The sequence below is a fragment of the Pygocentrus nattereri genome, chromosome 24 (assembly GCF_015220715.1).
Source record: "Pygocentrus nattereri isolate fPygNat1 chromosome 24, fPygNat1.pri, whole genome shotgun sequence".
In the NCBI taxonomy this organism is placed as follows: Eukaryota; Metazoa; Chordata; class Actinopteri; order Characiformes; family Serrasalmidae; genus Pygocentrus; species Pygocentrus nattereri.
In genome coordinates this window covers 3,956,738-4,100,916 of record NC_051234.1, presented here as the reverse complement: position 1 = coordinate 4,100,916, position 144,179 = coordinate 3,956,738, and the positions used below count along the sequence as shown (strand labels likewise).

The following is a 144,179-nucleotide window of genomic DNA, read 5'->3' as shown; positions in this document are numbered from 1 at the left end:
TGGTTGTGTTTATTACAGAAACTTTTCAATTTTTAAGGCAGTTATATTTTAAATTACACATAAATTCACAAACCTGCTTGTTTTTATTTCCCAACTGGGTTTGCACACTGGGAATCAGATTCTGATGTATTTTATGAATGAGTGGTCTGTTTTAATTTTGGAAATGAAATAAATAAACAAAACCCAAAACCTAACAAACCCTTCTTAGCCTTTCAAAGATCCCTGGAAGACAGTAAACTTGGAAGACATTGAGAAAGACTAGTGGGAGGATTTAAAATGTGCGCCGTCGTCATGGTTTGACTGAGAAGAAGAGAAAAGAAATAATGTGAAAACTTCTATTAAATGTATGGGGCATTGCAAAATCTTATAGCTCTACTCTAAGGTCTTATTTATTTATTTATTTAGATATAAACATTTTTTTTTTAGCCATTTTCATCCTTTTTTGTGGTTCTTTGCATGTTTTGACTCTAATCCTCACCCACTGCTTATTTTTCACGGGGTTGGGTGGAAACTTTTGCTGAACACCCAGGAAACAGGGTAATTTACAGCATGTGTTCTTGTAAGTAGTGTAAACAGCTGTTTCTGAGTGTCTCACAGTAATCAAAATATTTTTTACCTGAAATAAATGTTTTTCTTTACTTTCCTGCACTGTCTTAAAATATCTTAGGATATTTTGCTTGACAACACTAACCCAGATGGACAGGCGTTCCAACGTGCCTGTTATCTCTCAGTAATGCTTGGGTGAATCTTGGGGTGTATCTGTTGTTGTCTGATATTGACGTGTTCTGTCCCACCGTGAGTGTGGAGGGGGGGGTCTGGTGAGCGTTTTGGAGGATGTTGTGGGCTTAATTCCTCGACACACTCACAAAGAAAGGTGCCCTCTTGACAATCCCTGTGAAATGCTAACGAAGGCACCTCTGTTGTTGTTAGTATTGTAGTGCCTGTGTAATGGTCATAGTGCGCCCTGTTGTGTTAGGTCAGGTTGTTAGGTATGACTACTTGCATCTGACAGTGAGGTTTGGCCGCTGCTGGACGTCCCCCACCAACAGCACAAGCTATTTTACATCTTTTCCTGTGTGTAACTATAATTGTACACACAGAGCAAGATGACAAATGTGTTATAAGAAGTAGCAAATTTCCTGAATTAAATGCACAGCTCAGTTGGTATCATACAGAGGTGTGGTATGGAATGACCCTTACTTGAGCAGTAGTCTTTTTTCCTTTTCTTAAAGAAAATATTGGAGTTGAGAACCGAGCACAGTTAGCTGTATTTTCTCTTTACAGCACAGAAACACTTTATTACAGAGTTTGACAAGCATACCAGAAATATAGAGGGGCAGCAGCCAAAGTTGGACTCATAGGCAGCATTGGTATTAACCCAAAAATGATGGCTGTGATATGGGATTTAAAAACCCACTGTAGGTGTCAGAGTGTATGACTGCAATTATAATAAGATATGAGTTTAACTGTGGCCTGAATTGAGGTCTATAAAAAGTGATCTGGTCAGACTTCATATTCACCACAAGTGGGCGAGGTGCTTTTGCAGCATTAACCACAAGAACAGTACAGGCCTGCATGCCTGACCTTTACAGCGAGAGGGTCCAGTGGCTCTGTTACACTGTGGAGAGCATTTGGTGGCATGAATTTCGTTTGCTTGTATTTTTAGAGGAGCACGGCTCGTCTTCAGCCACGCCCCCCCTCCTGCACTCCCTTCACTGGCTTCCTGTAGCTGCATCAGGTTTAAAACCCTAATGCCCGCCTACAAAGCCAGAAATGGACCAGCCACTACCTACTGTACTGTCTCAAACTGTACCACGAGCCCTGTCGTGGAAGACGAGCATCGAGATTGTATTGTGTTGTATTATGTTTTTGCTCATATTTGTCACCCTTCTATATGTAAGATAGGGGTGTCAAACTTCTGGCAGGCCACAGCTCTGCAGAGGACAGTATTATAACAGTGAATTTAGCTCGTAAAGGCTTGATAATAAGCTAATGTATCTGATGTGCCTTTAATGATGGCGAAGGCTGAACACTGCAGTTGCATTTAATTGCTTGACCACATATGCTAAAACAGTTAACAGTGAAATTGAAGCTTGTAGCCAAAAGTTTGCTTTCTATCGCCATCTAGAGAGGAGTGTCTTTTAAACTGTAAAGTGCTTTAATACTGAGTCCCTCAGCTGTCTTGCATGTAAGAGTCGTCTGAGGCTGTTTACAGGCAGGGCAGCTCAGCTCTGTCTACTGTAATCTCACACAGCTGTGAGGAGCAGGTTGTGTCTCCTCAGTTGTTTCTCCCCATGAGCCGCAGATGAAAGCCTGCAACATGAAAACGTGCGGGCCCTGTGCCGAACTCCCACAGGAAGCTCAAAGCTGCACAGGAACACTCAGAGTAAACACCCTGTTTATGCCTTTATTGCTTTGGCTTCTGAGCAAACCCCACTGCCAAGCTTACTCAAACACTTAAAATACTTCAAATAAAACTGTAAACTCTTGTAGAAAAGTCTGGAATAAACATCACTTACATCTGCTGAAAACACGAGTATTTCACAGTACTGCGCTTAATTCTTCTATCTAGTGCTTCGGGTGTTTGGTTCATTATGCACCCCTGATGTTGGACAAGAAGGCCTGGCTGACAGTTGACTTTCCAAATCCCAGAGGTGTTCGTTGGGGTTGAGGTCAGGGCTCTGTGCAGGTCACTGGAATTTCTCCACACCAGATTCGACAAACAGATGGATCGGGAAAGGACTTTCCCCAAGTTGTTGCTACAGTTTGGAGGCATATGAGTGTCGAGTATGTATATGTATGTTTTTGTGGTAATTTTACCCTTAACTGTGACTAAGTGGCCTGAAAAACAGCACCAGCCCATTATCCCTCCTCTACCAAACTTTACTGTTGGCACTTTGAATTCCGGTAGCGTTCTCCTGGCATCCATCAATCCCAGATTCATCCACCAGACTACCAAGTAGTGAAGCATGATTCATCACTCCAGAGAGCACCGTTTCACTGCTCCACAGCTTGGTATTGCACATAATGACATTAGGCTTGTGTGTAGCTGTGCGGCCATGGAAACCCATATCATGAAGCTTGAAATGCGCAGTTCTTGTGCTGATGTTGCTTCCAGAGACAGTTTGGACATCATACACTTACCTTGACCCCATCACGTAGTTCCTGACACTGCATGAGTGTCGTCTAGTTTTGTCTATTTGTGTGACTTGCCATTTTGAATCTCAGTGTACCACTAAGGGATTGTCTGACACATTTTTATGTGTAATATTTAAACGACTTTGCTTTTTTAATTCATCAGTTGGTATTTGACGCTGTATTGTTTTTCTCTGTGCGTTTTCAGGGGAGTGTGTTCTACAGAGAGCGGTCCTGGTGAGGAAGAAGCTGTCTCCTAAAGAAGGAGGAGGCTGGCTGTCCGGCACTTTGTTCTGTACCCATTTCAGAGTAGCCTTTGTGCCACAGGACAGTCCAAGAGCGGATGTAAGTACCACATACCTACACAGTAGGGCTGCGTGGTAAATCTTATTTTTATCGTTATTGAGATATGAGCTTCTGTGGTCAGCACATCGGTAGAGCGACGATGACAGAACAGGTCCAGCACACACTGTTAGAAGCCTAATGACCCTGCTCCTCCCACACGGGAGAGAAATAACTTTAACCGTTCTACATGTGTCGCTACCTGATCTGCGAGCTCCGCCTAACATGCACTGATTTGAAAAGGGTTTTATATAGAACAAAACATAGTTTGAAGCTTGCTGCCAAGCTTGTATTAATAGAAGAACTCTTTTTGCTGCTGCATAGAACCCAAAGATTCTAAATGGAATCTACAGGACTTTCTCAATGAGTCTGATGGACACTTTCATGATGCAAAGAGTCTTTTTATTATGAATAGGTTTCATTAAGTGTTCAGGTTCTCACATTGTTCTCACACCCAGTATGGTGTTTCGGGTGTGCTGAGGCAGCAATGGCTGCAATCAAATTTAATAACTGTAATTATATAATTATAATTGGGGCAGTCGTGGGCTGGAGGTTAGGGAACCGGCCCTGTGACCGGAAAGTTGCCGGTTTGATCCACAGTACCGACAGTCCATGACTGAGGTGTCCTTGAGCAAGACACCTAACCCCCAACTGCTCCCCAGGCACCATGGATAGGGCTGCCCACTGCTCCGGGCAAGTGTGCTCACTGCCCCCTAGTGTGAGTGTGTATTCACTAGTGTGTATGTGGTGTTTCACTTCACGGATGGGTTAAATGCGGAGGTGGAATTTCCCCGTTTGTGGGATTAAAAAAGTATCACTTAACTATAACAGATACATATTTAAAAAAAAATGATTCATATCATCATCGAGACATCCTACTGCTTTATTGACCATTGCGTTTAAGTCGATATCATACAGCCCTATTAACCAAGCAGCCTTTAATAGATGACCCTGTGCCTAACAGTGAATGAAGGTTGGTACAGAACAGTTCACTTGACCACTATAGTCAGTTTTCTAGAAGACTAAATAACATTCCAGTGGTTTATCAGGTTACCTGTGACTTATTTTAGACGCATTTGATGTTTTTTCAAAGGAGTCTAAAGGTGACGGTAACCGCTGAGCACTGATGAGGAAGGAAAACCGTCTTAGTTTTAATGCTAGTGGTTTTAACGGTCTTTTTTTTTTAACGGGAGCAAAAAGAATTTGAGGTTTTTTTTTTCCTGTGCTGTCGCTTTAACAGACTTTATTCTGCTCTCACGTCCAGGAGACACACTGCAGTGGGTTCTTGTGTAAAGTAGGTCGAGCCTTGTACTAATAAACTGTCGTTTATTAACCAGGTGGAGGCGAATAGTCCATCTCTCTGGTAGCTCACAGGCTTCCCAATTATTCATATTTATATCTGTCACGTCACTTTCCTGTGTCTGGTTTAGCTTCCGGCTCAGACTGTATCTCTGCAGACTGTATATCTGCTTTGCATATCCATGGGCCTGATCTCCTTCCTCTTTCCTCCTGATTTAGGACAACGCTGATCCTGTTCTTCTTGGAGACCATGATGTGGCACTGGCTTCCATTGAGAAGGTTGTGGCCGGTAGGGTGGAGCTTTGGCGTAATCACTTTTTGGGTCCTGGGGAGTGGAAACACTGTTGCATTCCTAATGATGGTGTCGAAATGGTTCCTTAGAGCAATCACATAGAAAAGCTTCCTTTGATTCCCAGGAGGACCTTTCCATAAATGGTTATTTGAAGGAGTTTCCCAGCATTTTTTTGTTAACCCAATGTCTGTCTGCTGGGTCTGTAACCTATGATTGATCAGCACAAACAGTTTTCCCTCAGTAGGAAACTCCTTGACTCAGAACACAGTTGTAAAACATGCTTATTATGAAGGAACCAAATGTGATTCTTCTATGGCATGGCTCTGGAGAACTTCTTCTGGGACCTTTATGTTTAAGCGTCTTGGTATTCCCTGTTTCAGTGGGACCATCCAGGACCAAACTGGTGACCCCCAACTCCTCTCTGAAGTTCACCCCAGAGGAGCTGGTCCTGTACTGCAGAGACCTGCAAGTGCTTTGCTTCCTGTTCGACCGACTCACTCCTGATACTCAGGCTGTGGAGGTATGTGCTTGTGTGTGGTAGTTAAAGGAATAATCTGGCAAAAAAATCTAGTATACACAATTTCCAACATCCTCCCAATATAGACACGATGACATTGCAGTTTTTGTCATATCTACAGGGTGAGTCAAAAGTCACAGGACATTGTGTTTTATCAGCCTGCACAGTTTGTTTGAGATGACCCCAGCGATAAAAGTCGATAATAAAATAAAAAATAAAATAAGATACAACCTGTCGTGTGACTTTTGACTCACCCTGTATATATAAACATGTATCTTCACTTCGAAAATTCAAGAACAGTTATTTATAAAGGAAAAACAAAACATGAGCGTAATCTGTAGCATCCACATGCCTGCGCACATGCAGATTTACCAGCAATTAGGCTTCATTTGTATAGTTCATAGACAAACGATGTCCTAAACCGCGTCAAGATGCCTGCTGACCTGGGTGTGGTTTGAGTGCGTGAGTTCTGGGGATGTAATTACAGAAAAGATTTGGGTGACTATTGACTCCTAGTGTTTGTTAGCTGCGTTAGCCCTGTAGCTCTAGAGCCAAACTAAAGAAGTAAAATTTGGACACTAAGCATGTGTTGATCTGGGGTAAGTGTACAATTGTGTAAGTTTCATTTTTCATTGAACTTTGCCTTTAAACCAAATGTATTCAATCAGCCAAGGCATGTTTGGCGTGTAAAGTTTGCTTCTTTAAGTTTGCCTGGTTACAAAACTACATTACGTAGCTGACAAATAATGGAGTCTTATACCAGTTAACGCTGTGATAGCCGCCTGCCTGAATCATCACTCGCTTGTCTCAGTCCGAGTTGTTTAGTGATCTCTAGTAGACTGGCTCATGTGCTTTCTGACACCGTGTGACACTGTTATCTATAAAAATTAACGAAGGTACAGATGCGATTCAAGCTGAAGGATGACAGCTAGCACTGTTTTAGCTATTTAGTTTGCTGTGCCAAGTTTGTGTTGGTCTAGGCCTGGAGTTTGTAGTGTTTATAGGTGGGGTGTAAGCTTTTATTACTTGTTAGCTGCATTTAGCCCCGTAGATCCAGTACAAAACTAAAAAAAGCGAAACTTCAGACACCAAACACGTCCTGGCTGCGCTGGAGACGAGGGGAAATTGTGTTAATTTAAATTTCTCCAAGCTGTTTCTTTAAAGGGCTTGTATCAAGGAAAGTCAAATTTTCCTACATATTTACATATATCCACCTATTCAGCCTAGAGCCGTTAGCTCCGCCCACATACACTGAAGTTATAAGGAGCGTTTCAGCTCTGACTACTCTGACAGTATGGCCAGTCAGAACAGAGCTCGTTTACAAGGTATAGTAGCAAAATCTAATGGATACAAAGGGGCTTGAAAATGATCATGTAAAAAGTATTACTGCTTTTGGTACATACCATATATAATCGGATGCAAACGTTTGCGCATGCCTGGTGAACAAATCCTCCACAGACAATACACTTCTACACATTTTAATGCACGTTTGCTCTTTATTTGCTAAATTTAACATCATGAAAAAAGAAAGCATAAAATTACAAATATAAAAGTTCCTGAAATGTAATAAAATACTATGTTTAAGAAATACAGGGTGATTCGAAAAGATTCATCTGATTTCAAAATGATTTATTTCACTGTGAAATCGTTACAGAACAATGCAGGAAAGTGTAAATGGTTTAAATGAGCATGAAGTTTATTATGTAATTGTACAAGGTCTCAGTCAAACTCACCCCGTACTGGATTGAGCGCGTCGGGCGTCGCTGCTCTCACGGCTCTTTCAGTGCGATTTCGGAGATCATCCAGTGCTGTGGAGCCAGCGGCGAACGCTCTGAGCTGCTGGAGCTTCACTGCCCATGAAAATCATACCACACAGTTCTGACGGATTCACTCTTATTGACGTGGAGAACGCAGAACGCTCTGCTCAGGGGTCTCGTCTCCTCTCAGACTGGAGGGATGACCCCCTCTATGACCCCCTCTTGCAATTAGTATGTGATTGGTTCCTATAGGCGCCTCACGACTGTAGAAATATGTTGCTTTGAAATCAGATGAATCTTTATGAATCACCCTCTATTTGAGTTGTTAAGTTCCAGCATATTGTCACTTCCAAAAACAGCAAAGCATGTCATTCTGATGGAGTTGTTCAAACTTTTTGACCGTTAAAGCCATAAGTGGACCTCAGCTGTAAAAAATAAAACAAGACAAAATTAGGACGTGCGCCCTGTAACAGTGTCAAGGTGCTTTCGTTCCTCTGCAGATTACGTACACCATTGCCAAGACATACCAGCCTCTGAAACCTGGAACCATCCTGTCCTTCCAGAATGCTGCTTTGGGTAGTATTGGTGAGTGAATACAGTACACGGTTTACCACAGTCCACCCTCATCATCATCAGTTTTGAGGCATTAGTCACTTTAGTAGCCTGCTGTTTACATACGGTCATTCTTAATGGGAGAGGAGGGGAGAGTGAATTCCTCTGTTGTTGCCCTTTGAGGCCTGTGTGCACTCAGCCTCCCATAAAACATCTATCGGAACAGGATGTTGCGCACAGCGATAAGAGCAGGTACAGAGTCTGCCGGGTGTCCTGTGTGCTGTCCCAACATTTGATATTCAAATGAAATCATATATGCGGAGCAGCTCTGAGGGGGAAAGAGTGCCCGTCAGCCAGATAAATAATGGAAAGAAACCTGACCTGGGCCACCTCCTGGCCCCTGCTCAACCCTGTCTCCGTGTGTGTGGTCAGTTCATGTTTATTGTAGTAGACCATTGCATCCATATCATCTCTACCCCAAACAAACTGCCAGGCACGACCTCAGAGTTGGTGCAAGGCACTGTTTCAGATTTAGAGCTGCTACCCTCAGTCGTTTCTGTGTTTGATTTATCCGTCTTTTTAACTTAATTGACAGTAGATTATGCCTCCTGGGTACTTCTCATTCTGCTTTAGTCAGGGGTGACATGGCTTCTGTTGTTTTATTGCACTATAAAAGAAGAAAGCTTGTTGTGGAAGTGAAACGGGCAGCTGGAAAGGGAGAGAAACTCAAGGCTTACAGGGAAATGCCAACCATCTTTAAAAAATCTGCATAATTTGTTTGTTGAGATGTAATAAATCTCAGTCAACGTGGTTTGACGTTAAAAGCTTCATTATAGAGACTGACTGGCTCTTACTGATGCAGATTTCTTTAGAATTTAAGACCATTTGCCAACTGTGTTTGCACTCTGTTGGAATTAGACCTCCGCATTTAACCCATCCGTGCAGTGAATCACCCAAATGCATGCACACTAGTGAACACACACATTAGGGGGCAGTGAGCACACTTGCCCGGAGAGGTGTTTACAGTGTTTACAGTGGTGGTGATAGGAACCAGGGGTCATGATGTCTACAACACAAATATAGCCATTGTATTTTCTACCCAAAACGACCAGTGATCCACTGGTGATGCACACATTTTAATATATAATCCTGATGATAACATCGTTATAAATATTAGAACAAATATGTTTTTGTTGGGTATGGTTATGATTTGGAGTGCCCTCCAGGTAAAATGGACACGCTTTAGGCCAAAACCTTATCAAAAAACTATGGGATAATCCTATTTCAGGTTATCAGCCAGTCTGTTCATAACGATTTTTTGGAATAGGTTTCTTTGAGGGAACCAGACATCTGGTTCCCATCGCCACCACTGACTCTGAACAATGCTTTTTATATGCAATCTGAATGACTTTGTTTACATCTTAACTGTTTCGGATCCCCTTTAATGGTTAGATTAGCCAGTTAATGTAATAATAGTTAATGTAGTGTAGAAATCCTTCATTCACAGCTCCTTACATTTGCTAAGCGTGATGCAACAAAAGCACTATAAATAGAAGCCACATCGCCCCCCTACGCTTCCTGTAGTGTACCGTAAACTGTCCGAGTGAAATGAGTATCATATGAAAGTTACAGAGCATTACGAACTTTTTCCACACGTCATTGAGTGTTGTTTTTTTTTTTTTTTAACAGAAATGAAGCAGTTCCTGAGCAACCGGCGACGAGACCCTGGCATGAACTGGTTTGAGAGTTCAGCAGACTGGGAGCAGGAGTTAGAGAGGACCGGGGCAACCGGCTGGAGGGTCAGCTCCGTCAACGACCGCTTTGAAATGTCCACCAGGTATCTAAGCTCTTCCACGTCAGCTCAGAGATTAGAGGTGCTTTGGTTCCTGCTGAAGCACAACGCTTAGTGGACCCAACAGAATGCTTCCCACAGCATAACAGGTCCACTGGAGCCACACCCCCTCACTATAGGGGTCTAGCATTCAGGCCTGTACTGTTCTCTTGGTGTACACCACACAGTGCAGGATGGCTCATCTGATCACATCACTTTTCCTCCGCAGACCAGTAACACCACTGACCTCCCAAATACGCATTCATCTTTGTAATGAGGGTTTATGCACTGCAGCCCTACAATATCCCCCTCTGTGCAGTCGAGGAGGAACTGTTCTTGCTGGCAGTCTAATCACATCCTGCTTTGACGTTCTCAGTTCACTGAGGAACAGTTGCTCTTTTGTTTTTGTTTTTACATATTTAACGTTTTATTTGCAGTCATCTGCATTCACCTCAATTTCTAACCATGTCTTTACCATAGATCTAAACGCAGAGGTCACTTTTACTGTTCCTGTTGAAACACTGGCCGGTTGAGTGGTTACTGTGATTAAAGCTCCTGCCATCCTTGACCCAATAACGAACCCTCTTTCTTCATCGGCATAAAATATATTTTCAAGCAAAAACTCTTAAATCTAGTTGGCATATCTAATATTTATACTTCAGAGATATACGGTTTGCCTTACTTCTATTTCTAGACATTTTTGACCTGGTTCAAGTAAAATTCTCTCTGTTTTAATAGAAATATTTTGGTTAAAATGTACTTTTTATAATCCCTTAATGGTGGTGAGATACATGCAGGGTGTTATAAGGCAAAATCGTCCTCAAAGAAAACTGTTTTCCAGGTTTACCACTATTTTAGCATCATTAAGTATAAACACTCAGAAGACACGTGTAGGTTCACTGGTGGTCCTGAGTAGTAAATAACATGGCTGTATTTGTGTCGTAGTCATGGCGACCCCTGGTTCCTATCACCACCACTATAAGGACATCAGAGTCAGTAATATATATATTTTTTCACAATTAAGCATTTCACAGCAAACCTCTCTGACAGGCTTTGTTTACATCTCAGAGATGCACCGTTTACCTCTTCTTTACTTCTGTTTCTAGGCATTTTTTGACCTGTTTCAAGTAAGATTCTCTCACTGCTTTGGCAGATTTTAAAACACAGTGTCCACTTATTGTTCACTCTGTTAAGGCATACTTATCTTGTTGGTCCACCAGTAGCTCATCTGTTGCTGCACAGTTTGTGTTGGTCATCCTCTAGTCCTTCATCACTGGTCACAGGACGCTGTCGGCTGGATATTTTTGGTGGACTATTAGTCCAGCAGTGACACTGAGGTGTTTAAAAACTCCTGCAGCACTGCTGTGCCTGATCCACTCAGACAGGCGCAACACACACTCACACACCACCACCACCACGTCAGTGTCACTGCAGTGCTGAGAATGATCCACCACCCAAATAGTGCCTGCTCCGTGGGGGTCCTGTGGGGGTCCTGAGCCACAGTGCAGCAGGGTCAGTGGTGCTAAAGGATGCAGTTGTAGACTACGCTGACCACACCTGGCCTTCAGCTTCATAAACTGGTGGTGCTGTTGTGCCCGGTAGAAGCTCCTGCACTACAGGAAATAAAAGAAGGTGGCGGATTAACACTGTAATGTTATATCACTGTAATCGCTGCATCCTGTAAACAGGTGATTGGTCTGTGTGTTTATTTTTATGTTCTGTGACTTTTTAACAAAACAACGTTTCATCTTCGTTTTCTAGCCTATCCAGATTTAACGTGGTACCTCAGAAGGTTCTAGACACGGAGCTGAAGAAAACGTTCGCCCATTTCAACGAGGGTCGCATCCCTGTGAGTCCAGATAACTCTGTGTTTGTCACTCAGCTGCTTCCAGCATCCAGCACATCTGGATTTGCGTCGACACAGTTGTCCTGTGCAGGACTTTACCATGAAGGCTCTGTACAGTGTTACAGTGATCGATGTGATTGTCTCCCTGCAGCGCTGGTGTTGGCGGCACCCCCGCGGCAGCGACCTGCTACGGATGGCCAGCTTCCAGAACAACATCTACCATGAGAAGGACGACATCCGGTATGTAGCCCATGAAAAGCATACCTGAGTAACGTAAATCTCGAATGTTCATTTCAGCAATCTTACTGCAAATAAAGGGTAAACTGTGTATAAGTAGTAATACGACCTACGCTAACAGTGTTTGTGTTGTGTTTGCGCTACAGGAATCTGGAGCTGATTCTTTTCGGAGGGCAGCCGCAGTGTGTGGTGGTGGATCTCGGGGAGGAGATGCCCTCACCTGCAGACTTGCAGTTGGCACACACACGGCTTCGCGCCCTATGCCTTGGGGGTCAGTGCTCAGGAGTTCCAATCGATTTTTCTTTTTCTTTATTTGATTTGACTTCTCCATTAGTCAGTTGTTAAGAAGGTAAAAGTACGTGAAACCTACCCAGGCAGAATTGTTGACTTTATAGTGGTGGTGATTGGAACCAAAAGAGCTTAATGCCTCTAAAAGCTTCCTCACAATGAGCTGTTCCATGAAATGGTTATGAAAACACCTCCTGACGGCCAGATAGTTTTAAGACAAATGTTTTGGCTAAAATTGAGCTTTTTTAGAATACTTTTAAGAGATATATGCAGGGTGTTATAAGGCAAAATAGTCCTGAAAGAAAACGTTTCTCTCTGTTTTAATAGAAATATTTTGGTTAAAATGTACTTTTTATAATCCCTTAATGGTGGTGAGATACATGCAGGGTGTTATAAGGCAAAATCGTCCTCAAAGAAAACTGTTTTCCAGGTTTACCACTATTTTAGCATCATTAACATTATGTATAAACACTCAGAAGACACGTGTAGGTTCACTGGTGGTTTTGAGTAGTAAATAAAGTGGCTATATTTGTGTTGTAGTCATGGTGACCCCTGGTTCCCATCACCACCACTGTAAAGACATCAGAGTCTATTTCACAGCAAACCTCTCGGACAGACTTTGTTTACATCTCAGTGGTTGGATTAAGAATGCGTTAAAAAAAAAAGATGGAATTCCCCTTTAAAATTAGAGTTTACTGTTATTTGCCTATAACCAGATTTCAGTATTATTGTGATGTTATGCATATATTCAAACCACTGACCAATAGGCTAAAATATGCAACCAAGCTAGCATTAGAGTAACTCTTTCCTGTCACTGAATACGGTAAGGAACAGTTACCACAGCTGTGGGACGGCAAGAAGATATTCAGCATGAGTAGCATGAGCCGTCTTCCTCGCTCTGCGTTCACCAGCTGATGAAGAAACTTTCCAAAATCAGTTGTAGTTCCTCTCGCCTTCAAGATACCACATCACCAGAAAGAAGTTTACACGAGAGGATATCACTTTAGAGATTACAGAGGCGAACCTGAAGGATTCGAGGTAGCATGTTTACAACAGATGTAGTTCATTTTCTTTCAAAGTGTCCCTTTAAAGCTGTGGTTTGAGTTAGGTTGAGTCTGGCCTGGGAGAACTCCTGCCTTACGTATTTGTCCTGCTTTCCCTGTGCCGACACTCCTGATCTAACTAATGGGCTAATTAATAAGCTCTTATTGAGTGGAAGTCGGCGTGTTTGAGCAGGAAAATTCTAAAATATGCAAGAAAGGGGTTGCAGGAGAACAGAACCGTGTTGTAGGGGCTCTCGAGTGTTGTTGGCATTGCTGCCTTTAAGTACACAGTCATGTCTCAAAGTCGAGGCTGCAGCCGAGGCCAGAGATACGTCGCTGGCACTGGTGTCCGCTTTTAACAGTTAAACAGAGAAGACGCAACACTCAAGAACCTCTCCAGTACAAGTTTAACTACTTCAAACCCTGACAAAATACAGACTACATCAAAACAGCCACAGACAAGAAATCTAATACCCAGTTAGATTAATCTCCTCAGAAATATCTCCAGTAAAAAAACCAAATAACTCATATTTAATGGCCGTTTTTTACGTGAAATTGAATAAGTGAATGGTGATCTCTGACCTGTGCGGCATAGTTACACAGTAGCAGAATATAGATAATAAAATTACATTCTCATAGTTGGAAATAGCCTGAAAATGCAGTTTTTCTTCTGAAAATGACTTTATTATTATTATTGTTGTTATTATTGTTGTTGTTGTTGTTGATGCCAAAATCCAAAATCACCACATTGAAAATCCTTTTAATTAGTAATAGGAGTCAGGGTGATTAACCTCATCCTCCACTACATTACAGTTCTATAGAAAACAGTAACCCAAACTGCAGTGAATGTGTTGGTATGTACAGGACTGTGTGAAAGTTTTAGGCATCTAAGCACATTTTTAAACAGTTGACCTCCGCAGTGAGTTTATCACAATATACATTAGAATAAAGTCGTATTCATAATTCAAATAAACAGAAAAACAATAAAAAGTAACAAGAATTTCTCGGGTCCATATTTTTCCTCGACACCTTCACAGCCGCCACAGAGACTCGTTAATATCATCAATTACATCATGAGCTCAATTTACTGAGCACTGATTGGTCAAACCAGGAGCTGCTTTTTAACTACATATAATACTGGGCTTCCTCGAGGAGAGGCTTGGAGATGGGTAAACAAACACACAAACATCCAGAAAATTACTATTTATTATATAATCATTATTAATTCATATTCTATAAATTTAGTTTATTCAAATATTAACACTTTTCTCAGCAAATAAACACAAACTACACAAATAAATAGATTTTGAAAATGAGTCTTGGACTTTTGCACAGTGCTGTATTTGCTAATACATGTAGCAAAGGTACAAATGCGCCAGATGTGAGCAGAACATTCATGTGACTGGGACTCGTGTTTTTGCAGTTGTGTTTATTGTTGTCGTTCTTAGCCTCACATTTTACTGGCGGTTCAGCCACACTGGCCCACAAAATTCCTCAAAGCGGTGTGTGTTTGCGTCACACCCCCTCATATGCGTCCAGCAGGGGTGTGGCCTAACTCCCCGCTTCACACGCTACTGCTTTGCCAGTCATAGAGCAGCTCATTGTATTGGGATCATCTAAAGAACTGTGTATGTGGAGGATCCCTCCCATTTCTCCGTGTATGGTTCAGTTCATTTCTTTTCCTGCTGCTTTGCAGACATTTCGTCATCCGTGTCGGTGCCAGATGACAAGTGGCTTTCCACTCTTGAAGGCACCCACTGGCTGGACTACATCAGGTAGATACGGAATTCTTTGGCTGCACTCACTGCCCAAATGTTTACTTGCTTTCCCCGTGAATAACCTATATTACATCAACACAGCTGCTGCCAGGAGTGCACTAAGTGTCCAAAAGTTTATAGACAGCACTGCCTTAAATCAAGGCTCGTAGTAGGGAGTTTGTCCCAGTTTGCTGCACTAACAGCCTCTGCTCTTCTGGGAAGGCTTTGCACTAGATGTTGGAATATTGCTGTGAGGATTTGAGTGCCGCCACAAGAGCATTAGTGAGGTCAGATACTGATGTTAATGGTTACCTCTGGACAGTCCAGATCATCTTGAAATATGGGATGGAGCTGCATCACTCTAGAGGATGCATTGGGCGGTGCAGCTCTATCCCCTCCTAGCTAATGCCTAACATTATGCCAGGCATGTCAAACTCAACCGCTGAGAGGGCAATATAAGTGTAGACAAAGCCATGGGCCAGAGAACACGTATGTTTTTATTTATTGTTAATTAACATTTTGATATAAACAGAACTGGCCGTTGTTTATATATATATATATGGTGTGGAATTGTGGTGTAACCGTGGTCCCATGGGTTGTTTCTGGGGGAGAGGGAGAGGAATGTAGTGCAGCGCGTTGTTAAATGGGCCAGCATTAACAGAAAATTAACATAATTTCACGGGCCAGATAGGATTGTGCTGCGGGCCTTGTGTCTGACAGAGTTTGACAGCGTCTCTTTTTTATGGAGATCATTTAAGCCGAGGTCACGTGGATCCTTAAAGAGTGTAATAAATGAAAAAAAATTCCAGATCATAAAATGTTTGAAAATGTTTTAATTTTTACAATTACAGCTGTTAAATTCAGTCAAAACACTATTCTCCAAAAGTTTGGAATAAATGCTTTTAATAAAATAAGTCTCATTGAAATTTGTTTGGAGATATAAACATTATTCTAATATTCCAGGCCTGTGCAGCTGTACAGCTTACAAATCATATGCAGGAAACCGAGAATGTGAAAACTTTAGGTGGTTCCAGAATGATAAACAGAGCTGTAGATCATTCTAAAGCAGCTGAGAAAGCTGGATGGCATTCAAAAGTAAGAGAATCTCAGTCTAAAGAGATCTATAACATTCGATTATATTGATTATCCTTTTATCAGTTTAAAGAAAATGTAAAGAATAAAGAAGTTTAATTTCACAAGTGGGTCCAAACGGTTGAATAGTAAAGTTTAGTATAATATAGTTTTGAGTTTTAATTTGAAGAAACCACTGTGTGTTTACATGTGCTCTTACACACACACACACACACACACACACACACACATATATATATATATATATATATATATATATATATATATATATATGTATATATATATATGTATATATATATATATATATATATATAAACACAGAATGATATCAAAATCACCAGTAACCCCCCCCACCCCCCCCCCCCCCGCTGCCCCCCAATATTTTTATCCAACAAGACAAAAAAAAATTTTTTAAATCATATCACAGTGAAGTCATATCCAGTTTCTTCTCCCTCCCCCCTTGTTTCCCTACATAACAGTGCCTCCCAACCCAACCCCTGCTGCCTATTAGGTACACATACACAATAAAAATGAAATAAATTAATTTTAAAACTAAAAAAGGAATAAATTATAATGTCTACAAATCCAAGGATGGTGACAAAGTAAAATAAATATTTACAGTTTTTTAAGAATTACTGGACCTTGTAAGACTTTGCAGCGGGACGCCCTTGGATGAGCATAACATCCAAGTCCGAGTCTTAATATTAAAGTCCTTTTATTAGGGGACTCCAAATTGTAATAAATGTGTTTTGTTCCTCTAACGGTGCGTTTCATTTTTTTCTAGTTTTAAAAATAGCGTCGTGTCATTAAGCCATGAAAATCACCAGAAACCTTAATTATACAGTGACATACATTTTTGGACATACGACTCACTGCTAGTAGTGTCTCTAAAGACAAAACGAGCTCTGTTTATACTAAACTAATTCAGAGTGAACTAGACATTGCTGTGTGCTGTATTTGAGCTTGTGCTTGTCGTTGTCTAGTGGAAATGGTGTGATTTTTCCCCTGACACCATAAGAAAATACTGGAAAGTGTTCAAATTTGAATTTAAAATGCACAGCAGCCTCGATGAGCAGTGTAACGGTCGAACTCCAGCAGTGGGTGCACCTTGAAGTAGCTGAATTCACTAATTAGAAGGAGTGTCTGGATACTTTTGGACATATAGATTTAGTAAACAGGAAGTTTGTGTGCTTTTCATTTGCCTCCTTTGCTGACCTCCCCGCACGGTCCAAATGAATTGATGTACTGGAAACATCATTCAGTTGATTTCATTTATCTTCTGTTTATTAACACAAAGGAATGAAGAGGCCCAGATGACTTTCCATAAGCCCACTAATCAAGTTACTGCTTACTGCTAGTTTGAATGGAGAGGAGCCAGTCATTCACTTAGTAGGCTGAGTGAATTGAACTGAGTGAATGTTCTGTGATGACCTACGCAGGAGCATGCGTGAGGAGAAAGCTAGCGTTTGGTGGAGTGCATTAATTCTAAACTCCTAAATAAATTTAATGCCTTTCTGTGTTTATTTAGATGCTGCCTGAGAAAAGCTGCAGAGGTGGCCTGCTTGCTCAGACGAGGTCATCTGACTGTTGTGCTGCAAGGTGAGTACTGTTGGTTGATTGCATCATCTAAGCATTGCACAGCATTGCGACCACTAAATTTAAAGCTTATTTGGAGCCGTAAATAGGGCAGAAACACAGAAGGACACAGTAGTGGCCTTTGCATCCAAGGCTTCACTTTGCTTCCCACTTGCAAAAGTGTCTGATACAAGGACAATGTTTACATGGACAGAGGGATTATACAATAAGCTGAGCTGAATATGAGTTCAGATTAAAAGAAAAGGAGTTTATGTAAGGATGTTGACTAATTGGACCCAACCAACCGCAAGGGTGGACGGAGGACGGTGCCAAAGAAATGAAACAAAGAAACAAATCTAACCTGCCTGGCCGAGTCTAATCCTCACCAAGATACAGCGGGTGGCACTCGCCCCTTACCTGATGTGTCTAAACAATCCAGGCACTACTGTGTATGCGTGTCCACACGTCGCGCTGGGGAGAGAAAGCAGAGGGAGCTCAGGAGTCCAGCTTTACTGGCTACATATTCACGGCTAAAGTAACACAGCTTGACCGCTTAAAAGCTCCCCACACATGACCAGTCTCAGGTGAGTCCTATTATCTGCCAAGGCCCGCCCCGCAGCAGAAAGCAGCCATCTGGATTGGTGGAGAGAAGAGCACAGCCAAGCATTTGATGTCCACATTGGTCCATTGCGCGCACACCTGCTCAGCGATCTGGTTGGGTAAAAAAGGAGAGAGAGAAAAAGAGAAAAAGGAAAAGAAAAAAAAACATGCGTGCATCGCAGGCACATAACAGGCTGTAGAGCAGGAACGGCCTCCTGCCCGGGCAATAGGGGCCAGTGCGAAGTGGCCTCCAACTGCTAGGGGACTTGTGTGGCTTTAGATCTGCAGGTGTTGATGCTAGATGAACAACTAGCTTTAGAACATGTACAAAAGACAAAATAAATCGAATAATCCTAATTATGTTTGAAGGTTTATGTTGTTATATTATTATATTATTATCATTATTATTAATGCAATGTTACAGGAGAAGGAAAAAACCTAATCTACTTTTAATGTAAGTCAATGGAACCAGACATTTTCCCAGGTCATTTTAGGTCATTTCTCTTAGTCCTTTCATCATGAAGTTTGCACACAATGTAAAGGGAAACAGGTATTTTCAAATTATACCAAAAACTGAAAAACGTCAGAAATGGAGATACGAGGTTTTCTTCCGACAGCAGCGATCTGCTCCTGGGGTTTTTATTGTTGCTGTTCAAATGGGACGTTTTAACTGGAGAGTCATAGTGATGTTAGTTTAGCCTCCCACGTGTTTAGACCTGCTTCTCTTTTTGCACTGTAACTCATTTTAGTTTAAAAGAGACAAACATCTGCTTATGCTCAGCTTTGAGTAGCTGTAAAGGTCCCGTGCAGCATCAGATCAGTACTCCTGCAGTGGTTCCAGAGCTGTGCTGTGAAACAGAGTGATCACATCTGTACGTGTGAAGAACGGTCATGTTCCAGATCTGAGGTGGGCTTAATAAAAAGGGGGCGAAATTTCTGTTCTTTCAGTTCAGAACCATCTTAAAGGTGTGAATCTCTGAGCACACAATTCAGTTTGTGATTCTTTAGGAAACGATTCTTGTGAAATCTGAGCTGTCACTATGATTTGATTCAGTTTGGTATTTTTGGGACAATTCAGAATCGTTAAAAAGTTCAGTAAATACGGAGTGTGACTGCTGCAGAAAGTCGGAGCATCCAGGATTTATTTCATTTCCAGTTAAAGCAGCCAAAAAGCACAAGTTGTTCATTTTCCAGCATCAGAAAATGTGTTTAATAAAAAGCCTCAACATATAATATCCATCCATCCATCCATCCATCCATTTTCTAAGCCGTTCTCTGTCAGGGTCGCGGGGGGGGTGCTGGAGCCTATCCCAGCAGTCTTCGGGGGGAAGGCAGGATACACCCTGGACAGGTCGCCAGTCCATCGCAGGGCATCAACATATAATAAATAATTTAAAATATTTTTTTTTATTATTTTTCTTCAGTGTGTCCAGTTTTTGCCTTTATTTCAGCTTCCATTCTTTTCAGGAGACTCGCTTTCAGTTTTTTCAGAGAAATCTGCAGGGACGTTTTTCTACACCCTTCGAAGTTGAGTCTAAGAAGTTGGTTGCATTTTCTGTTTCTGACAGTCCAAGTAATCCAAACATATTCAGTGATCTTCAGGTCTGGACCATTAGGTGGACGGTCTGCTGTTCTGAGAACACCAGCTGATTTTCCTTTGACTTCCCCCTTCCTTACACATGTGGATTGTCTCTAATCTCCTCAGAAATATGAATAACTTGTACTTAATGGCCATTTTGAGATAGAATGGAGTAAGTCAGTTTTATATTCACACAGTAGCGGAATATTGCGGAGCCTTTGTGGAAGAAATATTCATACTTAATAAATAAATAAGCCAAAATAATTATATTTGTCTTCAGAAAATAACATATTATCACAATATTAATATTACTGGTTCTAAATTCCAAAATAACCACCTTGAGATTCATCCTGAGATGTTTTTTATGCCCCTGATGTTAGTCAGACAGCTTTTTTTTCAGGTTTCACTCATTTTCTCCAAACCCTTCCATTAGCTGCTCTCAGAGCACCTTACAGTAACCTTTCAATAAACTCTGTATTCTTAGTGCTTTGACTACCAGTAAATAAGTGCTGAAGTGACTCAACTGTCTCAGATGTTTGTGAGTCAGCTCACCCATCCATCACTGAGAAACCTGTTCACCAGATGTGTTGCAAGCAGACTCGAGCGAGTGCTGCCACAAGAGGGCGCCGAGTGAAAGGTTTTGTTCCATAGGGTGGAGTTTGTGATTGTATGTTCCTGTTGTGTGGTTCTTTATTTTAAGGTCATTCTAAGGGTTGTCATTCTATCCTTTTTCTAGTCTGCCTGTTTGATTGATTTACCCTTGTTTGGTAATGCTTTGTTGTTGACCTCATTATGCATTGCTTCGTGTTCTGGGGTCTTTGTTTCACACAGAGTAAATGCAAGTAGCAGTAGTTGGTGTGGCAATAAAGACTAAAACCCGAGAAACCGCATTTACTGTGCTTTTGAAGGTTCATGCCAGATTTTGGCCCTGTGTTCTTCACCAAAGTTAGAAGTCCTACATCAGACCAACACAGCTGTGTTACATAAGACTGTTTAGGACATTGTTGCAATACACAGTCATTCTAGGACTTACGGGAATGGGTTGAAAAATCAAATCAGTTTTCCTTTTACTGCAAATGTAGGCGACTGGCCAAGGCAGGTTGGGTATTTGAAGTTCAGTCGGTGATGTTAGCAGATTTTGAGTGGCATGTGAACCTGAATACAGCTCGGGAATTTTCTGTCTGAGCCTGAACGACAAGCGGTGTCACATTTGGAGTCCAAGTCTCACAAAATTGTGTCTGACTCGACCCAGCCCAAATCACGTCATCTCAGTTTAAGTCCAAAAATGACAGAATTTTGCCACAGTCTGACCTGAATTGTCCAAACAGCAGAATAAAAGTGGACAGGTTGGCTCTTGCTGCAGTGCAGTGATGATAATACAGCAGCTAGAGCGCTGATAAATAAAATATATAAAACAAAACAAAACACTGCTCTATGATAAAATAATCAGCTCTCCATAAATGTTTCCTTTGCCACTCCCAGCATGGAATTGTTGCTTTAAGTCGGCTGCACTCGTCTTTTTTGCTTCATTTTTGTGTCCTCAGCACTTTTTCCCTGTTTTTCCATGCTTTCAAATGCTTTTTGGTCTGGAAAAACTTGCCATAATGTGCTGTATGACTTGATATCTGTTTCTGAAAATAAATGGAGCAAGCTGAATATTGTTGATGTCCAATGGAAAACAAGTATCTCCAAAATATTAACTTTACAGGAGAGGGCAAAAACACTCTTACCTTTCAATGTAAGTCAATGTAAAGTGCTTTTATTCCAAGTGATTTTAAAGCATTTCTATTGGTCCATTCATCAAGAAATTTTTCCACAATGTGAATGACAGCTGGGGTCTTGAAATGATGTAGAAAACTAAAAATCAACAAAAATGGAGATGCATGGTTTTCATAGGACACCGACGATATATAACATAAAACAAATTTAACGTTTATTTGTCTGCACTAAGAGCAACTTTCCGGAATCAGTTCTCTGTTTTTTTGTCACGTGTGTGGGCCTTGTGGATATCGCTGCTAAGTGGGTGACCCCAGGAGTTCATTAGCAGTTGGGTACAATCTGTTCAAAGTGGGATGTGGGCTGTGAGAACCTTAACGTGAGGTTTGAACCCAACCTGAGACACATCAGTTAAAAATAAATGGTGACAAATCTTTCAGGCTTTACCGTAGACTTCCATTCATTTTTAGATATGTGGGCTTTGTAGCTCCATTTCAGAAAGAAAGCTGGAAAGAAGCTGCTCAGCTTAGTAAGAGTTGGATGCCTTAATGCAGCTTAGTTCATTGTAATGATTCCAACTGACGCTGAAATATTTGCACACATTATATTCTGTATGTTTATCAGAAGCTTTATCCCCCTGACAGAGTCAGAGGACCGGGACATGAACTGTGTGGTGTCCAGCCTCGTGCAGGTGATGTGTGACCCACACTGCCGGACAGTGGCAGGCTTTCAGGGCCTGGTGCAGAAGGAGTGGGTCATGGCAGGACATCGATTCCTTAGCCGCATCAACTACCACCGAGACAGCGACAAAGAAGAGGTGTGTACATGTGTCTGTGTTTGTGTTTGAAAGAGGATAAGTCTGCAGGTCTGGGTGTTGGTTTTCCTGCTCTTGGATTTCACTACGCGGTCCAACTTTCACTTGATCCAGCCCTCACTCTCTCAGCATATGCGGATCTTCTTCAGTCCTGAAGGAAAACATTCCTCATGAAGCTGCTTATGAGAATTCCAGGAGTGTAAAGCTATTTTAAGGCAGAGGGAGGGGGCTACTTTTACAACTCTAAAACAGACGATGATCACTGCATAATTCCATACACAGTATCATATAACATAAGGAAACTGTCGAAAAAGTTTTATTTACATAATTTTCTATTTGATGTGGTCGGTTGATTTTTAACATTTAATTAGTGCTGCTTTGGTTCAGAGCTTCAACAGCAAGGCTAAGCTCACTAGCAAAAGCTCGAACGCAGTAGTCACCCAAATAGCCCAAATCATTTCTACAAATACCATCAACATCACCAAAACTGGTCTTCAGGAAGGCCGTGCAGACTTTGATTTTACTACATCTCACTGTGAGCTATTAAAATGAACAAAACTGTGAACAGTCACTTTAGATAACAGGATCTGTATTTGCATAGCACCTCGGGAGCTGGAGTGCTGAAACAGTATTTGTGACAGTGGCCGTCATAAATAGAGGAATCCGATATCCAGTCCTGCTTTGTGAATCCCAGCCCTGGTGGCGTCTGAAACGGTTTCCCGTAGCGATGAAGTTTAATTCATTTTCATAGCTCACAGTAAGTCGTGCTCTAAGCCACGTCAGAAAGTCTGCATGACCTGAATGAAGACCTGGATGTGACTTGAGGGAAATTTTGGGGATGTATTTTTATAGATATGTGCTATTTGGGTGACTATTGAGCTCTAGTGTTTGTTAGCAACATTAGCCTTGTGGTCCCTATGTTTCTATGATACTCAAAGTGTAGTTTTAAACATCCAGCAAAATTTGAAGGAAAAACAAGATAGAAATGGAATAAAAACACTGATCAGACCCATCTGAGAACTGTCTAGGCATGGCCTGTTATTCTGATCAGCACCTTTGATTGACAGTCATCAGGTTCTCAGCACGGTAGTGAAACTGACATCACAGTGGTAAAAACCGATGTTGTAGTGAAGCCTACTCGGGTGTAAAGGCCTGTTTTCAGCATGCATTCGCATTGTTTATAACTAAATGAAGTGCGATGTGTTTCCTGTGGTAGGCCCCCATCTTCCTGCTCTTTCTGGACTGCGTGTGGCAGCTGTGGGCTCAGTTTCCTGCCCGTTTCCAGCTGACTGAGAACTACCTGCTGGCCCTCCACGACAGCCTGCACCTGCCTCTCTTCAGCACCTTCCTGGCCAACTGCCAGAGAGAGCGGTGTCGACGCTCACAGGTACGCACCTACAGGTGCAGACTGACCTTAAAAGGACGCAGCTTGCTTGTCTGGAGATTTATTCCTGCTGTGATATTAAAGGGACATCTTTTTCACTCATGAAAATCAGTTCCCTGGAGCGCTAGTGAGTGTTCTACAGTATGAGTGTCCAGCTCTGCTTCTGGAGAGCCTTAGTCTGAGACTGTTAGAGTCAATCACACCAGATTGAACTCAGTAGTCAGTTTATATGTAGTGAATGCAGAGGTCGGCACAAACTGTGCTGCACACCCTTCACACACATGTGAAATTTGGGTTTCACAATACATGAAATGATCAGTTGTGCTGCACAGTTGGGGAAGCTTGCGTTGCAGATTGTGGTAGTTCACTCCAGAAGGCAGAAATTGCACGCACCTCATCACCGTGTCAGGTAGAATCAGGTCTTCAGTGGGTGCCAGGATTAGTTTATGCCACTTTTAGCTTTGCTCTTCAGAGCAGAGTCCCAGAGGACCTCAGGAAAGATCAAACATGTGAATGTGTGTTAAATCTGTCTTTACAAAAGATCGTGGATGAATTTCAGTGCAGTATCTTTTTGGTCACCTTCGTCTTATAGAATTATTATAATTATTAATATTATAATTCTTATTTTTATTATTGCATGTACGATATATGTGTATTATTACAACCCCAATTCCAAGAAAGTTGGGGTGTTGTAAATAAGTGTGATTAAAAACAGAATGCTATTATTCATAAATCTCATAGACCCAATTTTATTCTCAATAGAACATAGAACATGCATCGGATGTTGAAAGTGAGACATTTTACCATTTTATGAAAAATATGAAACTTATTTAGAATTTGATGGCAGCAACAAAAAAAGTTGGGACAGGGTCGTGTCCACCACTGTGTAACATCACCTCTTCTTTTAACAACAGTGTGTAAACATCTGAGAAGTGAGGAGACCAGTTGCTGGAGTTTTGGGAGAGGAATGTTGTCCCATTCACGTCCTGATGCAGCAAATGCTCTCTGTCAGTGAAAAGTCTGGACTGCAGGCAGGTCAATTCAGCACCCGGACTCGCTTTCCGCGAAGCCATGCTGTTGTGATCGATACAGTATGTGGTTTAGCATTGTCTTGCCAAAATATGCAAGGCCTTCCATCAAAGAGACGCTGTCTGGATGACAGTATATGTTCTAAAATTTTTACATACTGTTCAGCATTGATGGTGCATTTCAAGATGTGTATGCTTGCCACGCCATAGACACCAATGCACACCCAGACCTTCAGAGATGCAGGCTTTTGAACTGTGCCCTGATAACAAGCTGGGTGGTCCGTCTCCTCTTGAGTCCACAGGACATTGTGTCCATGTTCTCCAAAAAGAGTGTCAAATTTTGATTCATCTGACCACAGATCAGTTTTCCATTTTGCCTCAGTCAATTTTAAATAAGCTTCGGCCCAGAGAAGACGGCAGCGTTTCTGGATTGTGCTGACATATGACTTCTTTGCATGATACAGCTTTGACTCGCATCTGTGGATTGCACAGCAAACGGAGTTCACAGATCGTGATTTTTGGAAGTGTTCCTGAGCCCGTGCAATGATTTCCAGTACAGAATCATGCCTGTTTTTAATGTAGTGGCCGCTTGAGGGCCCAAAGATGATGAACATCCAATATTGACCGTCGGCCTGGTCCCTTGTATACTAGGATTTCTCCAGATTGTCTGAATCTTTTGATGATATTATGTTCTGTACATGGTGGGATATCCAAAGTCTTCACAATTTTACGTTGAGGAACATTTTTCTGAAATTGTTCCACTAATTTATAGGTGCAGTTTTTCACAGATTGGTGAACCTCTGCCCATCTTTGCTTCTGACTCTGCCTTTCTAAAATACTCTTTTTATACCAGTCATGTGAGTTAGCTGCAGATAAACCACTTACCTTTCCAGCTTTTGTTACCCTGTTGCAACTTTTCTGAGATCCGTTGCTGCCAGCAGATTCTAAATGAGTTAGTTTTTCATGAAATGGTAAAATGTCTCGCTTTCAACATCTGATATGTGTTCCATGTTCTAGATTTGCAAATCATTGCATTCATTTTTCTTACATGTATTTACATTTTACACAGCATCCCAACTTTTTGGAATTGTGGTTGTAGAAATATAAAATGAAAAGTGATTATTATCGTTATTATGACATTGCAAGATGTTTCACATTTGCATTTGTGTGTATACTTCGATTCATCATCATGTAAGTCGTCTTACTGGATTTGATCCTGTCCGCTTTCGATAAAATGATTTGCTTGAATTGAACCTCTCTGCAGCACCTGCCCCAGAGCTACACCCCTGTAAACGGTCTAAGGGAGTTGCCCAGAGGCTCGGCCGAGGAGCCGGTGGACCCTCCCTACCCTCCCTACCCTCCTGTGTGGGACTGGTCTTTGCAGTACAGCGGCCAGAGACGAGCCCTCTTCAGCCAGCCTGTCTGCCAGCCCTGCTCCCCTGTACCTGTTCTCAACGGAAACCTCAACACCAACACCAACATGGAGCCCAACTGGGTGAGGCTGTGGGTGGAGCACAAGGCTCAGAGGCAGGAGCGTCATGCAGATAAAATGTTGTAAAAATCGATGTAGAGGTGTTTTTAAGAGGATATAGAGGTCTTGTCTTGCTCAAGGGCTCTTCAGTCATGGACTGTCAGCCGAGGGGATCAAACCGGCAACCTTCTGGTCACAGGGCTGGTTCCCTAACCTCCAGCCCACGACTGCCCATAAGAGGATGTAGAGGTGTGATTTGTAGAGGATGTAGAGGCGTATGGTAGAGGATGTAGAGGCGTATGGTAGAGGATGTAGAGGCGTATGGTAGAGGATGTAGAGGCGTATGGTAGAGGATGTAGAGGCGTATGGTAGAGGATGTAGAGGTGTATGGTAGAGGATGTAGAGGCGTATGGTAGAGGATGTAGAGGTGTATGGTAGAGGATGTAGAGGCGTATGGTAGAGGATGTAGAGGCGTATGGTAGAGGATGTAGAGGTGTATGGTAGAGGATGTAGAGGTGTATGGTAGAGGATGTAGAGGCGTATGGTAGAGGATGTAGAGGCGTATGGTAGAGGATGTAGAGGTGTATGGTAGAGGATGTAGAGGCGTATGGTAGAGGATGTAGAGGATGTAGAGGTGTATGGTAGAGGATGTAGAGGTGTATGGTAGAGGATGTAGAGGCGTATGGTAGAGGATGTAGAGGTGTATGGTAGAGGATGTAGAGGCGTATGGTAGAGGATGTAGAGGTGTATGGTAGAGGATGTAGAGGCGTATGGTAGAGGATGTAGAGGTGTGATTTGTAGAGGATGTAGAGGTGTGATTTGTAGAGGATGTAGAGGCGTATGGTAGAGGATGTAGAGGCGTATGGTAGAGGATGTAGAGGCGTATGGTAGAGGATGTAGAGGTGTATGGTAGAGGATGTAGAGGCGTATGGTAGAGGATGTAGAGGCGTATGGTAGAGGATGTAGAGGCGTATGGTAGAGGATGTAGAGGCGTATGGTAGAGGATGTAGAGGCGTATGGTAGAGGATGTAGAGGCGTATGGTAGAGGATGTAGAGGCGTATGGTAGAGGATGTAGAGGCGTATGGTAGAGGATGTAGAGGTGTATGGTAGAGGATGTAGAGGCGTATGTTAGAGGATGTAGAGGCGTATGGTAGAGGATGTAGAGGCGTATGGTAGAGGATGTAGAGGTGTATGGTAGAGGATGTAGAGGCGTATGGTAGAGGATGTAGAGGTGTATGGTAGAGGATGTAGAGGCGTATGGTAGAGGATGTAGAGGTGTATGGTAGAGGATGTAGAGGCGTATGGTAGAGGATGTAGAGGTGTATGGTAGAGGATGTAGAGGCGTATGTTAGAGGATCTAGAGGTGTGATTTGTAGAGGATGTAGAGGTGTATGGTAGAGGATGTAGAGGCGTATGGTAGAGGATGTAGAGGTGTGATTTGTAGAGGATGTAGAGGCGTATGGTAGAGGATGTAGAGGTGTATGGTAGAGGATGTAGAGGCGTATGGTAGAGGATGTAGAGGTGTGATTTGTAGAGGATGTAGAGGCGTATGGTAGAGGATGTAGAGGCGTATGGTAGAGGATGTAGAGGCGTATGGTAGAGGATGTAGAGGCGTATGGTAGAGGATGTAGAGGCGTATGGTAGAGGATGTAGAGGTGTGATTTGTAGAGGATGTAGAGGCGTATGGTAGAGGATGTAGAGGCGTATGGTAGAGGATGTAGAGGCGTATGGTAGAGGATGTAGAGGCGTATGGTAGAGGATGTAGAGGTGTATGGTAGAGGATGTAGAGGCGTATGGTAGAGGATGTAGAGGTGTATGGTAGAGGATGTAGAGGCGTATGGTAGAGGATGTAGAGGAGTATGGTAGAGGATGTAGAGGCGTATGTTAGAGGATGTAGAGGCGTATGGTAGAGGATGTAGAGGCGTATGGTAGAGGATGTAGAGGTGTATGGTAGAGGATGTAGAGGTGTATGGTAGAGGATGTAGAGGTGTATGGTAGAGGATGTAGAGGCGTATGGTAGAGGATGTAGAGGTGTGATTTGTAGAGGATGTAGAGGCGTATGGTAGAGGATGTAGAGGTGTGATTTGTAGAGGATGTAGAGGCGTATGGTAGAGGATGTAGAGGCGTATGGTAGAGGATGTAGAGGCGTATGGTAGAGGATGTAGAGGCGTATGATAGAGGATGTAGAGGCGTATGGTAGAGGATGTAGAGGTGCGATTTGTAGAGGATGTAGAGGCGTATGGTAGAGGATGTAGAGGCGTATGGTAGAGGATGTAGAGGCGTATGGTAGAGGATGTAGAGGTGTATGGTAGAGGATGTAGAGGTGTATGGTAGAGGATGTAGAGGTGTATGGTAGAGGATGTAGAGGCGTATGGTAGAGGATGTAGAGGCGTATGGTAGAGGATGTAGAGGCGTATGGTAGAGGATGTAGAGGCGTATGGTAGAGGATGTAGAGGTGTGATTTGTAGAGGATGTAGAGGCGTATGGTAGAGGATGTAGAGGCGTATGGTAGAGGATGTAGAGGCGTATGGTAGAGGTTGTAGAGGTGTGTTTTGTAAAAGATGTAGATGTGTTTTGTAGTAAATGTAGAGGTATGTGGTAGAGGGTGTAGATGTGTGTTTTGTAGAAGATGTACAGGTATGTGGTAGAGGGTGTAGAGGTGTATCGTAGAGGATGTAGAGGTGTTTTATGGAAGATGTAGAGGTGTTTGTAGAGATATAGGGATATAAAGGTCAATCAGTCCTGGGTGATACCATGGCCATCTTTGGCTGGGAGTCCAAGGGTGTTTTCACACCTACCTATTTGGTGTGGACCAATAGATTTTCACAAAATGTAGTTGATCACCTGAGACATGTTTGGTGTCCAAAGAAAATAGCTTTACATCCAGTGTTTTGTAGAGGATGTTGAGGTGTTTTGTGGATAATATAGTGGTATTTTGGAATTCACCCTATGAGCAAAAGCTAAAGTGAGACAGTAAATGAAGGGGTAATTAATCACTAGCTAATGAGACTTGCTTGTGTTGAGTCAGTGAATGCTAATTAAATTTTTAGGCTGTCCTGTCTTTTTAGGCTGTCCTAGTTGAGCAAAAGGACAAGGGTGTTCTTTTTAAAACGAGGCCGGCTTTAAAAAAAACAACTGTGCCAAATTTAATTCCCTCTTCTAATTAAATTCTCAGCCTGAATATAACACCTCATTGCCTTGTTCATAGAGCATCAAATCAAGCTGCCTCTGCAGCCTGTAGCTCATTCTCTCTCTCTCTCTCTCTCTCTCTCTCTCTCTCTCTCTCTCTCTCTCTCTCTCTCTCGCTCTCTCTCTCTCTCTCTCTCTCTCTCTCTCTCTCGCTCTCTCTCTCTCTCTCTCTCTCTCTCTGTCTCTCTCTCTCTCTCTCTCTCTCTCTCTCTCTCTCTCTCGCTCTCTCTCTCTCTCTCTCTCTCTCTCTCTCTCTCTCGCTCTCTCTCTCTCTCTCTCTCTCTCTCTCTCTCTCTCGCTCTCTCTCTCTCTCTCTCTCTCTCTCTCTCTCGCTCTCTCCCTCTCTCTCTTTCTCTCTCTCTCAGCTCAGTGACGGTGTTCCGGGCTCTGTATTCCTCCTCTCTCGGAGCTCCTTCTCCTGCCCATCTAACTTGCTGCCTTGGAGAAGTGGAAGCGGTTCAGGCTCATATAGAAAGAGCCACCGTAGAGCTCCATCCTCGGAAAGCCTGCCTGCGCTGGAGCGTCTCATTAAAGCCTGTGGCCAGCCAGACGCCCCACAAGACTTCCACGACCCCCACCAACCCCTCATCCCCCTACTTCTGGGCCCCTGCATCCGCATCTGGAGGAACTGCTACCTGAGAGGAGCACTGCATGCGCAGGTAGGCCCATAACTTCTTTCACTACTGTAATAATAACATTGGACTTTATGCGTTAATGTAGATATTTTTATTTATTATGTGTTGTGTATTTCATTTATATATGATATTGCTACATTAATTATTATGATAACTTTATATTCTATGTGTACATTTAAAACAAAGTGCTTTGCACACTGATAAAACAGGCTGTAAAATTATGAATGGATTAAAAAGTAACAGAAAAATAAAAGACAAAAATGGTAGTAGGAGAAGGCACTGATCCTGCAATAGTAAAGTGTTTAACCCCTAGAACTCAGGGCTAATTATTAATTAGTTATTAACCATATGGTCTTTATTATTCAGTAATTACCAAGAGTTCTGTAAAGTACCATGAAACTGATGCGTAAGTCATGAGGTTTCAGGAGTGAGGAACTGATGCAGGGGCCCATTAACGGGCTTTAGAGTTGTTGGGGTTCAGGTACATTTAAAGCAGACACACAAGTTAAGGTTGAAGGTTTTCTTCTTTCAGGCTTTCACGCATCCAATGTCTTCCAACTCACGGCACCCCGTGGAGCGTCTGGCCTCAGAGGTGGAGCACCTGCGAGAGCGCTTGGCCCAGGCCTCCACAGGACGCCCTTCAAACCGCAAGAGGCACGAGCACCGCCGCCTCGACTCGAACCTCAACCAGAACGCCAACAATGGCACCTTCCTCTTCTCGTCCTCGTCCTCTTCCTCCTCCTCATCTTCCTCCTCCTCTTCCTCTTCTTCCTCCTCTTCATCCAGGACGTCCCAACAGGAGAGCCCCTGCCGCGTTTCGGGGCGTCCACCCACAGCCCCCCGGTACAGAGATGGTGGCGGCAAGCATACATTTCTGTTTGGCCACCAGGGGGAGCCACAGGGCAGCCAGCGCTACGCCCCCAGCCCCAGTGCCAAACTGCCCAAGAACAGCGGCCCAGCTGGGGCCAAGACACACTGAGGTGTAGGTAGGGAAGAAGACCATGAAAACAATGCACTTGTGCAATGCACTCAGTTAGTGGATAAATCTGCCGGACCAATATGGACCAACTCTTAGCAATATTCTACGCAATTGTCCAGTTTTATCCGTGAAGGGTCACTGTGGCTACGCAAACAAGCAACTGAACTGAACAATTGGGGTCCTGAAACTCGTTTTGGAGTGAAAACATGCAGCCACAGCGTCCCTTTTGCGGATAGCATTGGACCCGTGTCCTAGACTACAGCACTTTCATACTCGCCAGCCATTTCAGTGGTGTGTTAATAATATTTCTGCCAAATCTGTAGCATAGCATCGATTACTGTGGACAGTAATTTTCCTCTTATTCTGCCTGACATATAGTATTAGCTTTATGTCACTGTGGAGCTCACAAGTTCAACCCTGGGTGATGCCGTAGCCGTCTGTGGCCAGGAGTCCAAGGGTGTTTTCACACCTACCTTGTTTGGTGAGCATTAATAGAGCTTGAAGAGTTTCGTGCCAAAATGCTGTAACATGCATTCGTAACAATTCTGGATATAACACGTTTTTGAACAGAAGTGCATTTGATTTTGGCACATGGATTCTGGAACATAATCTTGGCCAAACATCAGCGTCTAATTTGTATTTAATTTGACAAACAAATCAGTTATAAATTCATATCACATTTCGACGTGAGCCGTCTCGAATCGCAGTGGGTCGGATTATATATTTATATCAAGGTCACATTATAATAGGCCAATGAAAGTTAAACACGGTCGGTTTGTGGTACTAATGGAGACAAAAGGGACAGCACGTCCAGTAAATGAACAGGCACACTTGTGATTTGGTGCTGTTACAGTGTGAATCCAACCTTTGCGCATGTTCGAATCTGATCGTGATCTTGTTGTTATACACCATGTTATTTGTTTGGCCATATGTTTATCAAAAACTTGATAAAACTAACTTGATTTGTGGTTAGCTAATCACAACTATTGTCCGTATCGTCTACAACACCGATAATTAGATTAAAAATAGAAAATAATAATAATACTAATAATGTATATGCATGGCAGTCCACACTGTGCTTTTGGTTTATACTGCTGACACCACCCAAACATATAAAATATAGCTAGTGCATCTCATACATTGCAATAATACACCGTTTAAATATTTTAATTTCAATAAAATAATCATACTATTCAGTTACGTTAGTCTATCGTCTTTAAAAACCGTTCATTTCGCATGTTCTTTTCAGCCGTCGTAATTTTAACACTATAAAGTTTGATCAATAGGGGGAGCAGCGCACTCACTGCTTGACCTCCAACTCCGCATAAAACTGCTGCTTTATTGGCTTTCATGCAAATGATATGTAAATGAGGTGCTGGTAGACTGGCGCTTGATTTCACGCACCGCGCTTAGATCTCCACTTGTTTCGGACAAAACTTTTGCTAATCAGACAAGTTGTACGTCGTTGAAGGTGGTCATTTCAAGTAGGTGTGAAAACAGCCCGGGACAGCATGATTGGACCCAATGATAATTGACCATATGCTACACATGTGGCAGAGAGACTAGGCTGGACTACTCCTTAAAGCACCGATGATCACGATGAAAACAAGGATAACACACGAAAGCACAGCATTTCTTCAGTCTGAGTTTCTTCCAAAACATTTCTTGGAAGTTACCTACTTTGTATATAGTAGCTATGTATTGTAGGTAATTGTAGACATATAGACATATCATATTTTATTTTCAACATGTGTTCACTGATTCTATCCTAATGAAGACATAAATCTAAACCTTTAAAGAAGTAGATCCAGTAGTGATGCAGGGGGCGCATAGAGAGGGAATGAACTAATTATGCAATGGAGGTGTTGTGCTTTGTGATGTGAGTGTAAAGTGCTTAGGCCTTCTGTACATTATGCCAAATATTGATTTGATCATTTATCGTGTGAATCGGTATAGAAGGCTTTGATTTGATTAGCTTAGGTGTGTGATTTTTTTAACGGGACGCTGTTGATCGTGATATTTTCCCTTCCCGTCCATAAAGACAGGAAAATGGCTGCTGCTCATTCCATGAAGAAATAGGTAAGAGATTTCCCTCATCACCACTAGAGGGAGACAGTGTCTATGGGACCACATGATGATCTGTTGGGAATTAACCTGGATATTGTGACACAGTATCTGTGGCCTGAGGGGGGGGATCTGTACACAGAGGCACAATGCCAGCTGTATATATTGCATCTATTGATTTTTAATTCCAGTATTAATTAACTGAAAGCAGAAAGACATTTCAGAAGAAGAAAAACAACCTTTTTGCATCGTCTAAGTTATTTATACCTTCCTTCATCTGCATTTTCGATTAATATTTAAGTATTATTTCTTACTTTAGCGTTTATGGACAGTAACGTAGTTTGTTAAGTCATGATGAAAGTGAATCGTGTGTGTGGATCAGGTGACAGTAGGCGGTTGATTGTCAGGACGTGCTAATATTTAATGAAATGTTTTTATTTTTGATCACTGATACATGAACATGTTCACTGGTACTCCAACATCAGCATTAATGCACAGAGTTTCGGTTCCTCGTTCCACAAAGTGTGTTTATTTGTTTGTGTATTTTCACCGTCTTAAGCAAAGGTTCAGGTTTTCTTAAGGCAGTGATGATACCTCAATGTCTTAAATGGAAATTCCATTAAATTTCGCTTTATGTTGCTGATGTAAGCAGTTATTTAAAGTGGTTTGATGTGAAATAATACATGTTTATATGCATATATATATATAAGTTTACAGAAGAAAGGAGAAAACCTTTTCTTTTAGTGTAATTAAATGATACCAGACATTTCTCCCATGTGATTTTATATCATTTCTTTTGGTCCAGGGTAAAGGGTACTTTTAAATTATGTCAAAAACTTAAAAGTGACAAAAATGGAGATGGTTTTTATAATATATATATATATTAAAGATTAAGTGACCCTTATTAGTTCCACAACGGGGAAATTCCACCTCCGCATTTAACCCATCCGTGAAGTGAAACACCACATACACACTAGTGAACACACACACACTAGGGGGCAGTGAGCACACTTGCCTGGAGCGGTGGGCAGCCCAGTCCGCAGCACCCTAGGAGCAGTTGGGGGTTAGGTGTCTTGCTCAAGGACACCTCAGTCACAGACTGTTGGCTCTGGGGATCAAACCGGTGACATGGCCCATGACTGCCCACCCCAAACAGAGTGTGTGTATATGTATGTATATATATATATATATGTGTGTGTGTGTGTATGTGTGTATATATATATATATAGTTTGTTCTTTTTTATCCCCAAAATAAAAATAGAAACTTTAAAGGACAAAGCAAAAGCTTTCTTTACGTTTAATGTAAGTTAATGCGAAGAGGTTTTAATGTAAAGGGCCGATGTCGTGTTTAAATAATTAAGAAAACTGAAAATTTAGCCGATTACATTAAAAGTAAAGTACGTTTTTTCCTTCTCCTGTAACGTAAGTTACCATTTTTGAGACGTAAGGTTTTTTTTATATATTTCATGTATAATAATACACACACACGTCTGTTTTCTCTTCACCACTACTGTGAACAAGTGTGTGTTTACGAGTTTCTCTGAAATCTTGTATTTTACATCAAATCACTGAATGACTTTGTTTACATCGTAGCCATTTAATAACACAGAAATTTCGAAAACTCTCTGAAGTTGCCCTCTCCATGTGTGAGAACGCTGCCGCTGCCCATGCTGAGAGCAGTAAGTCGTGGAAGATGTTGTAACCTGTTTGTGTGATGTGGACATCAGGATGGTGGTGAGTGGTTCTGTTTAAAGTGTGAGATCTGGACTGAAAGCATGGTGACCTTAATCCACACTCGCTGCTGTACTTGAAGTCAAGGTACTTGTCAGATATTACAATAAGGTACATTCTTATCCTTTGATTGAGATGAAAGCAGCACGAGCTGCACCGGCTTTCAGAGCAGAGCCTGTTGAATTACTGTGTGTTACATGAAGTGCACTTGGTATGTGACTGCTGGAAAAACTGTGCCTACATCCGTTTTCTGCCATGACTACCCAGCGGTTCTAAAAGCTCCTGACTCCTACGGACTGAACAGAACTTTTCAGCGTTTATCGGCTGCCGGAACGCCGGCTTACGTAAGCGCAGCTTCCGTTCAGGGAAACGACTCAGAGTTTGTTCCTGCTAATTGATCTTCTGCGGTCATTCTTTGTCGGCTGAAAGGAGCGCATGAGTTATTGCGGTCATTATTGTGCTGTTCTCACAGCCCGTCAGCGTGATGGTTTGTTCAGAGGGGCTGGAAGCAGGACTCATTTCCCCTTTCTGCTTTTTTCCCCCCTCCCTCTGATTTGTATCAGTGTACAGTGGCTTGTTTATAGATCAATAAATCTAGACCTCAGTTACTACCGATGTTCTGAATGCCTTATTTACATACATAAAACATGACACACGGGTCAATATCGGTGACATTTTATGTCTTATCAAAATAAATATTTACAACATTGTCACTTTACAAGAAGCATCACATAAATATTTCCATATAATGCAAAAAATACTTTGTAAGATCCACAACACTGGATACAAAAGAAAACAATGAGTACTGAAAATGTTCAGGCAAACAGGTCATACTGTTACGTTTGGGTTCTGCACGTAATCAGGCATCAAACACGAGAAGATAGAAAAGACTGTAACTTAATAATCTAGAAATCTGTTCTTAAACCACCCTGTTATTTCCGTATCGACTGCAGTCAGGAATGCACGACGGAACCGGAAGATATTTGCTTTAAAAAAACCTTTAGATTTGACCCACGTCTCTGTGTGTTTATTGTAGAGCGTTTACGGTGCTGTGCAAAAGTTTTGGCACCCCCGGTCAAATGACTAATTGCTATATTTGTTGATTTTCTAAATGAGTTGCATGTTACATAAGTTATATAACAACACGTCCTGTACAGAGAACCCACTTCTGCACCTTTTAACCCACGGTATTAAATGCAGTTTGTTACAAAATGTCATATTTTTGTTCCAGTATGTTAAAACACAACAAATAAACAAACCGCGCATTCATTTTGTCAGAGGAGTGCTATAATTATGGCTGCTGCATTTAGAGGTTGGGTTCACTTATTTTCAACAGGAAATCTGACCCGGGTACACACGACAGGCCACGCTGGAGTATTGATTTTTTTTTTTTTTACTGCATTTTACTGTATAGAAATAAATGTTATATTTCTTTCTAATGCTAATCCAGGTCAATCTAGCGCCAGTGCCTACATTTAATAGAGCTGTATGCAAACTTTTGATCACCTCAGTCTTGGTTTTGTTGATTTTCTAAGAGAAATTAAGGACAGCATTTTACACGAATATTATTTTATATTTACGTGTAGAAGGAAAAAAATATATAAAATGTGCCGACTTCTCATTTCATTTTTTTTCCAATATGTTAAACCCAGCAAATAAAAAGGTAACCGTGTATAAAAATGTGCAGAAGTTGGTTCTAAAGTAGACGAACTTCTTCAATTAGAATTCAACAAAATGTTACTTAACGAGAGCCTGGACCTCAGCATCCAGGTGAATCCACCATCAGCATCAGTGAATCCCTATTCATGATAGTACAGAAGCCTTAAAGGGCTCTGGATTTGCACGTTTTCTGCTGTTTTTCAAGAAATTTTCATTACTTTTCTCTTATATTTATGTTAAGTTCACAGCAAAATAGATGTTTTCTCAAGATCTTGCGTCATAACCAACCCAGATAATATTCATTTTGTCACCAGAATGATATAATAAACTCAGAATGAGTTGTAATGAAAACAGCTCATTATCATGGAAAAACGGAGTAAAATAAGTGTCAAATCCATGGTCCTTTAGGGCCTCCGTACATTAGGCAACAATAGCGATGAAAAGGTACTGGAGTTGCAGCTGCTGAACGTTTCAGTCCTTCGTTTTTCTAGGCTAGATCACATTTGCTTTCCATGAGTACAACACAATGATTAGCAGTAACAATCCGTCTGAATTAAACGATGAACTCCTTAAATGCCACTTTTCTTTTTTTTCCTGCACGGATGACGGACACAGAATCCTGATGAAAGATACGATGTTCAGTTCACTGAGATAAAGATTCATTAAGAGACCATCTTCCCCAGCCGGGCCTCCCAGCTCCATCAGTCCCACTGGCCTCCTTTCTCCTCCACCAGCCGCTGTTTCTGGCTCCCAAAAGGGGAGCAGTACGGAGCGAAATTAGCGATTGGGTAGCCGTGCAGGCCGCCAAGCTGGCGGAGGGACTTGCACATGGGGCAGGGGTACTCAGCCAGCCCCTCGATGTCTTCGAAGGCCAGGTTGACTATCTGATCTGTGCAGGGGTCGCAGTACAGGTGACCGCAGGAGAGGCGCCTGAGTCGCGCCTCGTATGAGATGCAGCACTGGCAGTGGGGCACGTCGGAGGCCAGAGACAGGCTGCCGGTCAGGGAGCTGCTCTCCATGCTTGCTGCCTGGCTGGAACCGAGCTTCTTGGAGGATCTGAGGAATGAAAGAAGGAAACGGCGATTAGGCCAGCAAAACGGACCTGGTTTTAAGGCGTGTCGGATGACCACCGGGGGACCTCAAGGTGCTCTTTAACAAGAAAATTCACAGACAAATGATGTATTATTATATTTTTTCAAAATTCAAGAGTTTTATTGTCATGTGCACAGCAGAACAGGCAGTTACACTGTACAGTGAAATTCTTACTTTGCTGTTCCTCCATTCACCAAATATAATCTTAAGAGAATAAATAAAGAAAATATAAGAATAACACTAAAAACAATGGTAAAAAGTAAAAATGTACAGTATGTTCAAAGTGGAAATAAAATTAAAGTTACAGGTACGTATATGAAGATATGTAGAGCAGCTGTTCATAAAGTGCATCAAGTAATAGATGTAAACAGTAAACAATAGTGTTCTGTGCAGTAACAGATGTAAACAGTAAACAATAGTGTTCTGTGCAGTAATAGATGTAAACAGTAAACAATATTGTTCTGTGCAGTAACAGATGTAAACAGTAAACAATAGTGTTCTGTGCAGTAATAGATGTAAACAGTAAACAATATTGTTCTGTGCAGTAACAGATGTAAACAGTAAACAATAGTGTTCTGTGCAGTAATAGATGTAAACAGTAAACAATATTGTTCTGTGCAGTAATAGATGTAAACAGTAAACAATATTGTTCTGTGCAGTAATAGATGTAAACAGTAAACAATATTGTTCTGCGCAGTAATAGATGTAAACAGTAAACAATAGTGTTCTGCGCAGTAATAGATGTAAACAGTAAACAATAGTGTTCTGTGCAGTAATAGATGTAAACAGTAAACAATAGTGTTCTGCGCAGTAATAGATGTAAACAGTAAACAATATTGTTCTGCGCAGTAATAGATGTAAACAGTAAACAATAGTGTTCTGTGCAGTAATAGATGTAAACAGTAAACAATATTGTTCTGCGCAGTAATAGATGTAAACAGTAAACAATATTGTTCTGTGCAGTAATAGATGTAAACAGTAAACAATAGTGTTCTGTGCAGTAACAGATGTAAACAGTAAACAATATTGTTCTGTGCAGTAACAGATGTAAACAGTAAACAATAGTGTTCTGTGCAGTAATAGATGTAAACAGTAAACAATATTGTTCTGTGCAGTAATAGATGTAAACAGTAAACAATAGTGTTCTGTGCAGTAATAGATGTAAACAGTAAACAATAGTGTTCTGTGCAGTAATAGATGTAAACAGTAAACAATATTGTTCTGCGCAGTAATAGATGTAAACAGTAAACAATATTGTTCTGTGCAGTAATAGATGTAAACAGTAAACAATAGTGTTCTGTGCAGTAACAGATGTAAACAGTAAACAATAGTGTTCTGTGCAGTAATAGATGTAAACAGTAAACAATATTGTTCTGTGCAGTAATAGATGTAAACAGTAAACAATAGTGTTCTGTGCAGTAATAGATGTAAACAGTAAACAATAGTGTTCTGTGCAGTAATAGATGTAAACAGTAAACAATATTGTTCTGCGCAGTAATAGATGTAAACAGTAAACAATATTGTTCTGTGCAGTAATAGATGTAAACAGTAAACAATAGTGTTCTGTGCAGTAACAGATGTAAACAGTAAACAATATTGTTCTGTGCAGTAACAGATGTAAACAGTAAACAATAGTGTTCTGTGCAGTAATAGATGTAAACAGTAAACAATATTGTTCTGTGCAGTAATAGATGTAAACAGTAAACAATAGTGTTCTGTGCAGTAATAGATGTAAACAGTAAACAATAGTGTTCTGTGCAGTAACAGATGTAAACAGTAAACAATATTGTTCTGTGCAGTAACAGATGTAAACAGTAAACAATAGTGTTCTGTGCAGTAATAGATGTAAACAGTAAACAATATTGTTCTGCGCAGTAATAGATGTAAACAGTAAACAATATTGTTCTGCGCAGTAATAGATGTAAACAGTGTTTACAGTGCAGTGCAGGTAAGGTGCAGTTACTGAGTGGAAGGTTAAACCAGTTCAGAAGGGGGGGGGGGGGGGGGGGGCGCTAGTGAGTGAGGTCTTCACCAGCCTGATGGCCTGTGAATAGAAACTGTTGGTCAGTCTAGTTGTCCTGGACTTCTGTAGCGCCTGCCTGAAGGTAGGAGTGTGAGGAGTCTGGGCTGGGGGTGTGCACTGTCCCTGATGATGCTGTGGGCCCTCCTGATGACCCTGGTGTGATAAATGTCCTGTAGTGAGGGGACGGCTGCTCCTGAGATGGACTGGGCAGTTTTGATCACATGCTGGAGAGCCTTCCTGTCCTGAGCAGTGCAGTTTCCATGCCAGACAGTGATGGAGCTGGTAAGAACACTCTCAATCGTACTCCTGTAAAAGGGTGCTGAGAATTTTGGCTGGCATGCTAAATTTCCTCAGCCTTCTCAGAAAGTACAGGGACTTTCTGATGACGAGGTGTGTGTGTGTGTGTGTGTGTGTGTGTGTTAATAGTCGCTCTGCATCCGTCAAAGAGCTCGTCACAAAGCCAATTTTCAACATTTGAGAAGCCATTTTTATGTAAAAGTATTTTTAACGAGGTTTAACTTTGGAATTTATACAAAACATTCATGTTTACTTTATATAACATGAATGTTATACTAAATATAAAATCTGTATTTTATAAAATAATTCATTTATCAGAGCGATTGTGGTCACCGGTGTTATCAGGACTCTTATTTTATATTTTTAACGCAGTATTTTCAGCTCTATTAAACTGGTTCTTTGGGTCGAGGCTCATCAGGGACGAGTCCACACTTGCACTATGTTTCATTAATTTATTAATAATTTTTATATAATCAGGCAGCTCATAACTTCTGTGTGTCACCGTTGTTATGGGTAATTGAAATGTCAAAATAATGCCAAACATCACTGTCACTGGAGTCACCGTCACTGGTGTTGCACCAAATTCATACAACACCAGTGACTATAAAATATGTCTGGAATTAAGCTCTCCATTTTACATATATGATAACAGGAGATGTCACTGGACATTAAGATGGACATATTAAGCTGCTGAATAGACATACCTGTTGGGTTTTGTGTCGTCAAAAATACAGTGAATTCAAAGGTTGTTGTCCATATATGGACTGCAGAGTGAATATCGAGACCAACAGTGTTTACGCACCCCTGAATTCCGGGGCATTCCGACTAAAGCTTTGGGATGAAACAGATTTTTTTTAAATGTATCTACCTGAATTCCCACAAAAGTAGAGAAAGACCCAAATGCATGTCGTCATGCAGTTTCCATATATAGACTGTATGGACTAAAGATTAAATAGTACATTTTAAAATGTGTGTACTACATTAAACTCCTTTTTTTTCCCATAATACTGGAAGTGTTTTTATGAACCTGACATATAAAGTGAATGTGATTTTAATTTCACAGCTGGAAGGAAATCTGGATAGTAACACACCTGAGACATCCTGTAGGAATCTTCTTAGACTTTGATTGAATGACACCTCTGGGAGCCATCCGGAATTCACAGACCCTCAACTACCAATGTAACGTTCTGTTTCGTTCCTACTGACCACCAGAGGTGCATCACCATCACAGTGGATCACCAACAAAAGGCCACTCACTCACAGCACAGCTGTAGGTAACCTATGACAGTTCTGAGCTTGTAGAACTGGGAGAATTTGCGGGAGGATGACCTAGTTGTGGCCGCACAGATATCCCCTTCAACACCCGTCAGCACTGCCCACTGCCCATTATAGCTGTACTGCAGACTGAGCGATGCACCAATGCAACATAATCTGAGAGGTGGTGCAAACATGCAAGCAAGTCAGAACATTTTCCATCATCTAACGTGCACAGCCTGCACTCACGATGCTTGCATGACCAACAATCTCACGAGCTGTCGGATCACCGTCCATCAGCTGGCGTTCTGACCAAGCTATGCAGACATTATTGAAGATGCTCTTGATGTGAGTGCTGCACTTGGCCTCACAGCTGAGACAGGAGGCCTCTATTGAGCCCCTAGCAACAGCTGGAACAGTGGTCTGGCAGTACATTTTGGAGCTACAGTGGTCGCAACCCTCAAGAATGAGGGTAGGTGCTCTCGAGTGGTGCAGCTATCTAAGCCAGGGGTGCACAGCTCCAGTCCTGGAGGGCTGGTGTCCAGCACAGTTTGGTAGTTTTACTCAAATGCACCCACCAAACCTGCTATCAAACGAGGTGAGTCAGGTGTGTTTGACCAGGAATATCACCTGTGCTGGACGCTGGCCTTTTAGGACCACAGTACTGACCCCTGGTCTTCATTTTAATCCTCGGTGATGCTACAACCATTTGAAAAGGTGTGGCACCAGACACCACATGATTTGGTGGAATCCATCCCGTTCCCAGCTTCATGGATCTCTGTGATGGGTGGAAAACTAATTAGAGAGAAGGAATTGGCCATGACTAAATTCGGAAGGGCAAAAATTGGGATAAAAATAATAATTAATTGAAAAATGGTCTTGGCTAGTCCTGTGATAATTCGCCTGGGTCCAGATTGGGCAAATTCAACAGGGAATACTACTGAAGGCAGTATTATCTGGAACATTTCTGCTGTCCTGGAGGGGCTCCTGCCTCAACGATAAGTCTGATACCTGGTGTTTCAGACTAAATAGGTGAACAGCTCTCTGTGAGGTCAGTGGAGAAACCAGCCACATCAGCAGGCAGAGTGTGAGGCGGATGAATCCCATCGACCTTGTGCCTCCTCAGTGATTGATGTGCCAAACCATAGTTGTGCAATCTGACCTGCACATCCAGCACAAGACACTCCTGCAGAACCGGCAGGAAACGTCTTAATACAACGTGAGCAGAATGTAACTAAACATAGAACCTGCCAGAGGGCTGGCCGAGCCCTACACTCCTGGCCCCGTACACTGAGCAAGGTACAATCAGCAAATGAAAAAAGGAGTTCCTGTTCTGTCCAAACACATTCCACAATCCTAATCCTGCCCTGACCCTAAAACTGTCATTAACTGTGGTATTATCTCAATGCTTAGATTCCATTACAGGGTACATGCCAGTAGTCATCCTGGCAGGGTCCAGTTCTTTAATACTCACTTTGCTTCAGTAGTGCTATCAATTAGCGACCTTGTGGTCAAGCAAGGGGCCACTCTGCTCAGACCTACATTAAGGATGTTACTCAAGCAAGGAGCAGTAGGACTATACAAAGAAGTAAATTTGTGCTAGTGAGGGGCCTCCTGGACAACAGGCTGGACCACTGGTCATTCTGTAGTCAACGTCGTGCTCATACTATGTGCCAAAGCTGTTTTTGTCCTATGCAACGTTACTGGATGCTCTGGATTATGAGGTCGTTTAGCAGTCAAAATGTAAATACAGCTACATTCATGCCAGCCGCAAGCTAATGCTCCTAAACACAGTAATGCTGTTGGATGAAATACGACAAAAATGATTACACTGTCAGAGACATTATAACGGAGAAGACGCTCACTGGTTAAAATATGAATGGGAACGCCCGTCTCACTCAACATGGCATCTGTTTGCAGAGAAAGTCCCCACCCTTCAAGACACACACACACACACACACACACTAGGGGGCAGTGAGCACACTTGCCCGGAGTGGTGGGCAGCCCTATCCACAGCACCCGGGGAGCAATTGGGGGTTAGGTGTCTTGCTCAAGGACACCTCAGTCATGGACTGTCGACTCTGGGGATTGAACCGGCGACCTTCCGGTCAGTTCTCTAACCTCCTGCCCACATTTTATATGCATATTGTGTATCGTGAAAAAAGCTTTGAAGTATCGTGATGTATTCTTGCCATATCGCCCTCCTCGTCCCGGCTTCTGAATAGTCTTCTATCAAATGTCTTCTGCTTGTTTTGACTGGAAAGCAATGAAGGTGGTCTCTGACTTTCACACAGCGTGGCACGTTGCTGATTGGTCAGTCACAACGAACTAGATTCACTGCGCAACCGAGTCCCATTCTCACACCTGAGCTCGTTCCACGCCCGCGAGTATCGATCAGACTGAACGCACTCAGTACGTATTCAATACTGACGTGAGTGGCCAGAACGTATCATCTACTGTGAGGAACCCAGCGCACTGTAGTTACAGGGCAACTCCACCGACTTCTCGAAATTTCTGCATAGCTAAAAGGTTAAGATGTCAACAAAGCCATTCAGAGGGCTTCAGTGTGAAGTGCTCCGCTTTAGGGAAACTTCCAGTGGTGGTAACTGGAACCAGACGCCCACCTCTAAAAGCTGCCTCGCGGAAATTTTGGGAAATCGGTGGACTTTCCCTGTAGGGCAACGTTTTCAGAGCTATTGCCATAGAAACTGGGTGAGGAGGAACGGCGGAATGGACGTGAGGCAGCGGAGTAACCCGGTTTCCAGACTGTAGCGCGAACTGACCCAAAAATAATGTTTAATCTCTGATTATGATGACCCCGGGTTTTTTTTGGACCCCCAAACGTCACCGTGAGGACCAGTCACTCACCTCTGAGATGACGACGGAGTGTTTCTGCAACAGCCGAAGCTCAGCGCTGCGATAATTCTCCAGAACATGTCCATGCCGCTCGCCGCTCACGGCCAAGTAGCCCCGCAGTCACGCGCTCCACATCCTCGCGCATTTTGCCTCAGCGCGTTATGGCATCCGAGCATGATTAAAGCTCGCGCTGCGTCCAGAGCCTCAGTCTCCTCTGCGCGCGCCGGGAGCGGGTGGTCTGAAAGCAGTTCACGTGCGGAGACGAGCGGCTCTCGGTGTGTCGTTTCAAGGTGGGAGGCAGACGCGCGCATATCAGCCAGACCAACCCCCCCCCCTCCCCTCCCGACACCCTGCTCCCCTCCCGCTCCTCCTCGCTCCGATTTTCAGTTCCACCTTAAACGCTGCAGTAGTTACATTCTGGCGCCTCAGGCCGAGAAGGGTGCAAGAAAATGCTATTCATTCTGTTGTTTACGGAAAACATGAACGAAACGCCTAAATTCTTAAGGAAAATTAGACTGCTGCACCATTTAAGGTAGAACGGAAAATGTCTGATCTAGAATTTCCCGTTCCACCTTAAATAGTGCAGCAATTACATTGTGGCGCCTGTGTCTCTTCACACCCCCCCTCCCCTCCCCTCCCCCACACCGACACCAAATGAACATTGTCCTCATTCTTATATTCCGTTCGTCCTTAAATGGCGCCATAATGTAACTGCTGCACAACTTAAGGTGGACCTGAAAAGAATCATTTTCTTATTCATGAAAAAGAAAATTGTTTCAGGAAAAACATTTCTATGGAGAAATTTGTCTGCTGCACCGTTTAAAGTGGGACGAACATTTTCTTATTTGGACTTTCCCGTTCCACCTTAAATGGCGCCAGAATGTAACTGCTGCAGCATTTGAGGTGAAACTAAAATGCTTATTTTTCCTATTTAAATACAACAAGAAAATCTTTTTACAGAAAATCCGTACATTCTTAAGGATAATTCGACTAATGCTTCATTTAAGGTGGGACGGAAAATGTCTCATTTGGAATTTTCCCTTCCACCTTAAATGGTCCTACATTTTAGCAAATTCCTCCACCCTTTTTAAACTAAATTAAGCATCTTCTCCTTTGAATTTTCTGTCCCGCCTTAAATGGCTATGTATTGTAACTGCTGCACCATTTAAGGTGGAACGGAGAGTTGCAAATAAGAAGCCTTGTTCAGCTTCGTGCCGTCAAACCGGCTAACTTTAGACCCGTCCGGTCACTTATCACCGAGACTTATCAGTGTCAGGCGCCTTTTTACTGAAACCTGCCTGACAGGAGCGCCTTAACAGGCTTGTCAGACGATTCCACGCCGGCCCTCAGTGCGTCAAGGTGGGAGTCAGACGTACAAAGAAGACCCACAGCTTCCCCTCAAATCAGACGTCTTAGTTATTATTTTCCGTTCCACCTTAAATGAGGCCGCAGTTACACTATTGGCGCCTGAAGCGCAGCGCAATTTAAACGGCGGACAGACCGTTTAAGGTGAAACGGAAAATTCCAAGTAAGAAGCCTAGCCCAGCTTGCAGCCTCAGCGAACCGTCGAAATGGCTCATGTCAGACCTGTCTGGTCACTTATCACCGTGACCACCTTAACAGGCTTGACGATTTCACAACAGACATGATTTCAGTTTCAACCTCATGCTTGCTGGGCAGCTCTGTGGTTCGCCGTGGCGCAAGAACTGAAAAAAAAAACAGAAGAAAACGATCCTCTGAACTCGTGAGCTGCCTGTTAGCATTAGCACCAGCTTCACTGATGGTTACACACGGAGGCGTGCACGTTAATGTGTTAGCTTAATGCTAACTAGTTATTTAGCCATCACATAAACACAAAACTCAAACTCAAAGGCGCCAAACATCTTCTTTCTTGTATTTAGCTCCACTTCTGCCACTTGTGTGTTTTTTCTTCATATTTTACATCACCGTTCACCAACCAGGCTGACTTTTATTGTGCCCTTCAGACTGATATATGTAAATCACCTCTGTTCTGATTGGCTCTTCATTCAGAAAGCAGTCCAGGTTGAAACACTCTTTATATCTAAATGGGCTGGGCTAAGCTGCTGAATAGACATACTTGTTGGGTTTTGTGATGTCAAAAATACAGTAAATTCAAAGGTTGGTGTTTATATATGGACTGCAGAGTGAATATCGACACCAACCGTGTTTACGCACCCCTGAAAATGTCAAAAACTCCACTTTTAAAGGGGCATTCTGACTAAAACGAAAAATGAAGCTGAAGCTACATCTGTTGTAAACATTCCCTCTTGCTTCACACAGTAGTGCAACGCTAGGCCCAAGAACGATTTTCCTGTTAAAGACTACAGAATGTGATTATGTAACTTGAAGGATGTACACTGTAAGGACAAAAGTACTGGGACACCTACACATTACACCCACTGGAGCTTTCATGGGGGCAGTCATGGGATGGAGGTTAGGGAACCAGCCTTGTGACCGGAAGGTCGCCGGTTCAATCCCCAGAGCTGACAACACATGACTGAGGTGTCCTTGAGCAAGACACCTAACCCCCAACTGCTCTCCGGGTGCTGCGGATTGGGCTCCCCAACGCTCCGGGCAAGTGTGCTCACTGCTCCCTAGTGTGTGTGTTCACCAGTGTGTATGTGGTGTTTCACTTCACGGATGGTTAAATGCGGAGTTTAAATTTCCCCGTTGGTGGGATTAGAAAGTGTCTCTTAATAATACTGCAATCCCAAATATACAACATTGAGGTCTGGACTCTGGAGTGGTCAGTCTCTGCTTTTATCTTGTTTAACCTTTATTTAGACAGGCTAATCAATACAACTCCATATTTACAGTGGCAGCCTCAGTAATGGTCAGGATGGTTAAATGCGGAGGTGAAATTTCCCCATTGTAGGACTAATAAGGGTCACTTAATGACATCCCACTCTAAATCCATAGCCATTAATACAGAGTTGGTCCCATTTTTGCGACTACAACGCTCTTCTCTGATGCTTTCTACAAGATTTTGGAGTTTCTGTGGGAATTTTGCCCATTTATCTAGAAGATCATTTGTGAAGTCAGACACTGATGTTGGATGAGAGGGCCTGGCTCACGATCTCTGTTCTAGTTTGTCGCAAAGGTGTTAAGGTCAGGACTCTGTCATGTCTCACGCAGCCATGCCTTTATGGACCTTGCTCTGTGCACTGGGGCTCAGTCATGCTGGAACGGAAAAGGTTCTTCCCCAAACCGTTCCCACAAAGTTGGAAGCTTACAAATGTCCATAATGTCTTGGTCAGCTGACGCATTAAGACTTTCCTTTACTGGAACTAAGGGGCCGAGGCCAACCCCTGAAAACAAACCCATATCATTATCCCTTCTTCACCAAACTTTACAGTTGGCGCAATGCAGTTAGGCATGTAACTGTGGTTGTGCCAGAAGCACCTGAACTTACTAATTAGGAGGTGTGTACCAATACTTTTGTCCATACAGGGTCTTGAAGGTGGGAGGACCTATTGGAAAATGACATGGTTTTCCATGAAGGTGGGATGTTTGGATTTTTCAAAAGCTGGCTAATACAGAAGCCAGTTAGATAACAGTACGGCTAGGAAGTGGAATATCATGTCCATATTATATATTTTCTGTATCAGTGGTGCATTAATGGATTTTCTTTAGCACCATGAGGGCCACAAAACACCTCAATGTCAGTTAAATTCTGTCATACTCATGAGGCTGAGGGATATGATGCTTCTAATCTGTGATTCAGCGGTGTACTCTTCACCACTCCAGCCGACACTTGGCATTGCGCATTTTGATCTTAGGCTTGTGTGCAGCAGCTGCTTGGCCATAAAAACTCATTTCATGAAGCCCACAGAGTTCTTGAGCTGGTGTTACTTTCAAAGGCAGCCTTCGTGGCTGAGCTGTTGTTACTCCTTGACACTTCAGTTTCACAATTATAGCACTTACAGTTGTCTGGGGCAGATGTAGCAGGGCAGATATTTCACAAACTCGCTTGTGACCGGCGAAAATGAGAGATATTTCAGAGTAAAGAAACTAGATAAGAAAAAGGATCTTCCACCAACTGAGCGATCTAAAAGTTTCCTGTAATCCTGCGTTCTGTGAATGAAGTAGCCTGAAAAGCTGTGACATTTCAATGGATCAGTTGTCTACAAATAAAGAGCAGATCACATTTCTCATTTAAAAAACTGACCCGTAAAGAACTGTGCAATGAAAGTTTTTGCGAACCAGAAGTGGTTGTTCTATGGCATCACAGAAGGGACTCTTCAGCAGCTTCATTTTGAAACCGTGTAGGGGGTTAAAATATTCACATTTATTTTCAAACAGTAATACTTTTACAGGAATTACTGAAGAGTGGTTGTGAGAAAGAAATCTTCTACGTCAAGTTAGTCCTTCACTTTTAGTTCCTGTTTTGGGGTTTAATTTCATGCTGTTGTGTTTGTTAAGCTCTTGGACAGCCTTGATGGTACTCGCACTTCTCACTTTGGAGCTTTAGCAATTTATCTCTGACCAAAAAGAGCCCAAAAAGAGAAGAGGAACACTTAACCAACTTCAGTTCCTATGTCCTTATAAGCAGTTGTGTATGTGCAAGAGGCCCTGTGGGTGTTTTGTGTTGTTTTTGGTTTGTTTCTTATTTATCATTTCAATCCATATCATGTCAATCATGATATTGGTAGGAAAATATACTATGATATAATTTTATTTATGCAGACACTTCAGTTCAGGATTCTATTTCTCCTGTATATAGTCAATAAGGATATTTATACCTTAGCATTTCTTGTCTATAGTTTTAAAAAAAGTAATATGACTGGATTGGGGAGGAGCGTCCAAGTAGGGTCTTAGGTTAGGGTCACTTAGGGCCTTCAGAAGTTCAGGCATGGCTCTGATGCTTAGTACCAGAGGAGCATTTTGGTCCTAATTCTGAGATGTTTATTTGTTTGTATTAAATATGTAAATACAGCTCCTTTTTTATTCAAGCCTTTATTTCTTGTCAGTAATAAGTGACCCAATGGTTTAAAAAAAGACTTGGTTGCCCTGTCCTTCAATAGCCCATAGCAGGGGCGTTCCATCCTATCCACAAAGCTCCAGTGTGAGTAATTGGACGAGATTGGCCCATGCAATGGAACTGAGAGTAAGACAAAGAAAGGATGTTTTCCTGAGATTTGATCTGAAATTGGACTGCAACAGAACAGCAATGCAAAGGTACTGGCCTTTTGAGACGCCTCACTGTGGTGGAAAACAATTTTGCAATTTCCCTTAGTGAGTGAATTAAGGTCACTTTATTTAGGTTATGCCACCACCTACTGTTTGTCACTGGAACTGCAACTTATTGAGACTTTACTGCTGCCTCTGATTTTGATCTTTTATTGAAGATTACTGCTTTACAATAACTATGAGATCCGCTTTTTAGATGTATGTATGTAAGTGTGTGTGTCTGTATATGTATATATATATATATATATATATATATATATATATATATATATATATATATATATATAAAACATACTGCTGTAACTGATGTTATTTATATGAGTAGGAAAAAAATTATATTCTGTGTGGATTCTACCAGTTCTGTCTTGAAGAACTCCCCGTCTATCTTGACAGTACATTCATTTACTTTACTGTACTTGTATTGATAGGTAGGGAGTGTTATTCATTTTAGGATTGTGATGTTTTCTTTTTCTTTTCTCCTCGTCGAACACATTTCTGGGTTTCGAGAGGTCTTTTTAAATAATAAATAATGAATCCTGTAGCATGACTTACACTGTACATTATATTTGGCCACCTTATTTTAGTATGGATTAAAATGGTTCTTTCGAAACAATTAGAAGCAGCATGTGACATACGGCCCAAATGAGAAACTATTGCTACATTTGTTGTGAATATGCTTCAGTAGTCTCCAGAAAAAATTCCCTGTTGTGAAGACTAGAGGAAAAAAACCCTTTTAGTGATGCATCCTCGAGCTTTGGGATGGACTGTTAGAAGGCAAGTAACTCCTGATGTTTCTGGGAAGCCACGTGTCATTTTGTAATTATATTACAGTGGTAACTGTCTCAAAATCATCATTATGATGGTGAAAATGAGCCAACTTGTCATATAAGAAGAACCGAAATTTATGTATATATATATATATATATATATATCGCTGCTGTCAGAAGAAAACCTTGTATCTGCATTTTTGTAATTTTTCAGTTTTTGACATAATTTCAAAGGGCCTGTTGCTCTTTACATCAGATGTAAATTTAATGATGAAAGGAGCAAAAGAAACGGCCCAAAATGACTTGGAAAGATGTCTGGTTCCTTTGACTTGCATTAAAACTATACTATGTTTTTCTTTCTCCTGTAAAGTTCTAATTTTGGAGATACGAGGTTTTCTTCCGACAAAAGCGATATATATATATATAGCAGACTTCGCTAATTTGTTTCTGTGGTAAAGACAAAGCGATCTTGTTACAAAAACGGAGGCAAGAGTTTAACCAGTGCTAACATGGTTGTATTTACCAGTTAAGACTGATTGGTTGACACCACAGGGATTCCCATTGGTTTGTGTGGCATACCTGCGTAATGCATGGTGGTATTGCAGAATGCTGATGAATGAAATGATGAAAAAAGCATGAAATCGCAACATATAGCAGCAAGTTCAACAAATGTTCTGCATGATCATTTTGGAGTGTTAGTTTTGCAGCATTGGGTTTATTCAGACAAAGACTTTTAATGTGAAGGGGGGCTAGTTTGTTTGCAGGGTATGTGTCAGAGGAGACAGTAAGTGGTGCTGGAAGTGAGAGAGCGCAGACGTGAGCTGAGAGCTTAGGCTAGAGAGAACTGTTAGCTAAAAGCCTCGCTTTGGGTATGGCGTAGCTGTGGCCAACTACAGCTGGGTAATAAAGCACAATGACTGTGACATAAGCTGTGTCTCTTTAATATTGGTAAACACTGCAATATTTCAATCAAGTTAGATTTATGTATCATCTTTATGCATCTTTAACCCTTGTGTCATGGATACGATGAGTAAAGTGCACAAAATACAATTAAAAACTTGGCACACAGATCTTGCTGCTTTTGGTCAATATATCATTAGGCTCACTATCTGTCAAACATATCTCTAAAATGATCAATAAAAAGAAATGACATGGTCCATCAACGTCTCAGTATACCGGTATAGACACCTAGCCCTTGCTATGAGTATCTCCAAGGCTGACAGATGTCACTAGACACACTCCTTACCAGTGGCATAGCAGTGACATGCATGAAGTCTTATTTGAAAATCAGGTCACACCATCACACTGCCTGTTGCTAAGCACTGCATTAGCCCAGCTGACTGGATCAGAGCAACCGGGCTGCAGCTGAAATATCCAGCGTTAGCTACAGGTCTCACCTGCTGTGTCTTACTGTCAGTGCTGGGCAATTTAATGAAGGCTGTGCATGGCTCTCTTAGCAACAAATGGCTACTGATGTCAATGAGGTATCACCCATATATTCCTGAGCTCTGAGCAGAGGCAGGGGAAAACAGATGACTGCTGTTTGTGATCTGCAGTAGACGTGGTAGAAAAAATGGGGAAAATGTGGAACAATAGCAACAACCTAAACCCACACTACCTTAACACTGAGAGAAACATGGTGCTGTTACAATTTCCCAACTAGATATTCATGAGGCATTTTACATTAGTCAGGTCAGATGGTGAAAAAGCACGAAATAGACTTAAGATATTCCGGGCCAGATATTTCTGGTACTGGTGTGTTCTTTTAAAAAAAGAGCATAAGAACAGAGCCAAACATGCTAATTAAATTCCAAAGCGGTTGCTTACTGGAATTAAAGAATGGTTTTGTCGTTTAAGGCCTACAACCTATGTCCCTTACTGTGCCATATGACCTAATACAGTGTCCTATATGACCCTGTCCCCCATAATACCTGAATCTACTTTTCTTGCATTCATTCCTGGGATTAATGCATTTCGGCTCCTATTCTAATGGTCCAAATGTTTGCCAGCAAAGTCAGTGACAGCTACATTATCACAAGACAAACACTTGCCATTCCTTTTCCAATGGTGTGGGCAGATGGGTCATTTACGCTGACCAAAATCCACTGGATCCAGGATTGACCTTTGCTTTGTCTATTTTTGGCTGGTGATTTTTAGTGTATTCCTTCCAGATAAACAAAAGGAAATGACCAGAATCATTAACAATGTTATTCAGAGAGGTTTAACGTGAATTGATGAGCCACAATGTTTTACAGTGGTGGTGAAAGGAACCAAACGTCTGAAGCATTTAATGCCTCTTAAGGCTGCCTCATAAAATGTTAGGGCCTGAAATGGTTAATATGCTGCCAGATGACTTAGACACTTACTCACGGTTTACGATGGTTCTGACACGGCCTACATTCATGGCAAGGAGGTATATACAGGGCATTGCACCCAGATGACAATCATGGCTGTCACTGCTGGTCCACCCTCAGTCCACCCAGGATTATTCTCCTTCATACAAGGTCCAATTAGTTTTTAATCTCCTCTAACAGATTTTAAATATGCACAGCTTTGTAGTTTGGAAAATGACTAAGACCGCTGTTACAAACTGAAAAAGTAATGACTGGGCCTAAAATAAACTGATTTTGTTGAAAACGTTGTTCTGGATTGGTTTACAGCTGAACAACCAGCATTAATTATGACATTGCTGTTAAAATGATTCACCAAACTTATTCACACGTGATAACGGAAACAAGAAGGGAGGGAAGGATGTGTAAATTGGACTATGAGCGCAAAATGAGTGCTCAAAAGTGGCCTTTTGTCTAACACTGTGCTCAAGCACCAGTAGGCCGCCCCGAAAACACTGAACAAAAAGCTCTCAACGGCAATCAACGGGCCAACGACGACAAAACCTCAGAAATCTTGTGTACGCTTACATTTAAACTGAATAAAAGCTTGGCGTTGTCCTTCAGGGCCAACAGCTTGGTGACATGACCCCTGTCCCATTTGACCCCTTGACCATATCACCTAAGCCCACCTAACTGATGCTCAGTCCAAGCTTTGGATCCAGGCTGATTGCATCAATGCATTTCAGCTGCACATAGCTTCGGGTTTCCTTGGACCACTGTTGATTTATAAAGCAAATACATATTTTTTATGTTTTCTCTGTGCATCAAAAAAAAAGCACCCCCCAGAGGTCTCTGAGCACGAGCGAGCGCACGTGCACGAGCACACACCCCCTCTTGCCATCCATACATGGTACATATGTGCAGAATACGACCTTCATTTATATGAGATACCTCGCATATTGGTTCTCGCCCTGCGGGTACGACGCCCAGCAAGCGGTGGCCAAGATGGCGCTTCCTCGCTACGTTTTAAAACATATTCCTGACAAATGCTTGGTAGGGGTAAGACCTGGTCCAATAACCCTACAACCCTCGCATCGTTTCAAGCACATTTGACATTAACTGCGGATAAGATTGAAGACGCACCCCTCCCGTCCGTGTGAATGGTACAGTCCTACGGGAGAGCGGGGACGGGAGGGGGAGATACTCCAAGAAGTGCGCGGTGTAGTAAGGCAGCAGCCTCCGTCCGCACACGGCTGTCCTCTCACAGGGATGCGCTGAGGAGCCCTCACGGTCCCCGCCGTCGCCACATCACCACGCAGAGCAGCCTGCCTCTCTTTAAAACAGCCCAGGCGGAGGGAGCACGAAGGAAGCTGCCGCCAACAGCCAGTAATAGAGTTAGAAGGTGAGTGTCAGTTCATTCTAATGTGCAGTCGGTCGCAGCGGCTTTAAGCAGCCTGATGCATTTCGCGTTCGCCTGGCTCTTTCTTAAACTCTAGAAATGAGAAAAGGACTCCAAAGGGTGTCGTCAGCGTTCACAATCCGCGTTATTATGCGCTCGCATTTCAGCCGCGCATTTCGTCAAAGTTATGCAGAATATATATAAAATATAATTAGTTATATTTGCACAAATATTACATTTAAAATTCAAATGTGTGCCGATTTTTAGCCCCAAATGCAAAATAATAATAATAATTAATTAATTTAAAAAAAAAAATCAGTGCAGTCACGCGTCTCGCGCATCCCTGCGATTCAAATATCTCAGATGACGGTTGGTCTCACGGACCAACCGTCGCTTCGTTTCTGAGGGAGAAAAATACGCGATATATATCGTCTTAAAATCGGCTTATATGTCGCGTTTTACACCCATTCTTCGACATTACGTTATATTCTGACACAAACCAGAGAAAAAACGACAGCTCCGGCTAATGAAACCGTTATTTCATCGACAGTTAAGTGAGTAACGTTAGCCTTAGCCTCGCCCCTTCACCTTCGTGTCTGACGATCCTAGAGTGGTTTAGCACGCCTGGTGAGGCAAAGCCAGTAGGCTGTCTAATCTATATTTGACTTTATTTTGATTATAACCTGCTATAACGTTGCATTTGATGACATTTCTTTAATGCACTGGGGAAACTGATTTTTAACACGCCTTTTAGGGTGTTCAGCAGCAAAATGACCTTGCAGCAAACGTAGGCTAAAGGATGGCAACCTGTGGTAGACTGGTTGGGTTTCCTCAGGAAGAAAATGGGTTTGGTTGATGATTTGTGATTTTTTTTTGCAGAATTAGATCATTTTTCATAATCCTAAGCAAAAAAAAAAAAAAAAACATGACAGAAAGAGGTTTGCCTGGATACAGTCGTGAATTGTTGACAGATTGGACGATGAATAACGCCTCTATGCCTTTTTGCTTTCTGTGAGACTGGAGAAAAACAATGGACTAGATGTGAGTAATCGTGGTTGTGATTAATAGGCTGTCATGATTGATGTATGGTGAACATCTCACCACATGGCTCCTCAGTGGCATATGAAGATGCTGGTGAAGAACATGTCAGGCTGGGTTGTAATTCTGCTGAAACATATTGTTAAAAAGAGGCTTGCGATTATCAATACACCTCTCTGCTTCTGTTACAGCTTACAGATTTGTTCCTCTTGTGTTTGGTGTGACCTCAAAACAAAAAAAGAACATGAAGCAGTTTGTGGTGTCATGTTCTCTCTCTGTTCCTCAGCCATGCAGAAGCTAGCAGATGTGGATACTGAATCAGATTACAGATGCTCCTACTAGACACTTGTTCCAAACATTGATCTAATGAGCTCTTAGCGAACACAGCTTTTTCAAGGGCTCTCCTGGTAGCTCTTCTCCATGAGTTCATCACAAGTTCAGCTACCTGTCTGGGCTATTCTAGTCCACCAAGTCTCTTCTGGAGAACTTTTATTAACCGAAGCCCTCGGTACAGAATGACTGTAGTTTGCTGTGTACTTTGTCGGTGCTGCAGTGCTCTTTGCTGTGTAACCTTGAGAAGAACCCTCAGAGGAACGATAACGAGGCAGAGAATGACGGCAGAAAAAAGGCTGAGGGTCTTTGCAGATAGAAATGGCTTTTCCGGAGTCATTGCTCTTCCCGGCATGGGGTCCCCATGTCATGTGATCTGTTTCCAGATGACCATTGGGTAGAGCTATTTCTGGACTGGCCAAGCCATGGCTTGCCACTGTGTTGGGTCTGGAGAGGTGAAGATGTGGGAATGAGTGGTAGATGCACAAGATAAGACCTACTGAAATAGTGGCTTAGGCATCTGAGACCTTGAGACTGCTAAATGATCATCTTTCTCTGATTTACCAGTAAATATATTTACATAAATGCCAATGTAATTCATATTATCATCATGGTTGAGTTATAGCATTTAACAAATTGAGACTTGGCAAAATCGAAACACCAGTTTATTAATAAACACATGGTTTAAGTTTCAGCCAAATGGTAGTTTTTCTGGACTTTCTCTTCTCTGAAAACAGTTCGTAATTTACAAATATGTGTTTCAGCCCAGAATATCAGTGGTGCCACTGATGTAGACATCAGTTTTGCTGGCAAAACCTTCAAAAACCTTCTTTTTGCATTGTGTGAAACTCTTAGTAGAAGTCGCTCAGTTATTTAACGTTGGGAATGTTTTTCTACAGAAAATGATGATTTTCCACCCAGAAACTGCAGTATGTGCTGTCAAGGGAAACTGGGTGCAGCAGCATCATAATCTCTCCTTCTTCATAATCCCTGCAGTGGAGTCATGAGCTCTTCTACAGGGGAAATTCTTATGCTCCCATGGGCAAGATATGCTGCCCCCTGGTAATCTATGCTGGCAAATCCCACTTAAACCTGTTGAATGAATCAGCATTTGTTGTCTTCTTTGACAGACATTCTATTTTGTTGGCCTCAGAGTCAAGATAACAGCATTAGCTGTAAATTTCTTGGAGCCATATGCTTCATTTTGCACTTTTTGAGGTCTCGCTATAATATCGGCACAGGTTTATTATTTATTTTTTCTTCCATTTTCCAACATCAGTTTGTTCCTTAGAATTAGCCAGGCTGTTTTGGTGGGACCAAGATGTGAATTTCACTGGTATGAGCTTTTTAAATGCAGCACAAATGTACTGGAACATCTCTCACAGCAAAGAACCTGTAGGCTTGTCAGTGTTTCACACGTCGAGGGTTAAATAGTTTGTGAAGTTGTGTTTTAAGTGTGTTCAGTTCCCATTATAATGCATAGATGTCTTACATAATCCCAAATGTACTGTACTGCTTGACACTGTGCAGCATATTAATGAGGACTGTTAGTCAAGGATGAGAGCGGTGAGCTGTGGAGAGCTTGGCTGTGGCGACGGGGCTAAAATGGACGCGGTGTGGATCATGGGTGAGCACAGCTGATGGAGCGCAGTGTGTCCATGGTGACAGCGCACACGGGCAGATTTGTTACAATGGCTAACGTGACTCACCGAGGCTTTGTCCTTCTCGCAGACATGGCTGCAGACTGGGAGCTACCGCTAAACTGTCCACCAGCTCTTCTCCTCTCTTCTCTCTTCTTTTCTCTTCTTTCACCCGCTCCTCTCCTTTCCTCTCAAATTCCTCTCCTGTGGTCAATATCTTTTCTCCTTTCTCTTTATTTTTCTTCTTTGTTTTCTCTTCCCTGCTCTTCTCTTTTCTTCCCTGCTCTTCTCTGCTCTTCCCTGCTCTTCTCTGCTCTTCTCTTTTTTTCCCTGCTCTTCCCTGCTCTTCTCTTTTCTTCCCTGCTCTTCCCTGCTCTTCTCTTTTCTTCCCTGCTCTTCTCTGCTCTTCCCTGCTCTTCTCTGCTCTTCTCTTTTCTTCCCTGCTCTTCCCTGCTCTTCTCTTTTCTTCCCTGCTATTCTCTTCTCTGCGCTTCTCTTTCTTTCCCTGCTCTTCCCTGCTCTTCTCTTTTCTTCCCTGCTATTCTCTTCTCTGCGCTTCTCTTTCTTTCCCTGCTCTTCCCTGCTCTTCTCTTTTCTTCCCTGCTATTCTCTTCTCTGCGCTTCTCTTTCTTTCCCTGCTCTTCTCTGCTCTTCTCTTTTCTTCCCTGCTCTTCCCTGCTCTTCTCTTTTCTTCCCTGCTATTCTCTTCTCTGCGCTTCTCTTTCTTTCCCTGCTCTTCCCTGCTCTTCTCTTTTCTTCCCTGCTCTTCTCTTTTCTTCTCTGCTCTTCTCTTTTCTTCTCTGCTATTCTCTTCTCTGTTCTTCTCTGCTCTACTCTGCTCTTCTCTTTCACCCTCTCCTCTCAAGCCTCTTTTATGGGCATTTTCTTTTCTCCTTTCTCTTATTTTTCTTAATTGTTTTCTCTGCTCTTCTCTTTTCTTCTCTGCTCTTCTCTGCTCTTCTCTTTTCTTCCCTGCTCTTCTCTGCTCTTCTCTTTTCTTCCCTGCTCTTCTCTGCTCTTCTCTGTTCTTCTCTGCTCTTCTCTTCTCTGCTCTTCTCTGCTCTTCTCTTTATTTCTCTGCTCTTCTCTGCTCTTCTCTTTATTTCTCTGCTCTTCTGCTCTTCTCTTTTCTTCTCTGCTCTTCTCTGCTCTTCTCTTTTCTTCTATGCTCTTCTCTGCTCTTCTCTTTTCTTCCCTGCTCTTCTCTGCTATTCTCTGTTCTTCTCTGCTCTTCTCTTCTCTGCTCTTCTCTTTATTTCTCTGCTCTTCTCTGCTCTTCTCTTTATTTCTCTGCTCTTCTGCTCTTCTATTTTCTTCTCTGCTCTTCTCTTCTCTGCTTTTCTCTTTTCTTCTCTGCTGTTCTCTGTTCTTCTCTTTTCTTCTCTTCTCTGCCATTCTCTTCTCTGCAATTCTCTTTCACCCTCTCCTCTCCTGTCCTCTCAAATGCCTCTTCTATGCCCATTTTCTTTTCTGATGTCTCTTATTTTTCTTCTCTCCTCTTCTGTTTTTCTCACCTCTTTCCATTGCTTGATTTATATTCTCATTTCTCCTCTGCTGTGCTACTCTTCTCTTGTTTTTCTTCTCTTCTGTCCTTTCCTGTCCTCTCAGTTGTCTCATCTGTCCCCTTCTCTTTTATTGATTTTCTCTTCTCTTCAGCATTTCTTATCTCCTTTTCTCACCTCTTCCTTTTTCTTTCCATTATTTGGTTTACATTCTCATTTCTCCTCTTCTGCTCCTCTCTCTTCAGCTTTTCTTATCTTCTGTCTTTCTTCTCAGTTGTCCTCTTCTCGCCTCTTCTCCTTTTCTCTTCTCTTTCCATTTTCTCATTTCTCCTCAGCTATGCTACTCTTCTCTTGTTTTTCTTCTCTTCTGTCCTTTCCTGTCCTCTCAGTTGTCTCATTTGTCCCCTTCTCTTTTATCTGTTTCCTCTTCTTTCTCTTCCATCCTTTTCTCTCCTCGCTAATCTGTGTTCTATCCCCATTTTCTTTTCTCCTTTATCTTTTATTCTTTCTTCATCTTTGTTTTTATATTCTCTTTAATCTTTTCTCTTCTTACATTTGCTCTTCTCTTCCTCCTCCACCTCCTCACTTTATCATACCACACTCCTCCCCCCAGTTTCCATTTCCACTCTGCCATTTACTCAAGGTCTCCATGAATTATAGCAGATGAATTGAATTCCTCTATGGCCTCCTTAACTCTGCTTTACGTCTCCCGTGTTTTGCATCAGTGGCAGAGCCCAGAGTGTGTGTGTTATTTTCTTAAATGAGAACGCTGCAGATAATACTTTGTTCGGCTTTGTCGATTCAGAAAACACAGGCAAATATTGGAGGGTGAACAGATGCAGATGCATCAGCTTAAGCAGATCTATCACGTTGTGAAAGCAGCTAGGGAGACATATTCGGTAGTATTTAGTGTTACCTGCTAACAGTTCCTTCCCTCTGAGGCGTTTGGTGTGATTTGGGCTGGGTTGTTTGCTAAATGAAAGGCTGTGGAGAAAGCCCAGTGTATCAGAGCCTCTAGGCTGTGTTAATCCACTAGTCTATAGGATCAGCACTGAACACACACATCCCGTCTGCTGGGAGGACTGCGGGAAATAAAACGCTAAGATGGAGAATCCTTTAGAATTTTGTCTCAGCAGTTTTTTGTTTGGAAATTATATTTGATGTGCTTGATTTGTTTTTTGATTTTCTTGTTTTCTGTCATGCTTGATGCACACAAAATTTGGTCTCCTGATTTAGTTGTGTTGCTGATATGAGTCCATGTTTCTGATATGATTGTCTCCTTTCATATCTGTTAGATGTTTGAATCCTGGTTTTTGCACATGGGCGATATGACAGTATTCAACATTATCAGGAGAAATGGCATCACATAATGTGAGCTTAACCGATTAATAACAATCATTGTGTTCAGCATTTTAATAGGATTTTTAAATATCACTGCTGGTTTATTTTTTCTTTCCAGTATATTCTGACCTATTAAACCTGGAAAAATGACTATTGTGATGCATATTGTGTATCGTGAAATTGTCTTGAAGTATTGTGATGCTGCATTTTTTCCATATTGTGCGCCCTGTATTGGCGTTGCCTCATTATATAGTTATTTAGGTTAGATTAATAACTCCAGACAAATAGCAAGTAACACTGAGTGCTTTTACATGCTCTCAATAATTCTGATCATAAACAGATTTCTGCAGTTATCTGATTATTCAAATGGTCATGTAAACACCAGACTCCAATCTAGAAATCCGATGAAGAATCCAGTAAAGTGGCTGGTTTTTAGCTCAGTAATCAGATTTCTCAGTGCATGTAAACTCTCACTCTGATTTCTCAGTCTGCACATGCGCAAGAGCAGAAGGTGGATGTCGTGAGATGCAGCAGAACACTTTTGGAGAGGCGCTGAAACCAAACACGAAGTATCTGCTAGTTGTGTGTTCATATTTTCGGGTAAAGTGGCGCAATGTTTTAAAAAAGACGCTGCATGAAGTTTGAGTTTTCTGTTACAGTTACGCCACATCTTCTTTTGTGAGTTTATTTGCTGGTTGTGAAGTACGCTCAGAAAAAAAGGTACGACAGTGTCACTGGGGCAGGACCCCTCTTGTCACTGTGATGGTACCCTCAGGGGTACATCCTAGTACCTTCAGTCAGGGAACATAACTGAACCATAATCCATTGAAATCATATTTTCTAAGCTGCACTGACTCCACACCCCCCGTCTCGCCTCAAGGCTTTTTATTTTACTGCTCTGATTTAAAACGTTTGGTTATGAAAAGGTACAAATATCTACTTTTCCACTGGGAAAAACTCATGTAAGGCGCACCACTGGACCTTGAAACCACTGTTGTACCTTTGAGGGTGCACTTACATTGTTTGTACCTTGTTGAATGAATCATGGACCTGCATAGTACGGTTATTTCTAACAGTGTAGAAATCTGATTTCTGTCTGACTCATGTAGATCCAGAGTTTCTCCATTACCTGATTACTCAAGAGCATGTAAATGTGTTGATAGGATTACTGTCAAAATCTGACTTTCTGCAGTTATCGGATTATTAAATGCATGTAAATGCATTCAGTCATTGTATTCATCATTTTAAGTGTCTGACTGCTGGTTTATTTTTTCTTTCCAACGTATTTCAACTTATTAAACCTCCACTAAAATCACTATTGATACATATGATATATCGTGAAATTGCGTTGAAGTATCGTGACATTATAGTTTTGCCATATTGCGCACCCTGTATTGGCGTTGACTCGTTCTGTAGTTACAGACAAATAGCAAATTACATTGACAGCTTTTAGTCTCATTTGGGTTAAAAGATCACTTCATCTAAAAATGCTAATGCAGCTAATAATTTCTTATTAGCAGTTTAGACTGTGGATTAAAGGTCACATAAATTTGCACATTCATGACCCATTAGAAATATTCTTGCATGAGTCAGTTCTGCAGAACATCATGTGCCTTATAACAAAGTCGTAAACATGTTTGCTGTGGAATTACCATGGAATTACCATGGATTACTTCACTGCTGGTGTTACAATATTGAGTTACCGTGTTACAGTATACCTTGTATCTCCATTTTTGTTGTTTTTCAGCTTTTGACATTTAAAAATACCCCAAAATTCTGCTTCCATTGACCATCAAAGGTAAAGTTTGCTTTTTACTTCACCTATAAAGTCATCATTTATCATTTTGGAGGTGTTTTTGGAGGTTTTGTCTCAACAACAGCGATTTGTTTGTTTGCTTTTAAAATAGCTTTTGCTGACTTGTTTTGTGCAGTGAAGAACACTTTAGAACACCTCTGCTTTGGTGCTTCTTAAGAGACCCAGCTGTGTTTTTCACATTTGGAGAAGCCCAGTCGTGGACGCATTGAGACCAACGCAGAAAGCTGCATTTTCTCTCTTGGTTTTTGCAGCGACTCTCCTCATCAGTGGTGAGTCATAGCACAGATTAGTTCTGCTGACAGCCCAGCAGCAGAGAGTACAGACCTTTTGCTCTTTCTCTGCACGTGGGCCAGTGCTGCTGCTGAGCAGCAATGCTCTTCCACTCCTAAGGATGTGCACCACAATCCAGATCACATGTTCAGCGCATAGGAAAAGTCAGTATTCGGCAAACTGCACGCCAGTTGCAGCTGTTGCAGGCTGTGTACTTGTGATAAAGTGAGTATTTATCTTAATATGTTTATATTTTTTAGTGAGTTGCTGAACTACACTGCCTTGTTTTGCACACTTTTGTCATTTTTTAATGACATAATTTCAGGTTTTTCATGTGCATAGAAGTCTATAGTAAATGCAGTTTGAGTTGTCAGTTCAATAATGAATTATTAAAGATGTGAATATGCGTATTCTTGCTTACTCATAGCTGACCTGAAATAACCGACACCCTGTCTTCTAGAGCAACAGCAAATTATTCCTGCAGCACCACTTGCTGTAACATCTAAAGAGTTTTCATAAATTAAACATCCGTTTTTACATCAGTTTTATAGTCCTCCAGCAGTTTGGAGAGGTCTGCAGAATTTTAAACAAGACGCTGAAAAAAAATGAAAGATGACAGCTGTAATCTTGACCATTTAACGACATGGGAAAGCTTGAATCTTAATACATGCACCCTTTTTTCTGGAGATAAGCGCAAGAATACAAGAATCTATTACAGGACCATAATGCCTTAAAACAAATTCCAGTTTGGGCCAAAATTCATTTAAAAAAGCGATGATTAAACACAGTTTACCCTGCAGTGAATGGGCAATGATTAGCTGCCAGTTTACATGATAATAACACTTTATTTTAATCTCCTGCTAGACTCTTTTACTATGAAAAATGGGCACAATCATTTAGATGTTTTTTGACACATGTTGTTACAGTAATTCTGTCTTCTTTAGTGATTTATTCATTTATCTTCTGCAATAGAGTATTTTGGAATTCTTGAAAGTTTATGCATGGTTGTCAGTATTCAGTTAAACAATCCAGCCAATCCCGCAGGGCTGCAGTAGTCTTTAGAGTGAGTGTAAAGGCCAGAAAAACCTTCTGTTGATGTATCTTGAAGGTGGGAAGAACCTTTGAAAGCTTCGTCAGCTCTGGAGTGGGCAGTTTGGAAATATTTTTGCTTGTTGATTTGCTTGGTTTTTGTTTTTGTGAGCTGGCAAATGCAAAAGGCAGCCAGATGGCTGACGTTACTGCTAGGAAGCTGTTGTAGCCGTATAACTATAGTGACTGTCTTCAGATCATTGTTACCGTGCAGTTAACTGAATACTCAGTTCGCAGAAATGCCTCTGCAGACGGGAAGACAACAAGCCTAAATGTCACTGGCATCAAATTCAAAACGGGCATTTGTTTTTCAAAAATTTCTCAATTTCATCATTTGATAGGGTGTCTTTGTGCCATTTTCAATTCAATGTAGGGTTTAAGTGGTTTGCATATCATTGCATTCTGGTTTTATGTAAAAAAATTTTTGGAAACAGTTGCGTCAGTTTGGTGTTTTCTCTGACTGAGAGGCTAAAAAAGCTTGTCTCCGGTGTTCATTTTGTTCTGAAGAAACTCAGAGTCACTGTTTTCTCCACAGTTTTGTTCAAGTAAGAGCATTAGTGCTACTGTTCGGGTTGTTTTTACTAGTCTGTAGTTCAGTGGTTTGGCTACCAGTCAGGATTTGCAGTGTATGATGTATTTGTATAATATGTGCTGTGTATAGTAGCCAGAAAACATTGATGGACATTGATGCGCTACAGAATATTGCCTAACATGACAAATAACATTAAGTGCTAGTTTTAGGACAGAATGCCCCTTCAGATTTTATTGTTTGACCGTTTTTAAAGCCCTCATTACTTGATACATTAAGATAATTAGTAGATTATTTGACTGCTTGTGTAACTGATAGTTACAGCTATACCTTTTAAGCTGATTCTTTAGAAACCGAAGATGGTCTGAGTGATGTAGAGTAGCTAGATGTGATTTCCTAGAATGCATGTTAGCATCAAGCTAACATTCGGTGAAGGAGCAGGAGCCGAAAGGCTTTCTGGATGGAAGGTGGGCATCAGATGTTGTGTGTGTGTTTGACATGGGGGTGATGGTGGGCGGTGATAGAATTACCAGGAGGGTGACGTGACTCATCAGGGCCGCTAATGAGATGCTGCTTTATGGGTGCACGGCTCCAGATGAGCCTTGACATGATCGTTCATTTTCTACACCTTTCCAAAAAACATCTCTTTCGCGAAGCCACTGGCGCTGTTTTTCCCGGTCTGTTCCTTCTGGGTGCCCGATGTGAATCATCCGCCCACACGCAAAAATCCGGTGCAGCCAAGTATTCAGTATCTCAGTGAATGGCCGTCTGCTACCGGAGCCTTTTGAATGAACCTAGTGAAGGCCAGGCACTAAATCTCTAAATCCGAAATCTCTGCCAAATGGATTATGATTACGATTAGCCAGTTCATAGCGAATACAGTGTCAAACCGCAGAAAAAAAACACAGCAAGACCATGCGATTTTATTTACAGGCTTAACCTCACTGACCTCCCTGGATTACCGGACTTGGCAGCTGAAAGAGCCTTGATAAAATCTGCTTTATTGTATATGACAACACTGTTGTATTGGTGGTCTACTTTTATATATATGTGTAATGGGTGTAACGTCACACACATCTTCTAAGCCGCTTCTCCTTCTGGGTCGGGGGGGTTGCTAGAGCCTGTCCCAGCGGTCATTGGGCGGAAGGCAGGATTACACCCTGGACAGGTCGCCAGTCCATCGCAGGGCAGACAGACAGATTCACTCACCAATGTCCCATTGGCTTGACTGCATGTCTTTGGAATGTGGGGGGAAACCGGATTACCCGGAGGAAACCCACGCAGACACAGAGACAACATGCAAGGACTCCGGTCACCCGGCCAGGGAATTGAACCCCAGCCCTACTTGCTGTGAGGTGACAGCTAGACAGTCGTGTCTTAATTTGCTACATTAATCAATACAATAAATATAAAGTTTGTTTATTGGAGCGTTCAACATTATGAGAGCACAATATGATTTATATTGGTTTAAAGTGTCCCAATCTAATGCTCTAAGCTAACATGCTAATCACAATACAACAATGCTACAATACAGTTTGATCCAATATGATATATTGGGTTATATTTCTAAGAAACACTTCGCTCAAACAAGAGATTCCTTAGATCTTGCGTTCCAGCCACAAGCTAACGTTGTAGCCATCAGGTGCCTTTGTAGGTCTGGGCCTCAGGTGAAAAATAAAAAAGGCATATTGCTGAGACGCTTATCAAGATATATTTCAGAGGAAAACAAATGTGGTGTAGTTTTTCCAAAGCAGCCTAAAATTCGTGTTACAGCCTAAGCATGAATTTCACCCACAATATTGAGTTACCTGCTATGTTATCTAATGTTTGGGAAGTTATAACCGTTTAAGAACTTCCTAGAGCCTCATAGAGCTTTACAGTGGAACAAACAATTGGTTTAGCAAGTTATTTATGTACAAACAGACAAACATAATGGCAGTATTAAATTTATTGTAGTTCGGAACAGCCACATTATACAACCCCAATTCCAATGAAGTTATGACGTTGTGTAAAACATAAATAAAAACAGAATACGATGATTTGCAAATCCTTTTTTTAACCTATATTCAATTGAATACACTACAAAGACAAGCTATTTAATGTTCAAACGCTTAAACTTTATTGTTTTTTGCAAATATTCACTCATTTTGAATTTGATGCCTGTAACACTTTCCAAAGAAGTTGGGACAGGGGCAACAAAAGACTGGGAAAGTTGAGGAATGCTCAATAAACACCTGTTTGGAACATTCCACAGGTTAATTGGAAACAGTTGAGTGTCATGATTGGGTATAAAGGGAGCATCCCTGAAAGGCTCAGTGGTTCACAAGCAAGGACGGGCGAGGTTCACCGCTTTGTGAACAACTGCGTGAGCAAATAGTCCAACAGTTTAACAACAACGTTACTCAACGTGCAATTACAAGGAGTTTAGAGATTTCATCATCTACAGTCCATAATACCATCAAAAGATTATGGACTGTAAGGTTAACAGCTGAAGGGTGGTACTGATCCAGAGGAGCTGCTCAACAGCTAAACCACAAGTTCTGTTCCCAGGGTACATGATTGGTAGTCTGGTAGTCATGATACAGTAATGCAGTGTGATAGAATGTGATTCAGTGCAGTGTAGTTCAATACAGTAGGATAGGTGGTCCTGTTACGTATTTTATGAAATTACATTTGTTAGCTGGATGAGTCCAGAGAGAGGAGTACATATGACCTTTTATTTATTAGGCAATCTTGAATTTTGGCTTGGATTATCTGGGCTAAATGGGAAATATCCCTTCAAGAAACTCAGGAAGTGTATGCAGGCAAAATGTGGCTTATTTTCTTTCTTTAATTTCACTGTTGCAGCTCAAAGCTACACTCTCCTACATGAGTGCTGGTCTATTAAATTTAGATCTGTGTCCTTGATGAGCTGTGGCCCATGGGTTTTGTATTCATAAAAGTCTTTCCCTTTTTTCACAAGCAGCTGTTTTAAAGCCTTGGAAAGAGCTCTTGGGCGTTTTATGTGACTCGTTGTTGGATTTCATCATCAAAAACCATGTGACATCCGGTTTAAACAAGTCCTTCACCCATATTTGTTTCTCCTCTGTTAAATAGTACCACTTAGCAGGTGTTCTGATGCTTTGATTTGAAGGGGGCCAATCCAACTGCATTGACGCAGGAGTGTATTGATTAATTAATTGAAGTCGGATAATCGATCATAATGATATTTAATAAAGAATGCTTACATTTTATTTTGGACAAGTTCTAACAGTATTTTCAAATGTTCAGAAAAAAGCTTTGTGGTTTGGTTACCTTATCTTTATTCTGTTAGCGTGTAAATAGTCTTAAATTGGTAATTACAGGTAATTACATGAATTAATTACGGGTTTATTATGCATTTACTCGCTTCCTGAAGAATCTTAATCTAATTGAATCATCGTGATGGAGATTTACATTCCTAATGCTCCGTCTCTGAGGTTTTCGGGTGGGCTCTGCTGAGATTTGTCAGCAGTAGCAGGTGCTGACTGATGCAGTCAGACTTTGGTGCAGTGACGACTACTTGCTGTCCCCGTTTTCGTCTTGGTGTGTCTGTGCTGCTCTGCTGTAGTCTCTGGCTGAGAGAAGAGCTACCCTCCCTCTGGCATCATCAACGCAGCTTCAAAAAATTCAATTACATAATTAGGTCTTTCATTATCTGCTAAACAAGAGACGGGGCACTTGCCCAGCCTTACACGATAGCAGATTCACCATCAAGTCACCCCTAATGAAGTGTGAAAGAGATGCTGTCTATTGCCGGCCTCTGGACCCTGATCTGCTTCTGCTTCTGCTTCTGAGAGTTGAGTGTAGGCTGTACTTTAAAGATCCTCAGATCAGGCTGCTACTAAAGAGACATTAGAGAATTACAGGTCTATCCTGAGCTTTAAAGGTCTGTTCAGTCATAAACTTGAGCCCGAACTCGATCCATACCCACAGCTTTGAGACCTGACCTGACAAAGCCCAAGTGGTACTGGTAAATTTGACACCAGAACCGACCGAAACTCGCTCATACTGCTGTGGAAAGGCTGCATCCACAATCAGCTTGTGACTGAAGAGACGGCGTGCCAGTCCTACCGCTATCATAGCTCAGAATCACAGCCTGTACATGACCTGTGTGCTGTTTTGTCTAGTGTGATTATCAGATTCATGTTTGGTCACTGAGTCATTTGGAATTTTATTTAGTTCCCCTTTTGTAAGCTTTGTTTTTTTTTCTGAGCTGAACCTGGGCCAGAACCACTTATTATGGCCTCAGGGACTTCACAGCTCCTGGAAAAGGAACTGTTTTGTGCTCCCAGGACTACAGGAGCCGTGATCATTATGTAAAATAACAGAAGCGATAGTTGTCATTTCATCATACAAGCAAATATGGAAGGGGTTGAATCTGAAGGCTCTATTGTTGTGCCTCAGTGTGCTAATGTGGTGTTAACACAGCTGTTGGAGATGCAAAGATGATGATGAGGAGATTAATTTTTAATCACTGGAATCTGTCCTTGCTTGCTCTGCTGCTTTGTGCAAGCAGTTTTGTTTTGTAATGGCATATAAGAGAGTTCTGTAAAGCTTGCCTTCGACCAGAGTAGGAGCATCAGATCCTGGAACTAAAATGTCCTCTGGGTTCATGGGTTCTTGAGTTCTTGGGTTCTATAAAGCTGAACTATGTAAGATTTTGGGATTTGGAGACCTCTCTGGTGGAAGTGTGTTATTGCAGACAGTGTGTGGAAGGACATTTTGTAATGTAATTTGTGCATCACTTCCTCAAGTGAATTGTTCTGATGCTTGTGAGCACATCGAACGAGAATTCAGAAAAAAACTTGCTGAACGAAAGTCAATTATCTGTGGTCGTCATCATAATTTCATCAGTATATTGAGCCAGACCTTCTTTTTGAGCCTGCGCGTACAACGTTAACACATATGATGTGGTCTGAAAACTCACACCAAATCAGACTTGACTTGTGAAATAATCTTTCGAGCTTTACAGGGTGACTTCACCATATTTTAGCACATTTTTTCCTCCAGAAAAATCTTGCAAAGTGCAGGTTTGAAAATTCTGGTTTGTTAAAAGGAGACTGTGGCAGATAAGGTGGCTGAAGTAGAAGAGCCATTTTGACCTTTCAACAAAACTCAGACCACCTTGGCAGCCACAACGTTTTATGTTTTAATGTACTAGTATAGGCTGAAAAATATAATACACACTAAACGCTGACTTACTTTGCTCTGCTTTTGCTTTTCTCGCATCTCCAGCAGGAAACTTTTCCGCAAAAGTGGAAACCGGCTTCTTGTTCACCGGCTTCTTGTTCTCCGGCTTCTTGTTCGCCGGCTTCTTGTTCTCCGGCTTCTTGTTCGCCGGCTTCTTGTTCTCCGGCTTCTTGTTCGCCGGCTTCTTGTTCGCCGGCTTCTTGTTCGCCGGCTTCTTGTTCGCCAGCTTCTTGTTCGCCAGCTTCTTGTTCGCCAGCTTGTTCGAATTTTCTTCTTCCACCTTAAATGGTTCTTGAGGCGCCAGAATGTAATTGTTGCACCATTTAAGGAGGAACAGGACAATTCGAACAAGCTGCTGATCGATTTCAGCTTTGTGACTTTTTAATGTTTGACATTTTCTCATTGCAGATTAAACTTGATTCTTTCTTTGCCTGGTTACAGTAGTCTGCACGCCAGTCTTCAGGGTTAAAGGGTGAATTAGCAGTTACATTAACTAGCAGGTACATTAACTCCAGCGTTTAGGACCATTTTTTGTTAAAACTGTGTTGAACGATCATCAGAGCTTTATTTGACTGCACCGGGGGATTATTTTATTTTTTACCTAAAAATCTTATTCCGCTGTGGAGCTGCGACAGGACAGTAAAAGAGCCGCATGTTGCCGAACCCCTGTTCTAAAGAGATCAGACTGCGGACACTGGTGTTTCAACATGATTACTTGATTACAACACGATGCCAGATCTCTCCTGGCTCTGTTTGTTTCCGACAGTTAACGATGCACAGGCCATTTGTGTTTCAGTCACTGCACTGCAGAGGGTGTTTGGCTTCATGAAAGTGCTGCTTGGCTGTTTTGGTGTTACGTGCAGTGATGTATGTGTTTGAGCAAGTCTAATTGAAATGTAAGCTTTTCACCCAGAGGAAGGATACTGCTCCCCGCTGAGTCGTTAGCAGAGACAGCCTCTGTAAAGTCGAGGCTATTTACCACTAATAAACACTCCTTCCAGCACCGCTTCCAAACAGTCATCATCATCCAATCTAGGTACAGAGGTAAAGACCTAGAGGTAAGTGTGAGAAATATGTTGATGGTGTTTTGCTGAGAGAGCTCCATCCTGCCAGATGCCTCATTAAAGCTAGCCGTAGCTTGATCAATAAAGCTCAGGGCTCATTGAGCAGTTGAATGACTTGACATTGTATGTCTTTGAAGGCAATTGATTGGAAGATCTTCCTGCAAACAAAAATCTCCATTTTGCAAATGCGCAGTACATTTTGATTATTCGTTTGAAATGTTGGTGTTTTAATACAAGTAAATCAAGCATGCGACTTTCAGCCATTCTAGAAGTTCGTTTTTATGTTATCAAAGTCAAATACAGGCTGGAAGATGATCCTGCTGAACGGAATGGTTCATCCAGACGTGCTAGCGTGGCGAACCAAGGATAAAACAGGCTTGTACAGGCTGTCATGATATCATAATCCTTTTGCCAGCTACCTTTTGCTAACAGTAAAGAGCACCTAAAAGTAGCATTTAGTGCTTTTTGTAATGTTCTGTTTGCACAGTATCGTATCCAGTTGACTGAATGAATGAATTAATGATTTGCATTCATTTTCTTCATTATTCATGTTTTTGTCAATGTTCTCTCACTACAATACCCAGCATGTCTTACACAAATCCTCAAAAAGTTGTAAAACCACCCATAAACTCAGATTCAGGCTTCTTAGGTATCTGTTTTTCTTCTGCATTAGGCCTGAAACATAGTCCAGGCAAGGACGCGAACGCAGACGCTTCAAGCTATGCAGACAGGGTTTCATGCTTAGTTGTGTTCAAAAATGTGTTGTGACGCTTTTCATAACGTGACGCAAGTGCGAGCTGCATTCTGAGCATCACAGCAAGGGGCGCTGTAACGACGGCTAAGCCTGACCGAGCGGTCTTGTACCACCAGTGTGCTTCTCAACTTCCACAGCAGACGACCACTTACCTCTCACGCAAAGACGGCATAAAAATACGATTAACTAGCTATTAACTTGGATTTCCAAACCAAGAGAAGAGGCAAAGCAGCTCCTGCTCCTCTATTGTCCACATTTAGGCATTGAGGCTGCTGGAATAACAGCCCTCTATCGCCCCCTTCAGTACTGAGTGTTGTGTTGTAGTTCTTCTCAAGTTCCTCCCACCTTCAAGTTACATCATCAGAAGTTGTTTTTTCATAGTCTTTAAATAGGAAAGCCTCACTCTGGAGACTGCAGCAACTGTCGGGGGGAGGAATACGCATGTTTACAATAGACATAGCAGTGAATACATTTTTCATATTGGCTAGACTGTCCCTTTAATAATTCGACATCGTAGGCCTTGTATACTGCCTGAACCTTGATGTGTCTCCATACTGTGGAAAAAAGAATGACTAAATTAGACTGTCTGTTCTGCACTGAAACAGTTCTAGGTTTATCTTTAATCTACATAGACAAGATAAACCCGGAGTAATAAACAGTGAGGGTCTTATGCTTCTAGACCCCTTAGAGCGCATTGGAAAGTGGAAGAGTGACTGAGATGAGGGGGAGGATGTCCATTGTCTCTGTTTCCTTCTCTCTGATTGAAGGATGCTGGTAGAAGTGGGCTGTGATTGTAATGCAGTAGCCTGGGGAGTTTTCAGCTAAAGGGCTGGGCTTGTATCAAAATCAAGCAGATTTTACATGTCAGATGTGTTGGGACCAAATCACAGGTCTGCTTTTTAAGCCTTTGCAATCAGTGATGTTGAGGTCTGGACTTTGGGGTGGTCACTCCATTGTTCTGAAAACATCAGCTTCTTTGTTTTGCTTCTTTATTACTTCTCTTTATCACTGCTAAGTTGTTGAGATGGTGTGTTTTGTGCTGTGTTTTTTCTTTGAGTTTAATGGTTTTTGGTATATGGTTTGCATATGTTTGTCATTTTGCAATAGCATACATGTAGATGGTCTCATTAAATGGTGATTATGTGCACCAGGTGGTGATTATGCTGATATGATGAGATCGCTGACCGCTGTATCATCACATCTGACCAGCATGGTTGGAAAATAAACAGAAATGTGATCGTTTTCCCTGTTTGGAAAGCAGGGCATGATGTCTGCACTCCAATCCAGCATTTAAGTTATGTAAGGGGAAAAAACGAGCTGGGCTGATGAATAAATTATTCCATCAACAAGACTCTCTCCCTGAATGCCCTCTGCCCGAGCGCAGAGCATAAATATCCAGAGATGGACTGGCTACACTGAGGTATTGATTTCACATATTCATTACTACAAGCTGTAACTGTCTCATTATTGGTGCTTCAGCTGTTTGTGATTGAGGAAGTCTTGAATGTTGAGTCTCACAGTACATTTATTTATTTAACCTCACACTAATACACGGATAACGTTACCATAACCATAACATTAAAACCACCTCCTCGTTTCTGCACTCATTGTCCATTTTATCAGCTCCACTTACAGTATAGCTGCACTTTGTAGTTCTACAGTTACAGACTGTAGTCCGTCTGTTTCTCTGATACCTTGTTAGCCCCCTTTTATCCTGTTCTTCAGTGGTCAGGACCTCCACAAGACCAACACAGTGCAGGTATTATTTGGGTGTTGAATCATTCTCAGCCACTGTGTGTTGCTACTGGAGTTTGTAAACACTGTGTCCACTCACTGTCCACTCTATTAGACTCTCCTACCTAGTCAGTTCACCTTGTAGATGTAAGTTCAGAGACAACAGCTCATCTGCTGCTGCACAGTTTGTGTTGGTCATCCTCTAGTCCTTCATCAGTGGACACAGGACGCTGCCCGCAGGAGCATTTTTGGTTGGTGGACTATTCTCAGTCCAGCAGCAACACTGAGGTGTTTAAAAGCTCCAGCAGCACTGCTGTGTCTGATCCACTCAGACCAGCACAACACACACTAGCACACCACCAACACATCAGTGTCACTGCAGTACTGAGAATGACCCACCACCCAAATAGTACCTGCTCTGTGAGGGTCCATGGGGGTCCTGACCACTAAAGAACAGGGTAACAGAGTATCAGAGAAACAGATGGACTACAGTCTGTAACTGTAGAACTACAAAGTGCAGCTATACAGTAAGTGGAGCTGATAAAATGGACAATGAGCATAGAAACATGTTTTAATGTGATGGCTGACCAGTATATGTCCAGAGTCTTGACCAAACAGCCCAATAAGCATACAAAAAAGCAGATCAGTGGGCAAGATGTTGATGCGCTAATCACTTGGCCAGAATGTTAATGATATGCTCCTTCACCCTGAGGCACAGCGGAGTTTAGAAGCTCCTCAGAACGTTTTCCAACACGCCTTCTCATCCAGAACTGCCCCAGGGGATTTACGCAAGCAGCCATTGATAAACAGCACTCACAGCTCGTTAGCATTAATACGGTTAAAACGGACATCTGGAAAAATCTTTATTGACAGGTTTTAAATATAGATGAGCTGTGCTACAGCTTTTCTGCTCAGGTCCTTTTTTTCCAAGAACAAAAACCTAATAAAAACGTAGTCATCCTTAACTGTTCCAGGTCACACGTTCATGTGAAATCTCTGGTAGGAGTTATTATCATCTTTTGAGCCGTGTTGCCCTCAAACTTATTATTATTGATGTCTTCTTTATGTGACGCCTGACGCCTGATTTTCTGAAGTTGACTCAGATTCCTCGACTCCTCTTAATTTAATGCTAAGACAGCTGCAGGGTCAGTGATAAAGGGATGCAGCAGAGATTAAACCATCTTAAAAATACGTTACTTGTTTTTTAGCTATAGATTATAGTAATGTAAAGAAAATTTGTAGGTTATGCATCTTACAGTCATGATAAGGCTGTCGAAGGGAGCTCGGGCTTTGACGGGAAACTCAGAGTGATGTACAGACAATCATTACTGTACTCATAATTCTATGAAAATGAACCATTATTAGCCAGTTAACCAGATGTAACGTTTTCATTTCAGAGCAGTTGATTGTTATCTTATTTCTCTTTTCACGAGGCTGAATTTGGCCAGACTTTCTGTTCCAATTTAAATGATGAAGGAGCTACTGAAATAGTGCACAACTCCAATTCTGGAGGGCCGGTGTTCAGCGTAGTTTGGTGATGTTGCTGCTGTAAGTGTAAGGCCAGAAAATGTAATACAGTGGGGTGTATGAAAAAAATTACACAAGGTGTCGCTCAGTTCAATGTGTATTTACATTATTTACAACCATTTACAAACAAACAAGCCATTTCTCCAGGGATAAGCCAGGCCAAAATAACACACCAAACCCACTAACTCCACCCACAAATCTAACTAACCTAAGCAAACCAGAATCAAACAAAAGACAAGCAACTAATCTAACTCCCTAACTTAAACGAGAAACAACGAAAATGGCACTTACCCCTTTCCGGCACAGACACAATGAACAGAGACACTGTTTACACACACAGTCTACACACACAGTCTACCTGAGCTAAAGACCCAGAACTCAGGATACAAAACAACAGCAAACACCTGTCGTATCTCGACACTTGTTTGACCACCAAACCTAAGTTCTATCTATGGTTTGTAAAATAAAACGAATTCAATTTGTTGAAAGAATTAAAAAGAAATGAACAAACTATTAAATACGAGAAGACTAAGAAATATGAGAAGACTCTTCAGAATTCAGAAGTGCAGGTCCTTTATTTCTTGAGCATGGATAATGTTTTCCAAAGGCCGTTGGACGACACACCCAAATATACAGAATTTGTACACATGTTTTATACCCTCGGTGAAGGTGGGGTGACATCGCCCCACCTCTTTTTTGTCATCTCCTGGTTTCACAAAACCACCATTATATTCAAATTGACCTTCATATGTCTATCAAATAGGGTTTTGTGTGAACCATTATCTCCAAGTCTTGTCCGAATTCCTTTTTAAAAAAAACAATGTGCCAAGCACATGCTGGTACTTTTCCATCTCGGCTTTTTGGCCTTGAAAGGTTCACAAGTTCACTCGCTCCTTATATAGTATCTGTTTCCTCTCTTGCACCCTACTGAGGTTGTTTTAGGGCACTTATTCCAATGTGCTTAGGCCTTATTTATGATCTATCCTGTATAATGCATGGCATTTTCATTTTGAGGATTTTTCATTTACATCACACCCACCCAGCACACAGCCAACACAAGAGCCCAAAACCAAAAGTTTCTCTCTCTCTCCACCCTCTGCTCGCTCTGCTTCTCTCTCGTCTGGATTTTTGCTGCCTTTTTATTAGTTTCCTGGAGGGGCGTCTCTGGCAGCCTTCAGAATCAGGGACAGCTCCACCTAGGAGGGATACACAAACAGACACAGAGAAAAACACAGAAAGAATAAGAAACACAAAAAACAAGACACAAAACAAGGCACCGTAACATGCGTGGAGTAGCACGTAGAGTAAACGTTACCATGACGGCGAACATCACGAGAAGACCAGTCAGAGTGAGATGAGCAGCAGTGAGCAGTGCTTGTTTTTAATTGCTTTAAAATGAGGTCAGACTCAGGAAAACATCCATCACATTGTCCTTATTAAAGAAGGCCAAGAGGAAGACGTGTTCTGAGACACATAAGCTGGACCTCCGTCCCCCCGCCGTCTTTTAAAGCTCAAGAGCATAAACTTCATCTCCTCTGCAGACCAGTTTCTGCTCCGCCGTGTTGAACGGTATAAACTTTCACTACGACGCGACGCGCATGCGCAGAACGTACTTACACTTTCCGATAGGGAATGTAATCGGATTCAGGCATTTACACAGATATTATTCTTCTATTTAACGGATTATTTTGAGGTTTACCCACCTTGTTCAATCAGATAGAAATTGTATTCCAACGTGCCTCAGTCGGACTAGTCTATTCTGATTGAGGCGTTTACACGGACGTGTTCTATTCCAACTGAGCTATTAGTCGGATTATTAACGGATTATTAGGCCAACACAATAAAGCATATATGTTTGTAAAATTGGGCTAATAATATATGGTAAATGTAAGTATAAACAAACTGTGTTATGTTACTGTCATATGTGTTATGTTAGGCTCATTTTATAGAGCCTAAGGACCACAGTTGTTTATATAAACCACAGTGCTGTGTTTGATACTTTCATCATCGTGTCTGTGGGTTTAGGTTTGTTAAAATGGAGATTTAGATGTATAAATGGTTGCTCGTCCAGCCGTAGTGTGAATAGTAGATGAACATTTGGAGTGTAGGATAGTTTAAGAAGCTAAAGCGCTAAGTCTGATGGCACCATAAGGCTTTTCTTCTCTTGCCGGTGACACCATAAGGGCAGTTCCTGCTTCGATGCTGCCAACTGGGACATTTCTCCACAGGGTCAATTACGTACACAGATGAAGTCATGCCGTGCCACATAGACACGCACCACACTGTCCCACCTTATTGGGCGTCCAGGTTTGGACAGCTGTCCTCGTCTGTTACGGAAAAAGCTGGCGTAATAAAACACTGGGTAGTTTAAGCCCGTGTCTCGTCTTTGCTTGTACTATAGATGCTTTCAGGCCTGTAGAACGAGGCACGGTGCTTTAATTGCTGGATTTCTGTGTGCTCACTTATCAGCGGAAGAACACTGAAGCAGATAAACAGTGAAGGGTGTCACTGAGGCTGCTGCTCAAACAGAAGCGGTGAAATGAGCAACGTCCTCTCAGGCCCAGGAGATCGTGTGTGTTTTTCTCAGTGACGAGCTGGCCGATGGTCTGACCGCCTCGTTATCTCCAGAGACACATGGTGGTCAGAGAGGTGAGAGGAGGCCGCCTTGGCTGCTTAGACCGGCTGATGAGGCCTATTTAGGAAGAAAAACAACAATGAGACCATCCCACAAAGCAATTACCCCCTGATCACAAGAGAGAGAGAAAGAAAGGGGCAAGAAAAGGAGACTGACAGAAAGAGATTGCCCTTCCAGCTTATAATTTCCAGCTAAAACTAAAGAGAGCAGGGCTGTCACGATTAATCAGTTGAATTCAGTGACACAACTAAATATATATATTTTATATACTTATAAATTTATTAGAGGCCGGTGATATGATCTCAAATTTACATCACAATATTTTCCAGTCTCCGGACAATGACAATATCATGATGAAAACAAGCCAAAAAAAAGAACAATAGTAATGATGACGTCAGATTTTATAAGCGCACTGCAAATAAAAGTGAACTCACAAAATATGAGACGTTCTGCTTTCTTGTATTTTATTTTTCATGTTAATCAAGCAAAATGTCAACTTAAACTATAACCCAAGCTAAAAACTGAATCATAGCTAATCTGGGTTTTGACTTTGAACTGCAGCAAAAGCTCATCACAAACAAAAGAGAAGGAAAAATAAATCTTCCAAGACCACCGCTCCCGTATGCAAAGGGAATGTATTTCCATATATTTTTCAGTATGTGTCAAGTCTGTAACAGATTTCGATGTTAGGCGTATATGTAAATATAAAAAATTGGCACTGTTATGTTCCATGTATTTCATCTACACACACACACACACACACACATCGTCTAAGCCGCTTCTCCTTCTGGGTCATGGGGGTGCTGGAGCCTATCCCAGCGGTCATCGGGCGGAAGGCAGGGCATCGCAGGACTCATGAGTATACTTTTTAAAATGTTGACAAATATGTATGAGCAAATCTGGCTAAATACATTTTTCCACCATATTGGCTGATGTATATAGACTGGAAGCATGACTTTATTTAAATACAAAGAAACTATCAACTCTGAATGTGTTGCATTAAATCTGAAGGCATAAATGCTGGAAAAATTAATTGATTATATTTTTCCTGTTATGAGTTTTATGTTGCTCAGTTTGTTTTTCGTAATTGGGTAAGTTAATACATTGCAGTATTCACTGGCCCCAGGGGTGAAATTCAAGGATCAGCCCAAAAAGCCAGTCATGGCGCTGCTGTTGATAGCTGTTGATAGCTGGTGAGGTGAGGCTGTTGATAGTTCACCGTTTTGTTCTTATCCCAGTTTTGATGATGTGGTGAAAACACCATACTGGTGTTGACTCGATTCAAACAACAGAGCACGAGAGGGAGCGTAATATCTTTCATAATCAAAGTTCATTTGTGTCACGATCGGTCCCTCCCAGTCCTGTCCATGTGCTCGTGGTGTTTACTTCCCAGTCCTGTCCATGTGCTTCTTTGTTTTGGTTTTTAGTCCGGCCCCTTGTTTTGTGACTCCACCCCTGATAGTCTGCACCTGTGTTTCCACCTGTCCCTTGTTTACCCTCATGTATTTAAGCTCTGTGTTTTCCCCTGTCTGGTTGCTGGTCTTTGTTTGAATTGTTGTTCTGATTGTGGTGTTTGTTGTTAGATGTTTGTTTGATTGTTTGCTGTTTGGATTCTGTGTTTATCATGTGTGCCCACCCTGCTCTCGATCTTGATTACTGGACCCTGGACTGTCTTGACCCTGACTTTGGATTTGCCCACAATAAACATCGCATATGCGTCCGCCTCCTCGCTCCCCGTTACAATTTGTCACAGAAAGTAGTGCCCTTTTGTGTTCCTGATCCATAAAACTGTCGTATTTTCAGGTTCAGCTTAGCTTTTTCAGTATTGGCCCGATTAACCTGACTGGTTTTGTTCCAGTCAGTCTGTAAAGCAGCCCAGCTTGTTTACTGAATTTTATTGTGTTCGTTTCTGACCAGTTCCAGTCTTTTCGGCTGTTCACGTCTCTCAGCCAGAACACTGCGCTTAAGATCAACAAAGGGTTTGGAATTTGATGTGGACCTGCTGTCACACTCTTCTTCAGAGTCTGATCAATATGGACTGCAGCTCAGATAACGTCGTCAGTTTTCTGTTTTAGAGTCATTAGTGACCAGTGCTTGGCGGAGTGATACAGTTACTGTAGAAAAAGTGTGCTGTTATCACAAGAAGACAAAGCCTGATGGACACCCATAAGTACAGGGTGATTCAAAAACAATCATTTGGTTTCAAAATGATTTATTTTAATTTATTCTAATGATTGCAGATCAATGCAGTGAACCGTAAATGGTTTAAATGAGCATAAAGTTTATTATGTAATTGTTCAGGGTCTCAGTCTGAACCTCCTCCAGCTGTACGGACGACATCAACACCACAATCAAACTCATCCCATGCTGGACTGAGCATGTTGGGTGTCACTGAACTCACGGCTCTTAAAGTAGTTAATTTCTATTTTATGTTGTAAGTGTGGGTGATGTGGTAAAACTATGACATCATGAGACCTAAAGACTTTTTATATGCAATATGTATGACCATATTTCATTATTTCAGATTTATATATAAGTTGGAAAAAACGAAATGAAGAGGCAAAACAGTAGCGCTACATTTACCAAGGCTGTGAAAACTGAGAAGTACAATTTTTAATATTTAGGAATAGCACAATGAAAGACAAACAGCTGGTGAGAATAAATTGATAAGATGATGTCAGAGGGTGGACATGCAAGAAGCTACTTAGTATGCACTCTCTTTAAAAACATGGATGTTCAAGGTTCTTTAGTAAGGACAGTGCTTGAATGTAGAACCATGAACGCTCAAAGAACCACTTGCATGCTCGAGTGGTGAGATGGTTCTTCAGATTGATGAAGAACATGTGTATACGCTTGGATATAGAGCCTTTTTTGAAAATGGCTCTGTGTAGTACTAAAAACCAATCGTCTATTGTCAGAAGGTTGATATCATAACAATAGCAGAACCCTTTTTGTGCTATATAGAACCAGTTTTACAAAAAGCACCATATAAAAGTGCAGTTTCAGCAGTTACTCTACACTGGTTGTTGTTGTTGTTTATAGACTCTCCATAAGGACAAATCAGTGTTAAGTTACAACGGCACAGAGTATATTTCTGGGATATTTCTACAGCAGAATCAGCCAATTCTGAGCCAAGATTGGAAGAACAGAATTTTTTTAAATCTTCCAGGTCAGCGACTTCATGTATAGTTAATTTTTTATGTAGTCACATAATAATCATATAATTATTAACATATACCAGCCCCACAGTTCACTGCAGAGATTAATAAAGACGCATTGGCTTTATAAATGTGTTTACACATTAAAAAACAAGAACTGACCCAAACATGGACCAACTCAACTTCACTCAACTAACTTTTCCACTTCACCTCAGTCCATTTTAAATGAGCTCAGGCCCAGAGAAGGTGGCAGCATTTCTGGATCCTGTTCATATGTGGTTCCTTCTTTGTGTTTTAGAGTTTTAACAGCATTTGTGGATGCAGTGATGAACTGTGTTCACAGACAGTGGTTTTCAGAAGTGTTTCTGAGCCCATGCAGTGATTTCCACTACAGAATTGTGTCTGTTTTTAATGCAGCGCTGCCTGAGGGCCCAAAGATCACAGCCAGCCAATACTGGCTTTTGCCCTTGTCCCTCGTATACAGAGATTTCTCCAGATTCTCTGAATCTTTTAATGTTATTATGTACCGTAGACGATGAAAAGCAGAAGTTCTTTGCCATTTTGTAATGAGAAACGTTCTTCTTTAATTGTTGCACTATTTCAGTCTTTCACAGAGTTGTGAACCCCTCCCCATCTTTACTTCTGAAAGACTCCGCCTCTCTGAGATGCTGCAGTCATGTTATTGATCTGTTGCCAATCAACCACCATGTGTTTTTTTATGTTTTTTTGTTGTTCCCGTCCCACCTATTTTGGAACGTGTTGTTGGCATCAAATTGAAAATTTGCAATTATTTAAAAAAATAATAATTAAATTTCTCAGTTTCAACATTTGATATTTTGTATTTGAAGCATTTTCAATGAAATGTAGGGTTTAAATGATTTTCACATCATTGCATTTCACAGCGTCCCAGCTTTTTTGGAAAGAGGGTTGCATTTTCATCTGAAAAAATTGCACAGATAAATCACACTCAGTATGTAAAGGCCTTAAATCTGTCTTGATAACTCTGAACTCTGAAAAGCAAAACGTGGCATAATGATAACATATCGTCACATTGCCCACCTCTGCCGTTCCACTGTCTCGTGCTCTGAAAGGTCTGTCTTTATACAGCTCTATTTCAAAGCTCCTAAGTGCCTCGGAGACAGTAGTGATGTTGCCTAATTATCTATGTCACATTATTAATACCGGCCGTGGATCCTGACTAATTTCAGCAGGTTGTACGAGTGTCGGGAAATGATGGTTTTATAATTTTCCCCCCGAGAACATTTTAATTGCGGTGTTTGTTCAGATGAAGCTGTCAGATTCACAGTATGTTCCTCTAAAGTCTTTCCTCCCTGCTTTTGGGCAGAGAAAGACAGAGAGACCAAGGTCACCTCACGTCCCCACACACTCGCTATGGTTCTCACGCGACCACGGCTTAGACGTTAGGCTGTAGATCTGTTGATCACAAGTGCTTTAACATGATTAGAACAGGTTTACTGAAGCCTTGCTATGTTGTATTTACACCAAACAGGCATAACGTTCTGACCGCCTCCTCGTTTCTACGCTCATTGTCCACTTTATCAGTTCCACTTACTGTATAGCTGCACTCTGTAGTTCTACAGTTACAGACTGTAGTCCATCTGTTTCTCTGATACTCTGTTACCCTGTTCTTCAGTGGTCAGGACCCCCATGGACCCTCACAGAGCAGGTACTATGTGGGTGGTGGGTCATTCTCAGCACTGCAGTAACACTGACGTGGTGGTGGTGTGTTAGTGCGTGTTGTGCTGGTCTGAGTGGATCAGACACTGCAGTGCTGCTGGAGTTTTTGCCTGAGTGTACATTATCATTAAAGCAAAAGGGAGACATACTGCATCAAATCCTAAGACATCCTCAAACTAGTGTTAATATTTCAAAGGTTCTGTATTCTGTAGGATTATTTTGCTGAGGATATCATCTGAAATGAAAAGCTTGTATTAAGTTAAACTGAAATGCCAAATAGAATCAATTTTACTAGTGATCTCAGACTTTTGGACCGTACCTTATACCTCATATATTAAAGCCACATCTGCCCAGAATTATTTGGATTCAGCTTATTTATGTTTGTTGGATCACATGCCTTCATTCGTCAACACACCCAGCAAACTTTCATTTGTTTTCATTCGCATTCACATGTGGGCTCATTCGCATATTGTAGCCTTCAGCCTTATCAGTGTTGGGTTTCTCTACACCGACTCACCTAGGGCTTCTGCAGTTTTGTCATGGATTTCTAAAGGGGCAAACTTAAAAATGTATAACTAAAAAACTAATTGATGCACAGCTTTGAGTTTTTGCAAGGCTGCATAAATTAAATTTAGTTTTTGCTTGTTTTTCATCCTGACTGGACAGGCCCAAGTTTAAAAAGCAGAGTGTCACTGTGTAAAAAAACCCCAGCATGTATATCCTTTTTATTTCAACTTTACTTGACCACAGCAGCTGTCCTTCACATTGTGTGAATATTTCATGATGAATTGAGCAAATGTAATAGTCCAAAAATGACTACTGAAATCCCTAAAATAACTTACAATAAAAGTTGAAAATCTTTTTTTCCTTCTCCTGTAAAGTTGCCATTTTTGAGATGCATGTTTTCTTTGGACAACATCAAGATATTGCAGTAATGATTAACAAAAGCCCCAATTTCTGCTGTAATTTACTCGGCTTGTTGGAATAACAGTGCGTTTTATTCTCTGTTGACAGACTGCTGCAGAGCTCTGCACCCAGCTGGAGCTTCAGCCACTGTCCAGGGTGCTGAACTCCTAAACTGCCACCACTGCCTCAGCTCTGCTACATGTAAACTGACCTCTGCTGACCTTCCTCCAGCCACTGCAGTCTAACACCAACCACACATCTTCTCAACAATGGATGAGGGATACCGAGACCGAACGGCCTTCATTAAAGGTGCCAAGGACATCGCCAAAGAAGTGAAGCGGCAGGCGGGAAAGAAAGTGGGCCGCCATGTGGACAAGATGGCCGACGAGTACACCAAACGTTCCTACACGCGCTTCGAGGAGGAAGACGATGACGACGATTATCCCGTCCAGGCGCAGGATGGTAGCTACTACCGCAGCAACAGCCGTGCCAACGACGACGAGGGCGCCCACAGCGACTCCACGGAGGGCCACGACGAGGACGACGAGATCTATGAGGGCGAGTACCAGGGCATCCCGCGCAACGACTCGGTGGGCAAAGCTGATGGGCAGCCAGGGGGCACGGCCCACTCGCAGTTCCGGGACTTAACGCAGTACGAGGCCGAGCGGCGCAAGGACCAGGAGGAGCTGGCCCAGCAATACGAGACCATCCTGCAGGAATGCGGCCACGGGCGCTTCCAGTGGTCCCTGTACTTCGTGCTGGGGCTGGCGCTCATGGCCGACGGCGTGGAGATCTTCGTGGTGGGCTTCGTGCTGCCCAGTGCTGAGAAGGACATGTGCCTGTCCGAGCCCAATAAAGGCATGCTGGGTAAGTCATCTGTCACTGATTTTCTGCTGTAAGGCTTGCTTATGCTGGACTGCATTTTAAGCAGTAGGTGAGATGATTATGAATAAAACAAACCACTCAAATTATTATGAAGAAGGAGAGCTAAGAGTTCTTCAATCTTACTGCGTAAATAAATCACTGCATTGTAAACAAAATAATTCAGCATGTTTTGTTGTGAAACCTGGTGAGTTAAAGTTGTTCACAGTGATGGTGATGGGAACCAGATAGAAACCTCACAGAAGTTACTACTTGATACAGCCATGAAATTATTTAATAACAGCCTTGAGCTGGCATGCATGTGTTAAAATATATGCAGGGTGTCGTGAGTCCAAAAGTGCCCAAAAATCGCGATTCACATCACCATTACATATAAAAACTCAGAAGGCGTGTTTGTTCACTGGTGGTTTTGATTAATAGATTAATGTTAGATTAATAGATTAATGTAAACATAATGTTTATGTTGTGTTGTAGACACTGCAGCCTGTGGTTCCCATTACCAGCACTAGTGTTAGGGTCTAGATGAGGATGTTTTATATCTTATCATTTGAGCTATTTAGAAATTGTGTAAAATCTGTGGAATTTTTTTGGAAGTGTTTGTTCATTAATGTTCTCGGTACACAGCAGATACGTCATACAGCCACTGGCAGTCTGGGAACGATAAATACATGTTGTGTTGTTGGCTTGCGTTAGTTCTATAGTGTTTATCTCATTTATGCTGGTCTTGGGACAAGATAATGTTTTATATACACACAGGACTGTGTGAAAGTTTTAGGCATCTAAGCAAATTTTTAACCAGTTGACCTCAGCAGTGAGTTTATCACCATATACATTAGAATAAAGTCGTATTCATAATTCACATAAACAGAAAAACAATAAAAAGTAACAAGAATTTCTCGGGTCCATATTTTTCCTGGACACCTTCACAGCCGCCACAGAGACTCGTTAGTATCATCAATGACATCATGAGCTCAATTTACTGAGCACTGATTGGTCAAACCAGGAGCTGCTTTTTAACTACATATAATACTGGACTTCCTCGAGGAGAGGCTTGGAGATGGGTAAACAAACACACCAACATCCAGAAAATCACTATTTATATATATATATATATATATATATATATATATATATATATATATATATATATATATATATATATATATATATTCTATACTTTTTGTTTATTCAAATATTAACACTTTTCTCAGCAAATAAACACAAACTACAGAAATAAATAGATTTTGAAAATGAGTCTTGGGTGCCTAAAACTTTCACACAGTGCTGTAATTCAGTAGAACTAAAGAAGCGACGCTCCTGTCGACTGCAGTGTGTATCTGCGTATGATAAATACACAGTGGTGAAGTTATAAGGGCTGAAGTTCTTGACTCCCAGAAAAGAGGAAGAGGTTTGTATGAAGTGGGTAGCAGCTGCTAGGAAGGATGTTGATAAGCTACAAGAAATCTTTATCCAAGACAAAACAGACGTCAGTAAAAATGAGCCGGACTGTTTATTTAGCTAACTAAGTAGCTAACTCGCTAATGGCTACGTTCACATTACGGGCCTCGTTGCTCAGATCGGATCTTTCTGACACGATGGCTCACGTTCATGTAGGTAAGAGACTCGAATCGGTCTTTTATTGTAAAGGTAACACCTCTGCCTTCTACGCTAGAGACTGGGGTTCAATCCCTGCCTGGGTAAGCACCCTACACTGTACCATGAAGAGTCCTTGGGCAAGACTCCTAACACCACCTTCACCTTCCTGTGTAAAATCATCAAATCTGGATAAGAGCGTCTGCCAAATGCCATAAATGTTAATGTAAATAAACCTGTGAAATGACCTGCATGTGCACATTCTAATCAATAACGTCACGAGAACGAGCCACACGCGTCACGACTGGAAACCTAAACGCACCCGCTGGGCATGTATGGCCACGACGCGTAGCGTGAAGAGTCAGCGGCTGGTTGAGCTGAATAAACTGACGGAGCAATCACTGCAGGAAAAACCCTGTTTTACTGTATTAATGTTCGGTTGTATTTATTCTGTTTTATAGCGTCTCTACATACAGAAGTGCAGCATTATAATGATTATATACATTTTTTTCAGACATTGATTTATTCTGTAGGTGAATTTAAATGCGTCCCACATATATTTAGTTTGGGGTGTTTAGTCTAGCCATTGAGACATGAAATGCACGTTATTGGCCGTAAAATGAATATACAGTGGAAATAAAGTAACGCAGGTTAATGCTTATATTTTCTGGGGAAGATGCCACTGTTAAGGCTAACTTACTCTTTTGATTGATCAGATATTAAAAGCCTTAATTATAGCAAATTAATGACTAAATTACTGAAGTAATTAATTACAGCAGCATTCATTCTTATCTTTAAATTTATTTAAAGTGTTATCCTTGAACAGCTTCGTTTTACGTGCGTAATTCAGCTTGTAAATGAACCAAAAATGCCATCCTTAACAGAAGCTCCCCACATTGTCTAGCTGGCTATCAGTAAATTATAGTGAGCAAGTTGCCAGATTTGCACAGAATAAAACATAAAGAGTATTTTTGAGCCACTTTTTAAAAATTTCAGACCACAATTGTCGGCAGAAGTCAACAAAATGTAAACCTAAACTCCACAAAATGGCAAAATTAGGTCACCACAGCCTCCTCACTCCTAAGTTAGCCAGTTGCTCTGAATAGTCCGCTCCACTGGTGACCGCTTCGTTTGGCACTTCGGCTCAACTCGGCTCAGTCTGTAGACACAGTGCGCTGTGGGCGTCTCCCGTCATGAACAGCAAATTAACCAGCAGAGCAAGCCTTGGTGGTAAGGATATTAGCTCTATCAGCTGGTCATCATTAGAGCGAGACGAAGGGGAGAAAGGGTCAGTTATATTGCTTTTGTACTGCTTACTGGCTCCGACTTCAGATTCAGCACTGCTGCTTTGTTAATGCTAAATGACGGTGCACACGCAGTGGATAAAGACCAGACAAAGTCCGATCTCATTGAGGCCACATCACCATAAATCGGACATAGGACCTCACATGAAAGTGGCTCAGATCGGATTTGGAGAGATCGGATTTTGAGCTCCGAAGACGTCGTATCTGTGTTACATTAAGGCAGACATTAAATCGGATTTGTGCCACTGCAGCCTGGCAAAGTGAACGTAGCCAGTGTTCCCTTTTGGCTTGTCGTTCTTCTTTGGCTTTAACTTGCATGGCTGGATATCGCTGCTAAAATCTCTTAACAGTTAATCTGTTATTCTTTGTAGTGATGATTTGAAGACAAGTTATTGGTTTTGTAGCTTTCTGGACCAGTCTGCGTTTCAGTTTGCCTGTAGGCCTTCACAATGCACTGCCTTCGTTGATATATGTCATCTAAGGAGGGGTTTCCCTCGAATTCGAACTTCACTCGCTGTAAGAGGCGAGTTGTCATGGTTATAACTGATGCAGTGATGGTGAAAGAGTCTCTGAGCTAACTGAGCATTTTCTCTCAATGACAGGTGAGTCCACTTGGAGAGTGTATTATAAATGATTTACGGTCATTTTAACCAAGATAGCGCCAGAGCCACTTATCAAGGGATAAAGCACATTAATGAAGTTTTTACCCATTTTTTGACTGTTTTAACAGGTTTTAACGATATGATGAAAATTCATAGTTTACACCAATTGTATCATGAGAAATGATTACAGCTGGTTGATTTCATTAATCCAGACATAATTCATTGAAAATAAATCATTATTGACCAGAATTTTCACTCCTGAGCTGTTGACTGGTGTCCTCTGCTTCTCTTTCCACGAGGCTAAAGTTGGCTTCTTATTCAAGTTTTCTGTTCCACCTTAAATGATATAGTAGATGCAACGGCTGAATATGCAGACCCATTTGACAAACATTGTTTATTTTTGTTTTTACTGCTTGTACTGATTCTAATCGCTGTTTATTGCGGCTGTAGCACATCTTGAAATGAAGAGTTATGGTGCGTTGACGAGGATTGACGAGCCAATTCTAGGCATTTATAATCCTTATATAATTTCCTTGTCCACCAGACATTTTAGAAGCAGATGAAAGTCATTCCAGTTGAATGTAAATCATTTTGGCGAGTTTTGTCTTTTAAATGACATAATTCATGCCTAATACGAGCAGGAACGTGATCAGGTTTGAGATGGACATTCATTGTGCTGGTGCTAACAAGTCTGTTAGCTGGGGAGCGAGGAGGCGGACACATACACTGAGTTTTATTTTGGGCAGATCCAGGGTCATGGTCAAGACAGTCCAGGTTCAGGTATCCAACACGGAGAGCAGGAGGGACAGACATGATGAAAAAGAAACAGAGGATAAACAGAGTACGAAGGCCCGGAGGAACGAACACAAAACAAAACAATTCAGACAATACATCAGACATCCAAACAATCAAACATCAAACATGAATCATATCAAACAAAGACCAGCACTAGACTAAGGAAAACACAGGGCTTAAATACAAGAGGGCTAACGAGGGTGTTCACAAGACACAGGTGGAAACAATCAAGGGCGGAGACAAGAAACAAGGGGCAGAACCGGTAGGAAACCAAACAAAGAAGCACATGGACAGGACTAAAAGGTAAACAAAAGCACATGAGGAGACTGGGAGGGGTCAGTCGTGGCAGTATCTCTTGCCGCGCTATTCCTGTACGCTACAGTATCTGGAAGCTTTAAGTCAAATTTCTGAATTCTTTTGTTTGTATATCCTGTTCATGTGTGAGCTGTAAATTAAATGCAGGGTGTGCACACAAAGGCCTGGAACAGCAATCAACAGTGTATTCCTGCAGGCCAGTGTCCCTTCACATTTCATGCCCAATACACCATCTGTCAGATCCATTGAGCGAAGGACACACAGTGAAGCACGGCCTGCTCTCCGCTGCCTGAACTCTACAATGCGATGACGCATTTGAATCTATAATTAACAGGCAGAAAAGTAAACGCTTCACAACACAGCGGGTGCTGCAGAGAGAGAGAGGATGGAAGTGGCTGAGGTACCATCCTCCATTCATGAATAAACAGCACACTGACACATACGAACATATCAAACAGATCAATAGGCAGATGGATAGATATGCTTTATTGATCCACAGGAGAAATTTGTTTGCTACAATAGCAGAAAGGCACAGAGTAAAAAGATCATATATACATAAGAGATATTCATGGATGTTAGGCCTGTCACGGTCATGAACGATTCATAGAACGCACAATTCAGTGTGATATGATATTTTACTGTCTTGATTTGTTACATTTTTTTGGCCCCGGCAAAAATACAGCATGCCTTCTTTACCTGCTCGATGTTAATTTGGTGTTGTTAATACGGTAATGTTTCCATTTCCAGTTTATTATGACCTTCTATATTGTACAAATGCAATATTTAGTACAAATACCACAGCCCTGACATACTAACATACTCTTCTGAGGAGTCTGCTGTTCCTCCTTGATTCTGAGATAAAGAAGATGCTGTATTTTTAATGGATTGAGGGTCCGCCCTCATTACGCATTGCTTGTTTAATTAGATTAAAAGATTCATCCGATTTCAAAGCGCCGTATTTTTACATCCGTGAGGCGTCTATAGGAACCAATCACATACTAATAGTAAGAGGGGGTCATAGAGTTTCTGACTGGCTCCCTTCAGTCTGAGAGGAGATGCGACCCTGAGCAGAAAGTGTTCAGCGTTCTCCACTTCAGTAAGAGTGAATAAGTGTTTATTTTCAGGGCAGTGAAGCTCCAACAGCTCAGAGCGTTCAGCGTTGTTTCCACAACACTGGATGATCTCTCAAATCGCACTGAAAGAGCCACGAGTGCAGCGACACCCGACACGCTCAAACGAGTTTTGGATGAATTTATATTTATGTCAAATACATCATTTTGAAATCAGATGAATTTTTTTAATCACGCTGTATTTCTTATAATATAATCAGTATTAAACTGAGCACTTTATACGCTGCAGTCAGTTGAACGTATCATTTTGATACCAGTGTGTATTGAATTGAGAGGCTCTTATTGAACAATATGATATGAAATATTTAACCAATTTACCAGCAATTTAACTATCAAAATCTAAAGTCTGAAGTGGCCAGACTGATTAGCTCTCTTGCTTCCTAGCTGTCAGTACTTTCCCTCCGTTCACATTGGAGATTCTGGCTTCGCCTCTTGTTGTCCACATTGCTGGTCGCTCATCACCTGCAGGCATTATTTATTTATTTATTCATTTATTTTCTCTCCAATTTAGTCGTTTCCAATTCAACCCGCTAGTTAAGACTCCACCAATCACACAATACTATCAACACTAAGAGGGTGAAGGCCAACACAGGCTTCCTCTGAGACCTGTGAAACCAGCCACCACGGGGCAGCCGAACGCTCTTGGAGGAAAGCGCCGACCGTCAGATCTGTAACGTCAGCTAACAGACGCCTGCACTGACCAGCATCACGTTGAGTGATGGGGGGAGAAGCGGGGGCCATCCTACCCACCCAGAGAGAGAGCGAGGCCAGTTGTGCTCTCCTGGACTGCAGCATCACCAGCTCGCGATCTCCTGATGATACGGCCAACGCTTAGACAGTTGCACCATTCGGGAGCCCACCTGCGGGCATTTCTGAACCTGAGCCGAACCTTTGGTTGCCATGATTTCAGCGATGCCAAGCAAATGCCCTGACAGTACAACATATTTTTCTGGCTAATGGGTTCAGAGCATAAGAAAATCAATTGGACCACAAATCAGATCCCTTCCTGCCTGCTAAAAATAACATAGGAGGGAAATTCCTTCTCTGTAAATCTGATCCCTGTGTAGTGCTTCACTGTCTGTACAGTCAGAATGAAATATTAAGTCTATCCTTGGTTTAATCTACTGTCTAATCTCACTGTTCAGGGGCATAGCTCAAACTTTTAGAGCGGAGTGACCATTAAGGCCCAGAGAGTTTAATAAAATAGCTTTACTGAATTAAAATTCCATTAGAAAGTGATACAGCTGTGAAAAATTATTTTTTATCTGCTCTGATAATTGAGATGGCGTAATAAGTGTTTAAGGCCTGATGAATGTGGTACGTGTGAGAGGAAGTCCGTTCAGTGTGTGTATGTGCATGTCCGCTGAAGGAGGGCTGTTCATTCGATCACTGATTATATGCGTTTTGTTTATGCATGTGGTTGCATAACCGCACATGCTCAAATTTCCTCCTGTGTAAATACCTGTACGTGTGGACATTATGCGTTATCCCGTTAGCCACCTGTCACGACTGCACCTGTCCACCTGGATGGATGGACTGTTGAAACCCCTGCTGTTCGCTGGACTGTAGTAAATTATAGACAATAAAAATAATCTTCCAGGCTATTTTGGGATTTTTGAAAGTCCCAAATTTAGTCATATCCAGTTCCACCCACAAGTTAGGAGTCCCTGAATCACATGACACTTCCAGCACTTGGAGGGTGAAGGCTAGCACAGACTTCCTCCAAGACCTGTGAAGTGCCACCACATCTTTTCGAGTGCAGACTCGTACAGTGCACAGATTAGCATCAAGCTTAGTGGTGGTGGGGAGATGGGGCCATCCTACCCACCCAGAGAACAAGGACAATTGTGCTCTCTTGGACTCCCAGCCATGGATGGCTGTATATTTTGGGATTTTAATATTACTGATACTGATAAACTGATTCTGATTCTCTATGCAAGAAGAAATTGGTATCAGCCATAAAAAATCATGATGGGAGCATCGCTAATTATCAATCACAGCATTTCAAAACTAAATTGAATGAAAGGTGACACTTTATAAACACAGGCTTCTACAAAACAACAGTGTCGTCATCTATAACGCTACAAAACAGCAACTGATTATTTGTGTGTCACTAAGTAAGTAGTAAATAATTCAGTTGATACCATTTATGCATGCCGCTGTGGTCGGATCAAAACCTCGTATCTCCAAAATGGTAACTTCACAGGAGAAGGTAAAAACTTACTCTACTGTTAAAGTAAGTCAACGGAACCAGAATTTTTTCCAAGTAATTTTAGATCATCTCTGTTGGTCCATTCATTATGAAAGTACCACAGGTACTGTCAAAACCTGAACAACAACAAAAATGGAGATACGAGGTTTTGTTCCGACAACGGCCATATGCATATGTAGCTATTCTATAATTTAGGGCCGTCAAATTATTTTAATAATTCATGATTAATTACATTTGTCTTATTTTCTCAACTTTGACCCTAAAGAAAGGATTTGCTTGTTTTGGTATAGCTGTATGAGTTGGATGTATTAATGGAATATATTTATTCCTTTCAGTAATTCGCTACATGTATTTTCATGCTGTGATTGCAGAGCTCACATGAACCTGAACATGATAATCATGATATTTGCGCAGAATAAACACAATCCTATTTCCAAATTTCATCACTGATGTCCAGTGAGAGCAGCAGTGGCTGCATGTTTCAAACAGTGAGTGTAGATATCATAAACACTGATGAGCCAAAACAGTTGTTGGTCCTCGTAGTTGACATTTTTGATGCGAGAGAAATGGAGGCATAAAGACCCAAGTGACAAGATCGGCGATACATCGGTGCATTTTTATGCCCCTACTTTACCTGCACAGTTGTGTACAAGTGTTTGAACACCCCTGGCCTTATTATATGTTTTCTAAAAATAAGTTAATACATTCTCTACAGAGAACAAACATAAATATGGCATTTGCTGAGTTTAACATATGAAAGAAATGTAAAATGTGCCATAACTTTTGCACATTTTTTGTTAGATTTTTCCAAGATGTTAAATTCAGCAACCAAACAGTGATTGTGTGTTTAAATGTGGTCTCTGAAGAGGAAGTCTTAACCTATTTTCACTTAGTAAAATCAACATGTAGCTTGAGCAGGGGTGCCTGGACTATTGCATGCAATTGTGTGTGTGTGTGTGTGTGTGTGTGTGTGTGTGTGTGTGTGTGTGTGTGTGTGTGTGTGTGCGCGTGCAGGGCCCTTGTTCTCTTTCCTGTTACACAACCGTCCTGACTCATGTTAGAGTGCCTCTATTGCTTTACTGGCTGGTCCTCCGCTGGGTCCTAGTGCTCTACCCCCACGTGAACACGCTCACACATGCGCACACACACCGCTGCCACTCCGCAGAGCCGGCAATCACACGACACACTCCAATCAGAATCGTCAGCGTGTGTGAGTGTGCGGGGGCTGGAAGCGGCTGCAGAATCTCCTCGCTCACTGCGCACAGTGGGCCGTCCCTGCGTGTCATTCCACTCTTCATTACACACAGCATCTACCGTGTGGAATACATTATCACAGAGGCCATTTATTACCTCTCATCTTATGCAGATTCACTTCACTCGGAACGCAATACATTGTTAATTACGCCACAAAACGTCTGTATATACAGGAAAAAATCCACTGTACTCCCACATTCCCCATTTAACCCTTGTGTGGTGTTCAGGTCATTTTTAATGTTTACCACAAGAAAAAAAGATGTGATTTATTGTTAATTCAACCTCAGATTCCTTGGCCTTTGCTCATTTTCTGTGAAGAACATATGACACATTTTCAGTCACTTCACTCTGTTCACATTTATACTACACGTGGTGTTGGGCTGACCCTGCGGGAAATAAACGTGTGGAGGTGCTGTGTCCTTCACTCTGTTCTCCTCCTACATGGCCTGCTGTTAGTGTGTGTGTGTGTGTCTGTGTGTGTGTGTGTGTGTGTGTGTGTGTGTGTGTGTGTGTGTGTGTGTGTGTGTGTGTGTGAGGGTGGACATTGTGGACAGGCTGCTGACTGGCTACAGCTGCTAAAGGAGAACCTTACACTGGCCACTTGTGATATTTTAAACATCTGGTACTTTTACAGAAATTGTTCTGGCTGTATTGATTAAAAAAAAAAACAATAGCGTGATGGGTCACCAGACAGGGTTAAAATACAGCTGCTATCGGATCACTGCTGTTGGGGTGTCCAGTGGTGGGCAAGGTGAGCCAACAAACAGGAGGTTGTGGGTTCTAATCCCATGACTGACTTGGGCAAGACACTCAATCCCGTGATGATGTGCTACTCCCAGACTTGGTGTAGTCAAGCAGTAAAATGGCAAACTTCCCTTGTAGGCAATGGGTTGAGAGAGTTCCCAGTGAGCCGGTTACTGTGGGCTAATGTGTAAACTCACATATATATGCATGAAAACGTCTATAAATGTGACCATTTGTATACCAGTAGAAATTTTGGGGTTAACCACTGCCCACCACCTCAAGTGGAGCAGCCCTGGATTGCTGATTGTAACTGAGGATGTTTTCATTATAGAGTTGTTTTCTGGACCCAGGACCACTTGTTCTGCAAGATTGATAAGTTTGGTCAAGCATGGAAGCTGTACCTGAACCTGGGCGTGGTCCAAATGACCGATCTCTGGTCCTCCTGAAATGCCTCTCAGAGATGGAAGCTGTCTGTTCTCGACGCTGCATATGGGTTCGCTTGATTGGTTCATTTTGTTACCTGATTACTTCGGCTTATTGCGTCACGTCGCTTTTCAAGTGTCATGATGATGGGGAAAGGGTTTTTGTGGACGGCTGAGGAGACGGAATGCCTCATAGATTTAAAGGCTTTCGGGTGCAAATGGGTGTTCCACTTAAACGTTTGTACCAAAGGAAAATGAAAAAAGGTAGCAAATGGATGAAGGTAGCGTATACCGTTCGGCAACCCTGCATGCAGAAGTGACATATGGGATTGTGCAATCGAATCACGGTTCAGATAGAAAACGAACCAGTAAAAATGAGCCCCTCTGCCAAACGAGCCCAGAATTAGTCCCCAAGTATTCAGGACAAGTATGGAAATGCCATAAGGCTCATACAGTGGATTGAGATAATATGAAGTTCTTAAGCTTCTTATTCTCATTTTCTCTTCCACCTTAAATGTTGCCCTTACAATTAGGCTCAACATGCCTCACTGTTTAAGGTGGAATGAAAACGTCAGCCTCGAGAGATCAACGTATTCACTGCAAAGGTGTGGCTGATACAACATGCAGGTCTTTATTGATGAGGCAGTTTTAATACACGAATCATGAAAACGGACAGCAGAACTGAAAACACTAAGAAAACAAGAACAGAAAAGCTGCTTAAGGAGGATGAGGACATTTCCAAGCAGGTGGGCAGTGAGGAAACACTGACCCTAATTTACTTAGCCAGCATAAGGCCATGTTGTGCATGTGTAGGTTCACTGGTCCTTTTAGATATTAAATAAAATGACTATATTTGCATTAGTGCCGCTGTGGTGAGCGAGTTAGCTGGTGTAGTCTGCTGACATGGGAATCCAAGAGGGTATTTCGCACACTGTATAAGAGCTTTCTGAAGCTGGGACGCTCCACACAGGGACACAATCTGAAGACTTGTTGCCCATAATCAATACGTGCTTGTGTCCATCTCAATGTTAAAAAGCCTTTTCCAGGGAATCTGATTATGGCTATTTTTCACCACTGAGGTCTAAAATATGGACTTAATTTCTCCTCCATCACTATAGCGCATGCATGTACTGCGTAACAACAACATTTAAAACAGAAAACTACATTTACAGCATTTGGCTGGTGCTCTTATCCAGAGCGACTTACAATTTGGTCATTTTTATACAGGTAGGTGAAGGTGGTGTTAGGAGTCTTGCCCAAGGAATCTTACTAGTATAGTGTAGGGCGCTTGACATGGTGGGGGATCGAACCCCAGTCTACAGCATAGAAGGCAGCGGTGTTAACCACTACACAGCACTAAAAACATGTCAAGGTCAAAAGACACAGTTAACACAAACAGCACAAGCATACATACAGTAGTGTTCAAGTCAGAGACCACCGTTTATTTCATTTCTTGCCAAAACATAAGTACAACTTAAACATGTTTCAGAAATTAAAAAAATTGTTAAAGGATACAATGAATATGGTTCTCCTGACAACCATGCAAGACCTGTCCCCATCAGATAAACAACACTTAAAGCTTGTGCTTGCGAATTTCTTTGATTGTGAGTGGAAAATGCAGCCAACTTCTGAAAAACCTCCCTACAGAAGTCTTTGAAAAGCTGAAAGCGGGTGTCCTGAAAAGAAAGGAAGCTGTAATAAACTTTTCAAATCTGTTGTGCACTTTTACGACCTCACATTGTGTTTGGGGCGCTGTGGGATCAGAAACATGTGGCATTTAAAATATTGAACCAGTGATGAAGCTCAAGGCTCAGACAGAAAAGAGCTGGATGAATCTCACTATGGGAAGGCTCCTGAAATCCTGAGGGTGCTCTATCATCTGGTCTCTTCAGCTGTTAAGAAGCTTCTTATCCCTGAGTTTACTACACTAAGGTGATAGTACACTATAAAGCAACTAATCCCATTTCTTCTTTTCACCACTTGTTTTTGAGTGTCACCCCGACCAATTGGAACTGCGCTACCAGGGGTAACGGTTGAAATCTTGCCCTCAAATTTACACAGCTACTAGCGCTGCTCTGTAGGTGCCCCTGCCCGTCTGCAGTGACAGCAGAGGAGGGGAAAGTTCAGCTCCTCACTGCTGGGCTTTAGTTACATTTAGGGATCAAATGCCTTCAAAGAGGGGGGCAATAATTTATTATCACCCCCCCCCCTAATTCTTCAGTGATGTGAAGCTGAAGTCAGATATTCTCCAGATTCTTGTTAGAATTTTCCTGTTCCACCTTAAATGGAGCAGCAGCCAGCAGCTACATTCTGGTGCTTCAGGCGTCAGAACTGCTGGACTATTTAAGGTGGAACGGGAAAGTTAGCTAGCTAGCTACTGAAACATTAGCATGTTATTAGCGATATTTTATGCTTGTTACAAAAAAACGACCATAATACACTGAAACATCATTAAACTAAGATAATGCAGTGATTATCGTCATTTTTAACAGAGAAAATTCTTACATTTGTGGTTTTCTTTGGTCTCTTCGTTTTTTCTTTTCTCATAACACCCCGTTTGGAGTCTCTGAAAAAACTCCATTTAGAGGGTCATGTAGCCCAAACACTTCGCCCTACCCCTCTATCTCAAGAAAAATTGGGACACCATAACCCTATACACTCACCAGCCACTTTATTAGGTGCTAGTAAAAGGTTGGACCCCCTTTTTGCCTTCAGAACTGCCTTAATTCTTCATGTCAGACTTTCAACAAGGTGTTGGAAACGTTCCTCAGAGATTTTGCTTGGTTATTTGAGTTCCTGTTGCCTTTCTGTCATCTGGAACCAGTCTGCCCATTCTCCTCTGACCTCTCACATCAACAAGGCATTTTCGTCCACACAACTGACCGCTCACTGGATGTTTCCTCTTTTTTGGACCGTTCTCTGTAAACCCTAGAGATGGTTGTGTGTGAAAATCCCAGCAGATCAGCAGTTTCTGAAATACTCAGACCAGCCCGTCTGGCACCAACAACCACGCCACGTTCAAAGTCACTTAAATCCCCTTTCTTCCCCGTTCTGATGCTCGGTCTGCACTTCAGCAAGTCGTCTTGACCACCTCTACATGCCTAAATGCATTGATTTGCAGCCGTGTGATTGGCTGATTAGCTATTTGTGTTAACAAGCAACTGTACCTAATAAAGTGGCCGGTGCGTGTATGTGAACGAAACCGAGGGCTAAGGGCCCGGTGGTAGGGGCGAGGGGTGAAGTGGGACTGGGGCGTGATGTAGATTTAGTCTCTGGAGGAGCTGCTTATGACCGTTTCTTTCTTGTTCTGTCGTTGTAGCTGTAACTCATTGCTGTGGACAGCAGGAGTACAGATGAACCTCAAGCTGACAGGAGCATGTCTGTATACTACTGTTGTTCCAGGGTTGCCCCACTTTTCCCAAACCTGAGTAGAGGTGTTCCTGAAAACCGCCCAGCTTATTGGCTTATCCATGCTCCATTTACAAAAGCTTTCTTCTGTTGCTGCGAGGTTGAACAAGCTATGTAGAACATTAATAAAAAAACAATATTTATTTTCAAATGATCTGTTTTTTTTTTTTATTAATGATGATGGTGCCACTGTTTGTTTTTCGACAATAGTGGCAAAGTTGTTGTTGTTTCCAGTCAACTTTAATAAGCATAGCTCAGCTCATTAGTGTAGCACTGTAGCCTCAGTCTGCAGGCCCACTGTTAGGGCTGTGCACTATGATCATAATTATCGTTATTGTGATGGTGTTTATTGTTATTGTGATGAATTACGTCACGATATGACACGGTATGCGTTTCTGAGCATATTGTGGATATCGACAGAAGTTAAAAACACTAACCAACTGCATGTTTGATTGTAACGAGAGCATAATTAGTCTTGCTTAATTGGGCTTAGTGTAGTATGTGAAGTGCTGAACACAAATACCTGGATTTGTAGTTCATGATGGTGTTTTTAAGTGTGGTATCACTTCATTTCAATTCACCAGAGGCCCGAAAACCAAATGTCTTGACATATTTTGAAATCATTTGGAAGTGTCATGATTTGACATTTCTGTCATGTGGCCCTTCTTCACCCTCTAGTGTCCATTTCACTAGTGCAGTAGTGGACTGCAGCTTTTTCCACACACACTAACACGGTTGTTGACTTGCTTGCTCACCTACTAAGACGAAAGGCCAGTTCCACGTGAACGTGTTCCATCAAATGAAGGGCCAGGTAGACGCTGCATTTTATGGTGACTGAAAAGAGGTTCGACTAGCAATTCAGTGCTTTGTGGACCTTCGGTAGGTTGACTGGGATTTTGGCAGCGTTCAGCGACAGTTGCTATGCAGTATCCGTGGGTGAAGTGTTGATAGGTCAGTTGGTCATCGTTCAGCGGTCAAGATACAAAACGTAATGTAGTATCTGTAATTGTCTGAGCATCAATCACACTTGTTTGTTTTTTGTTTTTTATTTGCATGGCTTTGGGGGAGGGGATATGTGAGGGGAGGTGGTCCGGTGTTCTGTCGTTTCCCTTTGTGACGGAGTGCTGAGTACCGAGCAGTGCTTTAGTACCTCAGGAGGTTGAGGAGGGCAGAATGGAGGGAGCAGATACAGTTCACTTTCTCCCTCTCTCTCTCTCCCTCCCTCCCTCTCTCTACCCCTCGTCTCTTTCTCTCTTCAGCTGTAGAGGAGCCCCTGCCTCCGGCACAGCTGGCTGTGACGCAGAGACAGAGAGAGGCAGAGAGAGAGAGAGAAATAGAGAGAGATATACAAAAAGATAAGCAGAGAGAGAGCGAGGCACAGAGAGAAAGCGAGGCACAGAGAAAGAGATGGTAAGAGATTGAGAGGCAGAAGGAGAGAGAAAGAGACAGAAAGAGGGACAGAAAGAAAGATAATGGAGAGAGCGAAAGAAGGATGAGGAGGGAGAGAAAGACAAAGGGAGAGGGGGGCACAGAGAAAGAGATGGGGAGAGAGTGAGAGGCAGAGGGAGAGAGAAACAGACAGAAAGAGGGACAGAAATAAAGCGAGAGGGACAAAGAAAGATAATGGAGAGAGAGAGAGACAGAGAGAAAGACAAGGGGAGAGAGGGGGTCAAGAGAGGGGCGGCACAGAGAAAGAGACGAGGGCAAGAAGGAGAGAGGGGAAAGCAAGTGAGAGAGAGAGAGAGAGAGAGACAAGCAGGCAGCGCTCTCGCAGAAAGGGGAGAAAAACACACTATAAATAGTGTCACACCCCTCCCTTCTCCATTTCTCACTCTTTCTCTCTCTCTCTCCCTCTCTCTCTCTCTCTCTCTCTCTCTTACCTCCTCAGGCCGAAGCTGTGTGTTCTTCTGTCACTATGCAGGAGACTCACACAGCCTCCTCTGCTTTTCCTCTCTCTCACCCCTCCCCCTACCCTTTCTCTCTATCTCTCTCTCCACACTTTCTCCCACTCTCACTCACTCCCTCCCCCTCTTTTTTCTCTCTGATGGTAGCTCAGCTGTCTCCAGGCTCCTCTGCTCCCTCCTCCTCCTCTGAGACTCCCACTGCCATGATGCAATCGGCCCCTCCCACTCAGCCGTAACAGCGTCCTCCGATTGGCTGTTCGGAGCGGCGTCACCGTGGTGATGGGTAGTGTACAGCGGAGGCCTTTCTCTACGATTGAAGCATGGAGCTGAAAATGGGGTTAACCACAGCGTAGCGCCTTACGATCAGTCCAATAACAGCGTCCAGCACCGAGCTACCAAGCTGCGCCTAGCGTGGTCACTAACGGTCCAGTTACCACAATCTGCTCTTTGTCCTAAAGGCGCAAAACGCTCACAAACCTACTCTTTATGTTGTTACAGCTCCATAGTACCACCTGCTGCTTAGCATGCTGTGAACATGAATATGAGCAGCATGACTGCATATCAATATACTTTATGCAAATGACTGAAACTGTAATGTGTTTCTGTTCAGAAACGCTGCTTTTTGACTGCTGAGGCAAAACTAATGAGCTGTTCTTGTATTAATTAGAATCCAGTCATCTGTCCAAAAAAATGGATCTAGGTTTTTGTCAGCTTTTATGTTTGTACATCATTTGAACGCGACAGCTGCTCTATACATTTTGTGAAAATTTCACGATGAATGGACCAATAGAAGTGCTTTAAAATCACTTGAAATAAAACCTCTTTCCATTAGCTTACATAAAGTTAAGCAGGTTTGGCCTTCTCATGTAAAGTTACTATTTTAGAGATACATCTATTCCATCATCCATCTAAATATCACGAAATTCAGTCTTTTAATCATGATTTTATTGGTTTATAAGTGTAAACTTTAGGAATTTCCTGTAGAACATGGTGTTTTGTGTATACAGTTTCATCACACAATTTCCACTTGACAACTGCAGTTACTTTGGCTGAAGCTTCCTTTCTGTTAACAGAGTATCTTGATAGCCCAACTTTACCTAGGGTACGTACTTTCATCCCCATTTTTGCTCCTGTTTTTAATTTTCCTGGCATTTCTGAAAGGGCGATTTGTGAATTTCTTTTGGCAGCATCTTCATTTGAATCAAAAACAAATGTCCTTCGTGCTGACCATGACTGGGCTTCACACAGAGGGCCACTGGAGGGGTGACGAGATGCATTGCTGTTGGCTCCGTATCTGATCTAGTCTTTCATTATTATATAATGAATGAAGGGATTCAATTCACTTTCAATGAAGGGTTGAAAATTTTCAAGTAAGCCTAAACAAAATAACAAAAAAGGTGGGCCCCTGTCTCTTTGGGGTCTTTGGAATGATCCTTATCACCCCATACCCGCTGCTATAATGAGGGTGGTCCACCATCCAGGAGTGGTCCAATAGTGGTCCCTTTCTATTGGTGGATGGAGTAGACAGGATCTGATATATTGTGCACAAACAGATGGGCTGCAGTCAGTAATTGTGTATAAAGTGCATCTATTTGGTGGGTGTTTCCTATAAAATGGCCAAGTGTAGGTTGAACAATTAAACTAGAAACTCTTGGTACTGGAGTTGTTTTTTTGGGATATTTCTCTGTGCCAGTTATGGCCAGTTCCACCCACTAGTTATGTCCCCCTAATTACAGGATGCCACTAAGCTGGAAGGGTTAAGGCCACTGTAGAGTCACTAGGAACCAAACTCGATCAAGCCGTTGCTTCCAAGTTCCATTTTTTTCCAAGTTTTCCAACTCGTCCACCTCTCCACTAAGCTGGACTCTTTCTCAGGTCATGCTGGCACATCAACAAGCTCAGATCTTGTGGCTGCTGAAGGCCAGCAGAATCAGCACCACGGAGAGCGCATGTGTTAGCAGCCAATGAGGCCTGAGCCAGGAGAGCAGAAGGAGATAATGTTAGCCGCCACTGCATTGCGGTGATGGCTATCTCCACTTGTCATCACCGGCTCTCTGCCATGGAGGCCAGTTGTGTGGCCAAGGTGAGAGAGTGTGAGTGCGGTCACGAAATTCTCAACTCCACACAGCCTGAGTCACCTTCTCCGCTCTGGCCATATCTCTCCCTGCTGGAGCAGGACATTACATTCCATCTTTCTGCTGTTAAAGAGTAAAAACAACCGTCTAAAAGCCACAGTGGGTTTTTTAAAGGTCACTTACATTAACTGAATAGTCCGTATTAAATGACTCCCCTTTAGATGCCTTTAAACCTCAAATCAACTTGTGCAACCACATGTTGTCTAATGTATTGTAGCTGTAACATCAAAACCTCTTTTCTCCAGCTGCCCTTTACATTATAAGAACATTTTATGATGAGTCATTCAGTAGAAATGTTCAACTAGGACTCATTAAAGCACATTGAAGTTAAGCTTGATTTTTTTCAAGTTGTTATGACTGAAAATATGCAGTTTTAATTCATTTCTCTGCAAGCAGCTAAAACATGGCTCTTCAGGGTTCTAGAGAAATTGCTATTGCTAATACTATTGGCAGATTGTTTTGCTTGTTTCAGTCAAGACACAGTGCAGATAACTGTCCAGAAATAATGATTAAAACAGGCTAAATTGCACTATATTTCCAAAAGTATTCACAAACCCATCTAGATCATTGAAATCAGGCAGTGAATTGAACTCTCCTGTGTGTAGGGATGTGGTGTCAGATTTTTACGAATGAGTGAGTTATAACTATATTTAAGCAGGTGGTCTCTCTTTTAAGCAGCTGGTCACGCCAAAATGTTCCATACATAATACGTTCAGCTGCTCACATGTCCAAACACTTCATTTAATTGTAATTTAATTAACCATAACCATCTACCTTGCTGTCTAATGTGGATGCAGTGGGTCATTAGCATTGCCATTAGCTTGGAAATTTACAGTCAACAGTGAACACCACCTCGAAAAATCTAACTGTTTCTGTCATTTTACATTTTAATGTTCAGAGTAAATGCTTCTTACAGCGCTTTCATACTTAGGATAAGTATAACCTGGTCTGTTTATACAATTTGTTTTTGAGTGCAAGTTTCAAATCCCAAGAGCTGCCATTTTTATTGTAGCCTAACAAGAATGCTCTCAACAATTTTTAAGTGTGGAAATTAAACCTAATAACATGGAGCTTGTGAACTGCCCGTAGAGTTAGATAATCCGGTTATCTGGCAGTCTGGTTCACTGTGTTCAGTGCCCAAGCTCTGAGCTAGAAAAAAGTAGATATGATGGGCTTTTTGGCCAAACTAAATATCTGGACTTCTGTTTATAGAAAATAATCCCAATTTAAATCACAATTGCTTAATTAGATATTTTGCCCAAATCGTTCAGCCCTAACAGTGTTAATATAATCTGGATGACCGTAACCACGACTGTTGTCTTTAATGATGCATCTAATTCAGATTGAACTAAAATCACTGAGGATCACCTGTAATGATTACGTTACCCCACTTCCCCATGTAAAACTAATCCTATCTATATAGGACTTGAGAAATACAGTTGTTTTCTCATAAAGTAGTTTTTATTCTCAATAGTTGTGAATTGTGAGGCAGATGCATATGCGGAGACAAGCGACGTTTATTAAGGGCGATTCCAGGGTCGTGGACAATACAGTCCAGGGTCATAGAGCCAACACAAACAGATCTGCATGCAGACATGATAAACATAGAAACACCAAACAAACATACAAACACGACCAAACAGTACAAAGACCAGCAAAAAACAAAGGGCAAACATGGGGCTTATAAAACACAGGGATAATGAGGGACAGGCGGAAAACAGGTGGCGACAATCGGACAGAGCCACAAAACAAGGGGCCGGACTAGGAAACCAAAACAAAGAAAACACGTGGACTAGACCAAAACAAAACACGAACACATGGACAAGACCAGGAGGGCCAATTGTAAAAAAATGGTTTATCAAGTTATTCCTTCCTCTTACTTACTACTAACTTACTACTGCTGTGTTTGGATGTTTGAAATAACCACATCATGCAATATGACGCTTTTTTAAAGGGCAACTCCGACCTAAATGAAAAATTTAACCATCGCTACATGTGTAGACTAGTTACACACCTCCTACAGTGGTCTCTAGAGTGACATTTTTCAGGTCCCTTTTTGGATGATGTATCATGAAGATGGGAAAAAATTTGGGGCCGTGTGGTATTGAAATGAGTTTTTTCGTAAGCTGAGTAGAATCATAAGGGGGGGCTAATGCTACTCCAAGGAAGCAGAGATTTTTAATGCAGCTTTTGTTTGATAACTGTGGTAAGACTTACTCTTACACTAGCCTGGTTGTATTTATCAGCTCATAGATTGGTGGCTTGGCTAAAAGTCAGGATTGGTTGACACCACAGGGAGTATTATACTAATAGTATAATGGTATTGTACTAATAGTATTACACTAAGAGAACAATGATAAGAACAAAAAACTATGCAAAGTTATGAATTCCGTCTAACCCAGGAGGCTGAGGGATACAATGCTGTGCTATGACAACTAACATATTAAACTCTAGGCTTAAACCAAAATGCCCCTTGAAAGAGAAGTTCTTGGTGAGATTTCCAGTTGTGTAGTGACGTGTGCATCCATAGCAGGTAGGAGTTGACTGAAATAATCTATATCCACCAAATACTTGGCTCAAGTGAACTACACTGATCAGCCATAACATTAAAACCCACCTTGTTTCTACACTGTAGTAAGTGGAGCTGATAAAATGGGCAGTGAGTGTAAAAACAAGAAGGTAGTTTTAATGTCATGGCCGATCGCTTTGTATCAGCCAAGTAACACGTTACTGTCAAGTCTCTAGGCACTAAATGCTAATTAGCTTTGGCCGAGCCAACTTGATAACAGCCCACTGTCTTAAATAAAGATATTTCAGAGTGAAAGCTAAGCTGTGTCTATATTACAGTTGTCCTGCTGTCTCCCGAACCCTGACATGAGTAAAATGGCCTGCCTGCAGTGCCGGGCTGACAAATGTAGCCGATTCAGAAGCGGTGAGATTATCAATAAAGCGCTGGGCCGACGAGGTAGACTCTGTTAAAGACGGTGACAGTACATCAATGGTGGCACCGGCGGCCGGCTGACTGCTCGCCTGCTGCCGCGGTGACTCATCGCTGGGCTCACACCCCAAATCACACAATCAGCGGGCGACTGAGCCGCGCAGTCACACACATATTTCAGCTTCAGTAAACAGGCCAGACCCAACTCGAAATTGGGGCTATATTCATTGAGTTAGAAAATACATTAAACTTAACTCTTAAATGTAAAAGTGCTTAAAAGGGTTCTTTGGAGCGAAGCCAGCAGAGGGTTTCAATCGAACCATTTTTGGAAAGGAGGCTCTGTTCACGTCTGGCATGCATCTTCGATGGTCAGATAAGAAGTGGACAGTGCCAAGAACAGTCCAGAGTGTCTCAGAGACACAATGTGATCCAAACCGTCCTCAAAGTTGGTCAGGGACGGGTATGAACACATACCATTTGGGTGCATTCCCAGTTCATGCAGTCTAAAAGTTTACGACAGCCTGTAGATGTACAGATATTACGGCTCTTTTTAGATGTACACTGAGTACCTCGTAAGTACACTGACAACAGTTTGTCAAACATTAGTTCATTTCCCTTTAGTTCTTTTGAGAAAACTTAAAAGCTTATATGTCTTGCTGTCCACTTGGAAAAGACCACTCGATTAATGCCAATACTAGGTGAAATGGCCTGAGATGTGTAAATGTGAAGAACCTTTTAAAAGGTGAACCCGTTGCAGATCGCTGTACCAGCTGTACTGGCACATTTCAGCCGAAGCGTTCACTTCAGGTTTTTATACGTTATTTTTATGCGTCAAGTCGTCCAGGGATATACCGCTAGGGAGCTTGAAATGTCAGGATTTGATTCCCACAAACCGTTTTATGACCCATTATTCACAGCAGTAACGATCGCCTCATCTGCAACAGAAGCACTGACTGAGCAAATGTGGGGTTCCTTACCTTTGACGCCTCCACAAAGACTTCATAATCCAACCACGTGGTCTTGATAACATGACAAGAGTCAGATCAATTTAAAGATCCGTGAGTCAGGTGGGAATAAACTCCCACCATTCTAGCCTCTGTTACCCTGTCAGTAGTTCGTACAAATATACCTTCATGTTGTGAAAAAACTTGAGTGTGTTATTCTTCAAGTGAGACCAAGATCATGACCCAAAGTATGAGGGAACAGTGCTTCTTTTACTTTGGGTACATCGTTTCAGGAAAACATGAGGTGGCAGTTAAAAAGTTAAAGAATCTTCTCATAATGTAAAGTTTGTATTCCAACTGAAGGTTTTTGCTATAACTGTACATCCAAGCCAAGAACCATATTTTTTATGATTGCCCAGCCTGTTACTTGCTTGCAACAAGTTACTGTATTAATTAGCAATTAGACATATTTATATTGTCTGTTGTGTCTTTCCATAAGGCTAGATACCCTCCCTGACACCTTCATCCCATCGTAGGTCAAGCTACATTGGGGTATCAGTATTGACCAGTTTAACTCAGAGTAAATCGGACATCAGATTTACCTCCACAAAATGTAGAGTCCACTCATAGCCAGTACAAGCAGGAGCTTTGCCCAGAGTGAATAAAATGCTGAACAAGGAGAACAAGGAGAACGCTGTACCCTTGAATTATGCCAGATTGACTCCATAATGCTGTATCAAAGTACAGATAACGTTGTTGGCATTAGCCACATTTACATGCATCCTGATAATCCGTTATTAATCCGACTAATAGCTCAGTCGGAATAGAACACGTCCATCGGAATAGACTAATCCGATTGAGGCCATTCGGAATACAATTTCTATCCGATTGAACGAGGTGGGTAAACCTCTAAATAATCCGTTAAATAGAAGAATAATACCCGTGTAAACGCCTGAATCCAATTACACTCCAATCGGAAGGTGTAAGAACGTTTTGCGCATGTGTGTCACGTCACAGCGAAAGGTTTATACCGGTCAACATGGCGGGAACTGGGAAACTGGTCTGCAGAGGAGACGAGGTTCATACTCTGAGCTTTAAAAGACGGCGGTGGGACAGACGTCCAGCTTATGTGTCTCAGAGCATGACGTCTTCCTCTCACCGCTTCCTTATAAGTTCATGTGAAGGACGTTTTTCTGAGTCTGACGTCAGTTTAAAGCAATTAAAACCACAAACGCGCCAACTGGAAACCCGTCTCACGCCGACTGGACCTCGTGTGATGTTCGCTGACATGGTAACGTTTACTCTCAGCGTTGCTCCACACATGCACGTCATTTTGCATTGGATTACTTGCAGTGGGCATGTAAACGAAGATTTTCATCAGAGTGTTGAATAGAGTGAGCATAAACACCTCAGTCTGAACCTGTAATCCGATTGTTTTCAATCCGATTGGCAAAAATCTTTGCATGTAGTGATTTGCAGTGATTCTTTATGAAGTGGACGTGGAGTTTAACTGTGGTAATGCAATTTTGATCCAGCTGCTACTATGTTACTATATAGTCATGTGTAATGGGTTCCTCCATGTTAAAGCCATAGTTTCTTTAAAGATGAAATGTACTAGAGTTGTTCCTCTGCCTTCAATGTGTTTAATCAGACAAGACCTGTTTGGTAGCCAAAGGTCTTTTGTTTTGTTTTTGACTCAATGTAGTTAATATTTTATTATGTAGTTTGCACAGCGCTAGCTTGGTGGCAGTAGGCTTCCATTACTTGTTAGCTACATTAGCCATTTATCTCTAGTGCAACACTAAAGAAGCAAACTTGAGACACCAAACATGTTTTGTTTGGTCAAACTGTGCAAAGTTTAGTTTAAAAGGAAAATTGGGCTTGATTTTTGATGCAACCTTTACTTCAGTGTTGCCGCTTCAACCCTTCATTTATGACATTTAAGTACAAGTTATTCATTTTTATATTTTTGCAGAGATTAGATATAATATAATCCACCTGCATAAGGAACGGGAAAGTCGAAGGGAGATATGTTAAAAAAAAACAGGAGTTGCCAAAACAGCAGTGCAAGTATCCTCATCATCTAAACAGCTTTCATCTTTGAGAGCGAGGGGAGAAACTCAAGCTCCACTCTGGCTTCACTTCTGAGAGGTTTTGTCCATCCTTCCACTGTGAGAAGACGACTATTTGTGATTACTTAGATTGGGAGAAGCAGAAAATACAACCAGCTTCTAAGACTGAACTTTGGAGACTCCTAAAAAGAGTGGAAGCTGTAATAAAGGCAATGTTTTAACACATTAAATACTGAAACATTCATATTATATATAGTTATTGAGGCTCTTGCATAAGTTATGCTCTTTTGAATAACTTGTACTTAACGAACATTTTAACTGAACTTTATATAATCATTTTGCACAGTACTGTACAGATTGCTGGACAAAGATTTGATATATTTGTGCTGAATTCAGTTTAAAAGTTAACCCCCTCCCTTTCTCTCTCTCTCTCTTAGGTCTCATTGTATACCTGGGTATGATGGTGGGAGCATTTGTGTGGGGGGGGTTGGCTGATCGAATCGGACGCAGGCAGACTCTGCTCATCTCTCTGTCCATCAACAGTGTCTTTGCTTTCTTCTCCTCCTTCGTCCAAGGATACAGCTCCTTCCTATTCTGCCGTCTGCTCTCCGGTGTTGGGTAAAAAATACTAATGCTACTCTTATTGTCCAAACACTGTACAGCAGCAAACGCCAGGCTCAAAATCATATTATCTATGTCCAATAATCTGTGTTGTGTCAAGGTAAAATATAATATACTGGAAGTAATTTAGCTGTTTTTGTATAATGCCATATGACAGCGAAGGGACGAGACTTCAAGGAAAATTGGATAGTCTTGCCCAGTTGCTTTGAGCTAATACTATCCTGTAGCTGATATAAGATTACAAAGATTAGAGCAGCCTACAGAAATGCAGAGGTGCGGTTTTATGATCACTGCCTTTATTTTCAGAGGCTTTGCTACTAATAATACCCATTACGTGTATTAGGAACAGTAATGTAATGTCATCTTGTAGACATTAGCTAATGCTTTCTCTCCTTCCTCTCTCTCCTTCCTGGCTTCAGAATTGGGGGCTCTATCCCCATAGTCTTCTCGTACTACTCTGAGTTTTTGGCTCAGGAGAAGCGTGGCGAGCACTTGAGCTGGCTCTGTATGTTCTGGATGATTGGGGGAATCTACGCTTCAGCTATGGCCTGGGCCATCATCCCCCACTATGGTAATTATCCCACCCTCACCATTAAGATCATTATACTCTATGGGTAACAGTCTTATCCTCACCATCATTTTTGTCTGTGGTGACCATCCTACCCTGACCACTGCCACACACACCATCTTTATCTGTTTTAACAGTCCCACCACCACCATCATCATTGTCTGTGGTCAGCCTCAGCATTAGTATTACCTGTAATTCTGCAATCCTCTTCAGAATCCTCAAATCATCACTGCGAACACCAGTTCTACCCTCACTATTAGCACCATCATCATCTGAATTAATAATCCTACCCCAACACTCCATTGGTCAGTTTCACCAATTTACCCACCAGTTACACACAGTACACATGACGTTTTTCTCAACCCCTCTTCATAGCCTCATAACTCTAGATGTGATTTACATGCAATCTCACAATAAGAAGCAACTCTACAGATTTTGGAAATGTTTGAGCCGTATTTCTGCACTATTATCTCAAAGATAGAGAAAGACATCGAAACATCAAATTTCACAAGCGGTTTGTGGACCCCAGAGGGTTAATCGTCATCTACGGAAACAATCCCAGCCTCACAATTATCATCGTCATCATCATCATCATCTATCATAACAATTCAAGCCTGAATATGACCGTCATCGTCATCATCATCTATCATTACAATCCCAGCCTTAATAATACCATCGTCGTCATCATCATCGTCGTCATCATCATCATCTATCATAACAATTCAAGCCTGAATATGACCATCATCGTCATCATCATCAATCATGACAATCCAAGCCTGAATATTACCATCATCGTCATCATCATCTATCATAACAATTCAAGCCTGAATATGACCATCATCGTCATCATCATCATCATCTATCATTACAATCCCAGCCTGAATATTACCATCATCGTCATCATCATCATCATCATCTACCATAACAATTCAAGCCTGAATATTACCATCATTGTCATCATCATCATCAATCATAATGATCCCAGCCTATTACCATCATTGTCATCATCATCATCATCTGTCATAACAATCCCAGCCTATTTCCATCATCGTCATCATCATCATCTGTCATAACAATCCCAGCCTATTACCATCATTGTCATCATCATCATCATCTGTCATAACAATCCCAGCCTATTTCCATCATCGTCATCATCATCATCTGTCATAACAATCCCAGCCTATTACCATCCTCGTCATCATCGCCATTGTCATCATCTATCGTAACAATCCCAGCCTGACAGTTACCATCATCGTCATCATCATCATCATCATCTATCAACAATTCAAGCCTGAATGTTACCATCATCATCATCTATCATAACAATCCCAGCCTGACTATTACCATCATCGTCATCATCATTGTCATCATCACCTATCATAACAATTCCAGCCTGCCTATTGCTATCATCATCGTCATCTGTCATAACAACCCCAGCCTGACTATTACCATCATCTTCATCATCTATTGTTATAATCCAGCCTTACAATTAACATCATCATCATCTATGGTAACAATCTCACCCTCACTATCTCTAGTAACATCATCATGATCTATCACAACAGTCCCACCCTCACCATCATTACTGTGAATATTAACAGTTCTTACAACACTAACCTGTTTAGTGTTGCCATGAATCAGTATTCTATGCTATATGCTATGAAAATATTGTTTACTAGTGATATTTGTTCATTACTTTGAAGATTTTTTAAATTACATTTAATTCAAAAGCAAAATAATATAATGTGTGCAAGGTTTCGTTTTTTACTTAGTTCACATTAACTGAATTGAGCCTCTCATCACATTCTGAGAATTTGGTGATGGCCTCTTAAACTCCTTTAAATTTGCCGCCAGAGGAGTTGCAGTGCGTACACGTCTGTACTGTGTGTAGTAAAACCTGTCAGCGTGTGGAATCTAAGCTTTCTGTGTGCCACTGTGTTTTCGATCACTGTGAAAAAGGTGCATGAGGCTTCTTTTACTGAAGTCACAGTATATCCAGCAATAAAGGAGGCCTCATGCACCTTTTACACAGTGATAGAAAACACAGTGGAGCTCCTGATGTGTGATTTATATTCCTGTTCATGTATCTTTTTTAATCAGGTAGCTTGTGACACAAAGTCTACACATTTTTCAGCTTCATTGCATTGTTAACAAGGCAGATAATGCAACAACGTCATGTTATTAACAGAAAAAAGGCTTAAAGAGTTAAAGATATAGATATGAACAGAATACAATATCGAACAGAATATTTGAAAACATTACATAGTTGTGCCCGTAATGCTAACAGTCCCACCTTCACCATTATCACTAAAAGCTCTCTCATCACCATAACCATCATCCCCCACTGCAACAGTATTCCCAGTGCGTATACTCCTCGGCAGACTGAGAGTTCATGCTGTGAAATAGGATTCCCTGTTATGTGATTTAGGATCCCCAAGAAAGGTTCAAACATAAATTATTTGGATGTGCTTTCAGGCAGTGCCAGAGCTTAATATAGTAACACTGTGTTAGAAGGGAAGGTAGTAAGTCAACTTCCAAGCAAATGAAAAGATGTTTGAATGAACTGGATGTTAGTTGGTTGCCCTGCTTATGCTCTAAAGCTTTCTTTGTGTCTCCAATCAGGCTGGAGCTTCCAGATGGGATCAGCCTACCAGTTCCACAGCTGGAGGGTGTTCGTGCTGGTGTGTGCATTCCCATCGGTAGCTGCCATTGCAGCACTCAACACCATGCCAGAGAGCCCACGCTTCTTCCTGGAGGTCAGTGACTCAGCTGCACACGTCTACAGATGACAGATCACATTCATCTTAAAGCAATGATTCAGCCAAAAATCTAATTTACACAGTTGCCCTTCCTTCCAAATGCAGTCGATCAGCCAAGAAATCTTTAGTGTTTGCATCTTTAGTTTTGCACTGGAGCTAAGAGGCTAATGTAGCTAACAAGTATGAAAGCTTATGTCCCACCAGTTAGCACTGTACAAACTGCATGCGTCAAGTTGTTAAGAACTCCTAAACAGACTAACTTATGTGTTTTCTCATATTGTGTATAGTATGTCTGAGATAGTGCATAACACTATTATCCAAACAATGACATACAGCGTCACTGATGGGAAGCAGCACTCCTCAGAAGTAATAAAAGCTACTTGAGTGGTAATAGCGCTCCCTTGTGGAGTGATTGACCTACAAATATGGTGTGGTTGCCATGGGCTGTGCTGCCACAGGGAGCCTTGGGTGTAAGGCCATGCAAAGTGGCTCTAAAGATGCACCACAGCTCAGGATAAAAAGGACACTTATTGTTGCCTTGTAGTATAACTAGTGGTTAGATTTGTTTACCCTCCTGGTACCCTCCTATATTGCCAAAAGTATTCACACACCCATCCAAATCATTGAATTCAAGTGTTCCGATCACTTCCATGGCCACAGGTGTATAAAGCCGAGCCCCTAGGCCTGCAGACTGCTTCTACAGACATTAGTGAAAGAATGGGAGCTCAGTGAATTCCAGCGTGGTACCGTGATCGGACGCCACCTGTGCAGCAAGTCCAGTTGTGAAATTTCCTCACTACTAAATATTCCACAGTCAACTGTCAGTGGGATTAAGAACAATAGCTAGTCTGTTTAAGATTACCAGCAGTTTGGCATGGTTTGAAGCAAGAAAGAGATGATTTATGCAGCTTGTGTATTGCTAAACCGATGGCTTGTATTCCCGTTTCCATTTCTTGCTGGGTATATTAGCCCAGTGCAAACTTCAGACACCAAACATGTCTTAGCTGATCAGCTACACTTGAAACAGTGTAGACCAGTGTTCCTCAAATCAGACAGTTTTCAATCCAGAAGGTTTCATTCCTGAATGATGACTTGAAAACCTAGGCAACTTGCCAAATCCTGGAAATTAGCATATTCTGTCTTGTCAAGTGACAGACAATTAAGGCAACTATGAAATTAAAATGATCATTGATCCGCTCTAACCGACTCTCTGCTTTTAACAGAACGGAAAACACGATGAAGCCTGGATGATCCTGAAACAAGTCCATGACACCAACATGAGGGCCAAGGGCTACCCTGAGAGGGTCTTCTCTGTAAGTACCAGCGACTCTCACAAGAGCTCAGAAAAACGGCAGAAACTTGGGAATTTGAATCATTCCAATTAAAAAATGAATTATTCAGTCATGCTGATGAGTTTCCATTTATCTGTTATGGCAGTGGCATAACATTCATGTGATACTTCTGAGTCTTAGAATTAGTCATGTGAAATATGCAAACTTCAGTTTAAACTGAAAATGGCTGTTTCCTTGGATACTGTTATTTTGCTGTTGGCACAGATGTGGTGCAGGCTGGGAGGGGGAGTGTGCTAAACAGTGCATTCTTCGAAAGAGTGAATCTCTTTTTTTTTTCTGTGTTAAAATCAGAAATCTGTCAGAACTGATATGTGACAGTGATGAACACATTTTGTTCACTACCTATAAATGAATACCTGAATGTGCAGATAAAAAGAGACTCTAGCCAAAATGAAAAATGTAACTGCAGCTGTCATTTGATGATCTATCTTTCAAAACCTACATCTGAAAATCTACTTCTGGGAGGATATTTGGGGATGGGCTGATTTCAGTATGTGTTTTTTTTTGTTAGCTGGTAAACACAGAAGGAAGCCAGAGAGTTGATATTGTGCTAGGAACAAAAATATCTTATTGCTGCTGTGTCACTGTAGTTAATGTCTTTAAATCAGCATTACAATAGAAATAATGGATTATTCAAATTATGAGATTACTCAAGCAAAAAGCTGACATGGTAGCTACCTGGCCATCTACATACCGTACCTCATTCTACCTTCTTTTCTCCACCTGAAGGGGTAAATAGTTTTGTGCTAAATAACGATAGAATCGTAGGACAGAACATGTTTGTGTTTATTTTGTGAGACTGCAGAAAGAGATAAACTAATGTTAGCTTTGTTTGTATTTACTCGCCTATAGATTGGTGGCTAGGCTAGCAGTCAGAATTAGTTGACACCACAGGGATTTCCAAAGGTTGTATGATGTTTTTGTGTAATGCATGCTGGGTATTGTAGTGCCAGGACAGGGAAGAACATGGAAAAAAAACAATGAAGTTTCTGAAGTCTGTAATTACTGAATAATAAGCCTTAGTATGTAATAAGCCTGGGATTTTAAGGGGTTAAGAGTGAATTTGTTTATTCGACTGGTATTTACTGGTTCATCTGAAAATGTCTCAAGAAGAAACGCTTAACACTTAAGTCAACAGTCTGCTATTAATATTGATCAATATTTAGAAGAAGACGATACATGAGCTGTATATTGCTGAAACCCTAGGTGACCACTATTAAGACAGTGAAGCAGATGGACGAGTTGGTGGATATGGGAGGTGAGGCCACAGCCTGGCACCTGCGCTGGAGAATCAAGCTCACCAACCTCTTTCATCAGGTACTTCAATTAGACATCAGATCTATAAATGAGTAGACTCATTCTCAGCCAAAATGCCACCAGGCAGTAGGACTGATGCCATAGTAAGCACACCACGTCAGTGGAGAATACGGAAACATGTAATTGCTGCTCAGCTGACAGACTAATAAACAGTCTGTCAGCTGACTGAATTACAGCACTGCCTGGCTGCTTAAAGTAATAGTTTGGTGAAAAAAACATTTTCCTCTCACCCGAAATGTAGTCGATCAGCCAAGACATGTTTGGTGTCTAAAGTTTACTTGTTTAGTTGTTGCACTGGGCAAAATTATTGTAGCCCGAAGGTGTGGGAGCGATGATGAGGCGGACGCATGTGCTGAGAGAAGCGAGATTTATTAAGGGCAAATCCATAATCAGGGTCAAGACAGCCCAGGGTCAGAGAGCCAACACGGATAGAACGAGGGACAGACATAACCAAAAGAAACACAGACTAAACACAATAACAGAGACTATGAAATATAACAGAGACCAGAAGGACAAACACCAAACAATATCATGCAAAGACCAAACACTGCAATGCAAACACTACAATACAAAGACCAGCAAACAACTAGGGAAAAACACAGGGCTCAAATACAGAGACTGGTTAACAAGACACAGGTGGAAATGAGCAAGGGTGGAGTTTAGAAACAAGGGGGCAGGACCAGGAAGAAACAAACAAAAGCATATGGAGGACTGGGAGGGGCCAATCGTGACACAGAGGCTTGGACCGCATCATACAAACTGCATCAGTACATGATCATGCTTGCTTCAAAATGCCTCGAGTTGTAAAGTAATCTCAAATAGATTTGCAGGTTTTCCAACACTGATATTCTAGAAATGAGTAGGAAATACAGATGTTTATCGGAAGGACAAAAAGGTTTTGAAATGGTTGCCACTTCTGTTTTTAGCTGTGCAAAGACATTATCCATTTTCTCCAAACATGTCTCGTCTGACTGATTTTGGGGGAAATGTAATTTTTTTAAAACGACTCCTGTGACGGTAATGGCCTTCCAAGAGAACATTGTCTTGTCTGTGTTAATATCCTGTCACTGAACCTCTCGCAGGTGTGGGGCAACTTCCTGACTGTTTTCAATCCTGAGTACCGCCGCGTCACCTACATGCTGATGGCTGTGTGGTTCTCCATGTCTTTCAGGTAGAGGACCTGTCCTTTGGTTGTTAACCCCATCCAAGCGTTCGGCTCCTCAGAATGATAACATCGCTAACAGTGCTTTACGTCTGTCGTGACACACATGTCTTGCCTGTTGGTGTTTCTCGTGCACTGCTAACTTTTTCCACTGTTAGTCTGTCCTTCATTATCAATCTATTATCAGTTTCATCATTATCGTTATTATTATCTATCATTATCAAAAGCAGGCAGCTTAGTAATATGGCACACGGTCGAAGAGGCATGATTCAGAAATTGTCAGTCAGGACAGATTCCTGATCCAAGAACAGCCAGTATTTATATCCATATTTCACTCTCTGATTTGAGGATTCAGACGGTAGCACAGTGCAGACAGAAAGAAAAATTTAAACGTCACTACATCTCTTGTATACAACTCTACTTGCGTCTTACAGCAGTGTGTCGCTAGTCTCTAGAGTGAGAATTTCCATTTTAAAGACTAGGAAAACCCATTCTGATTATCTTGGTGGTGGGAGGAACCTTTGAAGAACTACGGCTGCTTTGGGCTGGATTTAGCTTCTCTTAGTTGGCTGGTGAATGCAGAAGGAAGCTGACATTACTGCTGGAAGGCCAAATATCTAATTGCAGCTGTATAACTGTAGTAAATGTTTTTAAATCATCATTACGTTGGAGATAATGGAAAACTCAAATGACAGAAATGACTCCTCAGATAAGGAGAACAGCAAGCTAAAAGCTGAAGTTATCAAGGTAGCTGGATATGTAGATATCTAGCTAGCTGAGTTGTCCACCAATCAGCCATAGCTTTAAAACCACCTCTTTGTTTCTACACTCATTATCCATTTTATCAGCTCCACTTACCATGTTTGTGCACCACTTAGGTACTTAAGTACATTATGCAGATGCGATGGTACAGTACTGTGAAAGTTTTAGGCATCTAAGCGAATGTTTAAACAGTTGACCTCAGCAGGGAGTTTATCACAATATACATTAGAATAAAGTCGTATTCATAATTCAAATAAACAGAAAAACTATAAAAAGTAACCAGAATTTCTCGGGTCCATATTTTTCCTTGACACCTTCACAGCCGCCACAGAGACTCGTTAATATCATCAATTACATCATGAGCTCAATTTACTGAGCACTGATTGGTCAAACCAGGAGCTGCTTTTTAACTACATATAATACTGGGCTTCCTCGAGGAGGAGAGGCTTGGAGATGGGTAAACACACACACCAACATCCAGAACATCACTGTTTATTATTTATATATGTATATAATCATTATAAATTAATATTCTATAAATTTTGTTATTCAAATATTAACACTTTCCTCAGCAAAAGTGGGCTGGAGTTCAGGGAACTGGCCCTGTGACCGGAAGGTTGCCGGTTCGATCCCCTTGGCTGACAGTCCATGACTGAAGTGCCCTTGAGCAAGACACCTAACCCCCAATTGCTCCCCGGGCGCTGTGGATAGGGCTGCCCACCGCTCTGGGCAAGTGTGCTCACAGCCCCCTAGTGTGTGTGTTCACTAGTGTGCATGTATGTGGGTGTTTCATTGCACGGACGGGTTAAATGCAGAGGTCTAATTTCACAGCGTGCAAAACACAGTGACAAATCTAAACACAAACTACACAAATAAATAGATTTTGAAAATGTGTCTTGGATGCCTAAGACTTTCACACAGTGCTGTACATTTTGCGTTATGCAGATGAGATTGCATTTATTGGTGTTTTTAGTATATGCTGCTTACTTATACTGTTAGCCTTGTTAGAGGCTCCGATATCCAGCATGAAAACATCCAGTATTTCGCTCTTTATCCTGAAGATCCACTCAATAAAAACACTACATTTGCTAACAGTGCATCAAAGCTATCAGGACCAAGTTGCGTTATACAAATGAGATCAGGCTAATTGGTGTTTTTCATGCACTGCTAACTTTTAGCCTTGTTAGCTTTTTTGCTCAGTGTTTCTTTCGTTTAAGCTCGGAGGATTAGCGCAGGCTGTCCTGGCTTCAGTGAATCTGTGTATCTCTGTAAAAAATGATTTTGGTCTAATTACTGGAATCATTAGCGTTTAATGAGCTGTCTCATGGCACCCTGTGCTCTCGCTCTCTCTCTTAAGCTACTACGGCCTGACCGTGTGGTTCCCTGACATGATCAAGTACCTGCAGAAGCAGGAGTACTCCTCCCGCACCAAAGTCTTCATCAAGGAGAAAGTGGAACACGTGACCTTCAACTTCACCCTGGAGAACCAGATCCATCGCCAAGGAGAGTACTTCAACAACAAGTAAGCACTTCAGAAAAATTGGACCCCAGCGGCGAGATATATAGCCTGTTGTTTTCAGAGTTCTCTGTCTGCTCATCCGGCTGATGTGAATGAAAACTTTAATGTGGTACGCTGGTGCATCACGACTTTTAAGTGCCCACTCATCAGAAGGTGTTTTGTAATGATAATGGTCTCCAGTGTATGCTGTGCTGTTGCAGTGTTCCCTAATGAACACAGCAGGTGTTAACACTCATTTCTGCATAAAGTCTTCAGATAACCGGGCTGAGCTGAGCCGCACGGCGTTGGCCTATTTATACGTGGCCATTAGTAGGAGTTTTCAAATACTTTGTGGAACAGATATTCTTGTGTACCAGTATCCTTACCTCGCCGAATACTAGCTAAGCCGAGTTTTTCCCAGAGTGCTGAGGCTTTCTCCTGGCTTTCCTGAAGGTTTTTGAACCTGAAAATGAAGTCTATGGTCTTTGAGGACTCTCTGTTCGAGGAGTGCTACTTCGAGGATATCACCTCCACCAACACCTTCTTCAAAAACTGCACCTTCATCGCCACCCTCTTCTACAACACAGGTGAGAACAGGGCGGCCTCCTTGGGAGTCATCCTGCCCTCCATCTCCCTTTGTTATCCCAAGCCTCGTCCATTAACTGACCTATCTAGGTAGAAGATAAGCAGCAGAACACGGGAGGACAACTGTGATGACCTACGGTACTTAAATTCGGCTCATATCCGTGCAGCCGTGATGTTATTTGTGATAAAATAAAAAAGAAAGAAAAAAGTTATGAACATTGTAAGCAAATGTGCTTTATTATTAGCAGTTCTTTCCACCAAGAAATAGTACCCTTTCGCTGTATGGATGCAGGGTAGCTAACCCAATAGCAATTTGTCCAATTATACGCAGAACGGTTGAATCAGCGCTGATTTCAGACATGGTTTCTATAGTAAAGAGCACATACTGTTCTATGTTGAATCAACACAGAAACCCTGATGAAACTAGACAGTACAGCAGTTCCAGTCCAACAGGATTTCTATTAAAATGTTAGTCTTTAAATATATTTTATAACAAATAGCATCATAATCATGTTAATACTTTTTGTGTGCCTTGTTCTAACTGTTGTACTGCATATTGTACATTCAGAAGTTTGAATACTCCAACAAACTGTAAATGAAAACATTAACATAACGTGAGGCACATCTTCAAGCACTGTTTATTTATTTTTGCAGTATCAAAAAATGCATCAAGACATCTCTGAATCGTTTTGAATTAAAGAATGATTTTTTTTATCGTTACACCTCTAGTAACTACTGTCGCAAAGTTGGAAGCTTGGACTGTTGGACTGTTGACAAAAATCCTATTCAGTCTTTTCAAAATACGTCATTTCAGAACGTGTTATTCATTTTAAGTAATCTTCACTTTGTGTGCATTTTTTTTGCTCTGTACTTAAGTTCTTTAGGGAAAAATTGATTTTTAGAAATTTAGTTGATAGGCTTAGCAGAAAGTTTGCTGCTTCAGCTTTTTTCATTGCTTGTTAGAGAAGCCTCTGTTTGTTTATGCATGGTTTGTACAATTAAGTTTTCGCCAAGTCCCTTTAATTAAATTCAGCCATGCTACATTAGCTAGTGATATAGGCTATGAATTAAATTGCGGCTTATCAAAATAGCAATGATAAAGCAGCTAAAGCTAATGAACGTTCTGCTTAGCCTTGCACTCAGATGTTTATTATTAAAAAAATCAACCTTTTCTATCCAGTGGCCCACAGAAGCTTCTGTCCACATTTTACCACCCAGAACATTTAAAGCGCAAACATATATAATTCAGTCATCAGTATAGCCTGTCAGTTTTGCTTGATTTGATCATAATGTAACACAATAAGCCAAATGTTCTAGCTTATCTAATGAGCTGATGTTTGGCAGTGCTGGATGGCATGCTGAAATATATTGCGGACAGAGGTCTCAGTCTGGTCCTTGTTTATCCTCTAAATGATGGAAAAAAATTGTTGCTGTGCTCAGCACAGAGCAGCCATTACTCACTCCCTGTTCTCAGGCATGTGGAGCCTAAAGGGTTTTACGCACAATTTATTTGTGCAGTATTTTCATACAACAGCATATTAATTTATATCTAGCTTTTCACCAGAGTAATAAATGTGGTCGACCTAAATATGTTTCAGTTTTACAAAAAAAAAAAAACATAACATTTGGTATTTTAAAAAAATTTTTTATTATTTTTTAAAAAATGCCTGCGGCACCCTAATAAAACCACTGCGGCACACGGGTTGAAAACCACTGACCTAGATCATACAAGAAGTACACTTGATCTATACTTACAGTGTGACTTTTCACATAAATACAAAATAAATATTGGAAATGAGTAGCACTCGAAACTGAGTTGTGAATTACAGTTATTCATTAGGTTGAATGTCCACCCTCAGAACAGTAGCTGCAAGGGAGTGCGTTCATGGGCGGAGCATTGAGAGAGAAGTTAACGACCCCTTTAATGACTTCAAAATGGACGTTGTAGCAGGTGAGGCACTAAACTGCAGGGCAAGATTGAGAGCCCCTGCTGTGTCCGGTAGCTTAGCATTAGTTGTCTGGACAGGCGTAGTAAAATTTGTAAGGCAGACACAAGCTGAACCCAGTCTTTCCCATCTATAATCCTTAAACAGAGGACTGTCAGCTGATACACTCTCCATCAGTCAAAATGACCTCATTCAGTGGAACTATGTGATGCACTGAAATGGTTTTAGGTATCCTAGCAACACAGGCTGCAATGCTGTCTCCTAAGGAAGGAACAAAATCTGTTGCCGCTACGAGTCTAAATAGATGCTTTTAAGAGTCTATTAGATGAATAGCAAAGGCCGAAATCTCCTCAAATGTCTCTCTGTGCTCTTGGCTTCTCCGCTTCAGCATGAATGAGGCTGCTTACATTGAGATGGCATCATATAATAAAGTATTCAGTCACAAATATTCATTTTTAGAAAGGTCACAGATTTGAATGTGCACTACTCACACAAATCTACATCTGTTGTGTGGCTGCAGCTGCATACGACCAGGCACACACTGGTTGGTCTCGGAGTGTAGGATAGTATAAAAATGCTAACATGACAGTTCTTGATACGATGATTCTAAGCCCACAGGAAAACCGAATGTAGCAATATGTGGTCAATATATTCCACAATGTGAGGAGAATATACTAAAATATGTTTTCAGTGGAATATGTTGACAGCGCCGCTCGTGGTCATGATAAAAACAGGTGACAAATGAAAAGAAAACCCTGATTATATGAGTGGACGGATGTAGATGCTACCAGACAGGTAAGATACGGTTAAGTAATCAACGTCCTTTCATGCTCATTGCCATGTATAAAAATGCTGAGCAGGCCCAGCTGATCTGGCAAGAGGAAAAGATCTAAGTCACTTTGAAAGAGGGTGCTATGGGAAAGACATCAGTAAACATGTTGGGACACCAAGGGTGATCTGTGACTCTTAGAGCTAGGCTTTCAATTCAAGCCAATCAAATTAATGGATAAATATATGTATAACGGGCATTTGGTGCTGGTAATAAGCCGCCTCTCTTCTTCTTTTCAGACCTGTACAAGTACAGACTGGTCAACAGTCGTCTCATCAACAGCACCTTCCTGCATAACAAAGAGGGCTGCTTGCTGGACTTTAGTGACGAGAACAACGCCTACATGATCTACTTTGTCAGTTTCCTGGGTACACTGGCTGTCCTGCCCGGGAACATCGTGTCTGCTCTGCTCATGGACAAGATCGGACGCCTGAGGATGCTGGGTAAAAGAGCTTGCAACCTGTAAAGGCCAGTCAGTGACTAGACAGACGTGAATGCAACAGATCAGTGAAAGACATTTTAAGTAGCAAAGGGTTATTCAGTATATAGCAGCCCAAAGCCTGGTTTTCCACTTTTCCCCTCTACGTAGATTTTCCCCTCTACCTAGATGAAGAAGCAGTAATCAGTCAGGCAGCTGTTTCAGTGAACTACCAGTGATTAAGAATAAAACTGATTCAGCATCCAGGACTTGTGACTTTTTTGAGTTAAAAGCAAAGTCATTCAGTCCTTTTCCAGTTCTTACACATGCCCTCCTTAGTACTTATTTTCCATTAAAATCACAGTTCAGCGGAAAAGTCAAATTTACAGTTTTTCCCCTTATCCTAAATGTTGTGACTCAGATAGAACATGTCAGGCATTAGTGGAACTATGAGGGTAATGTAACAAACCTGTAATGAACGTTTAAACACCTATCACCACATATTATTATACAACTATACTATCCATATTATACTGCTATACATGGTATTACTACTACGGTAATACATACTGTTGTAGCACTTTGCTGTAGGGCAGTGTGCCTAAGGCACCTACGAAGCCATCCATGACAAGTGACCACCATCATCAAAAAAGATGTGCATTTGAAATGCAAAATTAACATAGGGTCTAACCAGTCTGACCAGGGAAGCATATAACACCAGTATTACGTTACTGTGACATACACTGAGCTACAATGTCAGTCATCATAACTTGTACTTTCATTTCTTCAAAGATATGTGTCATGACACAAGCAAATATCAGAAAAAAATGGAGGACACTTGACAGATGTTGTGTCAGGTTGACATCAAAGTTGGGAAATGCAACCTTTGTGACAAATGATGCCTATTTAAATGTTTCTATAATTTATATATATATATATATATATATATATATATATATATATATATATATATATATATATATATATAAATTATAGAAACATTTAAATAGATATGTATATACATATACATGTAGGGCAGTGTGCCTAAGGCACCTAGGAAGCCATCCATGACATATATATATATATATATATATGTGTGTGTGTGTGTGTGTGTGTGTGTGTGTGTGTGTGTGTGTGTGTGTGTGTGTATACACACACATTGTCCTGAAGGACTAATGTAGGTGTCATTATAGCCTTGTGAACACCACTCTACAGTAGTGTAACCACATATTTCAGATTTCGCACTGGTATTTACTCCTTCATGGAACACACATTTTTATGTTTTCCCAGCACACCTGACCTCCTGATGAACTTACTAGTTGAGTGAGGAGTGTAGGGGCAGTAAAAGCACTAAACTGTGCAGTGCAGGGAGAGGGAACACAGTGTACTGCGCCTATGTTTATGGTGTATTACGTATATTACTGTTATTGTTCTTTTGCCTCAGAATAAAACCACACCAATATTCTCTCCTCTGCAGCTGGCTCCAGTGTGATCTCCTGTGTCAGCTGTTTCTTCCTGTCGTTTGGGAACAGCGAGTCTGCCATGATTGCCCTCCTCTGTCTCTTTGGAGGCATCAGCATTGCGTCATGGAACTCCCTGGATGTACTCACAGTAGAGCTGTACCCATCTGATAAGAGGTAAACCAGATTAATCTTGTTTGAATGTAGCACATTTTATTTGTTTGAATGTAGCACATAATATTCGTATTAAAGGAATATTACTTTGACAATTGTGTACCCTGCCCGGGAGAGGGGTCACCAGGACCTACCCCTGGAGCCAGGCCTGGGGGTAGTATCCCTCGGTGACTGCCTGGTGGCAGCCCACGTAACCCAGCCTGGGCTCTGCCAGAAGAGGCGACGTGCGGAGACCATGTGGGCCCACCACCCGCAAGGTCCTGCATGGAGGAGGAGTGTAGTGCCGTATATGCAGTGGGAGATTGCCGGAGGGCCTAGGCCCCTGTGGCAGAAACTGGCTCTTTGTACGTGGAATGTAACCTCACTGGGGGGGAAGGAGCCGGAGCTTGGGCGGGAGGTTGAGAGGTACCAACTAGATATAGTTGGGCTCACCTCCACCCAGCGTCTGCTCTGGAACCAAACTCCTGGGTAGGGGTTATTCCCTCTCCTACTCAGGGGTTGCACAGGGTGAGACTCACAAGTCCCCAGCTGGTGGCCGTGCAGTTGGAATTTGTCCCGGTGGACGAGAGGGTCGCCTCAATGCGAATTAAATTCGCAGAGAGGAAAACTCTGACTGTTGTCTGTGCTTATGCACCAAACAACAGCTCAGAATATTCGGCCTTCTTGGAGTGAGTGGGCGGGGTTCTGGAAAGGGTTCCGCCTACAGACTCCATAGTCTTACTGGGAGACTTCAATGCTCATGTTGGCAATGACTGGGAGACCTGGAGAGGCGTGATTGGGAAGAATGGCCTGCCTGATCTAAACCCAAATGGTGAATTGTTATTGGACATCTGTGCCAGGCATGGATTGTCCATAACGAACACCACGTTTGAACACGAGGATATTCATAAGTGTACATGGTACCAGAGCTCCTTGGGTCAGTGGTCAATGATCGATTTTGTTGTCATTTCATCTGACTTGGGATAATATGTTCTGGACACTCGGGTGAAGAGAGGTGCTGAGCTGTCAACTGATCACCATTTGGTGGTGAGTTGGATCAGATGGCAGGGAAGACTGATGGTCAGAACCGGTAGGCCCAAGCGAATAGTGAGGGAGTGCTGGGAACGAGTGTTGGAGGCCCCTGTTCGGAATGATTTCAACTCCCACCTCTGGGAGAGCTTTTTTCATGTCGCGGACGTGGTAGGGGACATGGAGTCTGAATAAACCCTGTTCAAAACCACTACTGTGGAAACTGCGGTAACCCAAGAACCCCCTGGTGGACCTCCAGACTCAGCAGAGAGGTACTGACAGGCAAAAAAGGTGGCAGCCGCAACGGTGGCTCCCTCACGGTAATCAGGGCCAGAGGCTTCTGGCGTGTTAAGCTCCATTTCCCTGGTGAAAGTCACTGAGATAGTTGGCAAGCTCTTCAGTGGCAAGGCACCGGAGGTGGATGAGATTCGTCCGGAGATGCTTAAGGCTCTGGATATTGTGGGGCTGTCATGGCTGACATGCCTCTGCAATATTGCATGGACCTCAGGAACAGTACCCTTGGACTGGTAGACCGGGGTGGTGGTCCCTAATTTTAAGAAAGGGGAACGGAGGTTGTGTGCCAACTATCGGGGTATCACACTGCTCAGCCTCCCTGGGATAAAAAATCAATAGTTAGTCATATAATATTGGAATATTTGAGATGGATCAAGCAGCTAATTTGCTAAAAATCATCTGTCTGGATTACAGGTGTATGAAAGGCCATGATGAATTAAGGATTACAGGTCATGGTGTATTTAAGCTTTTTTTATTGTAAATTAAACACTTAATGAATAGGGTAAGAATAAATGCTATGTGTAATAATTAAACTAGTGTTTTTACTGCTCTTAAGTGCATTTGCTGCATAGCCACTGCAGTGCCACCTCCTCTCTGCAGCTCACACGCATCATTCTTGGGGGAATCTCTCAAAATTCACTCTCAAAATGTCTGAAGTCCCAGCTGGATTGGCATTGAGTACTCCGCGTTATTTGTGGGAAGATGTGTAGTAACCATGGTGCCTGCTACAGTTTTACCTTACATGCCAAACAGCACCCCCATGTGGTCAATCCTTCATATTTTATTCAGGCCATAACATTTATCGCTTATAACATGTGATTCAGGTTTAAGCAGAGGTGATGTGAGTGATTTAAGGTTTCCCAAAGATGGAATTCCATTAAAGAGATAACAAGACAGATCTTTTTCAACCAAAGAGTGGACACTTATAACCACCAATGAGCATTGTGCAAACTGCATGATTAAATCAACACACACCTGAGATTAAGTTGGACCATAAAGTAATCTCCTGATGTGTTTCTGACACTGTATGTATAAAAATGGGCAGGCGTACAGCTCAGGCTTGTAGCATAGTGGTTTAACTATGCAATGTACCTTTGTCCATTTTTAAAGATAACAGTGACGGCATTAGCTATTTGAGATTATCCCAGATTGGCAGACTTGTCCATGTGGTTTACTGCTTAGCATGATTTACTGTGAGCTGTAAAAATTAACAGTTGCTCAAGGTGTTGGTGATTGTTGGGATAAGCCTTTTTTGCCAATAAGCGTTAATACAGTTTTAAATGTACACTCACCAACCAGCAGACTTTCAACAAGGTGTTGGAAACGTTCCTGAGAGATTCTGGTTGGTTATTTGAGTTCCTGTTGCCTTTCTGTCATCTGGAACCAGTCTGGCCATTCTCCTCTGACCTCTCACATCAACAAGGCATTTTCGTCCACACAACTGACCGCTCACTGGATATCTCCTCTTTTTCGGACCGTTCTCTGTAAACCCTAGAGGTGGTTGTGTGTGAAAATCCCAGCAGATCAGCAGTTTCTGAAATACTCAGACCAGCCCGTCTGGCACCAACAACCACGCCACGCTCAAAGTCCCTTAAATCCCCTTTCTTCCCCGTTCTGATGCTCGGTCTGCACTTCAGCAGGTCGTCTTGACCACCTCTACATGCCTAAATGCAGTGAGCTGCGGCCGTGTGATTGGCTGATTAGCTATTTGTGTTAACGAGCAACTGAACTGAACTGAATAAAGTGGTCGGTGAGTGTATATATTCAGTTTGAAAACGCAAGAATTTGATTTATAAAAGAAATCATGAACATCTGTAGCATTCAAGTGTCTGTGTGACACACAAAGAGGAGTTTAGCGCAACACCTGCTGTCTGAAATGATTTTGTCTGCAGCGTTCAGCAACACAGTGAAGTGTTGTACATTGTTATAGTTCAAGTCAGTCTGCATTTTTCATCAAACCTTTCTTTTAAAGAAGCACATTCTGAACGCCAGACATGTCATGGCTGACTGAACACTTTCAGAGTAAAGTAAAAAATTGTGAAACTTGTTCATTCTGTCTTCCACAGAACTACAGCCTTTGGCTTTCTGAACGCCCTGTGCAAGCTTGCCGCTGTGCTGGGAATTAGCATCTTCCAGTCCTTCGTGGGCATCACCAAAGCAGTGCCCATTCTCTTCGCCTCGGGGGCGCTGGCAGCCGGCAGCTTCCTGGCGCTGAAACTTCCGGAGACGCGGGGGCAGGTGCTTCAATAGTGCAACCTCCCTGCCAGCAGGTGGCGACGTTGAATACGAAGTGTTCCCCAAACCCCACTGATTGAGCCACGCTGCAAGCAGCGGAGAAAAACACACAAAAGTACCGTTTTGTCCTCTCATTACAGGAGATATAGATGTTATACCATAGCCCCTCCATTTTCTGTGTTGAACGATTTCCGTCATTTTAGCAAGGAGCAAACAGTTCTTAGCAACACGCGTCCGATCGTTTTACTGGGGTCGTTTCCCCTTAAGGTCATGTAGTCGAGTGACGTCAAAACACCAATCTTGCCGCAGAAAAGCCATCCGTCGTTCAAACCAGTCTTGTGCAAGTTCCTCTCATCCAAAAAATAGGGTTACGGTTCACACTTTCTCGTATTTGTCTATATTAAAGTGGCACAGTCTTAAGGATGTTGGGTTTGAGTCCTGGGCTGCAGGTCTGATCTTGTCCTTATCTCCAGTGTCCTTACAGGGAAAACTGAGGTTGTGTGAGTGTTTATGTCAAAGTGTACGTATGTGTGCGTCAAACGACTGCCATTTAGACGCATTCCAGGTTTATTTATAGTTTGAACGTGAGACCCGGTTTGTGATGAGTTTGACTTCTTCCCTTTAATCTTAGTCCAAGCCATTCTGTTAGCTGGGAACCATGGGTGAGAATGATGGGTGTCGTCAGTGGGTTGATTTTTAATGCACGGACAGTGTTTTGAGTGTTTTTGATCTAGTGTGGTGCTGGTGCTGGTTGTTGTTGTTATTTTCCGCTCGCGATATCCTGAGAACTCTCTTCTGAAATGGCGTGAATAGTGGACATGTGCGTGCGTCTCTCTCCACCAGTCCAACAGTCCTCGCTTTTGGATCACAGCTGTTTGTGGAAGGGAATGGTAGAATCACCAGTGCACTGTAGCGTAGTTAAAGGTTTTATTTAGGAGAAACAGAAAGATGTTCGGTTGTACGCCATGAAGAGAATGCTGGTATTCTTTCAGAAATGGCTTTATTGAAAGTGTTGTGCATATAGGCCTAATGAAGTGTGGAAATACATAAGAATATGTTTATGACAGTATAGTATATATGACCTAAGTGCTGCCCCACCTCGTACTCTGCCCATGATGGTTTCTAAGGCCCTGACCATAAGTGGTGCTGACGTCCGTCCGAAGTGATCTGATCATAAGTGGACAGTAAGATGTATAGCGGTTTACACGGGGCATTTCTGTGGATCTCCGGTCACCTAATGTGATTGGATTTTGGACATTTACAGTCTCTTCCTCCATTTGTTGTCAGATAATAATGCGCTTGGTTGCGCAAATGTACAGACTGATTAGACAGTCTCTCATTGTTGCTGGGACTTTCACGCTACAAATACAAAGTGGTCATATGCATCCCTGACCACCTGAGTGGTTAGATCACAATGCGTCTCTGAAATGACCTGGAAAGCGCTATTAACTTACGGTTAGACCACCCAGGACATGTGTTAATGCCAGATGTGGACAGGGCCTGAGATGATGTAAAATATGTGACATAATAAGACTGGTTGCCCCTATGAAAATTAAATATATTGTTATATGTAGTCAATATATTCGAAAATATAAATAGGATTGTATTGTAGTATATTTTCAATATATTACTTTTTGTATGGGCATGCTGTGTCCCATCACAAACCACGTTATAAGCCCTCTCCAGAACGATCGTTACCTACTGTATATTTGCGTTCGTCAAACACCGCCAGTTCCATGCAGGCCCATCATTCCATCCTTATGTTCTCCTTGATCGTGCGTTTTCTGATGAGGAGAATGCAACAAAAAAAAAAGTTTTAGTGATGAAAATATTTTAAAAATGTCTTTCCTTCCATCTACACAAGGTTTCTTGAAAAAGACAAAAAAACCACAAGGGAAAAAAAATAAAAAATCAAGCACAAGATGGTTTGATGAGACTATCAAAAAACCCAATAGGTTTATTTTGAAAATGATGTAAATTATGTACTGAATATAAATATACAGTTGAGTCTGTCTGTTTGAACACTCTAGCTAATATTAAATATATAAATATATAGGGGAAAAATCTGAATAGACGAAATCGTTCCGTTTCAGATGTTGAAATAGTACCATAATGTCTTAGATAGGTTCTACTTGATGTCTGTATATATATTGTTTTACGGTACGTTTATTTTGAACAAAAACAAATATTCAGAGACCTGGTAAATACAAATGCAATCCATGCGTAACATGTTCGTTCAAACTTTCTTTTCTGTTCTTACGGCGACAAAGAGGTATCTGTAGGTGCGTATGTACGTATGTGTGCGTGTGCTTGCATGTGAAATGTTGAGGTGTTCCACAGAATATTTGTATTTATTATTTATTTATATGATGCCGAGAGTTTGATTTTATAGTATTTTTTACTTTGGGTGTCTGTAGAAACAGGTTGTGCCACAAGCAGGGCGAATTTATCGCTGTGTCGTTCACATCTCTACAACTGAATACCGGAGACGTTTCAACGAAAGTCGGGTTTTGAAAAAAATAATAAAAAATGCTGGACGTTAAAACGTTAAATCGATCTGATGAGCAAAACTGATACCGGGGGCGTCAGAGGAAGCCAGCTGAGTGAACAGCACAGAAATGTATCCAAATGACTTTCTGTTGTGATTTTCAGTCTGGTGGTTTATGTTTACTTCAGCGTAGACAGCACCTGATCACATGTTCCGTACAATTCTTATTAAATAGACTAATAATGACTGCCTTCCGCTACCTACACAGATCCTTTTAGCAAAAAAAAAGAAAGAAAAAAAAAAAGCAAACCAGATTTCCAGTCTCGGACGCTTCTGTTTGCGGATAGTGCTAATCACAGCGACAATGCAGAGGTGTCACTCTTCTTTACTGCCATTATGTAGGATAGCAGCCATATTCTAGACGTCCTCAGACAAAAAAACACATTACGGTAAGCTGGTCCTCTCTACTTTAGCATCTGATTAACTTAGTAGCATTATGGTTTGTTACCAAAGTAGTTTTAGAAGTGACTGCGATCAACTTCAAGCACAATCTGACTTCAGTCAACTAGATTACTGTACATGCCTAACCTCAGTGTCACACAGTCAGGCAAAAAAAATCATGACTAGGCTAAATCAGGCTTTAGAAGATTCCAGTACAAATCGCTCCAGGAACTGCATCCACTTCTTCGCCTACGAGGTCAGTAGGAAACCACATCACAGATTGCATTAGTGACAATCTTTACGTGCGCCACGTGTGATTGCCAAAAGTGGTCTACGCCTTCAGCTCAGACTTGAGCTGGTATGATGCGAAAAGGAAGCAGAGACTGGTTTCAAACAGTAAATAAGAGCGCCGTCGCTCGTGTAGGACCCAAACCGTAGGCGCACAATATTCTACTCAGTTACAATCGAAAAGAGCAACAAACCTGTGTAGGATCTACTGAGCCCCTGAAGGACCTTTGAAAGAAATGTGAAGTCAAAGTGAGTCGGAAAAACAATGCGGTATCAAAGAATGTCTAAGCTACCTGAGTGTTTCTACATGTCAGTCAAATGTTGCATTTAAGCATTTGGCAGTCGCTCTTTTTCAGAGCAACTTACAATTAAACCGTGTACAGAGGGCGAATGTAAAGTTAGGAGTCTGGCCCAAGGATGAAGGGCTGTATTACTCACGCTACACCAACAACATAGTGTGATTATAGCAGTATAATATGATGAAATATGCCTAAAATGACTATCGACAGCAACTTATATTTCCAGTAATCATTGCCATGAAACACCAGGCCTTACATTTTTTTCCACCGACCTTTAGGGGCTCAGAAAAGGCTGTTAATTTTTTATTTATCAGGGAATAATTTTGAGCTCACACAGAAAAAGCACATACCAAGTCATTTCCGAAAGCTCCCGTACTTTAGTAGGCTATCACTGCCAAGTTGGCCGAGCAGATTTTTTGCCGAGATCCGTTCTCATCCGCAGTTGTACAGCTTGTATCTCTTAGCCGTCACGTCTCTTCCGTGTTGTCCTTGGTCCGCCAATTGAACTACAGACGAGGATGTCAATATTTGCTGTCGTATGCTGTGAAATCGCTGAACTACAGTAAACGATCTCAATGAAGCTATGACTTTGTACGTAAAAGCAGTCCTAGAATTTGTGAACTTCACCTGTTGGATTGTTACTGGTTGTTTAATTATTGCTATTATTTCTTTTATGTTTTTTTGTTACAGGGTCTTTTTGTAATTCTGAACGTGCTCACTTAGCAGCAGTCCATCGTGTGCGCAAAAAGAAATCAAAGCAATAAGTGACTGACAGGTTTCTTAGCTCCGACCCCCCCAAACTATTTGGGAAAAGAAAGCACACCGAAAACAAACTGGCCACATGCAGCGAGATGTGTAGTGATGAAAAGAGAAGAATATATATAAATATACAGAGAACTATCTAAAAGGCCAATGTCCACCATTCTACAAATATCCCATAGGTCTTTTGATGCTTTTGTCAATAACAATGTATTGCCATAATTTAAATGTGACAGAGTTTATCACCTTATCATTGTACTGTGCTGTAGAGATTGTAGTTGTTTGTATGTAAAAGTATAAATATGTGGAACAATAAAAAATGAAAAAGACAAAAACCGTTGAACACAAGAAATAGAGTACTACTGTATGTTGTTCATTTTTGTGATTCGTTTGTTTTTGTACATGAGAATGACAATGGCGTGAAGACACTGACCCTATCGCTGAACTCGGAGACTATTTCAATGTTACACCAAAATGGTTCTGTACTAAAGTTCGTTGAGAGACGCCTCATTTTCCGAGTCACGCTGGGAATTGCGCTGCACCTGTGCGGTCAACTTACCCTGTTCTTCAATGAAATGAAAACCTACATATGGATAATAAACAAATGTCATAAAGACCACTGGCTTGGCAGTCATTGATATTCAGTTCCATTCAATGCAGATTTATTTGTGTACGTCCTTTTACAGCGGCCGCTCTCAATAAGCAGCTTTACAGTATTCTGGGTCTAAGCCCCGAGTGAGCAAGCTGAGGATGAAAGTGGCAAAATTCTCAATAGGATGATGAGCGAAACCAAAACTGGACAGCAAAACAACACATTCATTCATTCATTCATTCATTCATCCATCCATCTTACCCGATGATCCTCCTGGGTCATGGTAGGGGAGGTACTGGAGCTTACCCCAGTACTCACTGGGTGGAACACAAAAGTAATAAGAATAAAGAATACAAAATTGACAATAATTGTACAATAATACCGAAGAATAAAGATGATAAACGAGCCTGTCACTGGACAGAGGTATTAGAGGCATTAACCAACGATAACCGATAACAGAATCACTGCCAGTAAAGCCTTTCAGAGTTAAAGGGAGAATTAAATCTATGAAACCCAATTACTATGTAATGAAAACATTTCAGGAAGGCATCATAAGCTGATTAGAACCCACACAGTTTGGCTTATCTTGGTCTAATGGGAACACAGCTAGTTGCACACTATGCAGACTAGTTGGTAACACTTTATTTGAAGGCTCCCTACATAAGGATGTCATAACACATGCTTAAGCACTGAGCAGTGACTGAGTAGTTATAAACAACGAGTGACAGGAATTGCAGGATACCATCAACTGAAGTAAATGACATTGTTTTAACAAGGGGTTTGTACTTCAACTCATGTAGAACTACATAGAACTGATATAAACTTCAGAACCGGACCTTCGTTCTAACTTCTGTTAATGGTAACGATGATTCGTGATCGTGTTTCAAATGCAAGCAATTTCATTCAGTTTAGTTTAAGGTCCTTTAAATCGATGCAGTGTCATTTATTTCATAGAACATCTTAATTCATCCTGTGATTACTGACATAAGCTGGTCATAAATACTCAAATATTGCCTCATAAATATGTTATTCAGTGTATATGCACGTAAGTAGTCACTATGTATGTAGGTAGCCTTCAAATAAAGTGTTGCCTAATATTCATATCACAATGGCCATATACTGCACTCTTACCTCATTTTAGGAGGGAAGGTCAGCTAAACAACTTTATTTTAAACGTATGTATCTATTTTACTCGATTTTGTGTGAACTCAGCTACCCGGATGATGTGCTACTCTGCTGCTACAGGGTTAACATGAGTTACAGGGTTTACGTGAGTTACAGGGTTAATGTGAGTTACAGGGTTAATGTGAGTTACGGGGTTGACGTAATGGGGTTGATGTGAGTAACGGGGTTGACGTGAGTTACAGGGTTTACGTGAGTTACAGGGTTAATGTGAGTTACAGGGTTAATGTGAGTTACGGGGTTGACGTAACGGGGTTGATGTGAGTAACGGGGTTGACGTGAGTTACAGGGTTTACGTGAGTTACAGGGTTAATGTGAGTTACAGGGTTAATGTGAGTTACAGGGTTGACGTAACGGGGTTGACGTGAGTTACAGGGTTAATGTGAGTTACAGGGTTAACGTAACAGGGTTGATGTGAGTAACGGGGTTGACGTGAGTTACAGGGTTAACATGAGTAACTGGGTTGATGTAACAGGTTTGATCTGAGTTACAGGGTTAATCAGAGTAACAGGGTTGATGTGAGTTACAGGGTTGACGTAACAGGGTTGATGTGAGTTTGTGAGTTACGGGGTTGATGTGAGTTACGGGGTTGATGTGAGTTACAGGGTTGAAAAAAGATAATTTTTCCCATTTCATTGAAATGAATGCAGTAAAAAACGAGCCTGACATTGTAATGATTTTTCTATATAGAACCTTTTTTCAAAAAGGTTCTATATAGAACCAACTACAGCAAATTCTCCATCAGTCAGAAAAACCTTTTTCAGAATGCAGAGCCCTTTAATCATGCACATGTTCTTTGAGTGTTCATGGGTCTATATAGAACCATTTTCTTTACTAAAGAACCCTCAAAGAAATATCGTTTTAAGTGTGTATACCAGGAGGAGGAGTAGAAGGAAAAATGAATCAAAATGTTTTCATTAAAATGTTTCACTTCATTTTCATTTACTGACTTTACATCTACAAGGTGGACTGAGAAGGTAGGAGTGTCTAATGGAGTGGACAGTGAGTGGACACAGTGTTTAAAAACCCGTTTTTTTGTGTATAAATTGAGAAATGGGATGAAAAACAAGATGATGCTCATTTCTGAATATGCTAATAAATGTATTATTCCATTTTTATAAGGGGGAACAGGTTGGGGTAACAGGGCTGTGCATAAAATGTGGGAACCCTTAATAAATTACCATTCATCGCTTGGAATGTAACCAAATAACACCGTAATTATGGTGTTACTGCAAGATTCCAATGAATATCCTCCACAGAGAAGTTCAATGCCACTGAAAAAGGACCATCAGAAACCATTAGCATTAACCTAATGATTTTACTTTCTAATGAGACTATTAGAATCTCTTACTATCTATTTTAAGTGTTGCTGTGGTAATGCAAATTTAATAATCATTTTATAATTTTAATAATACTAATTTTAAGATAAAGTACAGATCCCTTCACTTTTCACAGAAATAAAAAACAACAGTCACTTCACTGCTTTTCAGGATGGGACAGAAACTCAGAGCCGGTTTATGAGGAGCCTGGCCACTTCCTATTCCTCGCGTTATATCAAAAACAGGCCGGCTGAACAGCAGAGGGCGCCCGCGAGCGAGTCCTCAATGAATGGGAGTAAATGGAACCCAACGGCTAAAAACGAGCAGTTTAAATAGTTTCTAATCGCTCAGAACTTTCCTTTAATTTCAGACAGTATAAGGATGGATTTCACTAAAAACCAGAGAAAACTCGCCTGCATGTCTCCTTTATTCTACACTAAACGGGTTTGGGGCAGCAGGAGGCGGGGCTTTACTGCTAGAGCGGGATGATTGATTGGCGAGCGGAGCAGCTCATTGGCTGTTTGCGCTCTCTGACGTCATGGACGAGCATGAGACGCCGTTTTAAACTGTTTTAAGCTCGAGTTTAAAAGTTCTTAAAAATATAACAGCGGTGTCAAAATGTTTTACGCTGCTCTGTGTTCAGGAAATGACTGAATTCTTTTATATTAAAAATGTTTCAGCTTTTATAAGCTATGATTTTTTGCATGTCCTCACCCGGGACATCATCCGTCCGACCTGCTGCCCTCTGGTAAACGCTTTAGGTCTGTCCCATCCCAGACAATCAGACTTTACCCAGAGGTGGACGAAGTACACAAATCAAAAGTAGAAGTTCCTCCCTTTAGACCTCCACTTGAGTAAAAGTACTAAAGTATTTACCTTCAAATGTACTTAAGTATAAAGTAAAAGTACTAAAAGAGTAATTCTGGCTCTGATGTCCTGTTATCATTTTTATAACCAGACTGGCTTCATGAACTCATTTCAGGTGAAAGTCCTCCAGCGTCTCTCTTGGTAAACCAGTCTTTTAATAGAACGTCATTAATTAGTGACGCTGACGTCTATTAAAATGATCAGAAGCACAAAACACTGAAGGTAAACAGTTTCCATCAGGGAGAACCGAGTGGCTCTGAAATCACTTTTTACACACAAGCAAAGTTTCAGTTTCAGATTTATTTACAACTTAGTTCCAAGTTTAAGTTGAATAAAAACTGGCTTTAAACTCAGGATCACAGATGAGCTCCTTTACTATGTTGATCTGTAGGCGTCTGTTCATAAACATAAACCAGCCCAAACTCATTTACTATAAAATGAAATGGTGTTTGTAGAAATTCAGAAAAAAGCCGCGTCAGTCTCGACTGCATATGTGGACATATTTCTATATTGTGCTCTATTTACACAAAGTTAGGTTAGTTCATCATTTATGTTGAACAGACTCTCCCAAAGTTTTATGCTGCTGCGCTGACGTTGAACCGCGTGCTGCACTGGGTCGGTATGACCAACAGGTCAAAACCAGCTCTAAACAAAGTGACCGCTGGGCCCTGATTGGTGCTCTGGCTTTGCGCTTCTTTCGTTTTGACATGTTACGTTTTTATACACACAGAAACCAAAAGGAACGACAGATTTCTCAAAATGTAGGAGGAAAAAGTCGGATATTAGACTCTGAAATGTAGTGGAGTGAAAGGAAAAAGTCCAGAACGGAGAAACTTCAGTACAGATACACCAAAAATACTAAAGTACAGAAACTAATTACATTTACTCAGTTACTCAGATACTGTCCACCTCTGCTTTCACCCCAGAGCCATGCGGGACCTGAACACCTCCAAACACACTGACATGGACTTTCTATAGAACACTGGGCTCAGTAGAAGTGACTGAGCACCACCACAGCTCTGTACTGGCACTGACCTCACAGGACCCTGTAGACTGGTCCAGTGCTCCTGTTCTGTTTATCATTCACTGCACTGTTTGTTCTCGAGTGTGTGATCTGTATTCTTTCTGTGCGATATTACAGAACTCCATAAGCTGTCCAAGGAATGTGCAATACCTGCCACCTCACCTGTCTGTTGTCTACTGTCTGTTTAGAATATATAGTTTTAGTCCTTTTCTTTATACTATTTTCCTTAAATCTGCACTTTATATATTTACAATGTTTAATTGTTTTGTGTGTAAAGTGCTGTTGGACTGCTGCTCACTTTCTTTGCACACTGTGCAGTGACAATAAAGGCATCTTGTCTTATTTTGCTCAAACGCTCCATATCAACCCATTCATTTAGGACTCGCTCGGGAGCGCCCTCTAGCGTTGGAGAAGGCATTGCATGTTCAGGCATGGTGACAGTAGGTGGCAGCTGTGATCTGCTCACGGGCCGACACCTCGCTGACGGAGAGGAAGAACCGAGCCGCCCCTGCGCGCTGACCGGAGCCGCAGGCGTGAAGCGAGACGAGGTACCCAGCTCTCAGAACCGGGTTAGACGGGTCACCGACACAGCGAGGAGTCCGGGACTTACCTCGGCGTCAGGGAGCAGCTCTCCTGGTCAGGTGGGGCTGGCAGGGTGAGGGAAGTCCTGGCGATTTTATTCTGTTTACTAGTAAACAAACGTGGCGCAGTAACCTAAACACTGCCTTTTGCTCTCGTTGTGCTGCCCAATATGCGCAAGAGAGACGAAAGGTTCCGAGGAACCGCACGGAGTGGACACTGAAGGCTGAATTAGCAAACTCGCACATTTGAATAGGCTCTGATTTTTTAAAGTCGCTGTATAAGTGTTGTGAGCGTCGTAGTTCTCGGTTCGAATGAAGCTGTGAGAAGTTTGATCGTTGTCTGTGTTCATGGCGATCACTGGTATTGCGCATTTCGTGCGCGCTGTTGAACTGCTTCAGTTTTTCCCGTTGTTTACAATCGCCGGGTTTTGCCGTCGCACCAGTACAACACATTCGCTTTTCCGTCAGACCTCGTCTTGGTTATCCCGAGATCGTGAGATCATGTACTGGAGGTCCTGGGTTTGGTTGCTGCGTTCATCCAGAAATGAAGCTCAGGTCTGGCGCTCTTACTCGAATTGTCCCGGTCCACCTTAAATGGTCGGTCGATGTGGAAGACTTCAGCGCCAGGAGCGATTTAGACTTTAATCTGTAAAAACTACCGACTAAATTTAGACCATCACGCTAAAAGCCGTCAAACTCACAGGTTCGGTCATTGCGTTATTTTGGGTTTGTTGTTGTTTCTCTTGTTGTTTTGCATTTATTCTTCTTTTCATCAGTTTTATCAGCTTATACGTTTTAGTTATTTTTGTGTTGTTTTATATTCTTTTCTTTTAATAACTGTGTTCTTTATTATTTTAATCCTTTTGGAAACCTGCACCCTGTTTAGCCCAAGTAGGAAGGACGGGCTGCTGAAAGGTTTCTGATGCTACAAAGTGCAGCTGTAGCACATAAGATGCGCTGCAGGAAAGCACCAATGAACAAGAAGCTTTCTGTTCGCAAAGATTTAATACAAACTTTTTGTTTACTTTAGTGAGTTAGCAACCACAGAAACTGATCTGGGAAATTTGAGGTTGATCAAAATGTTTATCACACAAATGTAAAATTTTGAATTAGCTTAATTTCTTATTGTGGCCTTCTGCGATATTAATATCAGTAACCCCAGTATCACGATAATGACCAACAAACGATGTTTGATGCAGCCTTAGTCTCAATGTCGGAATCACATATTGTGTTCTTTATTATTTTAATCCTTATTTGATCTCTAATTCTGTCATTTTAACAGGTTTGTTTTGATTTGTGTTTTTCTGTTGTATTTAAATTATTAAACTATTAAATTAAATGTACTAGTATGATTTTTGAATCCATTTGTTCAGTCCTTGATTTTTGTATTGGTTCGGCTACATTGTAAGTGAGGGTCACCCTCGGTGGGCTCTGAGATTAGGTAACGGTAGAATGATTGATGGTAGATTTGTTGCAGCATCAGATCAGATTCATTATTTTTTCTCTCTGATATCTGACTCAGCATTTTCGGCTGGTATACTGATACCTGCACTCTCAAATATGTAGGACACACATGTGATATATTTCAGCTTTGCTTAGTTAGCTGTGTGTTGTTTATTGGACCTGCTTATTATTTACATCTATGGTTTTCCGTTTCTGTGGCGTCGTCTTACCCAGCCAGCTGCACAAGTAAGAGTTGCACAAAAGCTGTTTGTAAAAATGTTTTATTTATCTTCACAGGCCCTTCTGTGACTGCTGTCTCACCCCTGCCCTTCCGATGCTGTCCAGCGTTCGTTCCTCCTCTCTCGCTTTTGCCTTATCTAGACAGCTATCTCATTTTCGGCCCAGCATGGAGCCCGGCGCTCATCGGCCCGTGGAGACGTCCATTCGGACCAAGCTCACGCAGACTCTCCAGCCAGAGCATCTGGAGGTGCTGAACGAGAGCCACATGCATGCCGTGCCACCAGGCTCTGAGTCTCACTTCAGGGTGCTGGTGGTTAGCCCCAGGTTTGAGGGCCTCTCGCTGCTGCAGCGCCACCGTCTGGTCAACGAGGCCCTGCGTGAAGAGCTGAGCTCCAGCGTCCATGCTCTTGCCATCCAGGCTAAGACACCCCAGCAGTGGAGCAGCGACCCCAGCCTTGCCAAAAGCCCACCTTGCCTCGGAGGCTCCAAACATGACCAGACGGTGGCAGAAAAGCTGAAGGCTGGATCAAACTGACGTTTCCTCCAAACAGTGGAGGCTTTAACTTTTCACCACTCTCAGGATCTCAATTATTCTCATAACTGCTCCATCAGTGTCATAGAAGTTACTGAATAATTGGTAGTTACTAAATAGTACATCTTAAGATTAATATCGGAATATTGTCCCCAGAGTTCATGTGGTTAATAGAAATAAAAACATGGATTAAAATAAAATCATTGCCATTTTGCAGTTGTACTGACTTCATATAATGGTTACAGCACACCTTGAAGTATATTTAAAACACACTGGTGAATTTTTGTCTGTAAGAAAAGGAGTGAAAGATGTAAATTTGATATTTACAGTTAAGCCCAGAAATGTTAGGACAGTGACACAAGTTTTGGTATTTTAGCTGTTTACCAAAACATATTCAAGATACAGTTGTATAATCAACATGAGCTTGAAGTGCAGACACTCTGCTTTAATTTGAGGGTATTCACATCCTAATTGGAGGAAGGGTTTAGGAATTACAGCTCTTTAATATGTAGCTGCCTCTTTTTCAAGGGTCCAAAGGTAATTGGACAATTATCTTAAAAGCTATTTCGTGGGCTGCATTGGCTATTCCCTTGTTAATCCATCAGCAATTAGACAAGTAAAAGGTCTGGAGTTGATTCCAGGTGTGGCATTTGCATTTGGAAGCTGTTGCTGTGAACCCACAACATGCGGTCAAAGGAGATCTCAATGGAAGTGAAGCAGACCATCATTAGGCTGAAAAAAAGAAGTAATCAGAGAGATGGCAGAAATGTTAGGAGTGGCCAAATCAACAGTTTGGTACATTCTGGGGGAAAAGAGCCCATTGGTGAGCTCAGGAACTCAAAAGGCCTGGACATCCACGGAAGACAACAGTGGTGGATGATTGCAGAATCCTTTCCATGGTGAAGAAAAACCCCTCAACATCCACCCAAGCTAAGAAAACTATCCAGGAAGCAGGTGTATCAGTATCTAAGTCTGCCATAAAGAGAAGACTTCATGAGAGCAGATACAGAGGGTTCACCACAAGGTGCAAACCATTAATCAGCCTCAAAAACAGAAAGGGCAGATTAGACTTTCCCAAAAAACATCTGAAGAAGCCTGGAACTTCTGGAACAGCATTCTTTGGACAGATGAAACTAAGATCAACCTGTACCAGAATGATGGGAAGAAGATAGTATGGAGAAGGCTTGGAACAGCTCATGATCCAGAGCACACCACATCATCTGTAATGCATGGTGGAGGCAGTGTGATGGCACAGGCATGCACGGCTTCCGATGTCACTGGGTCACTAGCGTTTACTGATGATGTGACAGGAGACAGAAGCAGCCGGACTGTACAACTCTGACATGTACAGGGATAAACTTTCTGCTCAGATTCAACTAAATGCAGCAAAGTTGATTGGAGGTTGCTTCACAGTGCAGATGGTCAATGACCCAAAACTTGAGTTTGGACCCAGGAGTTTTTTAAGGCAAAGAAGTGGAATATTCTGAGTCAATCACCAGATCTTGACCCATTCGACCATGTATTTCACTTGCTTAAGACAAAACTTCAGGCAGAAAGACCCACAAACAAGCAACAACTGAAGACAGCTGCAGTAAAGGCCTGGCAAAGCATCTCAAAGGAGGAAACCCAGCGTTTGGTGATGTCCATGAGTTCCAGACTTCAGGCAGTCATTGCCTGCAAAGGATTCTCAACAAAGTATTAAAAATGAGCATTTTATTCATGGTAAAGTTAATTAGTCCAATTACTTTTGAGCCCCTGTTTGAGGAGGCTTTGTAGAAAAATGGTTGCAGTTCCTAAACGTTTCATAGGATATTTTTGTGCAACCCCTTGAATTAAACCTAAAAGTCTAAACTTCAATTGCATCTCAGTTGTTTCATTTCAAATCCAATGTGGTGGCATGCAGAGCCCAAATCATGAAGATTGTGTCACTGTCCAGATATTTCAGAGCCTAAATGTATATGCAAGTTAGCGTCTCTCTATACGTTCTCATATTGAAGAACCAGGAGATGTCTGAACTCTAAACTCCACCAGAGGGCAGTTCAGAGCTTGGTTCTTATGCTTTGGTCAGAGTTTCTTGTCTGGGCTGAGTTTCCCAAAAGCATCGTAGCACAAAGATTCTTGAGTGGTAGAGCGAGCATGACACAAAACACTATCTCTACCACTTTTGATGATCATAACCCTAAGATTCTTTTGGAAACCTGCACCCTGTTTAGTCCAAGTAGGAAGGACGGGCTGCTGCGGCCACCTAACTGGACAAGAAACACTGCGCCGTGCTGCCAAAAGGTTTCTGCTGCCCGGTCGCTGATGCTACAAAGTGCAGCTGTAGCACATAAGAAGCGCTGAAGAAAAGCGCCAATAAACAAGAAGCTTTCTGCTCGCAAAGATTTAATAGAATAAAACTTTTTGTTTAATTTAGTGAGGTTATCAGGTATAAAGATATGTGAGGTGAAATATGACGTGACTGAGCCGGTAATTATTTTGACTTTGTTTTTTTTTTTTTTTTTAATTTCATCACAGCAACCGCAGAAACTGATCTGGAAGATTTGAGGTTGATCAAAATGTTTATCACACATATGTACAATTTTAAATTTGCTTATTTTCTTATGCTGTATATCTTCTGCGATATTAAAATCAGTAACCCCAGTATCACGATAATGGCTACCAAACGATGTTCGGTGCAGCCTGATCACGTACTGTGGGTTAGCTTTAGACGTAGGCCACCTGCTTCCCTCCAAACACTAAAGCAAAGCTTCACATTTCAGCTTTAATGATGTATCGTCTTTAGCTTGTAAGCTTATTATTTAATTATTTAATAATATTATTACCTGCTCTGAATTACTCAGTAACGTCTATGAAACTAACACTTAGTTTTGAGAGCGAGGAACAGAAGTGTGGGACCCAAGTGTGGGACTCCTAAAGGAATGCTTTACTCTGAAGTGTTTCCTAATAAGTAGGGGCAGGTAATGAGGGATACTGTTCACCGTTAACAGTTGTTAGCATTTTTGGGTGAATCCCAGGTGTTGCAGAATCCCCTTGAGAGGCACGGCCAGCTGTCTGTAGCTCTTAGGTTGATTAATTCAGTGTCACTGGCTCAGTTCATGGTTGGCAGCACACATTACTCTGCCTACAGAGCTCTGAACCGATGGCTTATTTTACCTCATCTATCATGGCTGTGAAACATAATGCAATTTTTCAGTTGTAATCTGGAAAATCTGACCGTGCAGATGGGTCAGCTGAGCTCAGATCAGTAGTTTTTGAGTATTGTGTGATTTGTCCCACAGTTTCATCACATATATACTCCCACCCTCTCGCCCACGTCTGTGTTGGAGAGAAGCTTTTGCGGGCAGAGGGGTCACACTGCGTATTACGATCAGTGGCTGAAATCCTTGTCGTTTATGTTCTTGTGCTTTTGATCCTGGTCGTTAAACATCTCCTGAACAGCAACAGTCACTAGGCCTACCAGAATAGAACTGCTGCAGTAAGAATTTTAAAAAGTTGAATAAACTTTCCATTTATTTACTTTATTAAACAGACTGTTGTTTTAATGTTTCACATGCGTTCGGCTTTTGTGTGTCTGTGATTTTGCTTAATTAATATGTAATGATCAAATCTCAGCGTATGTGAAATATTTTAACAATTATATAATATCCACCTTTATATCTAAATCCATTCAGTTTTATGTTCACGTTACAAGCCTCGTTGCTCAAATCCGATTTTTTGCTCTCTCTGACTCGACGGTTCACACTCGTTTAGGTCAGTGATTCAAATTTGTCGTTAATGTGATGAACCGGCGGCCTGAAATGACCCTCATGAGCTCCTCCTACTCAGTAACGTCACATGACTGAATCACCGCATCATCGGCACAAACTAACGAGCAGAACGAGCTTCGCTGAGAAGATCATTAACTCTGATCAGCTCTCAGCTTCATTATTAGAGCCAGACGAAGGAGGAAAAGGGTGAGATGAGCTGCTTTTCCACCGCTTACAGGCTTTAACGTCTGTTTGGCGCTGTTGCCATGGTAACACTGAATGATGGCGCACATGCAGTGGAAAAAAATCACATGAATTCCAATTGGAGCGTCACATTAAGGTCACATGGCTACGAATCGGACACGTATCCGATCCAGGACCACATATAAGAAGTGTCTCAGGTCAGATTTAAAAAGATCAGATTTGTGTCCACACAGCCCGGAAAACACCAGATCTGAGTCACATTAGGGCAAAAAATCAGATTTGTGCCACTTCAGCCTGGTGATGTGAACGTAGCCTAAAATGCTTTAGTAGAGTAGTTTAGTAATAGCAGTCTCGAGACAATAATAATAATATAGAGAAAAGCTACTTAACTAGATTTAAAAGAACTAAAGTAATATTAAAATACTTAAATAAAGCATATTTATTTGACCAAAGCTGGTGGAGCAGGTATATTTTGGCCTATTTTTCTCTTGGGCTCCATCTACCTACGTACCACAGGGAAAAACGAACAGGAAGGGATAAAAGGTCAAATTTGTGGTAATGTAGAAGGTGAAATGGACTCTCGTGAAAAAGTGAGTGTGTCAATGAGTTAAAGTTCTGTAATACTTACTGCACGAAGGTCAGAGGGACACTTTGGACTCAGTGGTGGTCGTTTGTCCAGCAGAGGGCAACATCTATTAGCGATAGCGATTGATCGAGCGGCCTGTTTGGGGAGATGTCAACAGGAAGGTTCAGCTGCAGGATAAAATGGCATTAGTGCAGATGCTTATAGATATCGTCTTCATACAGAGTTGTGTAACCAGTTTGAACTAAACTGGCCTAATTTTAGCATTAAAGCCAAAACAGGGTAGGCTTTGTTGTCACCCAGTGCCATGAAGCAGATTCCCAGTTCTGTCTGCAGAGGCTTGTCCAAAATACCGTGGGGTAGAATGGAAAACAGTTCATAGAATAATTATATGAATGAATGCTCTATGACCAGCTGTGTATACGCGTAAAGAGGAATTCCAGCGCAAACGTTCTAGACAACGTAATCAGCGGCACACTGTAGAGAAATTTAGATGGTCTTTACAGTAGTGGTGACAGGAACCGGAGAGTATTAATTTTATTTACTATCCAAAATGACCAGCGAACACCACTTCAGAGCTTATTTTGTATGTAATGTTCATAATGGGGAGTCTTACCACACCTCCCTGCCATGAATGGGTTTTAAGTGACATTTTAAGCCAAAGGCTTCTCCCAAACCTATCATAACCATTGTATTATTTATTCTAATAGCTTTCTGTGACGGAGCCTTTAGAAGCACCAAACACCTCAGACATCTGGTTCCTTTCTGTGAATGGAGAGACCACAGTAACTGCAACATGGCAAATGGTTCTAACTTCATACAGAGTTATTCACAATTGTTTCTTAATGTTTTGGGTCCCTTATAATGATCCGTTGGCGGCCAGATTATGTTGTGTGCACTAATAAGAAAGAAATCATTCAATTTGATCAGGAAAACTTGCTCAAAGCTCACGTTACGACAGTAAATAGGAGGAATACAATATATTCAATGACCTACAGAGATAAAACTATACACAATAATATCATCAACAAGCTAAGTTGGCTTGACAAAGCCTTTAGTATGAAATCCCAGAGGGTCGTCAAGGTGTTGATATGTTATCCCAGGTGGTTGCTAAGGTATTGCTACACCAGGGGTCTTTAATTAAAATTCAATAAGGTCCTGTTAGAGAAAATGTCCTCAAGCTAAATGTCCTTCTCCCAAACCTATCATAACCGTTTTATTATTTATTCTAATAGCTTTCTGTGAGGGAGCTTTTAGAAGCGCCAAACGCTTCAGACATCTGGTTCCTTTCCCACAACTCTCTGTGAAAAACTCAGTATAAGTCAGTAGAACAGGGCGCTTCACGTCAGATCACTCTGAACGACGCGGGTTACATCTTTACATCCTAGCAAGCTGAACACGCAGACATATTGGAAGATTGGTGGAATTCTCCAGACCTCATACTTATTTTTTACTTACACGGTCATCAAAACTGGCCTTCATTCGACTTCTGCTCGTTTCCTTGATCTGACGGAGTGAAAAGTTGTGTTGCTGCAAATATTGAAGTGAATTACGATCATTTGCTGAAGTGAGCACAATTTTCATTACAGTAAATTACACAAATACCTACTGGAATAACAGTACAATAAAATACCGGCTTTGTTTGTATCCTCTTTATGTATGTATGGCTAGAAAAAAATGAATTTGACAGATTATAACTGTTCGTATATGAGAAATAGTGTGTTATTACTTCAGCAGAGAGGCTGAAAAGGGAACCCTGAGTTTTCTGTTTCGTCATAACTCAGTTATTGAGAAGTAAACAAAGTCATGTGGTTTGTTGTGAGAATGATGCAATTTGCTGGCTTACAATACTTACAGTAAGAACCAGGGGTCTCTTTATTACACTGTTATTTGCTGAATTTAACATACAGAGTGTAAAATGTGGTCTGTACAAAAGTTGTGACACATTTTATGGTTTCTGTTCATTTTGATATAAAATAAATAGAAAATATAAGTGTCATATGTAAGTTCGGGCTGTTGTAATGTGTGACGCATTTTGGACAAAACGTACTAACGTACTTTG

The 144,179-nt window shown here is 41.7% G+C and overlaps 3 protein-coding genes across 7 annotated transcripts in view; all 3 read left to right on the top strand.

Moving 5' to 3' along the window:
• The window catches only part of mtmr11 (myotubularin related protein 11), a 129,431-nt gene extending 95,495 nt beyond the window's left edge, over positions 1-33,936 (top strand). For all 3 annotated transcript variants that reach the window (XM_037533967.1, XM_017708740.2, XM_037533966.1), the window contains exons 3-17: positions 3,344-3,480; positions 4,996-5,065; positions 5,449-5,588; positions 7,843-7,927; positions 9,584-9,731; positions 11,487-11,574; positions 11,723-11,811; positions 11,955-12,079; positions 14,836-14,914; positions 17,517-17,587; positions 22,103-22,275; positions 23,489-23,659; positions 25,949-26,179; positions 29,711-30,004; positions 30,513-33,936. In XM_037533967.1, the coding sequence (XP_037389864.1) occupies positions 3,344-3,480; positions 4,996-5,065; positions 5,449-5,588; positions 7,843-7,927; positions 9,584-9,731; positions 11,487-11,574; positions 11,723-11,811; positions 11,955-12,079; positions 14,836-14,914; positions 17,517-17,587; positions 22,103-22,275; positions 23,489-23,659; positions 25,949-26,179; positions 29,711-30,004; positions 30,513-30,959 (2,348 nt within the window). In that variant the 3' untranslated portion in view covers positions 30,960-33,936. The remainder of the gene's footprint in view (positions 1-3,343; positions 3,481-4,995; positions 5,066-5,448; positions 5,589-7,842; positions 7,928-9,583; positions 9,732-11,486; positions 11,575-11,722; positions 11,812-11,954; positions 12,080-14,835; positions 14,915-17,516; positions 17,588-22,102; positions 22,276-23,488; positions 23,660-25,948; positions 26,180-29,710; positions 30,005-30,512) is intronic.
• A 19,508-nt stretch (positions 33,937-53,444) lies between these two features.
• Positions 53,445-130,417, top strand: sv2a (synaptic vesicle glycoprotein 2A). 3 transcript variants are annotated; one of them, XM_017708736.2, is made up of 13 exons: positions 53,445-53,645; positions 81,993-82,751; positions 106,976-107,156; positions 107,579-107,730; positions 110,350-110,483; positions 111,710-111,799; positions 113,045-113,155; positions 114,238-114,326; positions 116,437-116,601; positions 117,031-117,164; positions 120,177-120,380; positions 121,833-121,992; positions 125,358-130,417. In XM_017708736.2, exons 2-13 carry the CDS (start codon positions 82,154-82,156, stop codon positions 125,539-125,541), a joined length of 2,202 nt encoding a protein of 733 aa, XP_017564225.1. In that variant the 5' UTR covers positions 53,445-53,645; positions 81,993-82,153; the 3' UTR covers positions 125,542-130,417. The 3 variants fall into 3 exon arrangements, with proteins under 3 accessions (XP_017564225.1, XP_017564226.1, XP_037389940.1); XM_017708737.2 differs by lacking the exon at positions 53,445-53,645 and adding an exon at positions 54,173-54,196; XM_037534043.1 differs by lacking the exon at positions 53,445-53,645 and adding an exon at positions 54,248-54,269.
• Positions 130,418-135,204: 4,787 nt separating this feature from the next.
• On the top strand, positions 135,205-139,438 carry bola1 (bolA family member 1). Its single transcript, XM_017708733.2, has 2 exons — positions 135,205-135,440; positions 137,107-139,438. Exons 1-2 carry the CDS (start codon positions 135,217-135,219, stop codon positions 137,582-137,584), a joined length of 702 nt encoding a protein of 233 aa, XP_017564222.2. The 5' UTR covers positions 135,205-135,216; the 3' UTR covers positions 137,585-139,438.
• Positions 139,439-144,179: the final 4,741 nt, after the last annotated feature.

Bases quoted from the DNA above. Each gene is read 5' to 3' on its own strand.
- bola1 (XM_017708733.2), top strand. From the start codon at position 135,217: ATGGTGACAGTAGGTGGCAGCTGTGATCTGCTCACGGGCCGACACCTC. The intron at 135,441-137,106 runs GTGAGGGAAGTC...TTATCTTCACAG, and splicing joins GGTCAGGTGGGGCTGGCAGG to GCCCTTCTGTGACTGCTGTC.
- sv2a (XM_017708736.2), top strand. From the start codon at position 82,154: ATGGATGAGGGATACCGAGACCGAACGGCCTTCATTAAAGGTGCCAAG. The intron at 110,484-111,709 runs GTCAGTGACTCA...TGCTTTTAACAG, and splicing joins GCCCACGCTTCTTCCTGGAG to AACGGAAAACACGATGAAGC. The intron at 113,156-114,237 runs GTACTTCAATTA...AACCTCTCGCAG, and splicing joins TCACCAACCTCTTTCATCAG to GTGTGGGGCAACTTCCTGAC.